Source organism: Haliotis asinina, chromosome 6 (genome assembly GCF_037392515.1).
Source record: "Haliotis asinina isolate JCU_RB_2024 chromosome 6, JCU_Hal_asi_v2, whole genome shotgun sequence".
Classification (NCBI taxonomy): Eukaryota; Metazoa; Mollusca; class Gastropoda; order Lepetellida; family Haliotidae; genus Haliotis; species Haliotis asinina.
Window position 1 is genome coordinate 19620960 of NC_090285.1, and position 122561 is coordinate 19743520.

The window sequence follows — 122561 nt, forward strand, 5'->3', positions numbered from 1 at the left end:
CATTAGTCAACAGAAATGGGCTTAACACATTGTACCCATGTGGGGAATCGAACCCAGGTCTTCAGTATAATGTGCAAACACTTTAGCTGCTTGGCTACCCTAGTGTACCCCCATAAATATATGTAATCAACCTTTTGATCAATGAAGCGTTGCAAGCATGACATCGTAATCCTGTGATAAACTATTGAGTTACCACAGCTCGCAACACTACAAACACTTTGTGGCATGGGACCCAGGTCTGTTTCATGTCAGAATCCACTCTTTAAAGAATTGGATTAGTTTGTCAATCATTTCAGGTTTATTTTTTTAAAAAAGCTACATTCTTTGGGAAAACAAGCCCCTCTAGGACTTCATGAATCCATGCTGAGTTTCATTAAATGAGGTTTTCAAAAATGTTCTGTCACCTGGCAGTGACAAGTGAGAGGAAAACCTGAGTTCCCTCCTTGATGATGAGAAAACGTAAGTATGGTTTTATGCCACTTTTACAAAATTTCAGCATTATCAAGGCTGTAGATGCCAGAAATGGGCCTCATAGATGTGGGGAATTGAAACACTTGGCCCTCCCCGATGAAGTCAGACAAAGCAACAGTATACCATAAATCACCCCTGGAAACAAGAGGGAGAGAGACCCCTCATATCAGTCATAATCAAAGGACATGTGATTGATTGACACATATCCATGAACAGATGTTACTTGATGCTCAGAATTAGAGAGTGTCAGAACTGGCCAGCAGAATTTGAGTTCAAAAACATTTGTCTTCAGACATAACGCTGACATAATGTTAGTGGTCCAATTCCAATCTTATCTAGAATGTAATTTTGACCAATTACAATTTTAGTCTGTCTGATGTGAATCTGTCTTCCCAAATTGATTTGAAATATCATGTTATATAAAAGCCTGGTCCAATATAAACATTCAAGGCTTATGAGTACCTGAGGCAAACACTGAATGCTTTCCAGTTTAAAGTCAACATCTCTTAGCAAGCATAATATAAAGAATACAAGAACAGATCATATTAAAATTGTGTGTCATACTGCTAAACAAAAAGTAGAAAGGTCAAGGGCAGTTTTATTATGCCTTAAGGCCAGACAAGCTTTATTTCTTGCTTTACAGATTTTTGTCCTCAGAAAACCTAAAGGCAGGAGGAAAAGAAAACCAATATAATCACCAATCAAAACTAAAACTCTTTCAAAATTCTATAAGTATTCTACTTTGGGCAATTTATGAAGTGTATATGGGGCAAAAACATCCTATCCTACATCTTGAAAAACTCTCGATGTATTGTAAGTTTACATTTTTGGCCAATAAAAACATAATGATTTTTTTGTTTGAGCGGGGAAATTAATTTTTTTTCTTCTTGTTCTTGAAAAAAATATGAGGGGTGGATCTGTAAAACAAGGAATAAAATTTGTCTGCACCCTAGGACTCATTTAAATACAGAAGTGCTTACACAACATCAACAAACCATTTCCACTACATCAGAGTCATTTCTTGGCAGTGACTTAAGGTCAAACCCATAAAAAATGCCACTGAATTTTGCTACCATAAAAATCAGGTCTTGCAAAATTAATTTGAGGGTTATTTCAAGTTCAAAAATATCCTTATAAAATATTTGAAACAAACCAAATATACTCTGTAATATCAAGGTACACAACATGACATAGTTTCTTACCATTTACAAAATAACCAACAATGAACATGAAAAACGGACAATATAAATTATGGATACAAATTCTAAACAGACACTAACACCACCAGAATGAAGACTGTTGCAGACTGTTTGGCAGTTGGTAAGTAACTTTGGGTAATAACTGCAGTGATGCATTGCAACCCTAACAATATTTATCCATGTTGAAATGGAAACCTTGGTAGAAAAATGAATCCTTGCCTTTCTCAGACTTTTATTGTACTAACATTGAGTTTCCAAAACATTCACATAATGGCTGATGTAAATACAGATGTATTAAAAACTCTTTAACATGCATATCTGCACTCACTGTTTTTCTTCAAGTTGTCCAATAAGGACAAACAGAAACAGGAGCCGAAATAATATTTCCCTACAACTTACTTTTACAGAAATAATGCACACTTCTTTGGCCATCACTGAGTCTATGGAAGTAGAGCTTACACTGTACATGGACCAGCTGAAGTGTCATCTCAATGTCACAGGTTCATATGCATAAATAACCTTACTTAGAATCTGGAAGCAAATTCACATGGTGTAGACATCTGACAAAAATAGATAGAAATAAACACCCTGGATTCTGAATCTTTCATTTTGACCTTTGATCACCGACTCCAGTAACTTGCATGCTCCCATCAGACCCAAGCAAACTAACAAGATTCTACCAATCGCTTAATTACACCACATAGGATGAAGGACCACCCTATTCTTTCATTTTCTGATAGATACTCTGTAATGATTGAATTCTTTCATTTACAACACTTTAAGTCTTGACATGACATATGAACAAAAGAAACGTAGCAGTGATGAAATTTCAGGGTTTGGAGGGAACAGAGCTATTACAGAAATATGAAAGAATTAAGCGGTTCTTGTTCGAGTAGTATATATCATAAAAATTGACAAAGTTTAGTCGTAATATCAGTGGGTATATTTTTGAAATTATTACATGGTTATACACACTGCAAAGAAACAGGCTTTCATACACCAAAAATGCACATTAATATTGGCCAAATTGTTATTATGAATCTTGCTTCATGAGTAAATGCAGTTTGAAAAGATCAGCATCAAAACTGTGCTACCTAATCCTCCATGGACACCTCTCAATACTGATATTGATTCTGATACAGCCAAGGAAGAACTTAAATCAACAAATATTATCATTAGATTTCTGCTGGATGAACCAGAGAGTATACTCCTCAAAAGAAGCTCAGGAAAACCCAATTTCTTCATGACTACATATCTGTCATGACATGCCATTTTACCATGACTTATACTGCGAGAATTGACGATATCCATGACTTATGTTAATCTGTCATGACAAGGGAGATTAACCCGAGTTATGACAAAAAAGTACCTTTAATGTCAGATGGCATGACGGATCAACTACACTTTTGACAAAAAATCAGGCGTTTTCGTCTTTTGAGTATACCTATAAAGTCAGATGGCGTCAGAGATCAACAAAACTTCTGACAAAAAATCAAGCATTCTAAACTTCTTTTGAGTAGTATCTGAACAAAAGTAACTATCAACGTCACAAATAATCTTGTGGATGCTTTAGTATGAGGCACGTTCTTCTGGGATATTCTTTTCTTCAGCTGTCATTAAATACTTAAATTCATCACATATGATTCGAGCTTATATTGGAAGGAAATCCTGCTGTGATGTTGAGTTTGATCTTCACAGGTAAAAACTGACCGAGCACTGATGTACTTCTGCAGTACTAGCAGCAGGAATTGCGCTTTTCTCACCACGAACTGTAAAAATTATAAGTCTCAGGAAGCGAATATTTTCTGTAGTTCACTTTAACTTTCCTCTCCATCTGATTGAATCTGACATGCGCTATCCAAATTCTTGAGAACCAAGGACACATTTTTAGATGAAGCCAGGACTACTTAATTCAGACTTCCCAGACAAATGGGATTCCACAAATAATGAGTTGAGAATCAGCGGAAGTCTACAATGCTTATATAAATAATTAAAAAGAACACACATTTTGGAAATAACTGTTCATCTTGGGGATATTTGTTTTCCTGTCCTTCAAGTAATTCTTGCATGTTCAAACTTCTACGCTAGTTTTTCCTACAAAACATAACAAAACACAGTTTCAATCAAGCAGCCGTTTATCTTCCTTTTTCAAATGTTAAGCTAGGAGTTTATTTTAAGCGTATCTTTAACAGAACTGTACTGGGTGTTTTGACTTTGGGTATGCTCTTTGTGGAAGAAACAAGATGGCGTTGGCTTATTAAGTTATCTTTGTTTACCAGTGGTGCAGCTGCGTACTTAGATTATGTGAACACTGTCAGCAGGTCAACTACTGGTTGCGAGAGATGGCAGTCACCAGACCTGCAACTCCAACGGAACTGAAAACCAATTGTAGCACCAATGGACGAGTCTATAAGATTGGACTAAAACAATATGTCCACCGTTGTACAGATATGAAGTGGGGCTGTCCACAAGGCAAAAACGTTCATGTAGGGTGGAGGTTGGTGGTTCAATGGTGGACAATGTCATGTTACTTGCAAGGATGGGCTGGGAGGGAGGAGGAGGAGGATGGGGATTGAGGGCTGCTGGCTGAGGTTTAAATAGAGTTCTTGGGGGTGTAGTCTGTGGCATTGGGGTTCAGGTCAGAGGACACCGTCACATCATCCTTGCAGTATTTGGAGGAGAAGAGCGGAGAGGATGTCCTCTCGGAGTTGAGAGCCTGATAAGAGCTTGTGCTTGGGATAAGAGCCATCACCTCAGCTATTTTTGATTTCAGCTCTGCAATCTCGCTGTCTTTCTCGTGTACTGTGTCTGTGAACAAAAGAACAGGTTTGGGGGAACTGAGGCGTATGATCACAACTTCAAGGATACAGAATTATGACTTAACTGAAAAAGAAAACATTATGACACAGAAACTGACAACTGTTCTTTTGATAGGGATGAGAAATAATTTGCCAGTTTATGATAATTAGATTAAAATTTCTGTCACCAATAGCTAGTGTTGGTAATCACCGACAATATGCAGACTGAAAAGTGGAGTTTAGTAATTGATCAATAATCGATTGTAATCAACTATACTTCAAGATAACAAAAGGTTCTCACATAGCAAATATCCCATTCTGGTTCACCTTTTAACTTAAATACAGGTCCCTCTCATTTTCCAATGTTCAACAACTATTTAAACACTCACTCTGTAATATTTTAATTTGGCGCCTCTCCTCAGCGAGAGCTGAAAACAGATCCTGCTTGAATCTTGTTTCTGCACTCAGGTTATTCTCCAGCTCTGTGTTCTTGTCTTGCATGGCCCCCAGGGCTGCCATCAGAACCTCTGTCTCCTTCTGGGCATCCTTATACTGTCGCAGAGCCTAGAAACAAACGGCTTAGTTGAAAAAAGGGTTATAAGTGAGTGTGTGAGTTTAGTTTTACGCCGCACTCAGCAATATTCTAGCTATATGGCGGTGGTCTGTAAATAATCGAGTCTGGACCAGACAACCTAGTGATCAACAACATGAAAATCAATCTGTGCAATTGGGAACAGATGACATGTGTCAACCAAGTCAGCGAGCCTAACCACCCGATCCCGTTAGTCGTCTCTTACGACAAGCATAGTCGCCTTTTGAGGCAAGCATGGGTTCCTGAAGGCCTATTCTACCCTGGGACCTTCACAGGTCGAAAAAAGGGTGATAATTATTGCGAATGGATGAATTTGACACTGCAATCATTGCTAAATCAGATCTATTGAGCAATATCGCATCAGGGGACACTGGAAATTGGTTTTAACAATTTCACTCATGTCAGAATCAAACTCATGTCTTCACCATGACGAGCAAACCTTAAGCCACTGCCCCTTTACCCAGAGTAACCACCTGATCCTTGTTTTGGTCACTGAAGCAAAATATGGGCGACTGAAAGACCCTGCTGAAATGTTGCTTTACATACTTACTTGTACTTCTCTTTCAATCTGTCGAACTTGCTCTTCCCTGATTTTCAGATCCCTTCGGAGCTGTTTTATATCATTTTCACTGTCTCTTCTTCTAGCCTTACAACTCTCTGTGCACTCAACTCTGAAAACACGACAAACACTTGTTAACTCTACCTATTTTCACACAAAACTGCAAATCAAAGTCCACAGGAAGCATTATTTTCAGTTGTTTACTGTCCCACACTTCAATGTTTCTGCTATAAGCATAAGTCTTTAAATAATCAAGTCTGGACCAGACAATCCAGTGATTAAATGTCGTGAACAATGATTTATTAGGTCATAGATGACATAATGTAATAAATTTGTATGGAAACCCTATTTAGGAAGTAACCAACTTCACTTGGCATAGGCTAATCCCAAACCCTATTAAGACCCAAGCACCTCTGTAATGCCAAAGAAATGTCCCACTGAATCCATTTCAAAAGATGCCGACAAAGTAAGTCAAACTAACCTTGCTGCTGTTGCCATGGCGACAGCTCTAGCTGCAGCAGCTGCCTCGTCTGCCTTTCTTGCTTTGCGCTCCGAGGCAAGCTGTGCCTCAAGTGATGCTCGAAGCTTGCGTTCCTCTTGCACCTTCTTTTCCAGCATAGCTATGTTCTGTTTATCTTGCTGCTTGCTGGTCACAAGGTTGTGCAATCTGGCGAGATAACAACGATTGTTACACATCGACAGGGTCAACTACATGGGTGAGTTTACTTTTACACTTCTTTCAGCAATATTTCATCAATTAAAGGCGAGGGAGACCAGAAATGATCATAAAACATTGTGCCTTTGTAGGGAAGTCAAACCCAGGTCTTTGGTGGGACGAGCAAATACCTTAACCACGAGGCTACCCTACTGCCCTCAAGTACTGGAGGCATATTCAACTTTCATATAATGTAAATATAATCGGGGCATTTAGCATATTTGAACCAACCTTCACTAGTATCTAGTTTTATGTATACGTTATTAAATTCAACTCAGCTAAGGACAAAGGAGATTGTGCCCCCTGTACCACCTTCTGCTTTAGAATAATGCTTGGACAGGAACACTCTACTTGGGGACATGGTGCACGAGCTGGCTAAGGCTAGTGATCCAGCGAGGTTGAGGTTTCGGGATCGAGCCCACCCGTGACCGGGTGTAAAAACCTTGGAGTCAACTTTGTTAGCAGACTCTTTCAGTGTTGTCACGACCCCTAGTGTGCAGTACACAACTCTGTGCACTTAAAAGAACCCAAGAATCCGTTGGTATATGACCAGATGGTGGCCACATGAACATGGGCATACACCTAGTTGCGGGTACAGCAACGTGCAGTAAACTTGGACAAAAAGCTGAGACTATGTGTCCCAGTCCACCCAGCTGTCAATTGGGTACCTCATTAGGTTGAGAGACCACAATAAACTTGGTGCGCCTAGTATCAGCCAGTTGTATACTCCTCAGGGAGTTGAGATTGAAATACGATGTACTGTTGAGATTGACATCCAGTGATCAAGGGAAAAATACCAGCGCCTCTCAACATTAGATTTCAGTTCCCTATCTTTTACTTAAAAAAAAATAAGTCAAAGTAACCTGACGAAGGGACAAAGAAAAGCCCAGAAATGTGTGTATGATAAAGAAGTTGACATCCATAATAGTTGGTATAGTTGGTAGTATACTAAGTCAAAGTAAGTCAAAGAAGATACATGTTTTCCTCTATCAGAATAAGAGGACAGAGTTATCAATATCCTCCATATTACCTCCAAATTCAGTCTAAGTCACAAACGCAAAAAATATTTCATACCCAAACTACCAAAAGGCACCAGTACACCATCAGATCTATCTATGCGCCAAGTTTGGTGAAGAAATATTGAATGGTTTTAAAGTTCTGCTCCGGAAAAGATAAATGTGTATGGACAGATGGATGGACGGACCAGGTGCATTTTAATAGCTCCTGCGAAACGTGTTGCGTGGGAATAAGTATAGTCTTCTAAAAAATACCAGCCATAATTAACCTTCTTTTTAACAGCATATGACACTGTATGGACCACCCATTCAATCTCACAGTCAAATTCTAGGAAATACCAGGGATACTTACTTATTCTGTAAATTTTCATTATCTTGCTGGAGTTGATACAGCTCAGACCTCAGGGACTTATCCCCTATACTGAAGTTATTTATCTGAGATCGTAACTCTTGCTCACAGTTTCGACTAGATTGAAGGTCTGCCTTTAACTTCTTTACATCTGTCTCTAACCTGAAACAGTCAACAGATAAACATTAAGCTGGTTATCCTGGTGCATCCTAAAAGCAATATTTCCCTGAAGTCTGCATAATATTTTTGCCAATATTTGATTACTGATCACATCTGAGATTAAGATCAGCAAATTGTCTTTGGAAATAAGTGAGAGCAACTTCGTCTGTGATCCTCTGTTGATTCAGTTATACTCCGTATCATGGTATCCATGGTATTGTGGCAAATCAGTATTTCCGGTTTTGCATGCTTGAGGTGATTTTGTATGTTAAATCAACAGCCTAACGTCAGTGGTTTGTTTCTTTTTTCAAAATAGACAAGATGCATCAAATCTTCGTATGTATTATCCAGCGGAATTATTGACAATAAAATTTGGATCTGTCTGATCCCAATCCACGAAATACCTGTAATAACATTTACGGTTCATTTATAACCCTTCCCACTTCATCTGAACTATGCTGTCTGCATATCCTTGTTGACAAAATATAGTGGAAGGGACGTAAGGAGCTATACTTATATCCTGTGGAATGAATTTGTTTACTGCGATGTGACGGAGTTTTCTCCATTGGTAAATAATGATTGGCTCCATTGGTCTCATGGATTTCGCTGAAATACTATCAAAGTTAAAATAATACCTTCTTCACAAATGTGTTGATCAAATGTCATGTTAATTGGATTTCACAATAAAATAGGCCTCATAAGTTCAGAATTTTATTTTCGATTATGGATATGTCAAGTACTGCCGAGGTTGCAGGTTAATAAGTATCCAATCAGTAAAACAAAGATAATTCAAATGCAATGACTGTTAGGAATAATACGCTATATTAGTGGCTATTCTAATCGCTGTGTCAGATGTGTGAATACATCAAACAACAATAATAATAAGCGAAGCTGGAGAATAACAATGATTATCAGTAGGTAACAGGTTGACAAGATCAACCAATCAGCAATCCCTACACAAAGGCATTCTGCTGCCTATTTAATTCTTGCCTTTTTGTGCACATAATAAAAATAAACATAAGGACAATAACAGTGATTATGTTAACCATATAGAACAATTTGGCAATCTCTACAAATCAGCGATCATTACATAAGGCATCCTGCTGCTTCATCATACTGATTGTTAAACAAACATAATAACACATAGGACAGACTGTGTAACTAACATCACATGTTAACAAACAAGCAGTGACCAATGAGTTCCACACAGTCAATAAAAGTCACCTGACCACCTGATCAATGTAACGGTACCTAGCATAGTTGGCATGGGGCACAGACCCTCATGTCTATGCGAGGATTAAAGATTTAAAAAACATTTTTAAAAAATTTGAGATGACCCTGACTTGAAATACCTCACAGTACAATACATCATGACTAGGCAAGGCAAGATGGTGTACCCATCCGCTTCCTTTGCCAACTGCTACGCTACAAGGTCCAAGCAAGTCTTCTGACTGGTCAATTCTTAAAATCAGAACCTTCATTAAAAAATCAGAGGAATTTTTACTTTCATTGACTGACTGAAATTTAAGATTTACTTTCTAGCAATGGCTTCTCAAAAGAAAGAATCAGTTGTAAATATCCTGTTAATATGCATCAAGCAAACCAAAGGGCTTGTTTATACCACATCCCCGTATTTTTTGTAGATTATCGTCATCCGTTTGTGTCAAGAGTGTCAAAGGTGGGATTCAATCAACTTGCAGCAAGAACATTATGTTAAGGACGCAAGTTTCTTGGAAACTTGGAAAGAGCTTGGAAAGAAATGTACATTTGATGACACAGACAACACCAACCTGGAAAAAAATGTGGTTAATGCAAACAAGTGTTCCATAACTTCCAAGTTGCTTGTAAGGTGTTCGATTGTGAGAAAACACAATCTACTGCTTGGTCATTGTGACCTATCTTCAATTATTTTAATTAGTTGGACCACCACTAATACAAAGTAGCAGAAACATTGAAATACAGAGGCTGTTATTGTGATAGGATCTAGGTCCACTGAAATATGACTACACACAAAGAAAGTCTGACTCACCTTGCTATAACTTCATCTTTATTGTTGCTGAAAGTAGCTGGAGGTGGTATATCTTTACTGTATGTCTTCCCTTTTTTCGTACTATTTTCCTTACTGCTATTTAACTTGCTGCCCTGGGATTTTCCACCCACTGAGCTGGATGCTGTTTTGAAAGATTTAGCTTGCTGATCATTGACAAAATTGTCCGCACTTTCATCAAACTGATTAACATTAGTTTTCTTTGGCAAGCTTTTCTCTATATACTCTATCTCATCATCTTCATTAATGTCTGAACTCTTGGTGGACTTCTTGCCATCTTTTTCTTCTTCTACTTTCACTATTTTCTTCCCTGCCACCCCATTTGAGATTACCTCCTCCTCCGGTTTGGATGGCAAAGCTGGAAAAAAAAGCCCACAAGTCAGTACATGTGTGTCAAACAGGGTTTTTAAGACGATTTGTCAGAATTGATGAACACCCATGTGACTGTACCCATAAAGACACATTTTCAGCTACCCTCTAGTAAATTACACTGGTTATTGCCTATGTATTGGAAAACCATAACTGTTCAATTCTGTAGAGAATCTTCTGAAACATGACACTGTTTCTGGGTAGATCTAACATTCTAACATTGTAACATGTTGTAACATTACTCTTCCTTCAGAATTATTCCAGCTAAGAGACAGCAGGGGACTGGTACCTCATTCAGCATGGGTTAATGTATCAGATGGTACTCAAACCTAAAGACCTAGAATCTGTACTTAAAAGAGAAAGGTAAATTTCAGACATAAGACACAGGCTTCTGTAAATGACCCAAGTCTGGACCAGACAATCCAGTGACTGGCATCATGAGTATCGACCCATACAACTTGGATACAATAACATGCATAAAAAATGTCAGTGAGGTGACCAACTGACTGTGCAATGGTCAGCATTCGAAATAATTGTTTTGGTATTTGAAACACTGTGAAACTGTGTACAGTGTAGTCTATTTTGTTTTTATAGGTTAATTTTGATAACATGGGCCTGCAGATTTCATATAGGATCTGTACTGTTTAAGGCCTTCAGACCCTGATGGCAAGTTGGCAAATTAAAGTATCGCAAACACCTGACCCTGATCTCAATGTGTAGTCATGTACATTATCAGGGTATGAACCACCCAAAAATATCAGACAGACCACAGGCTGGATAGATGTAAATCTTGTCAGCTCTGAACAAAACGTACCTACCCACAAAAAATACTAATTTACTTCGTATAATTAAATAAAAACTGATGAGTATCTTCATATACATGACTAATAATAAATCTTAACCCGATCGTTGGGCATTTATATTTGAGAATTTAGCACTTCATGTTGTAATAACTCATCCTGAATGGTTGGGCCAGCAGGTATTTCGAACAGTGCATGTCTGTTGTATGTCAAGTCTCATTAATCCAACACCATTTGCTGCACTGCAAACTGTCGTGCTAACGAGGATGTCGAATTAAATAAATGAGAATAAATTACGTCCATTCAATTTGTTAACTGACAAGCATCGCATAAAGCCGATTGTTGGATAAACATATGTTAGATTAATGAGACTTGACTGCGCATGTCATAAAGGTTAGTGCTAAAAGGATTTGATATTGGGAATAAAACATTTGTGGCATGTCACCTTTTTGCTTATCAGCATATTGGACCTCCGCAGGAAGTGCTTGATGTAATAGCTGCATGTAAAAATCATTTTCTTTTTGTACAACTTTCTGTCTTCTCTGTAAAAAGAGGAAAAATAGGTACAAATCTTTAGCACACACATGGCAGAATCAATTACAGGTATGTCCGCTCAAATTGCAAAACACTTACCATTCAAGACAGCTGTATTTGGGAGTTTTACATTATGTATGCCAAAGGAAAACCAATCCCCGTATTTTGTATTAGCAGGAAGCATATTATGTTTCACATTTTCTTTTAATGGCACTAGTATACTAGTAGTGGACAGGTATGATTTGAACATAGCACACTTCATTAAGTGAAGGACACAAAGCAACATGAGTGTGTTTCATATTTATCACTTCTTGTAATAAGTAACTCCCTAATTCAGTTCAAAATGGCCCAAACTAAAGGAAGTGCTAAGTGTTTGACTGTGATGGTGGTATCTCAACCCCTTGACTTTCTTGCTAAAATATGAACAATGAATGTTCAAGAGGCATAAAGACATAGTTGTAAATACAGACATTAAGCAATAAAGAAACTTACCAATCTCATTCTGTAAGATATGTAACTTTTAAAACCAAATCCTAGTGTCACCACAGGATAACCAATACTGAAAAACACAAACATAACAACAGTTGAAACCTGGACACTGAAATGCTACCAAATGCATGCATCAATGCAGACTGTAATAACCAATACCTGGACAAAAAAAACCAACAATGGTTGACATAATGAGGAAACATCCATGGATTTACAAATTCAGAGTATGTTGAGACCAACACTACCATTATTATTTTGAGAGTATCATTACTGCTACTGTCACCAGCCACATTACCAGCATAAAAATATATGCTTTTCAACAAAATGTCCCTCAAGAATTGGGCATAAAACAGTCTTAAATACAATGCATAGCAAAAATGCTGAAACTTGAACAAGGGTACGGTTACCCAAGGGAGGTAACTCACCAGTGCGCAGCGAATGGCCTGCAAAGGTCTAAATTAAAAGGAAGGCTCTTGAGTTCTCGAAGTCGCACTGAGGCTTCTATGTATACAAAAAGCAACCACAGTGATACTGTCGGCAGACATATCCCCCTCTCTGAAACAAACCAGTAGATTTAATCACAGATCAGGCAATAGGGAAATATTTCCCTTAATTGTAAAATTCTTCTCACTGAATGAAAAACAAAGTATATGATTTAAGTTCCACATTTTTCGTGTAATTATCTCACTTTTTTTGCAATCATAGAAAAAAAGATAAAAGTCAATTACAAAAATCAGCGAAATCTACATTAATTCTGATGTTATTTACCTGACAACTACTCTTAGTTACTATCTCAGTCATGTTAACCTCTTACATATAAACATGGGCAACTAGTTTTCCTACAAACATTATCACCGACAGTAGATGATGACAAATATATGAATGTATTACCTGTGTGCCAAACATATTGAACCCAAACATAGGTACTGGCCGCAAAAAATAGCCACTGTACTGGTATGAAAAGATAGCAGATGACGTCTGATGTGATAGCGATGCAAACGAAGAAGACTGAGAAAGCCTGAAACAAAACAACATTCATTTCACTTACAATAGTTTGTCCTACAGTCCCTGAACTACATCACCTTCCCTTCTGCCTAGCATTTTCTGCAAAGATGAAGCCCCAAGGAAGCAATTCTGGATCTCCCAACTCACTACTAGTCATTAGTGATCCTTTTCAGTTTAAAAAGAAGTGTTTGTGTCTAAATTCATATATTCAGAGGCTAAGCATTAGGCGACACTTATGACAGTTCCTAGGGGCTAGAAGTAAGGCGATGTGCTACATTAAAGGTCACATGTAACAAAAAAAAACCCACACATAATCAAAACACAACTATCACTTATTCATGACATACAATATACATTTATGATTGTGTAAAAACAAATAAACAAAATTATACATGTACAATCACATAATTGGGTTTACTTCACTTGAAACGATGTGTGTGTGTGCACTTAAGTGTGACAAAGCCTTTCACTGGCTGCTTCATTTGCCGATACACTGAGGGCTCATTGTGTGCATACAGAGATAATATGTTTGACTGGCATTTTAGACGTATGGTGAGCAATAAGAGAGCAAGATTCTTTATGGATGAGAGCTTTGAATATTGTATATGATGTGATGTCTCGGTATGGATTCATTCACCATTGTCAAACATGAGTGACAATGGTACAAGAATCCATACCCAAACATTGCATCATATTCAAAAGAAGAAGTTATTATCCATAAAGAATGCATATAGAGATGTTAGGTTTAGCAAATACATGCTCTCTGCACTGATCCAATCAACAAATATTGAGATGGAGAACTACTGTGTGGCTGGAAAGTGTCACTCATCCAAGTACAAAGCAGGACTTGACACTGACAATCTGAGTTTGCACCCAATTCCATCTGATCCAGGCATCCATTTTGTTTGCAACCCACAGACATAATATGTCATGTGTACAGGAATCACACCTGCTGAATTACGTAATGTGACAGAGACAGACCCCAGGTGCACAAGCCATAAATCAATGTACTTTGTTTACGGTGTATGGCCTGATAGGTGTTAAGTTCAGATTGCATGTGCTCACTGATTGAAGTTGTGTATTGCATATTGTCATTAGCAGACTGGCAGGCAGGCAGATATGTGCCAATAAAACTGACATTGAGTTTTGTCTGTGACAGAGACTGATTATCCAATTAACAGTTTTTCCTTCCAAAGTCATACATAACATCATTTCAGTTTTCAAGCTGAGCAATTTCTGGCAATGGAACTGGTATTTCTAAGGCTACACTTTCTTGAAAACTTGGTTTGCAAATCTGTAAACAAGTATGGAAACAGTGTATTTTCACTACTACAGACCCAAGATGCAGCACTGGGGTGAAATGATTGAACTCAGATTTCACAGATTTCTTTTCATCGTGTTATTTTTTATCTTTGCAACATGAATTTGCATTTTGATTTTTTCTTTGTCAGTCCACACAGAAAGGTATCAGACTCTGCAAAAGTTGTGTTCTGGGTTAGATGTCATCCGAGCCAATTCTTCATCATTCTGTTTAACAGCTGAAGTTTGTATTTTGTAAAATATTTGAAACTGGGAGCCAGTTGTATAAATATGTGGTTGCAGTTTGATTCTTAGATTACAATCGCTTAAATCAATCCCTGTACTTCATTATACAAACTTACTCCTGAAATTTATCTGTATCCTCAAACTGGTCTTACAGGAAACATCTACCCGAGGTCCGTTCATAGCAAAATATTTTTTATAAACATGTACATTTCCAACATGTATAGTTCCGATACCTGGTTACGAACCCGCATCACCTCGCTTACTAGCGTGGCTGTTTTATCCTGTAGGCTACAAAGGATTGCTGTGAAGCATGCATTGCACGTGTAAGGCGAGGTGTCGGCTGCCAGTCTCATCCCATATTGAAGTTATATTTCTTATTGAAGGATTGTTGCCATCACTGGAATATTGCTGAATGTAGTGTTAAATAAATGACAGCTATTACTAGCTTAGGCCCTCGGGAAAACACTTTTTCGCAATTCCTGTGGGTCATGCTTCATCCAATACATAAAGCTAACAATAGCTGTCTAGAAGGCTAAAAATTAAAAAAAAGAGAAGCAATAATAATAGCTGTCTCTCATCTAACACCACATTCAGAAATATTCCAGTGATGGCAACAATCGATCTTTAAATAAGAAAGTGTATCCAGTGATTTAATGTCTGAACAACAATCCCTTGGTCAGGTTTAGACAACACATAATGATTTAAATTGGCAAAGTGTAGACATACTTGGCTGCCTCTTGCAACTACCTTACCCTAGCTCAAAGGTTTAAAAAAATCTTAAAGCCACTTGCCACAACTCTTTCAACATCAGTCAACCAGAGGCATATAGTCCCTCGCGACTCTGAGCTCAAGGATAAAGCCTGTGTTTATCAGGGAAAATATCAGCTCATAAATCATTATTACTAGTACTACATACCATGCACCATTTGAAAGGTCTAATCCTTTCTTTATAAATATGAAAGTTATTTTTTTTCATATTATTCACGTAATATGACTTCAACTTAAATGTTATTTTTTAATGAAAATGTAATCTTCACATTTATACATCCAAATAAACCACAAAGGAAGCAAAATCTGTGGTGAATTATTCCATTTGTAATGGCAGGATATCCTGTTCCTTTTCTTTCATATTTTCATTTTTCCACAATCAGAAAATTATTATTGAAAGATTTCTCAAATAATACGTATGGTCGTGTAGTTTCCAATATCAGTGGCATTCCATTTGGTAACGTGAACACAACGGCGTGAAATACCATTGTTTTCGAAGCTTTGTATGAATAACATATGAGATGATTCAAAAGATGGCAGGCATCGTTCGAAAGCTCTGGATATCAACAATATCACTACACCTTTGCCAAGAATATTTTCATAGTTGTAAGAATCGATTTTATTGGACAAAGATTGGTTTCTGATGACACTTTTTCGCCTCAGTCTGCAGTAAGGATTGTGATTGGTCAAAATCAGACATGTAACATAAGTCAGCCAATCAGATAACAGCAATGGAAACTGTCCTTGCAAGCGAAAACCTGTCGATTCAGATGGAAGTTTGGGATAAAATCATGCTATTTTGAACATGTTACACAAAATATCACCACCTATACTTTATTATGGAACTTAGAGGATGTATGTTGTTAAGATATGACCCCTGACAAGAGAGTTTTCTGCATATATTTTAAACATTATGTCCAAGCGTGAAGTTTGATGAAAGCTGAGATGTCACTTGAATTACATTTCACAATAAAGATGGAAATGGTAAGTTAAAATGTTCGTCTGACAACTGTCATGAGTTCTGTTGTTAATTTTAATTTTCAGTTTATTTGATTTGTTTAATTATATCCTCTAAACATTGTTAATTTGCTCTCTGAGATCTCTGATGTAGACTCAATACCGAAGCATGTGTGTGAGAATAGTTAATTTCAATAACATTGCTAAAAATAGTTTAAAATTCTAATCGTGTCGACAATATATGGCCATTTCAAATGTATAAAAGTGTTGGCATGCATTATGAAGAGTGATAGATGTGATAAATGAATCATATGTTAGTTAGGTTACTAAAATTAAATATCATTTTGATGCTACTACCCCCTGGCCGATGTTTCGGGCTATTGCGTCTGGGGACTGGGGACATCTTGGCCATTGTTTCGGCCTACAGTGTTGAATGGGTTAAGAAAGTAACTTGTCCAGACTAATTTTCCACTTGCCCTGATTATTATTACACATAATGAAATCATAAAAGAACAAATCAACATGGCATTTGATGTTAATGTTTACTGACTATTTATTGAAAAGTGATAAACAGCCATGAAAGATAAATCTACATTATTATCACTGCAATATTTAATAGCTACATTCTGAGCCAATATGAAATGAAATCCAAGTTTATTTGTAGCTTAAGACTTTGAGCGGAAATCTAGTAGCCTGCTGACAAGTAAGATACCATTATTTGATTGCCTGAATGAAAACTGAGGTACCCTGGGTGTCAGGTTCAGGATTTTTAAACCACTGCAGCTTGACACCAACTCTTACCAAGAACCCAAACAGAAGGAAATAATACTGACACTGACAAAACCATTCAGTCTTCTACTATCCTAGTCTTTTTGTATTCTTTACTGGAGATCTGATAAATTATATTAGGCACAACCAACAACTTTGATCAAAAGAAATTTCACGGAAATGGAACTTCATATCACATGCTTAAAGAAGAACTTTAGGATTATCCAGGTCAAGGTGATGATTTTCGTCTTGATATAGATTTAATAAGTGAATGGTCACAATATGTCACACTGTCTATGTGCAAACTCGTAAACTCTTAAACTGATAAAACTCGAAAAGATCATGGTTAGAATTGATGTTCAGTAACATATGCATGCTATGAGAAGAAGAGTCACTGACTTGGTGGATACGCTATTCCATTCAAACTGCGTAAACTGATGCTGATGATCACTGGATTGTGTGGTCCAGACTTCACTATTCACAGACCGCCACTATTTAGCTGGAATATTGCTGAGTGCGGCATATTACTAAGCTCATACACTCACTTAAACTGATACATCACAGTCAAATATAGGTTACAGTCATCCCTTTAATGTTGCTACTATTAGATTAAAGAGTGTTACTCTTAAAATGGCTGGAATATTTTCTAAATGTTAACAAGATTATCACCACTACTTACCAGTCCTTGGTACTTGAATGAGTCGTAAACACTTCGGAGAAGTAGCCAGAAAGGCCAGAGGTATTCAAAACGGAACTCCAGAATGAAATCTGCCATCAAAACCAGCGCCCACACCAGCAGAAACTTCAAGTACAAGAACGTACTGAAACAAAGAACAATGACATGTAGAACCTAGTGCTGGAAATTGGTTCAAATCTCACAACTCATGACTGCTTTATTATCAAACAAACAATCATCGACACAAATTGGTTAGAGTCATTTTTCAGACTTTCCTATCCAGGTGGTAATTGCAGATAGGGCTCCAGTTAATTTTTCAACATATTGAGTAGCTACACCTTGTATTTTCCATACAGGTGTACTGGAAAAATAATTAAGAGTACATTTAAAGAACTGCAATCAAGTGTTTCATTTCATCCATGCCCAACAACATCACTGCGCTTGTGTAAACAGGTCAATAAACAATATAACAATACTTTTTCAGATAAAAATGTCTGTAACAGATTCTAAGACAGTACAACATTGCTGTGGTCTGTATCCCGTTTTAAAAAATCTTTCCTACCATATCGTGCATATTTTTTATCTGCATATATGCCGATACAGCCCTTATCTGGAAACCTGTGCATAATAAATATATCACGAACGTAAACTTCCTGGAGTCTTCAACTAATATTCAGTCATGACTTTTGAGATAGTGAAGTAAGTATTCTAACAATTAAACATATTTTCAGGCCCTGACATCTTTGAAGATATGTTCTATCATTAAGTGAGTCAGTGAGTGAGTTTAGTTTTATGCCACACACAGCAATATTCCAGCTATATGGTGGTGGTCTGTAAATAGTTGAGTCTGGATCAGACAATCAAGTGATCAAAAGCATGAGCTTCAATCAGTGCAACTGGGATTGAACCAACTACGTCAGTGAGTCTGACCACCCGATCCTTTTAGTTGCCTCTTATGACAAGCATAGTTGCCTTATGTGGCAAGCATGCATTGCTGATGACATATTCTACTCCGGATCTTTTACTGTCTTCATCTTCAAGTGTTTCAAGAACTCAGAGAGTAGTTCCAAAATCTCTGTATTTGACTGTGAGAAAATGTGATTGACTGTGTTCTATCTTCAATTATTTCAACTGATCAGAACACAACTAGTAATATCTGCTATGAATCCACACATTCTATTCCTTCAAATGAACATGAAACAGGTAATGTGACAGATCAAACTACCCAACATACAAGCAGCCAACACATGAACAAGGCAACAGTGTTTCAGGGGAAATTTTATGGCAAAGATTAAAATAAAGGCTAATGGTATGATTCTTCACTAATCATAATTAACATAAACATCAATTATAGCTAAACATAATCATCATTGCAACAAAATACTGAATTACAACACATCTAAACTACTTGTTTGCTTGTTCATGAACAATCACGTACAAAGTGTGAAGACCATTTCTGGTGTTTCTTACCATGGTATTGCTGGAATACTTTTAAAAATGGTATCATGTCATCAAATTAGCACCTATGTCAGGATATTGTGGCCACATGTATTGCTACCTAAAGTTCACAAGGTACTGGCAATTATTGTACAGAAATATATTGTGACAATGGCAGCACTGTATTGTCAAATGGTATGTAGTAAAAGTAGCTCTAATGCAACACAATTTGTGATACTAGTATCTTGGAAGGTAAAGTGTTTGACAGTGACTGGCTGATCCCGATATTTCACATGACAGTTACACATTGCTCGAAATGGTCAGTTTTGTAGACATTTTGTATCCATGGATACAGCGAAGATAACAATGTGTGAAAAATATCATTTCAATGTTTCAGCTATTTTGACAATGAATTTTGAAGCATAACATCATTTGTACAGAACTTTTAGTACAAAACCAAAGATAACCCCAAATACACAAGAAAACCGACCAAAATATTGCAATAAATATTTTGAAACATATATCTGAGCACACTCCTGTCTATGAGTTACCTTGTGCAGTCCTCAGTGGGGGGGTAAAAAATCCCATCATCCGATGCCTGTGACAAGTCAGTTTTCATTTTGGGCAATCAAATAATGGTATCTTACATGTCTGTGGGCTACAAGATAATTTCCACTTATGATTTCAAAGTGCAAATAAACTTGGATTTCATTTAATATCTGCTCAAAATGTAGCTATTAAGTTTCAATATGACAACAAAGTAGAGTTATCATTCTCAGTAGATGGTCCATTGAAAATTCACATCAAATACCATGTTGATTTATTCTTTCATAATTACATCATCATGATTATGTCATGGGCAATAAGGGCAAGTGGCAAATTAGTCAGAACAAGTTACTTTCTTAAGGTCACTTGCTCTGTGGCAAACAGGTTTTTAAAAAAAATTTGGAACCTCTGCCTCATAGTTAGAGTGGATCCCTGGGACTGTCTGGTCCAGGCTCGATTATTTATAGGCCGCCGCCATATGGCTGGAATATTACTAAACTCCTCCACTGTCAGACTGGGTGGGTAGCTAAAGTCCACGAAGATTGCTTCTTTAAAATTTAGTCTAAAATGAATCGAACCATACTAAGTGCAGTACTGACAATCACCTGTCGTAATATTTGTGATGAAATATTAGATGAGGTAATAAGAAAGTGAAAGCTGGTGTATTCAAACAGAAGGGCATTTTATTCAAAGATCATGGCTGAATTCTAAACAAGTAAATAGCTTTAACATATCATGGGCAACTTGAACACAAGCGAAGTTCTACAACAAAACTAGAACAGGCATGGTGCTTTATTTACTTTCAACTGACCTTAACAAGATTGGTTGTAAAGGCAGAGTTTTAAGAGCAAGTTTACTGGCTGTGCATGCATGCTACAGCTGTAGTTTCATTCATCAGGTCTGGCACATTCAAGAAGCTATTCTTGTCAAAAGTTTCCAACAGACGCAAGTTTATTCTTACAGGTCACAATTATGGCTTCTGGAAGCCCGCTATCAAATACTGCTGACATATATAGTTTTGAGTTGATTTTCAGTGTGTGGTTGGCTGTATGAAAAGCTGAACATCAGAAGTTCCAGTTCAAAAAAATTAATATCGCTTGACTAACTAGATTATAGTACCTCCTAAAAATATCTGAAGTATTTTATGATAAAAAGATGAAGACATAGTTGAAACGATAAGTCGGTAACATTACTGACAAAATGTACCAAGTTTGAATTCACCAATAAAGTCAAGGGAATGTCTCAATGATTACAAAAAAAAGTCTGGGCTTCTTAACGTGCAAAATATTTTTTTTGTTTCAGCTGTCAGTGATCTATTTTAAAACTGGGAAAAATGAAAGGTTGCCATTCCACATGACCGACAGGTAAAGCTGACCTGAAACAGTTAGATACACCATCAAAACTGGAAACTTGCTACCTGCATGAGGATAACATCAAAAGAAGCAGAGCTCAGATAAGTGGGTGTTCATGTTCATACAGATGTATTACTTGCAAACCCAATAGTATGACTCAGTTTAGTGCCTTTTCAAGCTGCATACATTTTCACTGATCTTATTTCCTGATCAAAAGTGATCATGAGATGCACATGAATTCCAGTGCAGTGAAACAAAAAGCTACATGTCACTTGCAGTATGATTGAGTAAGTTTAGTTTTACAGCACTTTTGACAATATTGCAGCAATATCATGGCAGGACAGTGCTCGAAATTAACTTTTTGTAGCTTGTAGCAAGTATTTGCTATCTGGTTTGAAAATAGATAGCAGAATCCAATACCTGGAGGCAACATTCTTTCATAAAAAATCCCTACCTCCCTGTACCATTGCTGTCTTCGTATTAGGTCTCCTGACACTCTCTCCACTCACCCACCGCTGTTCACTAGGGGTTAATAGGATTAGAACTTATTTGATCTACGTCTGATTTTCATCAAATCTTCAGGGTATCTATCTGCAGTCTATGTCTCTAGTCAAGAGATGGCACCATCATCCAAGACAGGGACGGGGAACTTGGTATGAATGGTTGACAGACTCTGTACCATCAAGTGAAACACCTCACGCAAGCAGACATCATTGTTTGCAGCACCTTCTAGTTGCCGCTGATGAACTCCAGGTAACCAAACCCACATAAACACACTCTTATCAGAACCAATGGTAACATGATGAACCTTAAGGGCAAGGAACAAAAATGTCACTGCTTGTATTAGCAGACGACATTTTGTTGACCTTACCCTTCAGGTGATGATATTTGTCCATTATCAAACATGTAAAGCAGTAATGTTATACTTCTGCACATGTGTGCTGAGCTGACTGGTTCTCTATCGTAATTATGTGAGTACTGTGATGTGCAAGTCACCAAGAAAAGCTACAATGAGCATTTTTTTACATTAAAATATCAGTATTGGTAAGTTTACAAGTGAAAGTGCACAGATGGAGATCTTTAGTTTGAAAATGACGGCTAATGGATGAACATATGCGCTTTTACTAAAAAATACCAAGTAGCAAGTTGTTGCTACTTTCTGGTAGCAAAAAAGGATTTTAAATAGCAAATTTGCTACCTCATAACATTAATTTTGAACCCTGCAGGGGACACTAGAAATGGGCTTCACACACTGGATCCATGTGGGGAATCGAACTTAACGAGCGAATGACTGAACTACTAGGCTACCCTGCTGCCATTCCATTGTCAAGTGTTTCAAACACAAAACAGTAGTTCCAAAATAGTTTGCATCCGATTATGAGGACATGTGATCGATTACTTGGTTAAAAGCTTTGTTTTCAGTACTGATGATGCTGCCCAAAACAACGACATCCAGATGACATCCATGAACAAACCAGGACCCACCTGTGACTTTTTGTGCAACAAATCTTGTTAACCTTGCAGGAGGCTAATTAAGCATATAACACATAAATCATTGTGTTACCACCCAAAAAGTAATGAAACCAAAATGATAAGGCTAAACAGATGACAAAGACCCTTACAAACACGCTTCAATATAAATATAATAATAATACGCTTTTATAAAACTCTGTTTATAAACAGTGTGTGATGACGAGATAGGAATTAAGATCTGTTTAATCCAGCAAGGCCACTAATGTTATTGAGTCTTGATGTCTTAGTCCTGTTACTACGGTTACGGACAAAGGATGCCTGTCATGTAGGAGGGGTTTATGTGATATGATCTCTATATGCCATAATGACAGAAAAACAACACAAATGCCAAGTAATACCCCATACACTATACAGATGTTAATGGAAGCTGATGCCAAGATAATACTTGTCTTACCCTAGAAGATTTACTTTAAGCTATTTCAAATATATCCAAGATCTGAATTTTTAAGAAAACAACATGAGCAGTACCCAGCAACTGGTTTTAACATACACTGTCCAAAACCTCAATCATTTAAAAACAAGTTTATTCCGAAACAGTATCCTTGGTGACAGATGAAACAAACCCAAACAATTATGCATGATGAAATGTAAGTGAGACGCCATTGTGCATCATGCTTATCTACAAAAATTGTATGAAGAGGAAGGTCTATTGTTTGTCACTGGGCATTCCTCCTGTCAATGCAATGCCATATTTCCAGCTAACAATGATGCATTTAATGCAAGGGTCATTATACCTGGGATGTGGCTATGGCCTGTTGCTATGGATATCAAAGAAATAACACAATTAGTCTTAATCAAGACATACTATATCCAATAATGAAGGCACAGTGAAAGGGAGGACTGTTTCTTTGATGATGCCTCTATGGTGTAATGGTTAGACTATCTACTCAGAGAGCTGAACATCATGGGTTTGATCCCTGGCCATGTCATACCAAAACATGCTAAAATATGGTACTTGTTGGTCTGTGTCTGGCAGTCTGCATTAATGGGTACAACAAGGACTGGTCGGCTCGGAGCATGTTCATGCTTAACTGTGGTATAGCATCTCAGACAGCTAGCACTATAAAACCAGCTTTAGCCTGGGCTAGTACAAGCAGCCACAAGTACCCATGCATACATGTCAGCATTTGAGCAAAATATTCTCAAGTACAAAGTTAAATCCCATTTAACCTCATCTCACCTGATGAGGTGGAAGATGTTCCAGAGTGAGTGAAGAAGCATGGTTTTACACTGCTTGTAATGATATTCCAGCAATATCACAGCTGGGGACACCAGAAATGGTCTTCACACACTGTACCCATGTGGGGAATTGAACCCGTCTTAGAGCTGATGAGCTTCTATTATCTAATTCGAATTTTGGACACTGTAATGCCATTTGAAGTCTGGGGTTGAATTTCAGTCTTTAAATTCTCGAAGAAAAAAAATGAGAACACTCAACATCTTATGGTAGAAAAGCGTTGTTTTTTTCAAATGTTTAGTCATTTATGATTATTAAAAAAAAAGGTCACAGAACATTTGTTCCACTTAGCGATACTACCATCATTATGATACCGGTAGAATATGATCAGGAGAGCCTGTCAACAACGGCCACCACTACCTAGAAGTTGTAGTTAGTACAGTAATCAGCACTGTTCTAATTTGGCGCGTGACGAGGAGTCTTTCAGATGTGTATTGTCATCAGTTCATTCTGCATTTGAAACAACATGGTTTGCAATGAAAATAATTTAATCTTAGTTCAGTACAGCCATACTTTGTACATGTAGCATGTGAGTTGACATGCTTTATTGTGATACCATAATGTACGTGTGTGTGACAAAACTGGTTCACTTCTAGTCATAGGTAACCATGTCAGCTCTACATTCTGGCATGCTCTCTTAACAGGATTACTTTTTCAGTCACAACAAGTGCCGATTTAGACAGCTTCCACTATACAACAAAGCCTGACAACCTGAAGGAACAATTCTAACCTTGAATCCCAAGGGGAACATCTGATAACTGAATGTTAACTAGGGATGTGATGATATAATGTTGTATTGATAATCGTGATACTTTATCAGATGATAAATATGTCGATACTTTTTTTCACACCAGGATTGTTGACCTTAAAATTGCAAATTTTCACTAGAAATTGATGATTATATGAAAAATTACACTGTTACTTGATATAAAAATGTATGTTTTTACAGAAAATAACTAAAAATAACGTATCATGAAGTGCATTTAATCGAATTGTATCGTTCCAAGAAATCATGATACCTATTGTATCTTAAATTTTCTATATCGTCACACCTCTAATCTTAACTACATTCTGTTGAGGATTATCAAACTGTTCTCAAAACTGTCTTGTTTCAAAATGCTAAATGCTAAGTATAGTTTTATACATAAGTTTTATTTGTGTATATTTTGCATATTTACATTTAAACTAAAATGACTGGATGTGATATATTGATTCCAAGTACCCCAATCAGAAAAATACTCATGAAGATCTGGGTGATAATTGGTCTTCAGCAACCCAAACCTTTTGTGAAAGGTGAGTAATGGCATTGGGGGGTCAGGCTCATGCTGTTGACCATTGGATTGTCTGTCCAGACTCCAGTAACTACAGACTGCTGCCATATAGCTGGAATATTGCGCTACAACAACAAATGAGCCAACCAATAAGGAAATAAGTTATGACCTAATTTCTCACACATTCCTGGATAAAGCACAGAATCTATACTTGCAGTTAATGTCATTTGCATTCATTTTCAATTTATATGTGCTCAGAATGCAACATCTTGTGGTCGGTACACCAGTGCACTTAGTTAATATATAAATGAGTCACACCATATCTACTACCACTGGTAATTCCTTCCTGTTCAGAAGCTTCCTTCATTGTGAAATGATTCATTTCAGGTTTCACACCACTCTTCCAAGGATGCTACATAATTAATAATACTTCAGAATTCCTAGTTTATAAGTGGTGACCAGGAAGTGGTCTATGGTTTCACATTTACAGGAACAATGTCAATATTTTGATCACTTCTGCTTTGGGGTGATAAACAGGTCACAAAAATGGTATCAGACACTTCAGTCTTTTGGATTTTTAAGAATAATTTGCCTGATGTAAATCCAGTAATAGTCCTACATTCAGTAGGTGTTTTCAGTCCATGAAAAGGAATTATGTTTGAACCTTCTGTCATCTGAAAAGTCAAGTGACATCACTTTCCTTGAGTACACACATACATAAAGGTGTATGTCACAACGAACTGCAATAATGAATGTGGCTTAACAGTTTCTCAAGTAAAGCTGATCTTACAATTGTGATATAAATTGCATTTTTGCACAAACCATCACCAAGTAATAATAGGACAAAATTATTAGCGTGGCATGAAAATTTTTATGACAAATTGTCATTATAACCCTTAAATGGTATTTACCTGTACACAAATATCCATATAAAGACTGCCTAAAGATTGTTGTGTGGATACAAACATTTTCAAGTTATTTCCTGTTTCACATATTTCCTATTCTCCGTCCAATGTTGCTATATAGCACAAGGTACCTTGGTGCTTTGATAGTGCCGATTTAATAGTAAATAGATTTATTGCCAACGTCAAAATATGGGCATTTGTCGAAGTATCAAACGTTACTTTTGACATTCAGCATAACTTAGGAAGGGAGATGGCATGCTTCTTTGATACAGTATTCAACGAGTGTGACCTGCTTGTAGTAGCATTGACCGTGTTTATGTCGACCATGAGGAAATGCACTAGGTACCTCGACCTTAAACCCATTTCTTTGAACGATTCCTGAAATTTGACATTTTACGTAAAATGGCAGACTCGAAACTGGCACTGCCATATTGAAACACAGTCGTGTTCTTACCTTCCATAGATACCATCCGATATTTTGTTCCTTTTCACAGGGCGTCTGGGTTTGCCGCAATCAACATTTCGCGGTCTTTTCATGTTCCTCAATCCCTGCACACATCAATTGTGGATTGATGATGTTCTTTTGTCTAATTTTATCTTTCCTAATTATTATGACAGTCCTGGAAGTACTTCCACAGCTCTATGTCCTTGCACATGCGCCCTGGGTCAGACTCGTCCGGCTAATTCCGCCACAAATGACCGTAATTTTCCGGAAATATTTAGCAAAGCAGATAACTGTTAACTATCAGTTTTTTTTAAGTAAACAAAAGATATGAGATATAGCTAAACTGACAACAGCACTCAAATTGAAAATTCAGGGTTAATAAGCAGGTGCGCTTAATGTATTGTACTATTTCCCTACAGCTAATAACCAAACTTGACATGGTTCGCACGCGTCTGCTGGCTTTGGATGTTCATCACGTGAACGACGAGTATACATTTGGATATGCGTGGTTCAGTAGCAGGTAAAGAACACCCATGACGAATCAAATAACTAAAGCAGGCGCTGTTATGCAGCCAACAAAGGGCCACTAACTAACCCCTAGTGAAACTATTCAATTAACATACACTCCCCATACGGCTATTAACGAAGTAATTAACACCATGAACAGGCAGCTGCCATATATTTGTTAATCTCCTTAATTATGTCTGGTTCTATTGTTGGCCTGGAAGGCCAACGTCGCCTTCATTTTGAACAACAGAAGTCAGTTAATGATCGAGCATCAAATTGGGCGAGGTGAGAAGATTATGATCTATAGCGTCTGCAGTTCGCGTGCTATAACATCACTCATTCTCTTTTCAAAATGCGAATGAGAATTTATGTTGTGAAGTATAGTATATTTGAGATGTTGTGAAATATTATACATTTTATGACATTGTATCAGTGGTGGCAGGAAACCGTTATTTTCAAACTTAAGTAGGGTATTTTAATAAGTTTCTGTTGTAGGAATGGATCTTTTCTACGGCGTTAAACTCATGGAAGATCATTACCCCTATCTTTGATATATTTAGGTTCGGTGTGTATTAGGGACCGTTCCTAAATTCATGGCTCGGAGGGTTAGGCGGAGAAGAAGGGGAGGAGCTTTTTGAGATGATGATGTTTCACCCATTTTTTTCTGAGGTGGTGGTCATTAATTTTGTGCACATGTTCTAGTGGGTGGGTCATCAATTCTTGTGCATGATAAGCAGGGGCTGGAAATTTTTTAGGGGGGAGTCATTCGTTTTCCACATGCAAGTCCATAGAAATCATTATCATTATAGTGATCTTGATTGTTGTTTTAAGAATGTAGGCGAATAGAGATGTAGGCGAATAGAGATGTAGGCGAACAGAGATGTAGGCGAACAGAGAACAATCCCTGGAAAACTGCTAAAAGCGGCAGAAAACAGTACTCAGTCACTCAGTCCCAATAATGAGGGATACTGATATATAAAACTTTCAAACATTTGTATATATATATATATATTTATATGTATGAGTTGAGAAGCACTGTCCATACAGTAAAACCTGTAGCGTCATTTTCCGCAGCTAAATTGTATTAAACATATATCTGAAATGCGAGTAGGTGCGACAACATATGTGTTTCATCTTCTGTTTTGTGCCTTGTTTCTGTTCTGTTTTGGCAAATTCTGTCTTTCAGGGGAGTATGAGGCTTGGAGTATCTTCTTGTCTCAGTTGCTAAGAGGAAGTTAAGTACGTCTGAAGTGAGATGAAATTCATCGTTGATCTCGATCTGTAGGTTCGAAGCTTGTCCCCGTTTGGTTTATTGTGGTCGTTTCATAGTTCCCGTGTCCAGTTTGTTACACAAGACTCGGGCTCTAAGGTAAATACTGTCCTGGGGTCTGAACAATACACAAAAGGATAGTGAAATGGTCCCGTTAGAGACAGAATAGTGCTATGATCCCGTTAGTGACAGGATACACTTTGATGCCAGAGTTACATGTCCCCGTGGTTGACGTCACATTGAATCAACATACCTTTATAAACATTTTTCCCCTCTTACTTGAAATATTGACGATAGCATTGGAGACAGTCCTTTATTCTGAATCGACTGGTTTATTACATATACACAGTAGATACATTGTATACAGTACATAAGTTGAGTGAGTGAGTAATGTTCTATATAAGAAGGAGGTCTGTGAATAATATATTTATAACAAAAAACAAACCGAAAAAAACCGTTCACGGAGAAATACGTGTTACCCCTCCACATGAGTGAGTGAGTGAGTGAGTGAGTGAGTGAGTGAGTGAGTTGTAACAGCACTTCAGTTTCATAACCATGTGCCTGTTTCAAGTGGGAGAAAAGCCCGACGTGATGCAGGTCCTAAACACTTTTGGATAAATCGGATACATTTTCAGAAATTCGAAGAATCGGTAACAAGATTGGGTCACACACCAATGACATGACGTAACTCATTTGGTTATTGTGCCATTCGTATCCGAAATCGAGAAGGGCATGCATCAAGCTAACCAAAGTGGACTAGACACCGCTACAGTAAATCCATGTTTGTAGTTTACTGTAGAATGCATTGAAACGTCTTTTGAACATCTCAGCATTTAAGAATTTAAATAATAAATGCGGTTTTACGCGAAATGAGTTAACACATTGGGCTCATCGTCCACTAAAGTTTATCCTTTCTACAAATAAATCATATACAGCAGTCTCTTTGCTTTAAGCTACAGAAGTGTTGTTTTTCTTGCATTAATGAATTATTTTCATTGATGCTATTTCAACGGACATCGTCATTATTAACTTTGTTCATTTGACGCCTAGCGGAACATTTTAAGCATTACAATTGTTTTATGGAAGACAGTGTCGATCTTTGAGGAAGGAGGCCGAGCATTCTGGGATAACTGAATCACTGCAACATGGCGATGCACGTTCCTAAGGCACCGGGCTTTGCCCAAATGTTGAAAGAAGGGGCAAGGGTAAGTAACTTGAGTTGAAATTATACATAATCAGACAATAAGTACTATCCATCTTGAAATCGCACTCACATCGGTATATACAGTTTCATTTTGTCAGAGTTTCCCCATGGTAAACAATCGGCCATGTGGTTGTCACGCCGTCTGAATGCTCTCGCATGTTCTGGAAGCTCTGACATGTTCAGCAAGCTCCAGTTGTGACCGTAGGAGAATTACCAGCATTAGAAAACTAATGATTGTTTGATGACATTCATGCCAGGAAGCTCATTACAATCCTCATGTATCCACTTCTTTGTAAGACATGAGGCATTCTGAAAATGTTGATAGCTGTGAAGTGAGATAAATAAGGTTTGCAGTCATTGCACATGGAAGCTTGAAGTTATTCATAACTTTATGTGCCCGTGAAGGACATATGGAATCGAAGAATGGTGCAGTCTTTGTCAATGTTTACACAATGAATGCCATTGAATGGTCAAATATTCAAATAAAACCTTTCGAGTCCTATTGACGAGGAGGTGGTGACGAATTCTGTGGATGTATTAGCTGTAGAATTACCACAGTTATCCAAGTAGGATTGTATCATCTAAGGTACCATAACTGATCAAATGAGTTATTCATTGTTAAATTAATCATTTGAAGTTCATGAATTATTTGACCGATTTTAGAAGTTGATGAGGCATTTTTTGAATGGCAACCTCTTTATTAAGATGTGACATATCTTTATAGATCCTTGTACTGTTTTTAAGCAAAAATTGTCTTTGATTTTTGACATTTCATGTTGATAAAGAAACATTTCAGGTGAGTTTGCATTGAACTGAAAATGTTCCCCATGCTCTGCAATATTGACATCATCTAATGGCAGAAGTATTTCATAAGCTTATTTATACATTACTTCCATTTTGTGTTATTTGCTGCAACTTGGGTTAGTAAACCTAAAGTATTGTTGTATCTTGTCCTTTACTTCTGAGAGTCTGAAGGGTGCCATAGAGGTTAAAGCTTCCGCTTGTCACACTGAAGATTGGATTCATTCCCCTCATTGGTAAAATGTGTAAAGACCACATACTTTTAGAATATAGCACCACAAACTTTAAGAACACCTCATAATGATCTTTTCCGTAATTGTAGACGATTAGGGTTAGCTTAGCGTAAGATTAGCGTGGGTTAGGTTAGGTCAACCTAAAGTTAATGCTAACATCCTCATGAGAAGTTGTGGTGCTGTATTCTAAATGTGTTCCCCAATTCTGTGATGTTGCTGGATTATTGCTTGTTAAAGGCCACATGCAACCAAAAAATCAAACGTAATTAAAACACAGTTATCACTTATTCATGACATATAATATACACTGCTGCTTGTGAAAAAAAACAAATAAACAAAATTATAGGTGTACAATCGCTATTCAGAAGTGCAATAGTTTGCCCTCGGGGTTACTACCTTGCTGAGTGTGGCGTAAAACTAAACTCACCCACTCACTCACTTAAGGGATGGTGGGGTAGCCTAGTAGTTAGTTTCCCCAAAGATTTCCCACACTGGTATAATGTGTAAAACCAATTTCTTTTGTAGTTTGTTTCTGTGTCCCCTGCTGTGATATTGCTGGATTATTGCTTAAAGACCACATGCAACCAAAGAATCAAACATAATTAAAACATGATTATCACTTATTCATGATATGTAAAATGCATAGCTGATTAGGAAAACAAATAAACAGGATTATAAGCGTATAATTGCAATTCAGAAGTGCAATATTTTGTACTTGGGTTTACCTCCCTTGAAACGAAGCAGTAGCGATATCGAACCCAATCAGACCCGGTGGGTGTGCACTCAAGTGTGACAAACCTTTTTTCATTGGCTATGTGTATGTACATAAGGGCAGACTTCACCGTGTTTTTAGTATTATGTGGTTTTACCTTTCAGCATTACAGTGGCCTTGAGGAAGCAGTGTACAAGAACATTGATGCCTGCAATGAACTGGCCAAAACAACTCGGTCTGCATATGGACCCCATGGTTAGTCAGATTTTCATGTACTTAATATAATTTATTTTAAATCTGTTCGATAATGAAGGGGTCGTTTTCATCACCCAAATTTAACTTGTGTGCCCGTAGAGTTATTGCTTCAGACAAATCTAAAAGGATTTGGTTCCTTTTGTCAAATTATGTGGGTGACAACAAATATTTTTTAATGGCTGTTTTCACTTAATGTGAGTCCAATAAAATTTGAAATCAATTCATCATGGTATTGTTACATACTCATTACAATTTACATTGTCTGACTGATTACTCTGTAACTTTAAATATGTAGCTGTGGGAACCTTTGTATTGTAGTTGTGAAGAAGACAGTAGCGATGATGATGATGATGATGATGATGATGGTCTTTTTTGACTGTTCCAGGTCAGAATAAGATGGTGATCAACCACTTGGACAAGCTGTTTGTGACCAATGACGCAGCAACGATTCTACGTGAGCTGGAGGTGCAGCATCCGGCTGCCAAGATGGTGGTCATGGGCTCTCAGCAGCAGGAACAGGAGTGTGGAGATGGCACCAACTTTGTCCTCATCTTTGCTGGGGCACTCTTGGAGAATGCTGAGGAACTGCTGAGAATGGTGAGAAACACAACTGCTTATGGCTTGATGTGAACGATGAAGTCTCTTTTGGATAAAGGAGAGACTGTGTCATCTCTGAGACCAAATTTTTTTTTAACCATATAAGTAAAGCACATTTGTTATTTGCTGTGGCTAATATTCTGTTTAAGGTTGCCTCTCCGGATGGACCAGTGAAGGTCCCGGGTAGAATAGGCCTTCAGCAACCCATGCTTGCCATGAAAGGCGACTATGCTTGTCGTATAAGATCACTCTTGTTACCAGTATTTATGATAAATATTTCTGCTGTCTGTCTTCCATGCTAGGGCCTCTCTGTGACAGAGGTGATTGAGGGCTATGAGATAGCATGCAAGAAGGCACTGGAGATCCTACCAGGTAAGTTTTGAAAATTTTCTTCATGATTTTTCAGTACTGTTTCCTTGGGGATATCTCATCTAGTATGTCAGATTTTATACAGGGACCTTCTGATATGTCATCTTCAGGTGACACAAGGCGGCAATTTCAGCACAATTACCTCCACAACAGGTCAGACATACATATGTATGTATTTTTTAGTAGATGAGAGGTAAAGTTCTGTGATCATGTTTGTTCATGGTGGAAGGTTAACGACATGCCATTTCTTTGCTAGACCTAACGGTTGGTGAGGTGAAAAACCTCCGAGACAAGGAGGAGGTGAAGAAAGTCGTCCGAACTTCAGTAATGAGCAAGCAGTATGGCAATGAGGACTTCCTTGCAGAACTTATCACAGACGCATGCAGTGAGTTGGGACATTTTCTGCCTCCATACGGCCAAGAAATTTCTAAATTGCTACTCTATAACTGACTATTGTAAGTGTCTGAATGAGGCATAAAAATTTAGGAGTCATGAGTCCTTGTTGTCATGAGTGGGAGTAATGGCCATGTTATTGGGAGTCAACTTTAGTATGGAACTTTCATCAAGACATCAACTGTAATTGTTTAGTAAGAACAAAAGCAAGGTATGGCAAGTCAGGTATTTGATCATCACTGAACAGTTAACTGGCAAACAGTAAACTAAGTATTTTTTAGCAAAAGCAAATTACAAGTTTGGATTACCTGAAGTAAGGGCCAAGTAGCATTGTGTCAGCAATGACACTACCTTATAAATTCACTGTGTATTTGAGATCAATTGTGCGTCAAATACACAGGTTTCTGCTTCAGTCCAAATACTGTACTATGGGATAAAATGTTGTGGATTAACTGTGTTTTTAGATTAATTTTAACTGTTGCTTCTGTCTTTTTTCAGTCTCAATTCTACCTGAGAAAAGCGGATTTAATGTTGATAATGTCCGTGTTAGCAAAATTCTGGTAAGTATTGCTGTTTTCAAGAAGTCATCACAATATTATGTATTTAGAACAGTTAGAAAGATGCCTTTTTCATCTTGAACAAGTGTCAGCTGGTAACAGGGATGGTTGTAGTGTCCTCTGATGGAGAGTCATGATTTTCTTAGTTTGGTTATTAAGTCACTATTGACATTGGGTAACGTGTTTGCAAATACTTCAATTTGCTAGTTGGCCATCGGTGCATGTCGTCGCCTGCATGCTTTTAAATTTAATGAAGGCCACAAGGGCCTGCAATTATTTGAAACTGTTGACCTGATACAGGTTCAACCGGTGCTGGGTCTTCGGGTTGGCGATTATTTTAAACACTGGCTCCATGTGCATAGTAATTGCCAGTGCTCCCAAAGACTTTTGTTGGAGTTGAGAGCCTGTAATATAATTGTTTAATGATATTTGCAACACGTTTGGCTCAGTTTGCATCATTTACTGGCTGCCATGGATACAACTATAAGAAAATTTACTACTGTGTTATGCTGCAAACATGGTTGGTCAGCTCCAAGCTGATAGGATTCGAGTAACAGTGCAGAAATTAAGGGAAAGTTCCTGCTTTAGCTGAGTCAGTGATGTATCTCACTCTCTCACCTTTGTTATGGTAGGGTTGTGGCGTGACACAGAGCTCCACAGTTCAAGGTATGGTGTTCAAGCGACTGGTCGAAGGTGATGTAAACAAGATGGAGAAAGCCAAAATAGCAGTGTACTCTTGCCCCTTGGATATCATGCAGACAGAAACCAAGGTGAGTCAGGTGTCCTGCCTTTTCCGTATCAGGGTTTGAAGGGTACTGAGGTATCCTTGTAGGAAAGAGTCTAGTTGTAATGCGTACATCCAGGGTTCAGTTCTCAACATGCTAAATATATGTAAAGCCTGTTGCCGGATGTATTCATGGGTTTGAATCTCAGATTGGCTTTGTTTTGTCATGTTAACACTTTAGGTTTTCCTTTCATGTTAGCGTCGGGGCGGTGGGGTAGCCTAGTGGTTAAAGCGTTCGCTCGTCACGCCGAAGACCCGGGTTCGATTCCCCACATTGGTACAATGTGTGAAGCCCATTTTCTGGTGTCCCCTGCCATGATATTGCTGGAATATTGCTAAATGTGGTGTCAAACCAAACTCACTCACTCACTTACTCACTCATGTTAGCGTCCATGGGGAAGGCTAGTGATTAAAGCATGCAGTGTCATGCTGAAGATTTAGGTTTGATTCCCCAGACAGGTACAGTGTGTGAAGTCCATTTCTGGTGCCCGCCCCCACACCCACCCACCTGGGATATTGCTGGAATGTTGCTAATAGTAGCATAACACCTCACACACTCACTCACTCCTCTCATGTTAACTCGACTGTCAATAGTGTAACTAAAATACTGTTGTCGTAAAACCAGTCTGTCAGTGAACTGATGGTTCACCAGGTTTTAGACCTTTGTATTTATTAATAGAGACCAGATCAAAATACTCTACGAATTTTTGGTAAGGAGCATTGAAAAACCCAAACCGCTTAAAATGTCAAGAATGTTTGTAAATGGGCAGAATGTTTGAAGTTTGTTCTAGTGTCCACACCTCGTTGATGCTGGAATATTGTCCATGGGACATCACTCTGAATTTTATGGACCATTTCTTTCAGGGAACTGTTCTTATCAAGACAGCAGAAGAGCTTGTCAATCTCAGTAAAGGGGAGGAAAACATAATGGAGGCAGTAAGTTGCTATTTAATGTGTTTACCAGTTTGTCATGCCACTCTGTTGTGGACAGGAGTTCACTGACCTTTCTGTTTGTGCTTTGTAAAGAAGTACAGCTGATGCAACTGAGGCTAAAGGTTATAAATAGTTATCCATCACTTATTACATGTTTAAGTATTTGTGAAGATACGGGTTAGAACTGGTTATCAGCAACCCATGCTTGTTGTAGGATGCGACTAATAGGATCGGGTGGTCAGGCTTGCTGACTTGGCTGACACGTCACCATATCCTGTTTGAGTAGATCGTTGCTCATGCTGATGATCACTGGATTGTCTGGTCCATGACTAAAACATGTCTTATTTCTTTTTCCAGCAAATCAAGTCAATAGCTGATGCTGGTTGCAATGTTATTGTTACGGGAGGGAAAGTAGGTGACCTTGCCCTTCACTACTGCAACAAATACAAGATCATGACTGTGAGGTTAATGTCCAAGTTTGACCTGAGGAGACTCTGCAAGACGGTCAATGCAACAGCTCTGCCCAAAATAGTGAGTGGTGCTACATTTGACCCATTCCTGCACAAAATGTCAAGCACTTGCAAATACCTGTGGCGATATTCAACTTAAATCATCACGTGAAAAAAAAACTAAAGGGATGTACAGTTAAAAAAAACCCCCAAATACACAAAATCACCCAGTCGCAGTTGCCGGATGTTTCAATCTGCACTGAATGCTCGTAAAACTAAAGATTCTGATTTGATGTAGTGTAACCTTGAAATACTGTGACTTGGTATCTTGGACAAGGACTGTAAAACCAACACAACTCTTACGAACAGCCATACTAACCCATGCATACACTTGGCTATGCAAGTGCAGTGATATTGAAGGTTACATCTGTCCCCATTACACTTTATCGAAACTTGATAGATAACCTTTATGTGTGATTCTTTGACAACTATACAGAAATAGAACTTCTTGCTTCTTTTTTCATGCCCCATATCTGTCCATCCGTATGAAACGGAATGTGCTCTATCCACTTCTCCACACAAAAAAAATGCTCTGTGGAATTCAATGAACTTATACTTGGGCTTTCTCGGGACTCGAATGGTGTGCATCTCATATTTTGTTTTTGTATTTTATTGGTTTTTTTTATGTTGAGAGACTTTTAAACTTAAAATTTTTTTGTTGAATTTCTCCCTGATGTTAGTGAAGTAGGGGAATTAGTCTATCCACCTCTCCACAAAAACTGCTGTACAGAACTGATTAAGCTTATATATATGTTTCATTGGGACTTGAAGGGGTGAGCATCTCATAGTTGCATAGATGTTCATTGAACCTGTTGTGAATTTTGTTCAATTATTGATCTTTATATGATAATAGGTTGTGGTATCTAACCCCTCAAACATTGTTTTAGTGTTTTCAAGTACTTCAGGTGGACCTTGAATGTGTTAACCTTCAACCTGCCATACTGAATATGTTCCAGAATATACCACTTAGCTTTCATTTGCCTCCACAGTGATATTGCTATAGCTAGGTTATTTACCCTTGTACCTTGAACCTTCCTGATACAGGGGCGGTGGGGTAGCCTAGTGGTTAAAGTGTTCGCTCGTCACGCCAAAGACCCGGGTTCGATTCCCCACATGGGTACAATGTGTGAAGCCCATTTTCTGGTGTCCCCAGCCGTGATATTGCTGGAATATTGCTAAAAGCGGCATAAAACTAAACTCACACACTTCCTGTTACAGGTTTAATTGTACTGTGTTCGTTGTGACATACATTTACATACATTTACAAATAAGTATTTACCTTGGACACTGTGGATATATTTATTTTATAATCATCCATGATATTATTTTAGTAGGAGTTAATCACCAGAGCACACCCAGTGTACGAACCTCTTCCTACAGCAGCTGGGGCATCTGTGTCCCTAGACACAATTTTTTTCTTGGTCATCTTTGGAGTACAGTAATGTTTTTAAACCATGATCTGCTTCAGACCCCGCCTACAGCAAAGGAGACAGGTTTCTGTGACCTAGTATATGCAGACGAAATCGGTGGCACACCTGTCATTGTGTTCAAGCAGGGTGAGTGCATTATTTATCGCTCACTTCTCTAGAATTGTGTCACAGTGTGGGAATATTGAATTATGAGACTGGTTGGTGCTGATCATAAGCTTAAGCAGAGACCTAGGGGCGATGGGGTAGGTGAGTGGTTCAAGTGTCCACTAAGACCCGGGTTTGATTCCCCAGTTCACGTTCAGTGTGTGAAGACCATTTCTGGAGTCCCAACCTGATATTGCTGGAATATTGCAAAACTGAACTTCTGAAACATTTGTTTTAAGCATCTGTGTATAATTTCACACTGTGCTGCTTCAAGTAATCTCAAGAGAGGTGTGAGATTTTATATACATTTGATGGATGTCTGTTCTGAAAAACAGTGCTTGTAAGTTCTTAAGGCTAAATGAAAAAGAGTGAAATGTTTCTTGGGTATCGACATGACACTTTTATTTGTGGGCATAACAATTTTTTATTGCCATTTTAAAACAATAGAATTGACTTGGCTGTGTCCTGATCATCCGTCTGTCCACTGTAAGAATGAGTGTGACTGAATCTGCAACTTATTAACACGTGCCTAACTTCCCAGGCTGTATTTCTCTGAGAGAAAAAAAATATAAATGTGTCCTACAGCAAAGTCCTACTGCCCATGTCACTTTTGAAAAAAATGTGCCTGAGAAACATTTATTTATTTTTTATTTGGCAGCCTAAAGGATGTCACTTCAGTTTCAAATGATTTTTTTAAGATAATTATCATTGACAGATGTATCTTGAACTGCTCGTTGTTGATTGTAGAAAAGGAAGACAGCTCTATTTGCACCATTGTCATCAGAGGGTCCACAGAGAACATTATGGATGACATAGAAAGAGCTGTAGACGATGGAGTCAACACCTTCAAAGCACTGACGAAGGTAAGCAGTGTTAAATCTTCGATGGTGGTGTTTGACTTGAATATCTTGAAAACTGATTCGTTAGCGATAAGACAAGTACTTATCACAGGCAGTGTTGACTCAGTTGATGCGTTTTAAACTATGATGTGTTTCATGATTATTTTGATAATAAAAATTGTGACTTTAAGGACAATAGCTTAAGTTCTTGTGTCTTAAGCTGTCTTCCAGAATGCTGATAACATTTTAAGAAGATACAACATCCAAACATATCCTCATGATTTTGCATCTGTCTTTAGCAGTACTATGATGAGGGAAAAAAAATTAGGTTTTCTATAAATTCTTTTATGTTGCATATATGAAGTGTTACAGGTTCATTTCATTGGCTTCATCAAAATGTGTCCTAAAGTTTTAGCTTTTTAGGAAAGCATCCTGTCCTCAAAGTATTCATCAGAGATGTCTCTGTGTTAACTTAAAATGCAATGTTCTACTTAAAACAGCATAATGAAAAACCAGTATGTACTTTCCACCCAAGATTGTCTTGTGCTGTTGTCATCTGCCTCTAATAACCAACTTACTCATGCTCTCATTGTAGGAATTACCATGAATAGAGGTGTTCCTAGAAATGTTGTATATTATCCTAAGGATGCAGTGTTTGCAGTAGGTTTTGTATGACTCTGTACGACTCTGTACTGAAAATGTGCTTGGATTTCATTCATTTCATATGCAATAATAGTAATTTAGAGCTATCGTTCTTTGAAATATATCACTCTTCTATAAATAGTCAAGTAAAAATTAACATCAAACATTGTCATAAAATGAGGGCAAGTGGAAAATTAGTCAAGACAAGTTACTTTTTGAAGTTACTTGCCCTTGTGGCAAGTTTCTTTTGAAAAAAAAATTGAACCCCAGTTTAAGGTACTCTTTGAATTAGTAGATCAGAATCTATGCGTGCTAAACACACGCAGCATACTGTTTGCATGTTTTTTGTGTGAAAAACACAGGTTTCAGCATTAACATGGACACTGGGATGCTTTGTCAAGTATTGCCTGATATATCCCTTCTGTTCCAGGAGGCCAAGTTAGTCCCTGGAGCAGGGGCTACTGAAATAGAACTGGCCAAGCAGATCACTACATATGGAGAGGTAGGCATATGTCATCGTTAACTGGGTCAGTTCTCATGCCTCAGTGGTTTTCTGGTCCCAGTTGGGATAGCTCGCATGTCGGCCTCTTTTGGTCCTCAGTTTCTGAATTGAATGGTTCCTTGATGAGTCAGTTCCATGACTGATCACTTGATTGCCTGGCCCAGACTTACTTATTTATAGGTACAGTTGTGCCCAGTTTATCCGAACTGTATTGAAATTGTCCGGTTGAGCGAATTTTCGCATATCTGAACCACGGGCCATATGTACAAAGAAATGTACAAAGAAACAAACATAGTGGGCATCAGACATAATCTTTATTGATTACACATAAACAAATATCAGTGCATACATAAAATGTCTCATACCTGTTCCCGCAGTTACGCTCACTTGAAGAAATCAGTCATAGCTTTTTGCACTGTCTGTGTCGAAAAGCGAGAGGACTTTCGCAGGTCAGTTTGTCACTGTCGACATTCACAAGATCATCAGCAGTAACAGTCACAGTTGCAACTTCTGCACACGATCGTAGTACATCGCGAAGTTCCAACAAGGCCATGTCTTCTTGTGGGTACTCAATTGACTGGATAATATCCACATGACGAGAGCAGTTAGCAATTGCCTTTTCGCTCAAAGGTGTCCAGGCTTGCTTGATCATCCGGATTAATTAATTATAGTGATCCACAAATTGACACGCCTCAAATTTAACTCAGTGTCACCTTGCTATTCAGAGGTAGTTAATCTTCTCCTGGTTCAAACACTGCTGACTTCTTTCACGTTACGGCAAGCAAGACCCTCGGTAATTGCGAGTGTAAACATACAGATGCTCAGCCATCCGGATATACAAGACAAAAAATGCACATAATTTAGTGTTTTGTTTGTGAAAATGACCGTATGGTTACGAAACCAGATTTCCGGATAGGTAAGTAATTTTACAATTTTGTGAATTCGTTATAAGTAATTTTCGTTCGGAAGGCGAGTTTTCCAGATATCTGAGGTTCAGATAAACGGGGCATGACTGTATCCACCATTTAGCTGGTATATTGATAAGTGGCATTAATCAGCATCCTGACCATTTTATGTGATCACATGATCTTATACAATCCTATGACTAGTTGACTAGTTGATAATACAACTGGTATCACCCAATGCAGAATTGTTTTACTTCAGAGTTTGCCTGGCTTGGAGCAATACGCAGTGAAGAAGTTTGCTGAGTCACTGGAGGCCCTCCCAAGAGCCCTAGCAGAGAACACTGGAGTTAAGGTGAATAGCAACATCTATGATTTTTTTTTGTGGGTGGGTGGGTATGCGTACGTGCATTATTTAAGGTTACCATGTAGGTTTACGTACAGTCAGATACAAGGAATCTGTCATTAGTGAAAGATCATCCTCTCATACATCCTCAATACTCTCTAAGGAGACATTTATACTTCAACAACCCACGCTTGTCTTGGGAGGTAACTTATACTTCAACAACCCATGCTTGTCTTGGGAGGTGACTTATACTTCAACAACCCAAGCTTGTCTTAGGAGGTGACTTATACTTTAACAACCCAAGCTTGTCTTAGGAGGTGACTTATACTTTAACAACCCATGCTTGTCTTAGGAGGTGACTTATACTTTAACAACCCATGCTTGTCTTAGGAGGTGACGAATGGAATTGGGTGGTAAGGCTTGCTGACTTGGTTGACACACGTCATTGTATCACAGTTGTGTAGATCAGTGCTGTTGACTACTGGATTGTCTGGTCCAGGTTCACTTCTACACCTCTGCCAATATAGCTGAAATATTGCTGAGTGCATTGTTAAACTAAACTCACTCCATTCTTCAGATTATACCTTATCACCTTTGATGTAGAGCAAAGCTAATTTGTTCATTCCAGGCAACGGAAGTTCTGTCTAAGCTCTACGCAGCTCACCAGAAAGGCAGCAAAACCTTTGGTGTGGATATAGAAGTAAGTGTAAAAGGAGAAAACCTGCTATATTTAGTGCACTTGTCACTATGGATTGTATTCCTCTTTTTGCCATATGTGGAGGCTAATAATTGTTTTCTTTGTCTGATACTGCTGAATCGTTTGATTTCACAAGCTTTGTTCTGTCTTAAGTATTGTGTAAGGTAAATAAGGGTAAATATCCAAGCTGAAATATAAACAAACCTTAGGAAAACATGAACTCCTAAGAAATTATTCTGTTTTCAGAGTGGAGGCCCAGCCGTGTGTGATGCGAAGGAAGCAGGGATTTTAGATCTTTACCTTACGAAATACTGGGGAATGAAGTTTGCCTCGGCAGCCGCATGCACTGTACTCAAAGTAGACCAGGTATTGTTTCAAGGCTAAACATTGTTACAGGCACTTTGTTTACAGGATGTGATTAAAATATTTATACCCCACTTCCAGATCTTAACCGTGGGATATCTTTGTTCTAACTGTACATAACAGTAAAACATTTGCTAAGTCTAGCAATCAATACACTACAGATTTTGAAGTGAAACTCCAGGGTCTCTACCTCAGAGTTCTGCTACTAAACTGTAGAGATTGTGACTGATCCACCGTGGGAAGTTGGTAATCAGTAGGACATCAGTGTCAATAATCAATATCAGAGAATACAGAGTGTGACAGTTGCTGTAAATGGTGAAGTAGTGAAATATGCCTGCTCTGCATGAACATAGTGAGCACCCAACAGTATGTTCAGGGAGAGTAGAAGACTGCAGTTGCTCCAACATTATTTCCATTAGTAAGTTTTAATGAATGCTGAAGGTTGGAGCCGTCAATGGTTTTCTCTCACTCAATTTGTCTTCCTTTGTGCAGAAATAGCCAGATCTCAAAGTGGTTGTTCATGGTTATATGTGATAAAGATGTGATCCTGTTCTGTCAGTGTTACTGTGTTGTGATTTTTCAGATTATCATGTCCAAGCCTGCTGGAGGTCCGAAGCCACCAAAACAGAACCAGGACTGGGATGAAGATTAATAACGTCACCCTTTAGAGTCATGCTGCCAGTTTTCAACATTACCATGTCTGCCATGTCTCAGAGGATGTGACTGTGATAACCAATCAATCTTCAAAAGGACTCCATCATGGTGTGTTGGGGGTCTGTCTGGATATATTCTGGCCCCAGAAACTAATGGACTTCTTTCATCATGAGTGCTATTTCATTGTTAAGGAAAACCAGATTTATTTGGTGACTGGTGATATTGTCACTGGACATATCACTTTAGTCACCTATGCTCTATGAAGACATTATTTAAGTTATGTAACATCCATGTTTTGTCTGCTTTTTATACTGTATGCTATAAGTAAATACCTCTCGATCAGTCCCTGTTTGTGTTAATTCCCTTACAGAATGAGCGAGAGAGTGAGTTTGGTTTTATGCTGCTTTAAGCAGTATTCCAGCATCACGGAAGGGACACCAGAAATGGGCTTCACACATTGTACCCATGTGGATGGAATCAAACTCAGACGATTTTATTGACAGTTCCTGAGATATGGTTTACTCTTAACATGTGCAAAAGTGTTTTTGTACAAGTGTCCCTATGGTGCTTTCAAGATTACTTTAGGTTGTGAAACATGGTCATATCTTTGGTTTACAGTTGTGGCAATGTGTGGTTCAGTATGTAGAGCTCGGGTCACGATCAGTTGAAGTTAAGTTTTGTTGGGCAGAGAGAATGCTTGGAAGGGTGACCATGTTTTGGAATTTGACTCCAGAGAATTTCTAGGACTTAAGGCAGCGGTATTTAAAGCATTTGCACGTGATGTTGAAGACTCAGGTTAGATTCTCAAAACATGGGTGCAATGTGTGAAGCCCATTTCTGGTGTCCCCTGCAGTGATATTGCTGTAATAATGCTAAAAGTGCCAGAAAATTAAATTTCTCGTTCATTCTAGGACTTAAGTCCTGCACCACAATAAAACATGTGACACATGTGGTCTGAGCTAAGTCCAGTGACCTTGTTCAAAATTGCCCATCCACCCTGCAGCAATTAGGTACCTGGTATGATACGATGGTAGTCTCATTTTGAATCTTGAACACCTAACACTAGTAAGGATGTCTGGAAGCAGTGTTTGTGGACTGGGAGTAAACTGAGGTGCAAGAATATTTTTAGTTCGCAAATGTCCTGGAAAACAATGCTCGTGATCATAACCTTTTCATCAAATTTGCCTTTAAAACAAATCTTGTTGGGTACCAATGAGAACTGCTGGTACTTGACTTGTAGGTAATGCAGTTCATAGAGATCTTCTGGTTTTGTCTCCATTTGTCAGCCTGACTTGGAATAGGTTGTAAGCAACACATGCTTGCGACAGAGGGTGACTAAGCTTGGCGTAAGAGGTATAACAGGATTGGGTCGTTAGGCTTGCTGACCTGGTTGACACACATTTCATTGATCCCAATTGGGCAGATCGATGGTCATCTGTTGATCACTGTATTGTCTGGTCCAGACTTGATTATTTACAGGCTGCTGCCATATAGCAGGACTATTGCCGAGTGTGGTGTAACACGAAACTTGTTTACTCACTCACTTGAAATAAAGATGGTAAGCATCCAAAGTGAAAATGATATAGAACAACATGACACAAAGTTGGAGGTTTTATTTAATGTAGAAACGGACAATTTCATAGAGAATGTTATGGTTAGGTGTGTGTGAGTTATGAAAAAGTGTATGTGGAAGTAGAAAGTATTCTTATTAAAACTATATGGGTCTGTTTAATGAAGGGCAACCTTGTGGAATAGGCGTGCATGTGGACTTCATCAAATTAGCTTTGTAAAGGTCTGTGGGATTCTGAACTGTCCTTAACCAACCCAACCAGGTAATGCGAGGGATCTTACGACTTAGTTGATTGCATGTCATCTTGCATGATGGTATGACCTGTTGCTCATACCATCAGTCGGTGGATTTTGTTATTCATCAAGCAAATAACATGAAACTGATACACAAAAACAGATTTAACCTTAACGTTATGAAACTGAAGAGTCAACATTTGTGTTCACCATAACAAATATTGAATTCCTCACTTCTGGTAACATTATCAGTTGAGGTCTCTTTACGACCGGGCTGAAATAATGATGTTGTGGTGTAAAATCTGGAGTCACCGGTCAAGGTTTTGTCTCCTAGTTGTTTTGGAAATTATCTTTGAGATGTCCAACAGGATTCTGGTATTTCTAACATTTCTTTCTGATAAGGATTGAATCTTGAGATGATTTTCCAAGTGAAGGATACAATTTGACTCTGACGAACGAGTCAAAATTTGATTTCACCTTGACAAAGAATGAATTCCTTCATCACTTCTGGTAACATGAGAAGATCAACCTTTGTTTTAATTTGTCTGCCAATTCTTTTGCGAATTGTCCTTCTTGTGATGTTCTTTAGGGTATCTGGCATTTGTAACATTTCAGATAATAAGGAATGAATTTCAGCATTATTTTCAGAATAGGAAATAATATTATAGTATCTTTGCTTGGCCACTCCAACGGCCAGTAAAAGTTTCACAACACGTGCATTAAAGTAAAACACGGCTAGACTTAAAGGTGTAACAGGGAGAGGCACATCCTTCCTTATGAATTGCAACACACTTGGGTTTGCGATACTATCAAGGTCACAGTTTTCAGACACCAACCATTTTACAGCAGCGAAGTTACCTCCCTTTATTGCATAATGTAATGGTGTCATCCCATCATGGTCAGTTGTGTTGATGTCGACCCCTGCATTGATGAGATGTTTCAGGCACTGAAAGCCATCATGATGACCGACATGTCCTTGATAAGGCAGCTGGGTTAAATGAATGGCCGCTTTCCCTTTATTGTTAGTCATATCAAGTCGACAACCATATTTTATAAGAACTGCCATTTCTTTATGGTGTCCTCGGTGAGCTGCCACCATGATTGGAGTCATGCCAAGCTCATCATGAACATCTTTCATGATGTCGGGGCAGGTTAGCAGGAACTCTAAACACGGTATCTTCGAGTTGATCACAGCAACATGCAAGGCAGTGCTACCATTTTTGGTTTGGATGTTGACATTTGCTCCTTTTGAGACCAGAAACTTCACAATGTCCGTGCAACCATAGCGACAAGCAGCAACAACAGCCGTCTCTGAGAACATCAGATCCTGAGAGTTGATGTCAATGCCTGTGTCCAGGATTTCGGCAAGGCGATCCAGATTGCCTTGATGTGCAGCAACCAGCATTTGAAGGTTAAGGTCATCATTTGTTTCCATGGCCTGTAGATGAAAGAAAAATACATGGACTCAAACTTGCTTGGTGATGAAAGGCAGTTTAATGATTTGACAGCAGCTCACATGAATATATAAAATCAACACATATACATGCACAAAGAAGGCACATAAAGAACAGTAATTTGATGAAGCTGAGCACTGTAAATATGGCATTAAAAATATTCATGAATGTGACATCACACCCATGCCCAATTCAGTGGCTGAACATACTGGCTGCTCTAATGCCTTCTTTTAGCGGCAAATGGTCTACCTTCTCTTGGATGAGTAGCGAAATACTAAATGTAGGTTTGTGCAGATGGTTAGCTAGTGCTAATCAAACATTACTTTACAAACACTGGTTGAAATAAACGTCAGCTCGCCTGATCCAGGCTGGCAAATTTTGTGTTTGGCTGCCTGAAAGATCTCTCCACCAGTTCGACTGTCTGGCTGATATTTTAAAATACCTCCCTTTTGGAAGCCTTGTATGAATGACATGATCCGAGGTATCGCTCTGCATTTTCGCAGTTACAATTTTTCAGAAAATATTTCATTTCTTTCGATGATGTAAACCAATGATTGGAATTCCGCAAGCTCATTTCAAATGTCACAGGCTGGTGATGTGATTAAGTGTTTAGGTTCATACTTGTTAATGCTGAATAAGTTCACATTTGAAACAATGATAAGTGCTTGTTTTTGTTTAAAAAAATGCAAGTTATGAGTCAGAAGTGTGAAAGTTAACTTCCAAGATGGACAGGCAACATTTTTTTTTACCTGCCCAACTGTCTGGTTGAGTCTGAAAATTATTTCAATCACTTAATACAAATACTCCCTGGTTGTATGAAGGTGATGACATTCCTAACCCAGGGTTCTTTGTGAACAGCCATTCACATTTATATTCTTAAAAAATTCATTTATTTCATCTTCATCTGTTTCAGTTTGGACGTGTGCACATTCAATGATGTCATGAAATGTGTAACTTTCATCAGAAAATACATTAATGGGAAAAACTATTTATATTTCAAATTTACCCCACCCTGTATCCCCCATCCACTGTGACTGAAGGCTGATAGGGTGGTAGCTATGCTGTCACTTTGTAAAGCTATATTGTAATAGCCCTCACAGTTACAGTACAGATTATGCAAACCAACACTGTAATGCACTGAAGGATTGCATTACATCCATCATTCAGAATGACTGTGTATTTTTTTCAAACAAGAGAAAAGCCTGCATGTGATTGACCAAGCAATTTGTGGTGCCTGGTGTAGAGTCTTGTCTCATGACCAGAGACAACTGAGGTGTTAATTCGATGTTATTGTTGCTTTGGGATGGTTCATGTACTGTCCCAGCAACAATACTGTCCCAGCAACAACAACTGGCTTTGAAATTTCCTGTATTGTATTAGCATCATTTCTGTAGCATTAGGCACACTTAAAAACAACATTCTCAGCTATATGTAGTGACAGTGTGTATTACATGAAACTGTTGATAATGTTATTACATTAATGGATCTTATGAAGAACACATGGAAAATAATAAACATATGAATATATCTCTAATGAACAGAAGGAATCACTGAGAGTCACTTTTGACAATATTCCATCTAAATCAATTAAACAGTTAACAATTAAAGGTCGAAGATTGTTTTATACTGTAAAATGTTCACTAATTAAAGCAGGAACATTGTGTTACTTTGTCAGATATTCAATATGCAACAATTATAGATAGAACATTGTTTAATACTGTGCATTATTTGATCTTCAACAATTCGTGATAGAACATTGTTTAATACAGTCCATTATTCCACCTTCAAAAACTATAGAATTATTGATGAAGCATTGTTCTACACTGTGCATTATTAATTCCTCTCTTCAACAGCTAAAGATTGAACATTGTTTAATACTGTGCACAATCCAATCTTCAAAATTAGTTATAAAACATTGTGTAATACAGTTCATTATTTAACCTTCCACAACAAATGATTTAACATTGTTTAACACTCTGCATTATTCACCTGTAACAACTGGAGGTGGGGATACATATTCCAACCCTCCTCCCCTCCACCCACCACACACACACACACATACACACCCCAAAAAAAACAAACAAAAAACAAAAAAAAACAACAAAAAAAAAACAACAAAAACACCACCACCACCACCACCAACAACAACAACAACAAAACAAACAAACTAGTCTCAGTATTATCCGTTACACTACTGTACTCTCGGAAGGAAAACTGATGTGAATGAAAATACCGACTCTCGAGTCTACATGTTCAGTTATCAGCTTAATACAGTGTTAATTCAGTCCCCTGACAAAATATATTGTGCCAACAATTTGAATGGAATGCTTCTAATATATGTTGCTACGCCGAGCTATTTCATGTGTTTTTAAGCACTGGGCCCACCAGATAGATCTACCAGGCCCACTGTTGAATATCGTGTTCCGTAATTTGAGTCCAGTAAGCGCAATGCCCTTGGTGATCAAATACATTGTCTATATTCTGGGTTGCAAATTCTGGGTTACACTGTATATGTCTACACACCGAATGTGGATGTATGTGGACCGGTTTCCGTTGTTTTCAGTCTGAATGAGGATTGGTTATCTGCATCTTCTTGGCAAGGGTTTGAAAACAACTTCGAACAATGCTGTCGTGATTCCTGTTTCCCCATAAACAAAGGAAGGGACGTAACTCTTGCATCCATGACTTCTCGAGAACTGCACGAGACAAATGTTAGGCAAGCACATGTCGTCAGTTTCAAACACACGTATTGCTGTATTGCTTCTAAATACCGTATTCATTTCTGTATTATATTCAGCTTTTGTATTGAAGGAGCATAAAATCTGAGTGTTTGTTTTTCTTTTAGTTTCAAAACAAACATTGCGCTTGCTTTATGTTATGAATTAACCCTTTTCACAATTTGCGAACCCTGCCATTTCATGAAAATATCTGAGTACATCGAATAATTCATATACAAGGTAAATATGGTCTATTGTTGACGTCTGTACAGGGACAATCTCGTTTGAGTCTCTCTGGTTTATATTTACGATAGTTTAATATCGATTATTTTATTGGACACAAACAGACCCAACTTCGGGCCCAAGTCGCCACACCACCTCATTGGAACCCGATGTCACACTGTAGGTTAAACACAGACCATAGATCTTGAGTATCAATATATAGACTCAACGACGTGCGAGTAGATCTATGGTCTATGTTTAACCTACAGTGCGATGTCGGGTTCCTGTGCACCACCTCCTCATCTCCAGATGCATTTCGTTCAGGTTTTCTAGATGAAGGTCGACCTGCATCCTGGTTCCCGGGCCTCTATAAAAAAGAGTGGCCCGTGAACCAGGACTGGTCGAACCACAGATGCGGCTTGCATTGCCTTGAGTAGCAGGGCGTGGGCATGATAACCATGTCACGCTGCTGACGTTTTTGGTCCGTGGTTCGATTCCTAGCATGGGATTTAGAGGTTTTATGGCTGTTGATGGGTTTGATTTTACTAAGACATGATGACACACTGCCAGTGATATACGTTATAGCGCTATCCCTGACGACTGCGCATGATTCAGTTCTGGGACTAGATTTTCGAAACTCAATTAGCACTAAGTCAGTGTTAATGTATGGGACTTCTTAGCGCTAAGAGAGCTTCGAAAATCTAGCCCCAGAATGGCAATATCAGGAATTGTGAGTGTTTGACATACGACTTACGCCGCTTTCAGCAACATTCCAGCAATACGATGGTGGGGGACACTAGAAACAGACTTCACACACTGTACCCATTTGATCGAACCTGGCCCTCGGGGCGAAGGCTTTAACCTCTTGGCTACCGCCCCTTTTAGCAATATTCCAGCGGCTGGATACATAAGAAGTGGGCTTCAAGTATTATACCCATGTAGGGATCCCGTGCCCTCGGTACGATGCAACACTATTTGTCCTGTACGCTTGTCAGCGATATTTCATCTTAGTGAAAACATGACCAACCAAGCAGATTATGGCCATGATATCTGCGTAGATCATTAGTCGTCCACCTGCCTTTGACAGCATTCACGATGTATAGGCAAGCAGATAGGGATTAAGCCACATGCAATGACTAGAGGTCACAGAAACATTTGCACCTCGTGCAGACACGTGTTTGGAACGAGACTGTGAATTGTAAGGGGCCCTTCATAATTTATGGCGCAGAAGATAGGGGTGTGGAGATGAGGGGGGGTCACCGGTTTTGTACGTACGTTGTAAAAGAGGGGGGCGTGGGATGACTGAAGTTCTGTTAAACATAACTGTGTGCGTTGATGCATGACGAGGCACACGTTGATTAGTACAAATGGTAAAGAAAGAAAGCGAGTGACCTATCCCTGTTGTAGATTTTCCCTGATATTACGTATTTACATATATTCAAAACACTATATTTGTAAGGAAAGACAAAATGTTCCGTCGTGAGTCTCTCTCTGTGTAAGTAGTATCATATTATGCAACATTAAAGAATACTCACAAGAATGTCCTCTGACTTAGCAAATCAGTGATAAAATCAACTCGGATACGAAAGGAGACCTGACAAAGTCTAGCGACGTCAGTAAAATCAAGGGCAAGTAACTCTAACCAACAAAATTTGTTTACAGCTGCCACCGTCGTTACATGATCATGTCGGCGAAGTAAACGTAGAAGCTTACAAAATACCTCGTGGGACAGCTGCTTACAAATCTAGTAAGTTTTTTGGTAGTGACGACTGAACTGACTAAACAAATTGTGATCTTGAATCAGTGTTTTAGACATGTCAGAAATGGAGTATTATTCTGAGTAATTCGCTTGACTGCACGGGTGATTCATAGCAAGAAATGGAACTTGACGTCACCGACACATTCAACATGCGTTTATAGAATTTGTCATCTGTTAACGTTTTCTGCAGAAACTTATGACTCGGTGAAAAGATAAACAACAGGAAGTTCATTAAGTATATTCGGCTCTTGTGGTAAAGGAAGGATGTTCAGGCAAACGAGTGTACGAAATCTTTCCTTATTACAATAAGTTCTCTGGATTTGAGTCCTGTTTTGGGAAGCTGTTTTCTTGTATTGTTCATTGACGTGGTTGTCGTGTCATATTTTAGTCACTGTATTTCTTTCTTGGGGATCAGGACAAGCTGTGAGTAGTGAGCTGACTCTTTTAAAGTTGAATATCAATGTACAAACAATACCGTGAATACGTTATGTATTTTTTGTCTCAGCTGTTTTGAAAATAAGTAGTAGTGTGTGTCTCTGTTTGTGCACATTTACACAGTCACCAACCACTGAACCATTCACATTTGTGATATTTACGAACTAATTTCACTATATTTCAGTGTAAACATTAAAACCCTAGATCTAGATCTCATTTGCCATGGGCACCATATGATTAAGTAGTCTACTATTTTCTGAACGTTTTTTGTATGTATCAGATGAATGACTGCTGGCTACAACAATTTGTGTTCACGTTTTGAACAGGCATGTAATTTGCTTTGGGACAAACTTGCATGGAGGCTGCACAGACTATGGAACAGAGATTGTATGGAGATCTAATGGAGGCTGCACAATGATCACGTGGTAGCCATGCAATAGCAATGTGGATATCAGTCGATTCTGCGATCCTTTATTTTTGAAAAGAAGCCTGTGTTTACCTCATGATCGCCACATGGCCTCCATGCGGTGCCTGTGCAATGCCACCTACGGGTTACTGACTTGTGAACTTCACTGTTTGACGGAATCATAGAGACTATGATGCTTGTAGAATCCTGTATGTAAATGTACAGGCACCACCTGCTGTTGCATGGCAACCGCATGGAAATGGAGCAAGGGGCAGTTTACGGGTGCTGTAGACCCATCGGAGGCCAAATGTGAACCAGGCATAACCATCACTTTTGTGTTTATACCTCCATAAGTTAAAAATACTGAAGGCAATTGTTAAATTCCCCAGATTCTGAACAATCCCTATGAAACAATCTTGGTTTATTTTTTAGTTAACTGGCTTAACAGCTTTCCACTGACCACAAACGAAAAGGTAAGAGATGGAGGAACTAGAGGAGAACTTGAGAAAACTTCTGCAAGGAGAGTCAGTCCCTGTATCGCTCATTGATGTCAGAGTAACAGATGCAGGTAAGTTGCACAGGCTCCTCAGTTTTGTGTATCTTTGGAAACCAGTGATATTTGAATCAAGTTCACCCTGATTAGTTTTCATTGTTTGTCATCTTATTTACATGTGCTTTCACCAAAGTGGTAAACATGTTAGACTTGCATCATGTCAGTTTTTCCTTGAACATTCAGCTGTCACGCTGCGATATGACTGGATTCCTGGTCATATGACTTTAAACCACTGTCACTCATTGACTCACTCAGTGAGACTAAGCTTGTCTTCTGTTCTGATTACTTTGTGGTGAAACATAGAATTGAAGAACTGAAGTCTATTGTACTCACGGGTGTTCAAGACCAAATATGATTTTTCTCATTCAATTTTGTAGCAGAGAAGCATGTACATTGACAATGACATTGTCATTACTGTTCAGCTGACTTGTATTCTGTTTGTTGCATTCAGTACCAGATATTCAGCCAGGAAAATCCCATACACCTAACTAGTGGCCCCCTCCAGACATGTGGTGAACAGGCAAAAGCCCCACAGGATCGAAACCCCATAGACAAAGGCGCCTTGGACAAAAGCGTTTTTGGACAAAAGCCCTATAGCAAAAATAACAAATGAGACAAAAAGCCACAAATTATGTTTTCTCAAGTTGGTGTGAGTGAGAAGGTGTTCTTAGTAAGTAGTTGGTCTTGAGAAGGGTATTCAAGACTGTAAAGCATTAACTGAGACACCTGAGTGTTATTTTTTTCAAAGTGGTCTTAAGGAGGAAAATACGTATTCAAATACTGTGTTGATCTTTGATGTTTCATATATACTAACATATACTGTTTTTGTCTTAGATGTCTTGGGCTTTTGTCTGAGATGTCTGGGACTTCTTTCTGAGATGTCTGGGGTGTTGTGGAAAAGGCTGTTTCTTTGCGGTGCTGCAGTCCTGTTTGGCAATCAGACATGTAAACATTGTTTTTTTTTCAGAATCATTTGTGCCGCTGACAAAGCTGACAGTTGGCTACATTGTGTGTGGTGTTCTCATCAATGACAACGCTGAGGTGCTGATGATGCAGGAAGCTAAGCGGTCGTGTTATGGAGACTGGTACCTTCCAGCCGGGAGACTGGAGCCAGGAGAGAACCTAGTGGTACGAGAGCTTACATCTGTCATCAGTTTGGTTTCTTTATTCTGTTGTTTAATCCTGCACTTTTTAATATTCTAGTTAAATGCAGAATGTAAATATTCCAGTCTGGACCAGACAATTCAGTGACAGCACAGGCATCAAGCTATGCAATTGGGATGTGATGACATGTTTCAACCAAGTCAGGAGCCTGACCTCCCGATCCTGTTAGTCATAATTTACGACAAGCATGGGTTACTGAAGATCATTTGAAACCCGGATCCTCATTGTCTGGATCTAGGCTTTTGATTTAGTTTCATCCGGGCTCAATTATTTACAAACCACGATATACATGTAGCCAACCAACAAACAAAAAGCAAAACCCTTTTCTAAAACTGAATAAGTGAAAACAAAACATCTGAAATTTGTGACAGTTCATTCTCCATGTTTAATGATGAGGTACATTTACCTCAAGAAACCATCCAAACATTCAGTATTCATAAACAATGACACTGTCCTTTCAAAGTATGAACATTTGTCCACTGAATGCAAACACTGGGAAAAAATCAGAAATAAAGTAGGCATTGCAAAACACTGAAAAAACGTTATCATAGTACTGTTAGCTTCGCGTTGCCTTGTGCTGGGTCATGGTTCCACTAGTCTGGGAATAATGCAATAACTCATTCTTCATTACCTAGGTGCTTGTATTCAAGGAATTTTAGTATGATGTTATATGTTGTCTTTTGTCTGTCACACTGACCATGACAACAAATTTCTATATGAAACAAACTGTCCACAATGTGACCATAATTTTGGTCATTCATGGAATGATTTCTCTGGGTTCTCTTTAATATTTCATGAAGATAATTTAAAACTGATTTTTTTAGCTTTAAAACTTCTTTATTTCAGAGGCTATATGTTAGTCTATGTAAAATTTATTAATTTAAGAGACTATATGTTAGTCTGTAAACCTTATTAATTTCAGAGGCTATTATGTTAGTCAGTGTAAAACTCATCAATTTCAGAGGCTATATGTTAGTCTGTGTAAACCTTATTAATTTCAGGGGTTACATGTTAGCCTGTGTAAACCTTATAAATTTCAGAGGCTATATGTGAGTCTGTGTAAACTTTATTAATTTCAGAGACTGTGTGTTAGTCTGTGTAAAATTTATTAATTTCAGAGACTGTATGTTTGTGTGTAACTGATGTTGTGGCCTGCTGGTTCTATGCATTGTCTCTGTATTACACAGGATGGCGTGAAGCGTGAGGTCAAAGAGGAGACTGGCCTAGAGTGTGAGCCGACAACACTGGTCAGTGTCGAGTGTGGCTCCGGGGTCTGGCATAGGTTCACCTTCACAGGCAGAGTCACAGGTCAATACACAGTTTGTAGGGCAATGTCAGGGCAGTTTTTAGCTCACCTGGACAAACTACCATGTGAGCTTATGTTGTGGCAAGTCTTCTATCATCGTTGTTTTAAACATTTCACAATTTTTATATCTTCTTCAAGAACTTGAAAGACTGAATTGAACTTTTGCCCTGTTTTCATAAGGGCTGCCGACAAATTTCTTTTTTAATTTCTTTATTTCTGAATTAAATTATTTTGGTACCTGGTAATCTTTAAAGATCTTTAACAATGTCTCTAATGTAGTACTTTGTCTGAATAACACTATTGTGAAGTATCTGTGATAGTTGTAGATGTATGATTCGAAAGTATGTTTTAACTTTGTCTGTATTACTGAAATAAAAAGTGAAAACATACATGCTTATTAAATCGAAAAGAGGACAGAATCACAAAAGGTCTTAAATTTAAGGGTCCATTCAAATAAAAAATTTCTGAATGATGAGGGCTTCTTTCACGAAACAACCTTTACTCCCATTCCTTAACACTACTCTAAGGTTTCTTGAGTGACTGACAGTCACCTTAGTGCTTTGAGAAAGGAGGTCCAGATGACTGAAATCTTTACCAAGAACCACAGTTGTTGTCTGAGCTACTCACTGGTCTGGTGAGGGTGTCATCATGGTGGACAGACATCAAACCCCCCAGGACTGAAGCCCCATAGAAAATAGCCCCACAGGACCAAAGTCCCAAAGACGAAAGCCCCATAGCAAGACTAACAATTATGACGAAAGTGCCTGATAATGTTGTCTTAAGTTGTTCTTGAGGGGGAGGTTGGTCTTGAGAAGGGGGTTCAAGAAAATGGGTTTGAAAAGGTCTAATTAAGACACTTAAGTGTTCTTTTGTTCAAATGCTGTGTTGATCTTTGATATTTTGTCTGAAATGTTTGGGGTTTTTGTGCAAAAGTGCTTTTCTCCAAGGGGCTTTTGCCTGTTGGGCTTCAGTCCTGTGGAGCTTTTGTCTGGCAGTTGATCATCATACATTTTGTCTGTCCTTGAACTGCATCATTGTCCGTTTGACCCAGCCTTTTCTGCAGTATTAAGGCCCTAAGTAAAGTCTAGATTTCCTCTGGTGCTGTGAAACTGAATTCTAGGGGCTAATATTTATGACTAAGGTTTGAAACATTAGCAGTGATGAAAGGACATTTGTAGTGCAAATCAGCAGTGTTCTGCTATATGCATCGTGTTCTGTTGTGAATTAAATGTTGTGTCCTGAATGTCCTCTTGTTTTCAGTACTAACTGTGAATGTGATAGTGGTTCAACTGACGATGAAGTGTTGAGCATGTCTGTGTCTCCTGTTTGAACATGTCAACATGGGTTGAGTTGTATTGTTGTTGCTGTTGAGAGAAGAAGTTGCTTTGCTTGCTGTTCATTGCCTGCTGCTATGTATGGACTTTTTCCCTGCTAATGAGTGAGAGAGTGAGTGAGGTTAGTTTACGATGCTTTTAGCAATGTTCCAGCAATATCATGGCAGCAAACTAGTTTTGTGAATTGGTGAAAATATCATAATTGATGACTGGTTGATTACAGCTGATCAATCTTCAAAAACTGATTTGCTTCATTTTTCAGATTTATGTATTCAGGTTGTTATTGCAGATGCATATGATATGATGCACCTTGATGTGATGACTAATATATTATGACTTTTCAGTTAAAGAGGAGTGAGTATTCTAACAATTAAACACCTTTTCAGGTCTTGACACCTTTGCAGATAGGTTCCACCATCAGGTGTTTCAAAGACTAAACGAGTTGTGCCAGTATCGTATGTGTTCGATTATGAGAAGATGTGATCAACTGCTTGGTCATTAGGTCACTGCGACCAATCTACAGTTGTTTCAGTTAATTGGAACACCACTTCAGGGAACACCAGAAATGGGTTTCAGTACTTTCATCCATATTTCCCATATGGGGATTTAAATGTTCTGTGGTGTGACTAGCGAACATTTTATCCACTGGGCTACCTGAATGGTTGTTATGAAGACTGGATGAGAGTGAATTGTGGTTGTAATTATTCTGTTATAAATGTTGTGATTTTGTTGTTCTGTTGTTCATAACCTGCTGTGAAGGAGATAGTTCATCTACATGGCTAATGAGCTGCTGTTCAGTTGCACACTTGAACACTTCTGTTTTGCTGTAAAGTAGCTGACTTGTTCATTAGGTCCTTAGCTCCAAAATCTATTTAGTTTATGAGCTGCTATTCTGTTGATCGTCTTTTATGTTAATAACTATTTTGCTCTGTTGATGAGCTAGTGTTTTGTTACTTACCTGCTGTTCTGCCAAAAATGTGCTGCTGTGTTGATGACTGCTGTTTTGTTGGTGACTGCTGTTCTGCTAATGACTGCTGTTCTGCTAGTGACTGCTGTTCTTTTGATGACTTTTTTTGTATATGACTGTTTTTCTGTTGATGAGATGTTGTACCATTGATGACTGCTGTTCCAGAGATGACTACTGTTCTGTCGATTACCTGTTTTTGTTGAGAAATGCTGTCCTGTTAAAAAGTTGCTTTTCTGTTCATGCTACTGTGAATATGCTGAGCAGCTGTTCTGTTAACTAGGTGATGTGCTTTTGCACTGTTAACCAGGTGATGTGCTCTTGCACTGTTAACCAGGTGATGTGCTCTTGCACTGTTAACCAGGTGATGTGCTCTTGCACTGTTAACCAGGTGATGTGCTCTTGCATTGTTAATCTGTAAATGACCTGCTGTTCTGCTGTTGACGTTACACTGTTTGCTCGTACAGGTGGCAAGCTGAAGTCAACCAAGGAGAAGGACTCAGAATCCTTACAAGGTCGATGGATGAGCATGGACACCATCAAGAGCTCAGAGACACCATTGAGGTAAGATAAGAAGTGGCAGTAACAGCATGAGTTATTGAGGTAAGACAAGAATGGAGGTAAGACATGAGATAATAGTAACACTATGAGTTATTGAGGTAAGACAAGAGATGACGGTAACACTAAAAGCTATTGAGGTATGACATGAGATGATGATAACACTAAAAGTTATTGAAGTAAGAAGAGATGATGGTAAGACTATCGGTTATTGAGGTAAGACTAGAGATGATGGTAAAACTATCGGTTATTGAGATAAGACTAGAGATGATGGTAAAACTATCGGTTATTGAGGTAAGACTAGAGATGATGGTAAGACTATCGGTTATTGAGATAAGACCAGAGATGATGGTAAGACTATCGGTTATTGAGATAAGACCAGAGATGATGGTAAAACTATCGGTTATTGAGATAAGACTAGAGATGATGGTAAAACTATCGGTTATTGAGATAAGACTAGAGATGATGGTAAGACTATCGGTTATTGAGGTAAGACTAGAGATGATGGTAAGACTATCGGTTATTGAGGTAAGACTAGAGATGATGGTATTTATCTTTCTGCCATGTTAGATGTATAAGAAATCATTTTATTTTTTTTTGAAGATCGGTACAGACTTCATGAAATGTGAACAAAATGGCGTCTGTTTCTCGACTGGATTTTCAAACATTGAAACATATTCCGATAAGCTTTAAACTGTATAAAAATGGTTAATTATGCTTAAGTTGAATGTGCAAACGATTCAGTGTGTAAAATAGGTAAGATAAAGCAGTGACGGCTGATAAGATAAAAGTGTACATAGTGAACTCAGAAACAGCTGATTGAACGGTTTTCATCATATTATGATGTCATATGCTTTTAATAATACAGCTTTTCGATGGAGAGTTTGGTGGTTACCATGGCAGCATAATATTTTTCAAGTTGTCACCCTTATGGGATTTTTTCAAGAGCGTATGAAAGATATTTAACACTTTATATAAACCTTGAATGCATTTCTCTAATTGTTTAGTTAATTACTTAAATGATCTAATGATAACATACCTGTATGTGTGTTTAGAGAGGAAAAGTAACTGTTTAATGAATGAATCTAAGGAATTTTCATGGAATTTCAGGTCCTTTGACATCCTCAAGCTGATCAAATGTACCCAAAACTACCACGCAGCAAGTGAAGGAGCTCGTCATCCAGCCACACTTCCTGCCATACAGGACCACTCCATCTTGATCCTCAGGCTTGTCGTTATCTTCAAACTGAATGGCAGGTACTGTCACCTTGTATAATTTGTAGAAATATATCTAACATATATCTGACATTCTGGTCAAAGAACTGCACATTAGGGATGTGAGTACCTGTATTACGACCTGCATATTAGGGGTGCAAGCACCTGTATTAGGATCCGCATATTAGGGTGCAAACACTTCTATTAGGAGATGCATATCAGAGTTATGAGCATTCATGTGCTGTAGGGATTCCATATTAGGGGTGCAAGCACCTGTATTAGGATCCGCATATTAGGGTGCAAACACTTCTATTAGGAGATGCATATCAGAGTTATGAGCATTCATGTGCTGTAGGGATTCCATATTAGAGGTGCAAGCACCTGTATTAGGACCTGCATATTAGGGGTGTAAACGTCTGTATTAGGACCTGCAAATTAGGGATGCAAGTGCTTGTATTAGGACCTGCATATTAGGGATGCAAGTGTCTGTATTAGGACCTGCATATAAGGGGTGTAAACGTCTGTATTAGGACCTGCATATTAGGGGTGCAAGCACCTGTATTATGATCTGTATATTAGAGGTGCAACCATCTGTATTAGGAGACGCATATCTGGAGATGAGCATTCATGTGCATTAAGACCTACGTATTAGAGCTGCAAGCACCTGTATTAGGACCTGCTTGTTAGGGGTACAAACGTCTGTATTAGGGCATGCATATTAGGGGTGTTAGCACTTGCATATTAGTAATATGAGCACCTCTATTAGGACCTTTGTATGAGGGGTGTGAGCACCTGTTTTAGGATCTTCATATTAGGGCTGTGAGCACCTGTATTAGGATCTTCGTATTAGGGCTGTGAGCACCTGTTTTAGGATCTTCATATTAGGGCTGTTAGCATCTGTATTAGCACCTGTACACAGGGAAGGGTACCTATATGTATGCCCAGTGTGAGAAATAGTTTTCAAATTTTATTATCCAGTTGTGCTAGGTCTGAAAGTTTACCCTCTGACATTATAGTTAGAGTGTCAAGATCAGAATGTACTTAAATTCAAACTATGAATTCCACTTTCCTGTGCAACACCGAGCCTAACAGTGACTGCTTTCACAGGTGTGTGTCACTGTCTGACAGTATACATTGCCTGTTTCCCTGTAAGTTACAGAGCAACTCATCGGTCCTTGGCAACTATAAACAACCAATTATACAGTATTATCCATGCACTGTTAACTTAAATATTTGTCTTCAAGAATAAGATATTGTCGACATAACACAGATTTCATCATTAAGCAGTAGTGCTGGGACACTTTGTAACGATACAATACTGTTTTGAAAAAAAGTCAGTACGTAATTATCTAGCCTCATGTAAGAATGTAGAGTTTTGATTTTTCCATGTGACTCTGATAAAATACCATGTACATCCATCATGATCTGTGAGTGGGAGTATAAAAGTCTTGTACTCCTGCTATGAAAGTCATATCACCCTGCTGCGCCTCGGTGACGACGAGAAGTGAGAAAAGCGTGCATCGACAAGCCTTTAGTAACGTGCGGTGCATTGAGGTCAAATGATCAGCTAGTGTCAACATGGCAGCAAGTCAATTTGATGCGTGTTGTTTTATTTTGATTTAGTAAAAACATTCAGCTAGATAAATGCGTCATCACATCGTGTCGAGGGAAATACAGGGTTTTATCAGTCCCTCGTAAGGACCTTACAGCCTTACTCGGGACTGATAAAACCCTGTATTTCCCTTGACACGATGTGATAGCTTATAATGTATCACACTTTGTAAGTACATTAGTGAATCATCCCAGCCCAATTAAGCAGCCAGTATGATGAACATTTTTATCAGGCCATAATCTTGCATGATTTAAAAGTGTATTATATCTAAGTGGGAGAGAGTGATATGTTTACAAAAGGACTCCATGAAAATTCATTAGTCAGTGAGTGTGGAGATTTATTGGCTCAAATGGAGTTTTACTGGCCAAGGGATAGTGGGCTGGTAGCTATGTCACACTGCATATTCTCAGTAATGGTTTTCATCCCACCCTTCTGGATGAAATGGACTCTGTCTGTGCGTCCATCAATGTGTGTGTCCGTGCACATTTGTCTTTTCCAGAGCAGATCTTTAAAACTGTTCTCTATTTCTTCACCACACTTGGCACATTTATAGGTCTGGTGGTGTACTAGTGCCTTTTGGTAGTGTTGGAATTCTGGATTAAATATTTTTGGCATTTCCATGGCAACAAGTTTGACTTTGACTCAAATTGGTGGTATTGCTCCTTTCTGGAGCAGAACTTCCACTTTGCATTATACACACCAAAACATTTGACATAATCATAACTTCTAGACATATTCATGAAGATTATTTTGCCATTGTGGGGGATATTGATGACTTTGTCTTCTTGTTGGTTATATTTTCAGAAAGGAACAACTTCTCATCAACACAAAGAATGGTGCCCACCTCCCTTGTGGGATGATTGCCCCCCGTGACCGAGCAGTGTCTGCATGTTGTAAGAGAGTTGTGAAGGTAAGAAGTCAGCTGAAAGGCTTTGCATTGTCTTGCACCTCGGCTTAGTTCACCTCCTTGTGAAAACATCATGAGTATTCTATAATGTACCTCTCCTCTCGTGGAAGGACATAGACCCTATTTCGCAACGCCATGTCTGATTTAAAGCAACAAACTCCCACAGTTTTGCATAGCATTATGGCAACTGTGTAAAGCATACCCAGGTAAGATTTCTACATGGCAAAATTATCCTTTGTTTTCTAAATTTCTGAATTATTTTGATGAGGCAAATATATTGTTCATGTATCAATGTTAGGATGAACAGTCTGCATGTTTGAATCCTTGATAAAGTATTAGATCAGACTCCAGGAAGATGATCAGTGCCTCTATCCTCACATGGGTACAATGTTTGAAGCCCATTTCTGGTGTTCTTTGTCGTGATTTTGCTGGAATGTTGCCAGCGTTAAAATAGACTCACTCAATCACTCACTCTGTTGTCATATTACTGAAATGATGCTTAAAGCAGCATAGAACCATTCTCACTCACACACAGACTTACTTCATGAAGCAAGAATGCTCATGACTTCATATTGATGTTATGATCTGTCTCCTATTTCAGAGCGCCTTTGGCAAGGCACAAGAAGTTCCAAAGGCATGTGGTTTGTTGTCTGTAGAGCATTGTGGGATTCCTAAAGGTGAACATGATGGTGTGTGTTACACAATCGTGTATACATATGATGGTATGGGGAGTGAGCAGACGCCCCAGATTAAGAACCCCAGTTACGAGTGGAGGAGTCTCCATGATGACAGTCTACACACACAGCTCATCACCCGGATACAACAGGACCAACTCGTTCCTTTCATTGACTTGCACTGAATAATATGTTTGTTGTTGTTTTAAAGTGCTGTCTGTGGGGACTGGATGAGTAAAGTTTGCTTTGTGTGTGAATCAGAGGACTGAACAAGAAGGTGGGGTGTAATGAAAGCAATTTATAAAATTGTAGTTGGTCAACCTTCTGTTCAGATATCTATTGTTCAGATTATCCAAATATTTTATCTCTATTCTGTTAGGATTAATTCCCATTTGCAACCGTATCTTTGTTTCGGATATGACATCAAGGTCAAGGTCTTTTATTCCTCCATTGGTGTGCACTCATGACCTTGGAGTCAACCACCAATCAGAATAATCCGTCGGAATTAAGGTTGTCATAACTGCCTCATGACAGCAAGAACCAGTAACAAGAAGGGAAGATTCTTAAGTTTGATGTGGGATGTCTATGATAGTTCCCATTTGCATTTTATATCTGGAAACACTGAGTGAAGGATTAGCTTATGCTGCCCTTGTTTTATTCTGAAAGAACAGTGTAATTTGTTTGGACATCTTGTTTTACCATGTCAATTCTGAATCTATAGTGGCAGCTTGGTCCTAAGTATTTCTCATAATACAGTGGAAAGATAGCAAAAGACACTTAGTCCTAAGTTTGGCATTTCTATTCATATAAGCATGGAGATAGCTGGATTATCAATAATCCTAATACTATGGATAATCCAGGATGGACCCACTGCACCACATGAAATGGTTACAAAAGAAGGATGTCCAAGTAACAGAGATGGTGTTCGTCATCACTCCCTCACCGTGTTTATAGTGATACAGTTTTTGACAGACATGGTGCTGCTTCCCTTGTAACTGCTTCCATTATCTGTGTGGGATAATAATAAGTGAAACTACTGACAACGTCTCCTAAGGAATCTGCTGACTTGGAATGATCAGGATGCTGATTGATTCCATGTTTGTGTTAACAAGAACACAAGAAAATACAGACAATGCCAATTTTATGGCTTACTTATGAAAAGAAGCTATGAAGATGACTGATACTCACAAATGGATACAGAAGATGGTTAAGGGTACTCTTTGGTATGGACATTAATTAGGGGAATACAGGAATATGTTTGACTTAGAGAAATGTGACTGTTGATCGTAAGCTGTGTGAATTTTCATAAGTGGAAATGTGATTTTGTTGTCAGTCTTTAATTCATCTTTGTACTGTTGAGATGATGAAAGTTTTTTGAACACTCAAGTTCATCATGCACTTCATATATGAAGGGAAAACACAACATGGCTGAACACACACGAAGAGTTCAAAATGTTGCATCATTATTTGATTTCATGAGGTTTGCAAATAAGAAGAAATGGTTTTCATGGTAGAATGATGTATTCTCTTGAAAATGTTTAACGAGGATGTTTTGAAAGCATAAAAATACTTTTCATTGATGTACATCTTTTAAGTCCTCAAAATGTATTTGATATTTAACATAAATGCTGTATTCATTGAATTTTGACTGTTATCAACTATATTTTGTGGATTTTACTGTGCATTTTGTTCACTTGACAGTGAAACAGAGGACATCACTGTAATCTCGAGCATGTACTTGCTTATAGTCACTGTATAATGGACGTCTCACTAGGGCTGAGTACTCTCAAAATCTGTTCAAAGGAAAATACACAACCATACTGACGTTGTCAGTAAATTAAATGTTTTCTCATGTGAAGAAGGGGTGGTGGGGTAGTGTTCAGTCCGCAAACCAGGTTTTGATTCCTCACGTGGGCACAATTTATGACGCATATTTCTGGTGTACCCCGCCATGGTATTACTAGAACATTGCTAAGAGTGGCTTAAAACACAACTTGCTCACATGTAGAGATAAATTATTGCATTTGAAATTCTGAGTGCTGAAAGTCCCTGACATGGAACCTTTAATAACACCAGCAGCACCAGAATGCTTCATGCTTGTGAATGACAGAAACATTATATCATGGTGTTTTGCTTTGATTCATTGTTTCTGAAGCAGACAAATTCAGAACAGACCTTCGTACATGTACATCTTTGCAAGGAATGTAATGATATACTTAGCAGTGAACAATAGCAATTGTTTGCCCTGTGCTAGTCCCGTATGGGAAGCTGAAAATACTAGTTGTATTGTTCATAGAATTCATAAGTATCAATTATTGTAATAGTTGCTTCTGTGAGTAATAATTTATCCAAATTTCAGCCTTCATAGATTCATGCACACAAAGTGATCTCAGTGCAAAGATCAGCATAAGTCCCAAACTTGAACTTGTCTTAGTGCTAAGATAACTTTATGCAACAGAGCCCTGTGAGGTTGATTTGCAGGGACGATGTCAACTTCACATTTGAGTTACCTCCCTTCGATACAGATAATTGCAGTTTGCCAAATGACTGTTTCAGGGACTGTTCATAATTTATGGCTGATGGGGTGATGATGAATCTTATAGAGAAGCAAGTACAGTGTGAATGCCTCTCTTGCTTCACACAGTCATGCAATACTTCATACTGAAAGAATGACACAAGCTGATGACCAGTTTCATTACATAGAGATATTAGGGATCACTATTGCTTCCTTTTTGTCAGTAGTAGTGAGCACAAAGATCTCATTGTTATTAGATTGGCTTAAAACATAAGCATTTTTGAGCTGACGTATTTTTTTAAGATTTAAGAAAAATTGTGATGTTCATGCAAATTCTGAAAAATGCTACACAGAAAACTACAGTGTAAAGCTAAAGGCTGTAGTCATAGATATAGATAAAGACGTGTCTCAATTTCTATTCTATATTGCATCATTTTGTCTTGATACTTTTTTCTCATCAACAAATCATGCTACCTTTGAATCCGAGCAATGGTGAATAATGGACTTTCAGCTGAAGAAGTACATGTGCAATCGTATGAGCAAAATGAAGGCAATGCTTAAAAATATATAATGCCATTGGTCCATAAGAAACAAAAAAATATTACCCATTCATTTTTACCTTGATGTGTTCTGTAAAATTAAAAAGAGCAAGTGAGACAAATTATGAATTCATTATAATTCATATGTGAAGGTACATGTACGGTACAGTAGTGGTGTTCCGATGAGCGAAAATATTATTAAAAATCTATCATGAGAAGGATTGTAACGCACTTGAATGAAGTAAACTAACCATTAAATGAATATTCATGAACAAACAAGTGCTCAACAGTGTAAAGATATGTGTATTGTATTCTTAGTTTTATATTCATTACTATGGTAAATATTACTATATTACTGTAACCTGTGTATGAATAAATATTACATCTATATTGAATGTAATGAGATATACTGATAAATGTTTTTTCTTGCATGCATGCCATAAAACAAACATAAAAAATCCTGGGGGAAACCCCGAAAATTTGGTGATAACATTAACAATGTATATATTTTGATTATAACTGATAATCATAACTGATAATCATTTAGCACAAATGCTCCTATTATCTGTAGTGGATTTGGTTTCCTATTCTCAACAGTATGGTACAGCTTTGTCAGCTGATACTACTCAAAACATTTTAAGCAACACCAACAACCTGACGGTCTGTTGCACTGCTAATCAGCCTTTAGTGTAAACAATCATGTTATTAAGTTGTATGTATTTTTTTGCATGGTAAAATTGTTTCTAAGGGTTTTCTTTTCATCTGTACCCAGACCACTGTTTTTACTATACTTTGTAAAAATAAATAAGGGAAAACATAAAAGTACATTATTTCCCGAATTTCACTCACAGTGCGATACATACCTTGTGTCGAAACCTGTAAAGAATAAAGACACAGTCATGCTTTTCTGTGTTCCCTTATTCGTTTCCTTGAGTATATGTACAGTACACGGGGTCCATTTAAGGAAATCTACTTGCACCCTATGCAGCCTAAAGCAATCACCTTGTTGCACCAAATAAAGCCAAGCTGCACCTGCTGCTTAATATAAAATTTTATATACTACCAACCAAAAACAAGGAAACTGATGAAATGACAGTTAATGTGAAATTGCTCTGAATGTTCACAAAGTCAAATTTAAGCGTGATGTTCAATATCTGATGTGTCCACCATGTTGGGCAACACATTCATGACACCTTGATGGCATACAGTTGATTACTTTCCAGATGGTTGCCTGATGTATTGCCCGCCATTCAAAGAGCTGCACCAAGCGGGTCAGGTTGACGGGTGCTGGGTCCCTGGTGTACACCCTATGACCGAGAATGTGCCATAGATGTTCAACTTGGGACAGGTCTGGGGACTTGTAAGGCCAGTCCAATGTCTGCATGCGCTCTCGTCGGAGATTAGCTGTGACAATTTGGGTCCGCATAATCTTCTTGGAATTCAAAGTTCCTGCTGATGATTCTAGCCAGAGGATCCATGACAGGACACACAATATCGTCAACTTACCGCTGACTAGTCAAAGGTCCATTAACGATGACCAGAGCTGATCGCCTGCCATGTGTAACCCAATCCCACACCATGGCACTATCACCCCCATATCGATCATAGTCAATAATTGCCTCTCTGGCATACCGCTTACCGCTACAGCGCCAACAACGTTTTCTGCCATCTGTGAATCAGAGGCAAAACCTTGACTCTTCTGAGAACATGATGTAATAACGCCAATGGCGCAAAGCCCGTCCCTGACGCTCTCTAGCCCATGCCAATCTTTGGCGCTCATGTTGATCTGTAAGGGTAACACCCTTGAAAGGCCGCCTTGCTCTAGATGGGCTTGATAGAGCCGGTTTGTAACGACTGAATGTGAAATTCGTCTTCCAGTGAATGTTCGGAATTTATTATTAATGGTAGGTGCTGATTTGAACCTATTGCGTATGGCAGGTGCTGCTTTGAACCTATTGCGGATGGCAGGTGCTGGTTTGAACCTATTGGTCTCATTGCCACCCCGCCTCTCTGACGGTACTTGTCCCACAGGCGCGAAATTACACCTTTTGATTTACCCAACATCAGGCAACTTGACACGATGTCTCACCCCCTCCCCCCTCACAATTCTCCATTTTGTTTGTTCATTGAGATACTGTCTTAGAGGCATTTTTCAGCATGTGTTCAACTCTATTGCAATAGTGATTGTGAGTTTTACAATACGTTTACAGAGGTTAACTTCTGTATGCACGTGCATCATGTGGAATTTCACTGTCATTGGATGTTGCGTTCGGGTGCAACGCTACAGTAACGCACTCTTTCACATGGTACGCCACAGTAACGCACTCTTTCGCACTAGTTCCCTTATTTTTTGTCGATAGTATATAATGTTTGAGTTTAAAGACGGTTCATGAACAGTATCATAGCAGAAGAAACCTGTAGTTATCTTACTACCTAAACTTTCATGAACAGTAAGCCCTTCAGTCACTGCCCTACGACAATCAGAGTCGTTATTCCAAGTGACTTCAGCTTGAAAACAAAACGATGAGGAACTATCTTCCTTGAACCAACTGAAGATGACGGCCAGTGCTGACCTCTAAATTACAGTGGCTTTGTCATTACCTGTCTGACATTTCAAGAATTTTTATTATCGACGCCTCGTCTGTCCGTCTGTCCCTTATCCATCCGTCCGTCCGTAGTCATTTTGTTTCCGGAGCAGAACTCAAAAACCGTTCATAGTTTTTCTGCAAAACTTGGTAGATATATCAATAGGAACCTTAAGGGATGCCTTTTGCTATTTACAGGTTTTTGTGATTTCTTAGTTTCTCGGTTTCCATGGAATCGTTTCGGACTTACTCTCAAAAGTGAGAGGTGTGTTCTGTTTCCGGAGCAGAACTAAAAAACATCTTAATATCTGTCAGTAAAACTTGGTAGATATGTGTGGCAGACCCCAAAGTGGTGCCTTTTGCTATTTACAGGTTTTTATGTTGTATTATTTTCTCGGTTCCATGAACACATTGCGGACTTCGTTTCCGGAGCACAACTCGAAAACCATTTCATATCTTTCAAAATATCTTGGCAGATATATGAGACAGATCTTGAAATTGTGACTTTTTCTGATTACAGATGTATGACATTTATATTTTTCATGAAATTCATGGAACCAATTCAGACTTGGTCTAAAAACACAATACGTAACTGTTGGATGATTTGTCCTTTCAAATATGTGGGGGGCGGGGGATATGTCATCTTCTGATGACTCTTGTTTTTATTTCTTGATGATCAAGTTATTCATTCTATAAAGGTTGGCTAAAATGTCAGCTTCACAATGAATAAACTTAAAATTACTGGTTTGAATCCCAGAATAACTGCGACAATATTTCATGGTTTGTCAGTTCCATACCTCACGCACACCGTACTTTATGATTTTCTCCAAAATGGTGAACGTACATAATGTTTATATAACTGAGGTACTGTTCAAGGGGCGTTAAATAAAACTCACTCTCTGAGGCCTTGAAGAATTCAGTATCTAGGAAGGTCCGGGTTAGCATTGATCTTCAGTATCTCATGCTTGTAGTAACTAAACGCATTGGGTGGTCGGGCTCGCTTGTTTGGTTGACACATGTCATCAGTTCTCAATTGTGCAGATCGATGCTCATGCTGTCGATTATTGGATGGTCTGGTCCAGACTCGATTATTTACAGACTGATGCTATGTTACTGTTAAAGATTTGCCGTGACAAAAGGTATAAGAAATGCCCCCAGAACCAGCAAAATATAACACAGACAAGTCTAAAATATTCAGTAATATGTATTGAGCAAACAAAAGCAAGATACAAAGATTCACAATAGAATTTCCATGTCAGATCTAAAGCATTGAGTCACAAATATACTATCAACTCCCCAAAGTCTTGGTTTGAGAGTGGGAAACAGTGAATGTTACGCGGCGAGCGGTCGGGCAGCGGCCATGTAGGTCGAGTGTTGACAAAGGCAGGGAGCTAATGGTTAAAGCAGTTGCTCACATACAATGGTCGGTTAGATTGCCCACGTGGGTACATTTACTATCATATTGATGAATAGAGCATTAAAGAACAAACAGACAAGCTTAGGCAACAAACTGTGTGTAAAACGAACATATTAATATCCCCGTGCTACAGTTCTTGTGATGTACAGTATTCATTGTAACCATTGCTAGATTTTGCTTAAGAAAAACAGATTTAGATTTCTCCATTCCCCCGAATTGCATTCGCAAAACATCGGTAATTTACGTGCATCATGCGTAAGTTCATGTTATTCGAGATAGAGGATTACTACCACGAAGTACCGAATGAGTTGCCACTGGTAACGGGGTACATTGAAAATAACAGATGAGGCTCTAATGAGTATTGTGTAAACTGTCGGGTTATTGTCCCGAGAAGATATTAGGTTAGAGTTGGTCTTCTGCTAACTGCACGTGCCGTTAGAGGCGACTAACGGGGATTTGGTCGTCAGGCTCACTGACTTGGTTGAAACATGTCATCGGATACCAGTTACGTAAGTCGATGCTCTTGCAGTTGATCACGTGATTGTCTGGTTCAGACTCGATTATTTACAGACCGCCGCCATATAGCTGCAATATTGCTAAGTGCGGCGTTGAACAAGGAAGACACCAACTGTATAACAGTGAACACGGATACAACCCATACTGAAGTACTGAAATAGCATCTCCTCTCATTGTCACTTCCATGAATTGTTTCATCAGGGAAAATGAAAACAAATTCTTCTGAATATAAGAGGAAAACCACAGTGAAAGGCCATAAACCGTCAGTATCTGAAGGTTTGCTGATTTCATGGACCCATTCCTCTCTCTGACTTGTCGACTTTCCAGGGTTAGACTCGTCTCCGAGGTACGTGATTGATTTGAGTCTGCGCAGCGTGTGTGAAACCCATTTGTGGTGTCACCCATACCAGTGCAGGTCCGGGGTTAGATGTGATCTTCAGTAATCCATGCTTATCGCAAGAGGCGACATGGTTGACGTAATGTCATCGTAATGCTAACTACGGAGATCTATGCTCATGCTGTTGATCACTGGATTTTCTGGTAATATTCAGACCGCTGACATAGAGCTGATGTATTGCGGATTGCGGCGTAAAACTAAACACTCTTTTACTCCGTTCTTCAGAATATACCTTATCACTTTTGACGTAGAGGCTGAACAAAGTTGTTCATTCCATGCAAGTTCAGTCTAAGCTGTATGTAGCTCACCAAAAAGGCAGCAAAACCACTGGTATGGATATAGAAGAAAGTGTAAATAGACGATGAGAGCGATGCTCATGCCATTGACCTCTGGGTTGTCTTGTCGAGGCACAATTATTTCCAGACCTCCGCCATATAGCCGGAATAATGCTGGATGCGGCGTAAAACTAAACTCACTCTGGTGTCACCCACCGTTTAATTGCAGGAGTAGTTGTTGACTCGTGAAGGTCCGGGTTAGAATTATCTTCAGCAACCCGTGTTTTTCGTAAAGTGGCGCCTTACATGATCGAGCGTTCAGACTCGTTCGATGTTTATGATGCTGACCACTGGATTGTCTCACCCAAACATACATGCATACATTACTTGCAGACCACCGCCATTCAGCTGGTGAACTGCTGAATGAGGCGCTAAACAACTAACAAACGAAACAAAATCATCTCGGCTCGGTTTATATAGGATCATAAAATAATGGGGAGAATTTCATGCATTCAAATTAAACAGCATTTTATCAACGACCGCAGTCATCCATTAAAAGCGGCACAAAATCATTCTCACTCACCCATCGTAAGGGTAACCACGGAACGTGTAGACAGAATTTACTCTGAACGTAAAACACCACAATGTTCGCTCAGATCTGAGAAATATCCGATCACTAGTTCGAGTGAGTATGGTTTTAGGCCGCTTTAAGCAATATCCCAGGGATATACCAGAAATGGTCTCCACACATTGTTGCCATGTGGGGAACTGAACCAGAGTCTTGGCTCGACGAGCGAACGCTGTATCCATTAGGCTAGCCCACGCCGTCCTTCACAAGATGATATGTACATACTGACACCAAGATGACCCGTCATATTGACGCGCGTCATACAAATATGATCTTTGTGTTAAAGGTGTGTTCGGATTTCATTCGCTGAAAAAAAAATCTTTACAGTAACAAAGGCTGTCTGTGGCTAGTTCCAGATAAGAAAGGAATTTTAAAAGGTGGGAAACAAGATGACACATTAACCCCTTACGTGAGATCCTAAAAGACAGGCACAATCCATTTGCCTGTGGCTGTATACGTTATCACTGAAAACCCGATGTGTGTGTAGTGGGCTTCCTGGATGGTTGACGGTATTACATTTCTCTCGACAGTTAGCTATCTCCAGCCACGGCGTAGTTGTGGGAAAACCCTAGTTCGTAGTTCGCTGTGTCGTCATTATTTGTTATCGAGAAGAGTCGTTTGATGTCTGGGCTACTAGATTTCCCGTCGTATCCAAGCTTCGCATTACTGCTTGTAGTAATACCACGTCATACTGACGTCATTACCGTTATAATTTTAGTGTTAACATCACTTCTTGACGCAGTTTGTGGGTAATGCTCCTAACAGACACGCGTGATATGTACGCCCCTCATGAACACAACGTATTTCGACGATTACGAGAATGGAAGGTCAAGGACAAGAGTACAACTACTTTTCACAAAACACAAATAACATTAGCGCGAGGATGCGTGAAGTAATGTCTAAATACAAACTATTTATTTGAAACGGTACATGTATACTTCCGTAAGACACAATCGACACACTTTTCGCTACGTTACTTTGAAAATGTTGCAAATCCTATATCATGATTGTATACAATCGAGTCTCAATGAAATCAGACCCGTGAAGGTCCCGGGGTAGAATAGGCCTTCAGCAACCCATGCTTGCCATAAAAGGCGACTCAGCTTGTCGTAAGAGGCGACTAACGGGATCGGGTGGTCAGACTAGCTGACCTGGTTGACACATGTCATCGGTTCCCAATGCGCAGATCGATGCTCATGTTGTTGATCACTGGATTGTCTGGTCCAGACTCGATTATTTACAGACCGCCGCCATATAGCTGTAATATTGCTGAGTGCGGCGTAAAACTAAACTCACTCACTCACTCAATGAAATCAGGGAGCCTATATAGAGAGTTTTATAGAGTATCCCTGATGAAATAAACCTGTGGTTGAGGTCGTGAGCAACAAACCTCTCATTCGGAACAAGAAGACCTGCAATGAATCACGTCAAGGAGCCTGACCTCCATTTACTTTCAGAAAACATGAATGAGGCTTGTGTGAGTCCCCTAATAAGAGTTAAGGAGTTAAACTGACAGCAGGGCATAGTAAAGCAGGCGTTGAGCCTGTTTGTTATCCAAACCCAATGAAAGTGAATGAATACGATTTTACGACGTTTTTATTCCATTAATATCATGTTGGTGTACCCAAGATATGTGTATCACACATTGTATGTTGTGGCTTAATTCTATTTGGTGAAAAATATGGACTGATCAAATAATTTTGAAGAACTATTTCGTTTTATAATTCTGTCTATCTCACGTGGAATGAATGTACCGTAGAGTATCGTACCGTAAATACTTGAAGAAACACCATATGCCTTTTTGAGTTGGAAAGTTTGCTTCTCAAGGCAGGCGTTATTTTTAATACATGATTACACATCAGTGTTTTGTGATTTGTTTTGGTACTTCAAATGAATACCGCCCACAGGATGGACCTTAACATACATACGTAAATTAACAAGAAACAATGGACACAACGTTCTATACACGAAGATATGAACCAGTTTTTGTACATTCCCGTCGAAAACTCAATGCAGAGGATCGTAGTCTCCGGTGTTTATTCAGGGATTTACGATGTGCTTGAGATTTCGACTTCACATTCACGAATAGGGGAATTTGTGTTTAACCAAATGTACAAAACACACAATGCATGTTGGATAAGCTATATTTCATTCAGTGTTATCACTGGAAGTAAATGGCGTAATGCAACAGGCTGTTGTGACCACAGGCATTTCCGTTGCTGTTGCCGCTGACGATGACGTTGACGCGACACAGGAGGAAGTAAATTACACAAATATTACACTCTGATATATACACTAAACATGCTTGGCTAAGTGTCCATGGCCCAGTGGCTATATGACTGACTAGTAACATTTCGGGTTTGATCGGGGTCACATTCCGCGTTATCCCTTGACCCTTGTTGTTTACAATATTAACCCTTTCAGCGCCAGGTACAGCTGTATATCTTTTAAGACTAGTACAGATGAGTGGTGTAAAATTATTTCACTAGTCCCCAGAATTAGTAGCTAGCCCTAAATGTTTACATTTTTAGACAAAATTATTCAGATCCAGATTGCTGCCATGTTGGAACTGTGAGTGAGTGAGTTTAGTTTTACGCTGCCCTCCGCAATATTCGTATATGGCTGCGATTTGTAAATAATCGAGTCTGGACCAGACAATCCACTTATCAACAGCACGAACATCGATCTGTGCAAGTGGAAAACGATGACATGTGTCAACCAAGTCAAAGGGCCTGACCACCCGATCCCGTTAATCGCCTTTTACGACAGGCATGGGTCCTGATGGCAAATGTTCAAACCCGGACCTTCACGAGGAGTTGACGCCGTATTTCAGATGTACCATGTGGTGTCAGGTAATGTGACAAAGACCCGAAGCGTTCCATTGATGTTTACCACTGGAACATTCCTGGGGTGCATACCACGAGCACAGGCAGACAGACAAACCATGGTATAGGCTGGAAACTTGGATTCGAACCCCTGATAGTCTTACCCCGGCAAATAAATGTATACTACAAACAAAAAGTATGGGAATACCCCGGAATTTGTCATATATCATCTTAAACTTGGTGAGGTCTTTTGTATTCTAACAATATCGCTCGCATATATGAAGACTGGTCATTTCCTCTACGCTGCGCAACCACATTTGCGCTACAGTTTGCCTGTGGGTAAAGGCAATTTTTTGTGTCTGTAACGGTGAATATGCAGTGAAGCATACGATACCATATTCGGTTAGTTTCAGCGAAGTGAAACATAGTCTGTATAGTTTATATATGACCAACAAATGTTAGGGTGGACCCATACATTTTGTTTGTGGTATAATACTGATACTATAGCAACTAATCATGGATATATGTATCGTTTGTTTTTATTTATTTGTGGTTTGATGCCGTAGTCCGCCAAATACTATACAACGATGATCCGTAAATAATCGAGTCTGGCTTGACATGTAGTCTCTGAACTGATCATATTTGACACAAAACAGTTCCTAAATAATATTTGTTAACTTGAAATAGGAGCCCTTAGAGTTTCTTCAGTTTCAAAAACTGTTGTAATCTAGACTTACCACATAATCTAGGCTTAAACGGTCTGTATTGAGAATGTATGTTTCATGGTGTTTGTGACAGTATGGCCTGACAGTCGCTCAGCATGCGCTGTATGTAGTGTATATGGGACATAAAGGGTTAATGTGCGCGCGGAAGACACGGGCTGAACATAAATATACCCGGTGACTCATGAATGGTTGTGTAAATATCGATGTCTGAAGAATAAACGAAGAGTCACGTGACTTCAGTCATGCGTAGCGCACAGACACCTTCGGCATTTAGCGGAACTTGGACATGCGAGGAAAGTCATGGTGTGACGGCTCGTGTTGCCTAAACAGCTTCGATGGCATAGAGTGACAGGGAAATATCAGTGTACGAGAGCTGATTGTGCTATTTCGTTCGACGTGGCCTGTTCAACCCGCCGCTGTGTAGGATCTATGCATGTTGATCAGTGCACTAAAGCGCCTTATGGACTCGCTTTTACTGCAAGTACAGGTAAGGGCAATTTGCATTGCATTGCATGAGAGAGAGAGAGAGAGAGAGAGAGAGAGAGGGTGTGTGTGTGTGTGTGGGTGTGTGTGTGTGTACAGGGACAGTTCGAGAGAATGGTGACTTCCAACGTATTCTGCAGTTAATTAGCAAAACAAATAGACGTCGCTTATAACATCCTGGCAAGCAACAGAAGACGACTCTGTTTTTTGTGTCAGGTTTTCAAACAGAAGACATAAACGTGAACGCTTAACTTTTATGTGATTTTATTTCTTCGAAACTTGCGTTTCCTTTTTCTTTGCGTATTGCAATATTTAACCGGCGTATTGCTACGCGTGTCATTCTTGAAGGTGTGTAATGGTAGATGAGGTTCTGTATACATGCATATCAGTGTGTCTCGCCACGGTAAAAGTTCTCGCTTCACGGTGACATTATTTACCACACTGTGCTAATAATGAGACAATATCAGTCCGTGGTCTCAACACCGACCTACTTTCTCGTCGTATTATTCAAGACACATCTCTACAGAAAGGATAACGGGACAGAGCTACTTGAAATAGGTCGCATTAAAATACACTGTCGAATAAATAGTGATTTTCCTTGAGTAATATCTCAAGTAGCCATTGTTACCAGCTACAGGATTTCACGTTATCAACAATTGGATAACTCGTTATTTAACATGTAAGTAACGTGTATAAAAGCATGACACATAACTAGTTGGATTTTTCCCTGCTCAGTGTCCAGTAAGATCAGGGATACGCGAGGATATCAAATAGTAGTGAGCCTCACCACGACAATGATATAAATTCAACAGTTACTCTTTTCATGTGTTTTACTATATAATATCTATCAACCTCAGGCAAATTGCGCACCAGCCTCACGATCCCTATTTTGTTTGACTTTATATCTTGGTGCCTCCCCGAAACACAAAATCTGCAATAAATGCATCAGAAACTACAGGAAACCAAATATGCAAGAAGCATTTTGTAGATTCTAATGTCTTCAATATTCATACACGGTGTTTAATCCTGAATGGTCACACAAGTGTCAGGTCCCGCTATATTGCAGCTTGAATATCTGGACAAAATGTTTGTGAAAGATCAAAGTGGGGGTGTCCTTAAAAAGCAACAACAACAACACCCCCCACCCCTTACACACACACACACACACACACACACACACACACACACACACACACACACACACACACACACACACACACACACACACACACACACACACACACACACACACACACACACACACACACACACACACACACACACACACACACACACGCACACACGCACTCTCTCTCTCTCTCTCTCTCTCTCACACACACACACACCAAAAAAGAGGAAATAGCATTATCCAAGAGGTACCAAATGACATATCGTATTAATTTTCTGCAATTATGTTACACATTTAATCCGCCAATGAGCTGTAAAGCTTTGGGTGTGGCTTTGCTAATAATCATTTCACGATATAATGGAAACGTTACAAACACTGGACATCGGGAATATAGTTAGGCTCACTGCTTTTTGACACCACCTCGTAGAACTGACCATGAGTAACCCATGCTTGTTGTGAATGGCGACTTTAACAGGATCGGGTGGTCATGCTCGCTGACTTGGTTGACACATGTCATTGATGCCCTATTGCGCAGATCGTTGCTCGTGATGTTAACCCCTGGATTGCCTCGTCGAGACGCGATTGTTTACCATATAGCTGGATTATTGAATATTGCTGGGGTGTGGCGTTAAACAATACCCAAACAAAACCTTTGTTTAGTTTACTGTCAAGTACATATTGTTTGGGTTTGTGCCAAAATTTGATCCGACATATCGCCGCACTTGTCCATCGGTCCACTTGTATGCAATCACTAATGAGGTAAGCTATATCAGCTGACCCCTCATTAATTATTATGTCTAGTTAATGCCCAAACATCTGTTGTTATCTTCTACCGTTAAAAGCGCAATGGTAATACATCCTTTTACATCATACATATAGTGTTATTGTATAAAAGGTCCGTTTGTATGGCGTTTTAAAATTTTGTGCACCGACGTCGATAACGTCCCTAATCACAGTGCTGCACCACTGGACAGGTATCCACGTAATGTGCACTGGTTGTGCTACTGTAGTGTATTCGTTCTTACTCGACGAGATGTCCATTTTTGAACTTCACGCCGAAAGTCTCTAGCTATGAGTGAGAGCGTGAGTATGGTTTACACCGCGATTTGCAATATTCCAGCAATACCATGGTGGGTGACACCAGAAAGGGGCTTCACACATGCTGTACCCATGTGTTGAAGAATCGAACCCGGTTCTTCGGCCCGACGAGCCCATGCTTGAACCACGGGGCTACCCCACAGTCCCCGCTCACTCCGTGACGTAGATGACATACTGTCTTCAAATGGATCCACCCTTACTCATTTATTCTTGTACAATGATTTGTAGAGAACTTCGTTGGTATCTTTCAGCTAGTGAACATATTGGGCAGGCCTTGATTGACCTGCAACGCTCGCCACCAACTACGTCATGTGGTGAATTTTGTCGACGGCGACGATGGAATTGCCCTCGGCAGACTGGGAGCTGAATATCCTCATGCTGAGGATAGGCCGTGAACTGGACGATGATGAGTTCCAGTCCATGAAATTCCTTTGCTCAGGTAAATAACAGTTGCGATACATCTGGCGATACGCCAGGGGTCAACAGACAAGACCGATCCTACATCAAGGCTCTTGACTTTTGAAACCCTTACATGGTAAATTACTAAAGAACAGAGCGCGAAGACCTGTTGTATATGTATTTGAAAGAATTGACGAGGCGGCGGGGTAGCCTAATGGTTAAAGCGTCCGTTCTTCATGTCGACGACACCGGTTCGATTCCCCACATGAGTACAGTGTGTGAGGCTCATTTACTCACTTCGAATAGACAAAAAAGAAGGCCTATTCCGGTGTAGAATCGGGGTAGATTCGCTGACTTGGTTGACACATGCCATTGTTTCCCAGTGCGCAGATCAATGCTCATGCTGTTGATCACCGGATTGTTTAGCCAAGACTCTATTACTTACAGACCGTCGCCATATAGCTGGAACACTGCTGAGAGCGGCGTAAAACTAAAGTCACTCACTCTAACACAAAACAGAACCTCTGCCGTGATATTGCTATTTAAATGCGGCGTAAAACCTAACTCACTCCATTGTAAATGCAGCGTCGCATCTTGGATGGCCGCCACAAGTCCGGGAAAGTACAAACACACATACACGCGCATTCACGTGGAGAGTCTTCACGTTAAAACCCACTTCCCTCCATCTTTTAATGTCGCATGCATTCCGTTTGATGCAAGTCGAGTTGCTTTTATCAATGACAGGTCACAGAGGTGTCCCGCAGGGTGTGCTGGAAAGACTGTCAACCCCACAGAAGTTCTTTACATATCTGAGAGAACGCCGGATGCTGTCACGTGACAACCTGCTATTGTTGCAAGCGTTCTTATGGCACGTGGGGCGCCTTGACCTTCACCAGCTGGCCAGTGACTATGCACGAAAGGTGGGGAATGTCCTTCACTTCTTCTCACCTGATGGACAGCCAGGTAAGAGTGAGTGAGTGAGTGAGTGAGTGAGTATAGGTTTACGTCACATTCAGCAATATTCCAGCTATATGACGACGGTATGTAAAGTATCGAATCTGGACCAGACAATCCAGTGAATAACCACATGAGCATCGATCTGCGCAAATGAGAACCGATGACATGTGTCAACCAACTAAGTGAGCCTGACCACCCGATCCCGTTAGTCACCTCTTACGACAAGCATAGTTACCTTTTATGGCAGGCATGGGTTGCTGAAGGACTATACTTCCCGGACCTTCACGGGTCCTAAGAGTGAATGGGTGTGTGAGTGAGTGAATGTGCTGCAGGTGCAGGACGTGTGTCTGCAGATAATAACATACCAGGCAACCCAGTGATTGACATCATAACCATCGATCCTAGTAGCCTGATATAATTTGAAAAAAACCCCTCATGATGCTTTTGTAAACTTTTAGTAATAAAAAGGATGATGAGTATCATGATGATGTACAATCCACGTACCTGGGGTGCATCAACCAAGTCAGGAGCCTGACCACCTTATTCCGTTAGTTCGGGTATAGGGGGTGGTGCTGTAGTCTAGTTGTTACATCGTTCACTCGTCACACCGAAGACCCGGGTTCGATTCCCCAAATGGGTACATTGTGTAGAGCCATTTCTAGTGTCCCTCGCCGTGATATTGCTAGAATATTGTTAAAAGCGGCGCAAAACCTTACTCACTGATTAGAGTATGTGAGGAAGTGAGTTTGTTTTAATTCATGATCTTTGGAACTTATCTCAAAATAGACACCAGATTGTTGTCCCTTTTGGTTTATGTAGTCCGATACGGTAGCTGTTACCATTGTGTCTCCCAATCAGTTTGAATAATGTAGTCCGATACGGTAGCTGTTACCATTGTGTCTCCCTATCAGTTTGAATAATGTAGTCCGATACGGTAGCTGTTATCATTGTGTCTCCCAATCAGTTTGAATAATGTAGACCGATACGGTAGCTGTAACCATTGTGTCTCCCAATCAGTTGGAATAATGTAGTCCGATATGGTAGCTGTTACCATTGTGTCTCCCTATCAGTTTCAATAATGTAGTCCAATACGGTAGCTGTTACCATTGTGTCTCCCTATCAGTTTCAATAATGTAGACCGATATGGTAGCTGTTATCATTGTGTCTCCCTATCAGTTGGAATAATGTAGTCCGATACGGTAGCTGTTACCATTGTGTCTCCCTATCAGTTTGAATAATGTAGTCCGATATGGTAGCTGTTACCATTGTGTCTCCCTATCAGTTTCAATAATGTAGTCCGATACGGTGGCTGTTACCATTGTGTCTCCCAATCAGTTTGAATAATGTAGACCGATATGGTAGCTGTTACCATTGTGTCTCCCAATCAGTTGGAATAATGTAGTCCGATATGGTAGCTGTTACCGTTGTGTCTCCCTATCAGTTTCAATAATGTAGTCCAATACGGTAGCTGTTATCATTGTGTCTCCCTATCAGTTTCAATAATGTAGACCGATATGGTAGCTGTTATCATTGTGTCTCCCTATCAGTTGGAATAATGTAGTCCGATATGGTAGCTGTTACCATTGTGTCTCCCTATCAGTTTGAATAATGTAGTCCGATATGGTAGCTGTTACCATTGTGTCTCCCTATCAGTTTCAATAATGTAGTCCGATACGGTGGCTGTTACCATTGTGTCTCCCAATCAGTTTGAATAATGTAGACCGATATGGTAGCTGTTATCATTGTGTCTCCCAATCAGTTTGAATAATGTAGACCGATATGGTAGCTGTTACCATTGTGTCTCCCTATCAGTTTGAATAATGTAGTCCGATACGGTAGCTGTTATCATTGTGTCTCCCTATCAGTTTGAATAATGTAGACCGATACGGTAGCTGTTATAATTGTGTCTCCCTATCAGTTTGAATAATGTAGACCGATATGGTAGCTGTTACCATTGTGTCTCCCTATCAGTTTCAATAATGTAGTCCGATACGGTAGCTGTTATCATTGTGTCTCCCTATCAGTTTGAATAATGTAGACCGATATGGTAGCTGTAACCATTGTGTCTCCCTATCAGTTTGAATAATGTAGTCCGATACGGTAGCTGTAACCAATGTGTTTCCCTATCAGTTTGAATAATGTAGACCGATATGGTAGCTGTTACCATTGTGTCTCCTATCAGTTTTAATAATGTAGTCCGATATGGTAGCTGTTACCATTGTGTCTCCCGATCAGTTTGAAAAAGATGCTAAATACTCAATGACTCCAAATGACACTGCAGAATCAGGATACGAAAACGTCAAGTTCCACGTTGATGGTAACCTTGACAACTTCCAAAGACGTGAGCTGGAGGACCTCCGAGCCAATGTCGCTAGACTGTTGTTCATTCCACCAGAGTTCGTGTTTGTTAGCGGCCTCGAACCTTCAAACAGCCTGCTTATCACACTCATGATCCACTCGTTTTGTGCTCAAACGCTCAAGAACATGGCGACCTCAGATGAAGGGAGACAACTCCTCAAGCTTGGCGTCGATACCCTCTATTTTGGCGAAGAGGAAGTTAGGGTTACAGGTCAGTATTAACAACGTACTTAACTGAGAACTATGTGGTATAATTGCAGAAAAAATCTTACGTGAATTTGATAAAGCTGAAAACAAACTTAAGAAATTATGGTTTCAGTATCCAAACATAAACTCCTTTATGGAAACAAGCAAACGTTTGATCTCAACGAATGGAAGACATTTACTTGTTTATACACTGCACTAGCTCGACTGATCATATGCATGTCCTGTTTCACCAGATGCGCCCCCTTTAACCCGGAAGTGCTCAGTACAGGAAGAAGAAATGTTAGACATGTACAAACGGTCACAAGATCTTGAGGCCAGGGTCACACAGATGGAAATATCAAGTGCTATAGTCAGTGAAGAACAGGAAGTCAGGGAAAATGAGCTTATGAACATGCGTGCGAAAGAAATGTATTTTCGGGGACTGCTTTGTGCCGCCCTTGAGAAGAAGACCAGAGGACAGTCTTCTACACCAGCCTCCGTAGACCCTCACTTACCTCTTTGTCTGGAGAACGGTCGGTTTGTCATTTAACGTTCTTCCATGCAATCCCTGTAGGTTTGACTCGAACATTTGAACGGCAGATGTGCTAAAGTTTGTGCATACGACGTAAAAGACCATTCAGTCAATAACATGGCCTGGTTATGAAGCGGAGAGTTTATACGGTCATACGTAGCGCAAGTGTTGGGCATACTTATGGGCGTACCTTTGGGCGTACCTTTTATCGTGTGAAATACACCCGACGAGTAAAGACGTCCATGCAACGACCACGACCGTCCAAAACATTTTTTGATGTAAAGAAAACAGAAGAGAGTATGTTATGTGCTGCGCCCTCTGAAGCAATATGATACACAGGACATAAAGATTACGATGCTCGTTTGATGTCATAGATGGTGTTTGGAGAATAGACTTCATATGTAAGATTTATTCTGGACTGCATTTAAGAAAGCACATGTTCTAAGACTATCAAGAGACAAGATGACACTTCCCCACTTTTGTCAATACATGCAGTGACCGGATACAGATTTCAGCGCATGCGTTGATGAAAGTTTATCAAAATGCGAATTCAAATGCGGAATGCGGATCGTTTTGCGAGGCAATAATGGTACAACGTAACTGAGACAATAAATTGTTATTGTCATACATAGATGTCCGATATACACCACAGCAGTGACTTCAAGGACACTGGTGTTACAATGTCGTAACGAAAAGGCGAGGGCGGTTTGTAATGGAGGCGATACGGCACATACGGTATGCAAAGGGTGTTCCTGTCCAGGAGACAGAGCTGTTAGTTGTTGCAAATCTAAGTGAGTATATGTGTTTCTGTTTGAAACGTAAATTCACAGCAGAATGTAACGATAATCAGAAGGATTTGTCTAGTTGAGACCTGAACGACTTAGTTACGCACAAAAGTATCGCTGCCATAATCTACAGCGCGTTACCAACGATGTTTGGCAAACCCTTATTTAGTTGTGATGCTATACATAGTTACTCTAGATTCTAGATATCATTCTTCAGATTTAGACAGGCCATTAAACATAGACTTGCCAAAGTATTAACTATGTCCGGACACATAAATATCAGTGCCCACCCTGAAGGCTAAACAACTGGTTATCGTGAGGTGCATTTGTTGCGCTATTTCTCGTCTCTTGCGGTTGCTCAAAGCACAGGTCTCAACGGTAGTATTTGGAGAAAAGGGTTTATATAAATGCCGAAACAGTTGAATTCAGAAAAAGATGGGGAGGTTTCGATACTCAAAGGAAAAGAGTTCCAAAGACGAGACACAGAGATTTGTGACTGATATTGGGGACTACGATTTTACTTGAAGTATATTTCTGAAAAGGTTCATTCACATATGCTGGTGCAACACCATGGTAACAGCTGTATGCCAGTGATTAAACTTTAAACTCGATTCTAATTTGTACTTAGAGCCAATGGAGATTCTTCAGTATTGGTGCTGTAGGTGTGTTACTACAGCTGCTTCGTTATGAACAATTACAGCTGCAACTGAGTGAGTGAGTGAGGTTAGTCATACGCCGCACTCAGCAATATTCCAGCTATATGGTTGCGGTCTGTAAATAATCTCGACCAGACAATCCAGTGATCAAAAGCATGAGCATCGATCTGCGCATTGGGGAACCGATGACATGTGCCAACCAAGTCAGCAAGCCTGACCACTCGATCCCATTAGTCGCCTCTTACGACAGAGTCGCCTTTTATGGCAAGCATGGGTTGTTGAAGGCCTATTCTACCCAACCACAGACAGAACCTGTTCTTGATAAAAAAACCCACTGTTACTCCAAAGACCGAATGTGGAACAATATTTGTCCAAACAATAGAACGGAGGTACCATTCACCACGGATTTCTTTCTTCTGTCTGTGTGTGCCTTGTATACACTACTCAAAAGAAGTCAAGGAACATGCGATTCATTCGGGTATTGCCATGCCAGACTGAGTATCGTAATCCTCTGGGAATCAGGTTTTCTTTACCCTTTCTTTTCTGTATTTATTGATGTTTTTCTGATTTCACCACAGCTGTATTTCCTATTTTGTCTTGCGACACATGTCATCGGTTTGAGGCAGGATGCGCTCACCTTTCCGCAAACACAAAAACATTCAAAGTCCTCAATTCAAACTTTCATATGAACGATGCACTATGGATTGCCAAGATTTTACGTTAGTGTTAGCTATGCAAAGACTCTTCTCTTCAATGAATTTCTGGTGTTTCCACTCGTGATGTTGCTGGAATATTCTTAAAAGCGCTGTGAAATCCAGAGCTCCAGATAAGGAGCGTATTTTACTCACTAACAATCACATTTACTCAATTAATTACAAAACTGGGAGTACAAAAGACGCATAGGTATCACTTAAAACCCAGTAGGTCTATAACACCTTGCGTACTTTACTCATTTACTCCTTAACAGCGGAGTAAATCAGCTATCATAGCCGCAGCCACTGTTTACTCTAATAGTCACATGACTTCCATGCTGAGTATTTAGAAATGGCTGCCAAATGTTTGGCAATATGACTCTTACTAAAGATATTTAGTCTATTGAGATGCATGTATATTTATATACTTAAAAGAGTTAAGGACCCAATAAGGATAGGAAACTGTGTAAAAGTACTCAATACTTTTAACTAGTGGGAGTAAGCAAAATAATAGTTACTCCTCCAAAAAGGCTCATACATACATGGGAGTAAATGCCCAATTGCTTGAAACATTATCTGGAGCTCTGGAATTCCAACTGACTTACTCACACTCTTCTGTTCAATCGAGAACAACATCTCACTGGTGTCGCAATTAGAAACGTCTAATCTCACTCACCCGACACTCACTCAATTAGACACGGAAGTCCATGAGTGGGTCCACAGCACTTTATTCGGTGGCAAAACATACAAGTACAGCAACGGCGAAACGCCATATCCCGTGAGGTCGCCAGCCAGAACATTTTGAATGAGATGGTGACTGAATGAAAATATATATCATATAAATTATACACGATCAACATAAAATGTTGTGATCTAGTTTCTGATTGCTAAATTCATATTTCAGAGTAAGCTGATGCAATAGATTCTTTTTGTTTTGGTGACAAATATGTTCTGTAATAAATATGATACTTTGTTTAAAAAGTTGATAAATTACAAAATTGAATAACTGATATATACTGATAGAAATATCGACAAAGGAATTGCAACATGTCGACAATGCTAATTGTTTGGGACATGCCAATATGCTAAGAACCCATTTTTTCTAAATTCCACACCGACACGACGATTAACATAATCAAGATAAGACAGATAAAATATCATCTTCAGTTCTTCAGATTAAAATCATCATCATAATCAAGATAAGACAGATAAAATATCATCTTCAGTTCTTCAGATTAATATCATCATCATAATCAAGATAAGACAGATAAAATATCATCTTCAGTTCTTCAGATTAATATCATCATCATAATCAAGATAAGACAGATAAAATATCATCTTCAGTTCTTCAGATTAATATCATCATCATAATCAAGATAAGACAGATAAAATATCATCTTCAGTTCTTCAGATTAATATCATCATCATAATCAAGATAAGACAGATAAAATATCATCTTCAGTTCTTCAGATTAATATCATCATCATAATCAAGATAAGACAGATAAAATAACATCTTCAGTTCTTCAGATTAATATCATCATCATAATCAAGATAAGACAGATAAAATATCATCCTCAGTCCTTCAGATTAATATCATCTTCTGAAAAAGTAATACATGAGAGGTAAATGTGTCAGAAACAGAAATTACACTGAAGAAACAATGTTACATGAACTCAACATGAAATAGGTCAGTGATAAGCTTTTAATCGCCTGGGGGCAAGAAAGAGAGTCTGAATAGATTATATACTGTTTCTGTTTAGGATTTCTTTCAATATATTTAAGAGCCGTTGATATGGCGTTTGTTTCAGCAGTGAAATAGAGCTGTTATTCGGTAATCTAGAAGATATTGTTCCGGATCCACTGACAAACTCAACATGAAATAGGTCAGTTTCTATCATCGAACAAAACATACACACACACCCCCTTCCTCTGTGAATCACCTTTCTCCCTTTCGCATGCGAAATACCAGTCAAGTCATGATTACACAATACCATTTAGAAAGTGGTCAAATGTAACTTATGCTGTATTTGGGATTACACTTTCTTAATAAAGTATTAGGCTTTGTGCTTTATTAAGAAAGTGCAATAAAGTTATTAGAAATATAGCAGCACACATATCATTACCACCATATGGAACTACAAGAGTATAGTAATGAACGACTGACATGGGCGTCACTATTTAGACTGGAACATACACATACATGTGTATGTTACAACTGAGAGAATATGAAAGAAAGCCAGAAGGAAATGTACAAAAAACAACCAAAACAAACAAATCATTGTGTCTCCCTATCAGTTTGAATAATGTAGACCGATACGGTAGCTGTTATAATTGTGTCTCCCTATCAGTTTGAATAATGTAGACCGATATGGTAGCTGTTACCATTGTGTCTCCCTATCAGTTTCAATAATGTAGTCCGATACGGTAGCTGTTATCATTGTGTCTCCCTATCAGTTTGAATAATGTAGACCGATATGGTAGCTGTAACCATTGTGTCTCCCTATCAGTTTGAATAATGTAGTCCGATACGGTAGCTGTAACCAATGTGTTTCCCTATCAGTTTGAATAATGTAGACCGATATGGTAGCTGTTACCATTGTGTCTCCTATCAGTTTTAATAATGTAGTCCGATATGGTAGCTGTTACCATTGTGTCTCCCGATCAGTTTGAAAAAGATGCTAAATACTCAATGACTCCAAATGACACTGCAGAATCAGGATACGAAAACGTCAAGTTCCACGTTGATGGTAACCTTGACAACTTCCAAAGACGTGAGCTGGAGGACCTCCGAGCCAATGTCGCCAGACTGTTGTTCATTCCACCAGAGTTCGTGTTTGTTAGCGGCCTCGAACCTTCAAACAGCCTGCTTATCACACTCATGATCCACTCGTTTTGTGCTCAAACGCTCAAGAACATGGCGACCTCAGATGAAGGGAGACAACTCCTCAAGCTTGGCGTCGATACCCTCTATTTTGGCGAAGAGGAAGTTAGGGTTACAGGTCAGTATTAACAACGTACTTAACTGAGAACTATGTGGTATAATTGCAGAAAAAATCTTACGTGAATTTGATAAAGCTGAAAACAAACTTAAGAAATTATGGTTTCAGTATCCAAACATAAACTCCTTTATGGAAACAAGCAAACGTTTGATCTCAACGAATGGAAGACATTTACTTGTTTATACACTGCACTAGCTCGACTGATCATATGCATGTCCTGTTTCACCAGATGCGCCCCCTTTAACCCGGAAGTGCTCAGTACAGGAAGAAGAAATGTTAGACATGTACAAACGGTCACAAGATCTTGAGGCCAGGGTCACACAGATGGAAATATCAAGTGCTATAGTCAGTGAAGAACAGGAAGTCAGGGAAAATGAGCTTATGAACATGCGTGCGAAAGAAATGTATTTTCGGGGACTGCTTTGTGCCGCCCTTGAGAAGAAGACCAGAGGACAGTCTTCTACACCAGCCTCCGTAGACCCTCACCTACCTCTTTGTCTGGAGAACGGTCGGTTTGTCATTTAACGTTCTTCCATGCAATCCCTGTAGGTTTGACTCGAACATTTGAACGGCAGATGTGCTAAAGTTTGTGCATGCGACGTAAAAGACCATTCAGTCAATAACATGGCCTGGTTATGAAGCGGAGAGTTTATACGGTCATACGTAGCGCAAGTGTTGGGCATACTTATGGGCGTACCTTTGGGCGTACCTTTTATCGTGTGAAATACACCCGACGAGTAAAGACGTCCATGCAACGACCACGACCGTCCAAAACATTTTTTGATGTAAAGAAAACAGAAGAGAGTATGTTATGTGCTGCGCCCTCTGAAGCAATATGATACACAGGACATAAAGATTACGATGCTCGTTTGATGTCATAGATGGTGTTTGGAGAATAGACTTCATATGTAAGATTTATTCTGGACTGCATTTAAGAAAGCACATGTTCTAAGACTATCAAGAGACAAGATGACACTTCCCCACTTTTGTCAATACATGCAGTGACCGGATACAGATTTCAGCGCATGCGTTGATGAAAGTTTATCAAAATGCGAATTCAAATGCGGAATGCGGATCGTTTTGCGAGGCAATAATGGTACAACGTAACTGAGACAATAAATTGTTATTGTCATACATAGATGTCCGATATACACCACAGCAGTGACTTCAAGGACACTGGTGTTACAATGTCGTAACAAAAAGGCGAGGGCGGTTTGTAATGGAGGCGATACGGCACATACGGTATGCAAAGGGTGTTCCTTTCCAGGAGACAGAGCTGTTAGTTGTTGCAAATCTAAGTGAGTATATGTGTTTCTGTTTGAAACGTAAATTCACAGCAGAATGTAACGATAATCAGAAGGATTTGTCTAGTTGAGACCTGAACGACTTAGTTACGCACAAAAGTATCGCTGCCATAATCTACAGCGCGTTACCAACGATGTTTGGCAAACCCTTATTTAGTTGTGATGCTATACATAGTTACTCTAGATTCTAGATATCATTCTTCAGATTTAGACAGGCCATTAAATATAGACTTGCCAAAGTATTAACTATGTCCGGACACATAAATATCAGTGCCCACCCTGAAGGCTAAACAACCGGTTATCGTGAGGTGCATTTGTTGCGCTATTTCTCGTCTCTTGCGGTTGCTCAAAGCACAGGTCTCAACGGTAGTATTTGGAGAAAAGGGTTTATATAAATGCCGAAACAGTTGAATTCAGAAAAAGATGGGGAGGTTTCGATACTCAAAGGAAAAGAGTTCCAAAGACGAGACACAGAGATTTGTGACTGATATTGGGGACTACGATTTTACTTGAAGTATATTTCTGAAAAGGTTCATTCACATATGCTGGTGCAACACCATGGTAACAGCTGTATGCCAGTGATTAAACTTTAAACTCGATTCTAATTTGTACTTAGAGCCAATGGAGATTCTTCAGTATTGGTGCTGTAGGTGTGTTACTACAGCTGCTTCGTTATGAACAATTACAGCTGCAACTGAGTGAGTGAGTGAGGTTAGTCATACGCCGCACTCAGCAATATTCCAGCTATATGGTTGCGGTCTGTAAATAATCTCGACCAGACAATCCAGTGATCAAAAGCATGAGCATCGATCTGCGCATTGGGGAACCGATGACATGTGCCAACCAAGTCAGCAAGCCTGACCACTCGATCCCATTAGTCGCCTCTTACGACAGAGTCGCCTTTTATGGCAAGCATGGGTTGTTGAAGGCCTATTCTACCCAACCACAGACAGAACCTGTTCTTGATAAAAAAAACCCACTGTTTCTCCAAAGACCGAATGTGGAACAATATTTGTCCAAACAATAGAACGGAGGTACCATTCACCACGGATTTCTTTCTTCTGTCTGTGTGTGCCTTGTATACACTACTCAAAAGAAGTCAAGGAACATGCGATTCATTCGGGTATTGCCATGCCAGACTGAGTATCGTAATCCTCTGGGAATCAGGTTTTCTTTACCCTTTCTTTTCTGTATTTATTGACGTTTTTCTGATTTCACCACAGCTGTATTTCCTATTTTGTCTTGCGACACATGTCATCGGTTTGAGGCAGGATGCGCTCACCTTTCCGCAAACACAAAAACATTCAAAGTCCTCAATTCAAACTTTCATATGAACGATGCACTATGGATTGCCAAGATTTTACGTTAGTGTTAGCTATGCAAAGACTCTTCTCTTCAATGAATTTCTGGTGTTTCCACTCGTGATGTTGCTGGAATATTCTTAAAAGCGCTGTGAAATCCAGAGCTCCAGATAAGGAGCGTATTTTACTCACTAACAATCACATTTACTCAATTAATTACAAAACTGGGAGTACAAAAGACGCATAGGTATCACTTAAAACCCAGTAGGTCTATAACACCTTGCGTACTTTACTCATTTACTCCTTAACAGCGGAGTAAATCAGCTATCATAGCCGCAGCCACTGTTTACTCTAATAGTCACATGACTTCCATGCTGAGTATTTAGAAATGGCTGCCAAATGTTTGGCAATATGACTCTTACTAAAGATATTTAGTCTATTGAGATGCATGTATATTTATATACTTAAAAGAGTTAAGGACCCAATAAGGATAGGAAACTGTGTAAAAGTACTCAATACTTTTAACTAGTGGGAGTAAGCAAAATAATAGTTACTCCTCCAAAAAGGCTCATACATACATGGGAGTAAATGCCCAATTGCTTGAAACATTATCTGGAGCTCTGGAATTCCAACTGACTTACTCACACTCTTCTGTTCAATCGAGAACAACATCTCACTGGTGTCGCAATTAGAAACGTCTAATCTCACTCACCCGACACTCACTCAGTTAGACACGGAAGTCCATGAGTGGGTCCACAGCACTTTATTCGGTGGCAAAACATACAAGTACAGCAACGGCGAAACGCCATATCCCGTGAGGTCGCCAGCCAGAACATTTTGAATGAGATGGTGACTGAATGAAAATATATATCATATAAATTATACACGATCAACATAAAATGTTGTGATCTAGTTTCTGATTGCTAAATTCATATTTCAGAGTAAGCTGATGCAATAGATTCTTTTTGTTTTGGTGACAAATATGTTCTGTAATAAATATGATACTTTGTTTAAAAAGTTGATAAATTACAAAATTGAATAACTGATATATACTGATAGAAATATCGACAAAGGAATTGTAACATGTCGACAATGCTAATTGTTTGGGACATGCCAATATGCTAAGAACCCATTTTTTCTAAATTCCACACCGACACGACGATTAACATAATCAAGATAAGACAGATAAAATATCATCTTCAGTTCTTCAGATTAAAATCATCATCATAATCAAGATAAGACAGATAAAATATCATCTTCAGTTCTTCAGATTAATATCATCATCATAATCAAGATAAGACAGATAAAATATCATCTTCAGTTCTTCAGATTAATATCATCATCATAATCAAGATAAGACAGATAAAATATCATCTTCAGTTCTTCAGATTAATATCATCATCATAATCAAGATAAGACAGATAAAATATCATCTTCAGTTCTTCAGATTAATATCATCATCATAATCAAGATAAGACAGATAAAATATCATCTTCAGTTCTTCAGATTAATATCATCATCATAATCAAGATAAGACAGATAAAATATCATCTTCAGTTCTTCAGATTAATATCATCATCATAATCAAGATAAGACAGATAAAATAACATCTTCAGTTCTTCAGATTAATATCATCATCATAATCAAGATAAGACAGATAAAATAACATCTTCAGTTCTTCAGATTAATATCATCATCATAATCAAGATAAGACAGATAAAATATCATCCTCAGTCCTTCAGATTAATATCATCTTCTGAAAAAGTAATACATGAGAGGTAAATGTGTCAGAAACAGAAATTACACTGAAGAAACAATGTTACATGAACTCAACATGAAATAGGTCAGTGATAAGCTTTTAATCGCCTGGGGGCAAGAAAGAGAGTCTGAACAGATTATATACTGTTTCTGTTTAGGATTTCTTTCAATATATTTAAGAGCCGTTGATATGGCGTTTGTTTCAGCAGTGAAATAGAGCTGTTATTCGGTAATCTAGAAGATATTGTTCCGGATCCACTGACAAACTCAACATGAAATAGGTCAGTTTCTATCATCGAACAAAACATACACACACACCCCCTTCCTCTGTGAATCACCTTTCTCCCTTTCGCATGCGAAATACCAGTCAAGTCATGATTACACAATACCATTTAGAAAGTGGTCAAATGTAACTTATGCTGTATTTGGGATTACACTTTCTTAATAAAGTATTAGGCTTTGTGCTTTATTAAGAAAGTGCAATAAAGTTATTAGAAATATAGCAGCACACATATCATTACCACCATATGGAACTACAAGAGTATAGTAATGAACGACTGACATGGGCGTCACTATTTAGACTGGAACATACACATACATGTGTATGTTACAACTGAGAGAATATGAAAGAAAGCCAGAAGGAAATGTACAAAAAACAACCAAAACAAACAAACAACCCACCCACCCCCAAGAAAAAAAAACCCCAAAACCTCAACAACAATAACAACAATAAGAACAAAAAAAACCCCAAAACAACAACCAAACACAAAAAAATCACAAAAAAGGAGAAAAGAAAAGCAAAACCCAAACAAAATAGCACCACCACCACCAACAACAAAAAAACCCCAAAAAACCCATAAAAACAACAACAAACAAACCAAATAACAAAACAGAACAAAACAAAAAAGAAAAGAAAAACCAAAAACAAAAAACCCAACATGGTAACAAGATCAATTTGTATCGTTCAAGAAAACATACGTGTTCTCCCTTCCCGTGTGTGACCTTTTCTGCGTTTCATACATACTCATACTCATCAAGCCATTACAAATATAATTACACAAATATCATTAATATCATATTAAATTTCAGCACACACTGTGCATAAAATGAGAACATATTAACAACGGACATAGGCAACTCTATTTTGACCGGTCATACACATTTTTCCGTTCGTTTTGGGTTTGGATGGGTTCGGTGGCTAACTGCTGTCCATCACAAGTGGGACATATATCCTATTTTAACTTAACCTCACGGAATACAAAACATATAACAGTTGCTCGAGAGATCAGTTCGCAGTCGGAGGTGTGATTGAGTGAGTGAGTTTAGTTTTACGCCGCACTCAGCAATATTACAGCTATGTTGCGGAGGTCTGCAAATATCGGATATGGATCAGACTATCCTGGTATTAACGGCATGGACATCGATCTAGTCAACTTGGGGGACGGTGACATTTCTCAACCCAGTCAGCGAGCCTGGCCACCCGATCTCGTTAATCGCCTCGTACGATAAACATATGCTATCGAAGATGAATTCTAACCCGGATCTTCACGGGTTTCACAATCGGAGGATTGGTAAGCAATACCTCAACCAAATTCAAAATCACCGAGTCACAGTCACCGAGGAGGAAGGTTTGGGAAGATATTGCAGTTGGCGGAGGTTACATCTGCTATATGTAATATGTTACATTGCCTCTGGATTACATGGTCCACTGGCATATCTTGGGGGTTGTATGCCAGAGTCTTGACAATGACCGCATACATTAACGTCATGCAACCATTTGCTGTTTGTACTACAAAATGAATCAACTTGCCACAATTGCATCTCTGGAAACAGTTTTTTTGGTTCTCTTATGTTTGATCCCCAAGAGGGGTGGTTTATCTAGATAGTAAGATAAATCGAGGTTTGGATAAGTTCATCTGCCACGATTACAGGGTCCCGTTTCACTAAACTCTCGTTAGCCTAAGATCTCGTAACTTTTCTCGTAGCATTCATATTTCCTATGTTGCAGTACAGGAAGTACGAATGCTACGAGAAAGGTTACGAGATCTTAGGCTAACGAGACTTTTGTTTTGCTACTATAAACATACGGGTGGTTCTGATAATTACTTTCTGAATTACTTTATGGTTTCGTGTTCAGTTTCCAGTCAATGTAAAGATACATGCTTACACAACAGATTGTTTTCCAAATGCCCCATATTCATGATTCGAAATACAGAGGTGAGTGAAAAGTATCTCCAAAAAACAGCCAGGTGATAATGAGCTTAGCCCTGGATAACTTGACTATTGACTTGGTTTGATCATCTTACGCCAAACGTGGGGACATCGGGTAGCTTGGGAGTAGCTTAATGGTTAAAGCATATTTCGTCAGTCTGGACGCCCGGGTTCCTGTTCCCACATAGGTACAAAGGGTGACGGCTATTTCTGGTGTACCCCTCCGTGATATTGCTCGAAGTGCTGACTCACCTATCCCAAAACATAAATAACTGATTTATTCTTCGTCCACAATTTTGTCCGTATTCTATATTTTTCTTATTGTCTTGATTAATGAGTCAGGTCACACACTAATACTTGTCTTGAAATGTTCACTGAATTTCATTCCTGTTTGGAACACGGGCATGTCTTTGAATCTCAGCCCGTCTTTGTCGCCGTAAATAGGCTCTGCAGAACAAACGTAAGAGAGCTTCTCTGAAGGGCCTGTAGGTACCAGTGTATATGAAGACGTTCCACAGACTGTTGGACAAAACAGACACAGTTGATACCATGGCAAGAGACTTTGGGACCTGTGGTCTGGACCCCAACAGGTTCCACATCACTCCGATGATGAAGGGGACGTATGAGAGACAGAAGACGCCAGCAGCCAATGTTACCATCAAGGGAAATTTTAAGACGTTCTCATGATCGTCGGTGCCTGCAGACTGAATATGTTGCATTCCTCGCTTCAGTTCTACAGCGATCATACATGACGTTATGACGATGATGGCGAGTGTTAGAAGCGGGATGCCCACAGCTGCCACCATAGTCGGCGTAGTGTCAAAATCGACCAAACACAGACATATATAGGGGCTGTAATAAAAGTCCATATCAGGAAACACTATCAAGCAAAACCTTCCCACACTGAGCAACACAGCGGTACCAATGGCAAAAAAGAAAACCTTTGTAGTGACGAGTCGGGTATAGGTTAGTGGTCTTGATATTGCTATATAACGATCTATGACTGCCAGAGCTATGTTGAATATTATCTGGCCTGTCAACCAAGAAGAAATGGCTGTTGCAACACCCATCATTCCGTCAGAGTAGGCGAAGCGGTTAAGGAAGGCCGATGGTACTGCAAATGTTAAAAAGTAGACTCCAAAACTAAGATCACATACAGCTCTGAACGTTATGAGCCATAGTGTTGGCATGTGTAGCTGTTTGGACAAGACGATCACCAGAACAGTGACACCATTGCTTATTACCACGCACACCGATACCAGGAGATAGGTGACTCCAAGGACAAAGGCATCTCTTTTCGTGTCATAATTGATATTTTCAGTCTGATTCATCCCCAACTGTTCATTCATCTCTGTTAGCATCTACGGATGTAGTCATCCAATGGCTTTGCTTGTAATCTGATAGTTGTACATAATCCTGTTAGTCAGTCATACAATGCTGTGTTCAAGTCTATATACATCAACAGAGAATAATCTGTTTCGACTGTCCATCAACGGATTCAAGTTGACATAAGAGACAAACTGAAATCGTCACAAATCATAAAGATGCACTGAAGCCGATGCGGTGCTGGTTGTTATGCCTCCAAGAGCTTGTTCCCTTGTAATCCTGTTGGAGCAAATGGACTGTATCTTGTTTACGCTCTAATTTTCAGTATCCAACTGTTTCATGAGCAGCCTGTGATTCATCTGTGTATTAAAAAACAGGATCAGATCAAACACATATCACGGCCACGCCATTTTGCTTGGTTTGTATTGACGTTGTAGTTGGCTAGTATGTATCATTCCGATCTCCCGAACACGACTTCATATACAGTGTATAATTATATACACACATGTGTCTGAGCAACAAATAATGAGGTACATCATTATCACATCACAATAATTCATTTCAGATTCAACAGCGTGTGGGGAAGTATTTCAATTAACACCCAGAAACTCATTAAGCACTGACTTGTCAATGTCACCTCAGTTACATATTCACAGTAAATACTGAGAGTCGTCGGACTGAACGGACGCATTATCATGCGCCACCACGTCGACGAGACGACACGACATAATGACTATGTATTATTGGTGGTATGACTGCACTTGAACATAACAACCTGTTATCACTCCAGACCGTTTCGTATATAACATAAGGCAAGGGCTAAAAGATATGTATTTTCTCTTCAAGATGTTTCAAAATATATTCATTACTCCTGTTTTGAATCATTCATTCTTACTGACACGTATTTTAGACATTAACGTCTCTATACCTGACCTACTTGAAGAAGGTGGTCATTTGGGGATATGAGAGGAAACCGGTCGTGTAAATATTAAATGTACTTGTCAGGAGGTGAAATAGGAACACAGTTACTTGCTTATTTGTCAACTGTGTGCAAATACTTGAAAAGAATACATGTTATCGTGCTAAAAGTAAGCATATATAAAAATGTAAATGATTAACTTGGCTTCAATGTAAATACTTAGTTTGTGATCGAAGAGATACAATTTTAAATTCTTTTCTTTTCTAGGCGATAGCTATTAATATTTTTATTTTCCAGTTTTCTGTCTTCCATATTATTTGCTAGAATTTTCATGCGTGTTTCAATTTAATACCCCAGTCCCTCACATATATGTTTATATGCTGTTCGATATAGTCTTTTATACTACGAGGCATTTACTGAATGCTGTATCTGAAGTGTTTAATCTCTTGTCGACGATTACAAATCACGTCCAAGTATGGGAATGTCTTTGTGTCATTTCCATATTATGAATAAGCGTTGTATTTTGATGCATACCTCCCGTAAGACCGTGTTATCCAAATTAGGTCTGTGTAATCCAGATTACCATATCTCTCCATACGTTTTCTACTGTTGGATACTTATCTAATATACTGGTTGTAGCTTAACACTTTTTTTCAAGTGCTATAGCCCGCCCACGTTTTGACTGGACAGAAATCAAGCACTTCCTCCACTGTCGTCGGATCCCCGCCACCACCTGACTCCACTCTTCAGTTGGTGACACCCGCTAACCAATGCACACGTCATACACCATAAGACAGTATGGTTCCATTCATCGCACACATCATAAATAAGCTGTTCCGCCACCTTTCTGTGACACCATAGTCCGACATGGTCTGCTGACCTGTAGGTGAACGACATGTTTGCCAATGCTAGTCTTTTTGTGTGCGGACATTTTTTCAACTTGCTACGAGACTCACCACCACAAGATCTTCCAGTTGGAAATTGCCACTCTGTGTGTAACATCTGACATTTCGTTGTGAGATTGGGCACCAATACCGGACAGCCTGGTTCCCTGGGTCTGTTGCGCTTGCGCTAACGCCCCGAATGAGTGTCAGAGAAAAAATATTAGTAAAGAAGGAATTAATAATGATTCACCGATGAAAGTTGATAGTAATTACCGATCACGACGTACGACATGAGACCATTGAATTTTGTAACTTTAAACGAATCGAAGGGATTGTATCTGGTGATGTGATAGGGGTGGAGCAGACTCGAACACCTTAAAGAGATAGGTTAGCACTGGGGCGGGTTACAAAGGTAGATTTTGACAGGATTTGTCCTAAAAGTAAACAACAACAACAACATTGCTTTACACATCATATCATTAAAAAAACCCATCACAATCGGATCCAGATGGGGTGGTGGAATGTATAAAGTGGGTTGGTTTCTCGGGGGGCGCGCACCATCACTTTAGTCCTGAAATTGTAATTTTATTATTTATACGACCACTGAAACCCGGGTGATAATGAAAGTATGCAGCCTCGTTTTCTCAACAGTGTGCACCCTCCAATTGTTTAAATATACTGACGATTCATAGAATTGAAAGGATAAAATTAACTGAGGTTTTCTGATGCAAACATATAAGTGAAAGAATGACAATATTTCATCAAAGATATTTTCTGGGGGTCATTTTGAGATATGTGTCACTGAACCTTTTTTTATTACTAGCATGACAACACGACGATTGACGTAATCAAGGTGAATCAGGTTCCAATAACATCTTCAGATGTTCAGATGAATACGGAAGTGGTGTTTAAGGCCAATAGAGGTGTCAGTCTGGTTCTATCAGCGAATTGTCTGTGAATACGGTGGTGTTGTTTAAGCCCATTTTAGGCGTCAGTCTGGTTTTATCTGCGAATTGGTTGTGAATACGGTGGTGGTGTTTAAGGCCAGAAGAGGTGGCAGGCTGGGGTTATCAGCGGGTGGGTTGTGAATACGGAGATGGTGTTGAAGGCAAGTAGAGGTGGCAGGCAGGCGGATGGTACGTGGGAAAGAGAGCGAGGTTCGGCGGATTCGTCAGGGAAAACATGACATTCTGGAGGGGTTGGTTAGCGTAACTCCGCTTTTAGCAATATCACAGCAGGGCTTCACACACGAGGGGGATCGAACGCTCGTCTTCAGCGTGACGAACGAGCACTATAACCTAGTAGCAGTATAGATGAGGAAAGCATTATAATGAAGGAACAGCAATCACCCAGTACCGTGCAACAACTTAAAACACAAAGCCACAGTCACTGACACGTTGTATAAAGGAGGTATCTACATTTCTTTACCTGCAGTTTTCGTAGGTTCTAACATTTATACCGGTTCTCCATGTAAACCCATCACCGCAACTGGGGATACTAGAAACCATTCACTTGGCAGCAAAGCGTTCAGTTGACAAAGCAGTGTAGACACAACCGACGTAGCCAACGATGTTGCTAGTTGTTCGACTTGTGTAACCCAGGGATGGAAAACAGTTCTGCCTATTTGCGATTAGGCTTGCCATTTAATTACAACGTGAGTATCATTTATCATGGTAGCCATTTATATTGAGGGCTGGGTGAGTTCCTCTGCTATGGTTAAAGGTAACATTGTTTGAAAAATATTGGATGTTCAGATACGTACTGTTTGGGTTTAGAGTTTTGTTTGCAAGTTCCAGTTCCTGCAAACACACACGCTGCGTTCATCACAACAGGCTTGTTTGCTTCGTTTGTTTTGATCCCATGTTTTCATAGTACACAGTTGAGTGGACAGTATGATTAAGTAGCCTCCATGAGCTAAGCCTAGACTGACTAGACTATGCCATCATACTCCAAACGTAAATCACTATTTTAGTCTTTCGTCTATTAGATTTTCAGTATTCAAAATACACGTATGTCTTTTCGTATTGGTTTAGCTGTACTGAGCCACTTCACACACTTATGCTTGTCTTTTCTTGAAATGTTTTGTAAATTTAATGCATGTTCCGAATGCGCGCATCTTTTTGAATCTCAGCCCGTCTCTGTCGCCGTAGATATGATCTGCAGAACAAGCATAAAAGAGCTTCTCTGAAGGGCCTGTAGGTGCCAGTGTATATGAAGACGTTCCACAGACTGTTGGACAAAATAGACACAGTTGATACCTGTACAAGAGACTTTGGGACCTGTGGTCTGGACCCCAACAGGTTCCACATCACGCCGATGATGAAGGGGACGTATGAGAGACAGAAGACGCCAGCAGCCAATGTTATCATCAAGGGAAATTTGACGACGTTCTCTTGGTCGTCGGTCCCTACAGGCTGAATGCGTCTCTTACATCGCTTCAGTTCTACAGCGATCATACATGACGTTATGACGATGATGGCGAGTGTTAGAATCGGGATGCCCACTGATGCCACCACAGTCGGCGTAGTGTCAAAATCGACCAAACACACACATATATCAGGGTTGTAATAAACGTCCATATCAGGAAACATAACCATGCAAAACCTTCCCACACTGAGCAACACAGTTGTACCAATGGCAAGAAGAAAAACGTTTGTAGTGACGAGTCGGGTATAGGTTAATGGTCTTGATATTGCTATATAGCGATCAATGACTGTCAGAGCTATGTTGAAAATCGTCTGGCCTGTCAACAAAGACAAAATGGCTGTTGCAACACCCATCATTCCGTCAGAGTAGGCGAAGCGGTTAAGGAAGGCCGATGGTACCGCAAATGTTAAAAAGTAGACTCCAAAACTAAGATCACATACAGCTCTGAACGTTATGAGCCATAGTGTTGGCATGTGTAGCTGTTTGGACAAGACGATCACCAGAACAGTGACACCATTGCTTATTACCACGCACACCGATACCAGGAGATAGGTGACTCCAAGGACAAAGGCATCTCTTTTCGTGTCATAATTGATATTTTCAGTCTGATTCATCACCAACTGTTCAGTCATCTCTGTTGGTATCTCCGGATGCAGACATTAAGCCAAAATGCAGTCAAATACTTGTCTGTGCACCATCCTGTCGTATAATGACGTGTTTACCTGTCAACACCAGAAAATAACCAGTCCCGGTTATCCACGAACGGATTCCAGTTGGTGTTAAATTCGAATGACACGAAAATAGTCACACATCACAATTAGAGATGCCATGGAACTGACTCCCTTGTAGTCCAGTTGGAGGACTGTCTCTTGTTTACCTTATCTCGAGAAGTCAGTATCCAACTGTTTAAGGATCAGATCACACGCATATCATGAAGTCGCTATTTCCTTTGTTCTGTGTTGGCGTCTCTGTGGTCCGCTAATACATATAAGCCCAATGCCCCCGAATCAATTTTCGCACCACATGGAGTCACAATAAAGCATTGGTGATAATTTCTAAAGAGCGAATTATCCGGTATATAAGAACAGGTAGGGATGATACTAGCTTTGAAACTGCTTTTCTATGAAACTCCACTCTAGAGAGCAGATACTCTCAATGTAATAAATTTGTTTGGATAAATAAATTTTGAAATAGATCCTAAAGTATTCTGTATAAAATCATATCAATAACTTTCTTGTGTGTGTGTGTGTGTGTGTGTGTGTGTGTGAGAGAGAGAGAGAGAGAGAGAGAGAGAGAGAGAGAGAGAGAGTGTGTGTGACCGTTGTGGAATAAAGAGGATAGCAACACCGAAATCTTATAATCCAACGTACAGTCCAAGTGAAAACAAGTCACCATATTTTCTTCATTATTTCCTTATTTCAAGTGTCGTGACAGAATAATTTGATCGATAATGTTGAAAGAGCTCATATATACCCTGCACCCATGCAGGGGAACAACACACACACGCACGCACATACACACCAAGGAAATGTAGAAACTGGAAGGTGGATTTTTAAATGGTAGGTCAAACAACTGTTTGCTAATATAGGAGACGTTAATAAATATGGATGTTATACTGCATGTTGTAAAAACTGCAAGTTGAACTTTTGAATATTGGGTCAAACAACTTTTTTTCACCAATACAGGAGATGTTAATGAACATGTATGCTGTACTGACAAATCAATAAGCATAACCTTGGATTGATTCGGCCCATTATAGAATCCTGGCACGTCAGATTACGTTAGATCTTGATCATTTAGTATCTGACAACAGACATATGGAACGTTTTTCTGAATGATGCATCTTGAAGTATGGCATGATTTCTTTGTGGCGAACATGAATGCACGTGTAACAGCGAATAGTGCCTTCTCTGAAATGTATATTTTTTCAGAAAGAAACACATCTGGTGTGTCATGTTTGGCATGTTGTACATGCAGAGTATTCTTAAAGAGGCATCAAGATAGAGATCATATGGCGAAAAACGGACCTCATGCGGGACCTCCATGAGAGCATGCGGGACCTCCACGCGTGAACTGTTTAGTTGCATGCGAGGGTTTTGAGAACTGATTATTCAGTCGTTTGTTGAAACCTTGACATATTTGTAAACTCAATCTTTGAGTTGTAAATTGTTTATGATTTGTGAGTGGGATATCAGTGAAAAAGACCATATTCTTATTGAATTCACGATAATGTGGTTAGTGCCAAACTATGCTGGTGTCAATTCTCTTTGTTCTACACTACTGAAAAAACAATACCTTAAGCAGATTCTGATCCAAATTTTGAACTTAAAGTGGGTCAGGAGTGTAATCTAATGTACACATGTAAATCATGCTATTACACTATCTGTTTGCATTGACTTATGTGTGTAATCCAGGTAAACACAGTTTCATTGATCCTTGTTTTCTGCGATGAAAACAGCTGGGCGTTTTGAGGTATCAGTTACCTCCTAAGGTCGATAATGATCGCTAATGATAATCTGCTGAGTATCCCAACAGTGAACAAAGATCTGCTCCATGAATAGCGTTCCTTCAACGAACACATGCTGTGCCTATCACAACTCGTGACTTTGTAATCTCCGTTGGAGCTGTGAATGAATTGGTTATTGCAATGAAGATCAGAATAGGGACATTGTAGAGATGTACAAAAAGGGAAAGATGGACTGATTTGTTTATGGGAGCATACGTAGATCGATTTTCACATAGTTGCTTAAAGTGCTTTAAACGTTCAAGACATGATGGATGTAAATCTATCTAGTGATGGGCAATCACAAGAATAATTTGGTAGAAATGAATTTCTTACATTCCTTACATGGACAATACTTCGAGTTAGATGGTAATTCACCTGTCCGCTGTAGTCTTGATGTGCGGAATTGAGATGTAGCTACTGCCACTCAGGTGGAACCAGAGAGTGTTACTTCTTCACACATGATTTTGTATGACAATAATTGTTTTTAAGAAAAATGAACAGTTATCATCATAAAATCACCATGGAATTCAATCATTTTGTCATTTTGTTGTGTTTGAGTCAAAGGCTCATAGAGGTCAGCCGAAAGACATCGTTGTCGCTATTCCATCCTGGACAACTTCCAGTTTTATGTACGTGTTGAATACCCGTTATTGCAAAATTACACGGATTATGGTCGTCTTTAATTAGGTCATTGTTGGGAATATATTCTATAATAAATATGATACATTGTTTACAAAAACTGACGATTCATAAAATTGAAAGGATGAAATTAACTGAGGTTTTCTGATGCAAAAATATAAGTGCAATTACACGCTGTCCGTGGCGTGAACTCACGCGTGCCCTGTTGACACAATTTGCAAGAGGAAATAGAATTTGTCAAGTTGTTGTCGATAACCTGTTTCACTCATTTTTCAAATGGAATATTCTGGAGGGCCTTCCCATATATGCAAATTGAGGCCATTTGTCAGGTCGTGGTTCAGCTAATACTGATTCATCAGTAATTACATATATATCAGTAACTTAATGTTCAGATTTAAGACTATATCCTTCGTACACTGCTCACGAAAGACATAATAAGCTGATCTCAGACACACTTTGATTTTGAATTTGAATTGTTGGATTCAGTCCCTCGAGTGACTGAGCAAGGTTTAAAGTCACTTTTAGTATTTTCCAGCAATATCACTGCGGTGGACACCAGAAATGGGCATCACACATTGTACCCATGTGGTGAATCGAACCCTGGTGTTCGTGACTAGCGAACGCTTTAACCACTTGGTCACCCGACCGCCGGGGACAGGGGGGAACATGGCGCATTGCCAGTGTGATAACATCCTTTATCACAGTGGGCGTTGTAAATACGGCACTGGTGTTCAAGGCGAGCAGAGGTGGCAGGTTGGGGTTATCAGCGGGTGGGTTTTAAATACGGCACTAATGTTGAAGGCGAGTAGAGGTGGCAGGCTGGGGTTATCAGCTGGTGGACTGCAAATACGGAAGTGGTGTCTATGGCCAGTAAAGGTGTCAGTCGGGGCTTACAAGCTGGTGGGTTGTGAATACGGAAGTGATGTTTAAAGCCAGTAGAGGTGGCAGCCTAGGGTTTTCAGCGGGTGGGTTGTGAATACGGAAGTAGTGTTCAAGGCCAGTAGAGGTGGCAGGCAGGAGAGTGGCACGTGGGAAATTGAGCAAGGTTCGGTGGATCCCTCAGGGAAAACATGATATTCTGGAGGTGTAAGTTACTTTAAGGCCTCTTTTGGCAATATTCCAGGAATGTCACACCAGGGAACACCAGTCATGGGTTTCACACACGAGGGGAATCGAACTCGCGTCTTTAGCGCGACGAGCAACGACTTTAACGACTAGGCTACCCATATAATAGAGGACCCGACATCAAACCTAGTAGCAGTACAGAGGAACAAAGCAACGTGTTATGAAGGAAACTCAATCACCCAGTATCGTACAACAACTGAAAACAAAACGTCACAGTTATTGACACGTTGTATAAAGCTGATATCTAGATTTCTTTACCTGCAGTTTTCGTAGGTTCTAACATTTATACCGGTTCTCCATGTAAACCCGTCACAGCGATTGGGGATACTAGAAACCATTCACTTGGCAGCAAAGCGTTCAGTTGACAAAGCAGATCAGACAACAAGATGAGACGTAGTCAACGATGTTGGCAGTTGCTTGACTTTAGTTGTAAAAACAGTTCTTCTTTCTATCTGCGTTTAGGTTTGCTATTTAATTACACCCTGAGTATCATCTATCCGAAATGCTATCATAATGGTTAAAGATAAGATTGTTCAGACACTTACTGTTCGGTTTCGTTCGGAAGTTCCAGTTTCTGCACACATACATGCTGCGTCCTACACAACTGGTTTATTTGCTCCGTTTGTTTTGATTCCATGTTTTCGTATTTCATAGTACACAGCAGAGTGAATAGTATGATTAAGAAGCATCCAGGTGACAATGAGCTACGTCTAGACTGACGTGGCTATTCCATCATACCCCATACGTAAATCACTATTGTAGACTTTCGTCCATTAGATTATCAGCGTCCAAAATACATGTATGTCTTGTTGTCTTGGTTTATCTGTAATGAGCTACATCACACACTCATGCTTGTCATGTCGTGAAATGTTTTGTAAATTTAGTGCGTGTTCCAAATACTTCTTTGAATCTCAAACTGTCTCTTTCGCCGTAGATGTGCTCTGCAGAACAATCGCAGGAGAGCTTCTCTGAAGGGCCTGTAGGTAGCAGTGTATATGAAGACGTTCCACAGACTGTTGGATAAAACAGACACAGTTGATACCTGTACAAGGGACTTTGGGACCTGTGGTCTGGACTCCAACAGGTTCCACATCACGCCGATGATGAAGGGGACGTATGAGAGACAGAAGACACCAGCAGCCAATGTTACCATCAAGGGAAATTTTAAGACTTTCTCTTGGACGTCGGTCCCTATAGGCTGAATGCGTCGCTTACGTCGTTTCAGTTCTACAGCGATCATACATGACGTTATGACGATGATGGCGAGTGTTAGAATCGGGATGCCCACGGATGCCACCACAGTCGACGTAGTGTCAAAATCGACCAAACACAGACATATATATTGGCCGTAATAAAAGTCCATATCAGGAAACATAATCATGCAAAACCTTCCCACACTGAGTAACACAGTGGTGCCAATGGCAAGAAAGAAAACCTTTGTAGTAACGAGTCGGTTATAGGTTAATGGTCTTGATATTGCTATATAGCGATCTATGACTGCCAGAGCAATGTTGAATATTGTCTGGCCTGCCAACAAAGACAAAATGGCTGTTGCAACACCCATCATTCCGTCAGAGTAGGCGAAGCGGTTAAGGAAGGCCGATGGTACCGCAAATGTTAAAAAGTAGACTCCAAAACTAAGATCACATACAGCTCTGAACGTTATGAGCCATAGTGTTGGCATGTGTAGCTGTTTGGACAAGACGATTACCAGAACAGTGACACCATTGCTTATTACCACGCACACCGATACCAGAAGATAGGTGACTCCAAGAATGAAGACATCTCTTTTTGTGTCATCAGTTACGTTTTCAGTCTGATTCATTCCTAACTGTTCAGTCATCTTTGTTGTCATTTCCAGATGCAGTCAATAAGTAGTTTCGCTCCAAGTACTCGACTGCGCATCGTCCTGTCGTATAATGACGTGTTTACCTGTCAACACCAGAGAATAACAAGTCAATCCGTGAACGGATTCAAGTGTTAAATTCAAAATGACAAGAAAATAGTCACACATCACAATTAGAGATACTGTGAAACTGAGACAGTTCTTGCAACATATGTCATATTTGGGATTTCACTTTCTTAGTAAAGTACACATTCTAGTACTTTTTTTCGGTTTAGTCCCATCCGGGATTCGAACCCGCACCCTCAGAGTCAGGCACCTAATCGCCAGCACACAAAGTCAGCCGCCTAGCCCGCTCAGCCACCGCGACTTCCACGGTGCTGGCGATTAGGTGCCTGACTCTGAGGGTGCGGGTTCGAATCCCGGATGGGACTAAACCGAAAAAAAGTACTAGAATGTGTACTTTACTAAGAAAGTGAAATCCCAAATATGACATATGTTGCATTTGACCACTTTCTAAATGGCATCGTGTAATCTGAGACAGTTCTTGTTGAAATACCTCCAAGGGCTTGTTCCCTTGTAGTCCAGTTGGAGCAAATGGACTGTCTCTTGTTTACGTTATCTCAGTATCCAACTGTTTAATAATCAGGATCAGATGACACCCATATCATGAAGATGGAATTGTCTTTGTTCTGTGTTGTCGTCCCTGTAGTCATCTAGTACATATAAGTCCGTCACCTCCTGAGCAAGTTCAATTTTCGCACCACATGGAGTCACATCATTGCATGTGTGATAATGTGTGAAGAGCGAATCACCCAATATACAAGAACAGGTAGGGATGATACAGGCTTTGACTCTGCTTTTCTATCAAACTCCACTCTTGAGTTCAGTTACTCTCAATGTAATAAATGTGTTTAGATGCATGAATTTTGAAATAGATCCTAACGTATTCTGTATAAAATCATATCAATAACCTCCGAGAGAGAGTGTGTGTGTGAGAGAGAGAGAGAGAGAGAGTGTGTGTGTGTGAGAGAGTGAGTGAGTGAGTGAATGTGTGTGTGTGTGTGTGTGTGTGTGTGTGTGTGTGTGTGTGTGTGTTGAAGTGCGTGAAGGAAAGCAGCACCGAGAGATCTTCCAGACCATACTGTGACAACCACAGGCAAAGCCATGTTACCAAGTAAAAAACCCCGGGAACATACAGTACAAGTGAAAATATACTTAGTAGATTTTCTAAATTATTTTATTATTTCTAGTGTTGTGGCAGAATATTTTATCGATATTGTTGAAAAAGCTCTTATCATATTTACCCTGCACCTTTGCAAAAAGACAGGCTCACTTACACAGGAACACACACACACACACACACACACGAACGCACGCACATTACACACCAAGAAAATGAGGTTCTTGAGAGGCATTTAGAAGTCGGTATTCTAATATACGACACAATCTTATGGATGTCAACTTCTTCCTTATTGTTTTCACGACGTTTCTGGGCTAGTCCTTGCCCCTACGTCAGGTGGATCCACCTGGCGTGATGGATGTAAATTTATCTCGTGACGGGCAATCTTTCTAATATTACTCCATCTATCAGTTTCTACCTGGAAGTTTATGGTAAACAAGTTCTGATATAGGTAAGCCATATACGTACATTTACAGTGTAATAGTGATCCTTAGTAGATTTTGATTTACGTTCGTTCCAGTGTTGATAAAACTGGTTACAATGTATAGATTTAAGGTTATTTTCAAGCAAAAATCTTATTTGCACAGGTTTGAGATATCTATATACATTTTAATCAAGAACATTCCAAAATTGTTTTAACAACATTGATAAGAGGTAGATTTATGTTTGGGTCATTCGTTTTCACTGAAAACAGCGAACACACGCTGTGCTTATCACAACTGGTGACTGTAATATCCGTTGGAACTATGCAGTCGTTTAGCCAATTAACGAACGAACGCTTATTTGAAGGTAGATTTGTGTCTCCTGTCCAGCCCGGCGTCCTCTGTCACTGTTCGATTGGTTTGAATCCCGTGTATGCTCCTGAACAGAGTATTGGGATCGACATTTGTAAACAGGTGTAGATCTTCTTTTAATTTACTAAGGTCCATTTTCTGTAATACTCATACACCATATAGGAATGAGGTATGTGTGGTTCACGAAGATACATTCCGTACGAAAGGTCTGTTTATGTGAGCATTCATTTGAATGACTTTGTTGGACATGAATATATATGCATCTGGCTTTCCCCTCCTTGTTCTGAATCATCATTTTATACATGAACGATGCCTTAAGAAGGGGGATTGCACACCCTCAAGTATTTGCTAATAGACGCGGTGGGCCTATCTTTTCACAGCAGTGAACTTCAGCAGAGTGAGTGAGTGAGTGAGTTTAGTTTTACGCCGCACTCAGCAATATTCCAGCTATATGGCGGCGGTCTGTAAATAATCGAGTCTGGACCAGACAATCCAGTGATCAACAACATGAGCATCGATCTGCGCAATTGGGAACCGATGACATGCGTCAACCAAGTCAGCGAGCCTGACCACCCGATCCCGTTAGTCGCCTCTTACGACAAGCTGAGTCGCCTTTTATGGCAAGCATGGGTTGCTGAAGGCCTATTCTACCCCGGGACCTTCACGGGTCACTTCAGCAGAAGTGAGTCAGGCAGAAGAAATCATTGGGGGTAATGGTGAGACAGATGCTTACTGCCAGACACATATTAGATGATCCTGCGCACTAAACGCATTTGTGACAAGAGAGGCGGTGCAACGAATTGGGCGAGTACACTTGGCTGCTACAGGTAGCTTGACGATTATGCACGTGAATACATGCTAACCGTGACATGAAATCAACACCGCATATTCCTTCGAATGATAAGACTGCAATTTCAGGCACAAGATATTGATATTCCACGCTAACCTTTAGTTAAGACGAAGACAAATAGATGATTGGGGCATTGACAAGCATTTTAGATATTCAACAATTTTGTTAAAAACACCCCAGGAAAATGTCATTTGCTTCGTGAAATGGATCGGTGGTCCTAAACATATTTGCTCAGTATATCGTTCTGAGGGGCGTTCCCAAATATGCAAATTGGGGTCATTTGTCAGGTCGTGGATCATCTTATATGTGTTTACCAGTAAGTGATGTAGTTGCAGAGAGTACTTTGTGAAGCCTTTGAGAACCAGACCAGGGGACAATTGTCTACATCAGCTTCCGTAGAGTCTAGGTTACCTTCTTATCTGGAGAACGTCGGTTGTTTTTGAGGAAATGTTATTTCCAGCAGTCGGATTCGACTGTTTGACAGGGAACTGTCATAATGTTTTTACATGTTGCGTAAAAGTAAATTATTTCTAGAACACTGTTTGTTTAGGAGTCAGCGCTCCAGATAAGGCGCGTATTTGCGTATTTTACTGAATAACAATCACATTTGCTCAATTAATTACAAAAAGGGAATAAAAAACACGCATAAGAATCACTTAAAATCCAATAGGTCTGTGGCAGCTTGCGTACTCTATAACAGCATGGAAATATTTAATTTGTCATATTGGAAATATGATAATTACCAAAGACATCTAGTCTATTGAGGTACATGTATATTTATATACTTGGAAGAGTTAAGGACCCAATAAGAGTTGGGAACTCTGTGTAAAATTACTCAATTCTTTTAACTAGTGGCAGTATACAAAACACTACTTCCTCTTCCAGAAAATTACTCATACATAAACAGACATGGGAGTAAATAACTAATTGTTTGAAAAGTTATCTGGAGCTCTGGAGGAGGCCGGTTTATCGTGTGAAAGCGTACACAGAACTACAACAATCGATATAAACATGTCACGCTGCCTTTCAAAAACAAGCAATATCCTCTCCACTGGTGCACTCGTAAAATCTCATCATCTACACACGAGTGCTATGTGTACAGACAATTACTGGTGTCTGGCACTTTGACATTACTCGAATAGTTCTAAAAAATCATACAACATCCTCAACAAAGGCATTGACCGTTAAACTATTCAGTGTTCAAGGCTTCCATAACAAAAAACCACCGCCACCAAAACAAGAAACAAAACAAAACAAAAAAACCCAAAACAAACAAACAAACAACCCCCCTCCCCCGAAAAAACAACAGCAACACCAGCAAGAACATCAACGACGATGACGGTAACTACATTGCCTGCAATGCCGATGCCAAATATCCAAAACTTCCACCTCAAAACAAGATCAATCTTGATCCATTAGCAATTCATTGCGAATTTGATTGCAGCAGTGAATGTGCTCAAATAATACCTTTGATATATACAAAATTAAAATTTTGTAAAGTTTATAGAGGTTTACAAAAGATTACACATTTTGAAAAGTGTCGATTTACAAAGCTTATCATTTTTCTTAAAGACTTAGATATTAGAATAGTTTTACATGTACTTCTTTCAGTTTCTCCTTTCCCCATGGATTTCTTTCCAGTTTGAATATCTCCCCGATGTGAATGTCATCATACCATCACACAAAATTGATACACATCGAAGCCTTGCTCAATGCACCAAGAACAAGTTGCTATTCCTAAAATTGTTTGCTTCGTTATGTGATCCCAGACAGTTTGTTGTATTACAAATGGGATCGGTAAGAGTTCCTCCCGTGAACCCATCCCAAATATTATTTATAAATTGATATATACTTGAATTTTTAACAAAACCTAACATAACAATTACTAGAGGTTCACAAAAACATCTAAAAGCCCCCAAATTAAGTACAATATACGGGGTTTGAACCTTTTAGTGTTACCTCTGTGTTACCTTCTACGGAAGAAAGAATATGGAGGAACGGAAGGAATTCTTTCCATGGAATCTTCATGAGAATGACCAATATTTTGAAATTGTATCATCGTGTAGATCTTTCATTTATCTCAACGATTATTTACAGACCGCTACCAAATAGCTGGGAATATTGCTTGATGTCAAATGCACCAGGTTTCCCAAGTTGACACGAAATAAGTTCCGTTATTTCTACCATTTCAGGAAACTGCTATCTCCAAACACAGATTAGAAAAGCTTATAAAAAATTATTGTACATATCTTTGAGCAATACTGAATCTTAACACTGAAACTGATATCTCAATGTATTCTCTATGACACTGGATGTATACTTCTGAACCATCACCACCCTTTTCACTAATTTGTGTTTACGTGTGTGCAGAAAATGAATTTCAAAGAGGCTGATATTTTTTCTAAAGCATCCATGAACAGAAAAAAAACCAGTTTATGTATAAATACTATGTGACAACCATGTTTCTATGTAGAGAATATCTTCCGTCTAAAAACCATCATGAAATTGATGTGACACACTCATGCACAATCCACAAATTTGATATTTACAAGACATCATCAAACTTGGAAATCAGGTTATTTTTTGCAGCGCTACCTTCGGCCTAATGTGTCTTTGCGTATTTGAGCGAATATGTCCGTTGTTCGTCTGCTAACTCAGACAATATGATATATGTCATAGTCCAAAATATACAGAGTCAGTTTAAGAGATGTTTTTTCAATAAAATGTCAGTCTCACTCAGGAATGGTCTCCATCTGACAAGAAGAAGAACAAGAATATCTTTTAAAATAAATCATTATTCTCATCTATCGATGTTTTCCACATCAGAGGGAACTATAACATTCACCTAAAATATAACTACCGCTCATTTGAAGTTCCCTTTGGGATTGTTCCTACATTTCACACAACTGAATCCAATCGGAACTGTTTTGCAGTACATACAAGGGATGATACCCACGTGTTTGACCACACCGGGAAAACAATTATCAACCACGACGCGTTACATACAGAACATGAACAGAGTCTTTTTAATGGTGTTATATAGTTTGAGTTCTTTCCATCCCATTCACTATAAATCATATTTGAAGTATTCTTCAGTGCAGAGACTGTTTGTGCAAAACGGAAACAGTAGGGAATCGACTCACGTGTTCAGTATGACGAGCGAACACTTTAACCACGATGCTACCCCATATACTGGAGGACCCCTCATGAGACCTAGTAGTAGTAGTAGTAGTAGCAGTAGCAGTAGTAGTAGTAGTAGTAGTAGTAGTAGTAGTAGTAGTAGTAGTAGTAGAGATGAGGACAGCATTGTAACATGTTATGAAGAAAGAGCAATCACCAAGTATCGTACAACAACTGAAAACAAAAAGCCAAAGTCATTGACACGTTGTATAATGGAGGTATCTAGATTTCATTACCTGCAGTTTTCGTAGTTTGTAACATTTTACCGGTTCTCCATGAAAAGCCCGTCACTGCAATTGTGGGTGCATGGCAGCAAAACGTTCAGTTGACAAAGCAGTGTAGCCAATGATGTTGGTAGTTGTTTGACTTTAGTTGTAATGTGGACCCGGGATGGAAAACAGTTCTTCTTGCGTTAGGTTTGCCATTTCATTACGCCTTGAGTATCATTTCTCCTAAATATTATTTAAACTGAGGTCTAGATGAGTTCCTCTGCTATGGGTAAAGTCAAGACTGTTCAGATACTTACTGCTTGGTTTAGGGTTTTGTTTGCAAGTTCCACTTCCTGCACACACACAAACACATGCTGCGTCTACCACAACAGGTTTGCTTGCTTCGTTTTGATCCAATGTTTTCGTATTTGATAGTACACAGATGAATGAAGGGTATGATTAAGTAGCGTCCAGTTGACGATGAGCTAAGTCCAGACTAACTTGCCTATTCCATCATACCTAAGCTTAAATCACTATTGTAGACTTTCGTCCATTAGATTTTCAGTATTCACAATATATGTATGTCTTGTTGTCTTGGTTTAACTGTAATGAGCCACATCACACATTTCTGCTTGTCATGTCGTGAAATGTTTTGTAAATTTAATGCGTGTTCCGAATGCGCGCATCTTTTTGAATCTCAAACTGTCTCTGTCGCCGTAAATATGATCTGCAGAACAACCATAAAGGAGCTTCTCTGAAGGGGCTGTAGGTGCCAGTGTATATGAAGACGTTCCACAGACTGTTGGACAAAACAGACACAGTTGATACCTGTGCAAGAGTCTTTGGGACCTGTGGTCTGGACCCCAACAGGTTCCACATCACGCCGATGATGAAGGGGACGTATGAGAGACAGAAGACGCCAGCAGCCAATGTTACCATCAAGGGAAATTTTAAGACGTTCTCTTGGTCGTTGGTCCCTACAGGTTGAATGCGTCGCTTACGTCGTTTCAGTTCTACAGCGATCATACATGACGTTATGACGATGATGGCGAGTGTTAGAATCGGGATGCCCACGGATGCCACCACAGTTGACGTAGTGTCAAAATCGACCAAACACAGACATATATATTGGCTGTAATAAACGTCCATATCAGGAAACATAATCATGCAAAACCTTCCCGCACTGAGCAGCACGGTGGTACCAATGGCAAAAAAGAAAACGTTTGTAGTGACGAGTCGGGTATAGGTTAATGGTCTTGATATTGCTATATAGCGATCTATGACTGCCAGAGCTATGTTGAAAATCGTCTGGCCTGTCAACCAAGACGAAATGGCTGTTGCAACACCCATCATTCCGTCAGAGTAGGCGAAGCGGTTAAGGAAGGCCGATGGTACCGCAAATGCTAAAAAGTAGACTCCAAAACTAAGATCACATACAGCTCTGAACGTTATGAGCCACAGTGTGGGCATGTGTAGCTGTTTGGACAAGACGATTACCAGAACAGTGACACCATTGCTTATTACCACGCACACCGATACCAGGAGATAGGTGACTGCAAGGAGAAAGGCATCTCTTTTTGTGCCATCAGTTACGTTTTCAGTCTGATTCATCCCTAACTGTTCATTTATCTCTGTCGTCATTTCCAGATGCTGTCATTAAGTGGTTTTGATCCAAGTACTTGACTGTGCACCATCCTGTCGTATAATGACGTGTTTACCTGTCAACACCAGAGAATAACTAGTCCCGGTAATCCGTGAACGGATTCAAGTGTTAAATTCAAAATGACAAGAAATAGTCACACATCACAATTAGAGATACTCTGAAACTGAGACAGTGCTGGTTGAAACACCTCCAAGGGCTTGTTCCCTTGTAGTCCAGTTGGAGCAAATGGACTGTCTCTTGTTTATATTATCTCGAGACGTCAGTATCCAACTGTTTAATAATCATGAACATATCACACCCATATCATGAAGATGGAACTTCCTTTGTTCTGTGTTGTCGTCCCTGTAGTCATCTAGTACATATAAGTCCGTCACCTCCTGAGCGAGTTCAATTTTCGCACCACATGGAATCACATCATAACATGTGTGATAATTTCTGAAGAGTGAATCACCTTATATACAAGAACAGGTAGGGATGATACTGGCTTTGACTCTGCTTTTCTCTTATGTTCTGTTTCATAATGAATTCAACAGGTCAAACTCCACTCTTGAGTTTAGATACTACCAATCTAAGAAATGTGTTTAGATGCATGAATTTTGAAATAGATCCTAACGTATTCTGTATAAAATCATATCGATAACTTTCGTGTGTGAGTGTGTGTGTGTGTGTGTGTGTGTGTGAGTGAGTGAGTGAGAGTGTGTGTGTGTGAGTGAGTGAGTGAGAGAGAGAGTGTGTGTGTATGTGTGAGTGAGTGAGTGAGTGAGTGAGAGAGAGAGTGTGTGTGAGTGAGTGAGTGAGAGAGAGAGAGTGTGTGTTTGAGTGAGTGAGTGAGAGAGAGAGTGTGTGTGTATGTGTGTGTGTGAGTGAGAGAGAGAGAGAGAGAGAGAGTGTGTGTGTATGTGTGTGTGAGTGAGTGAGTGAGTGAGAGAGAGAGTGTGTGTGTATGTGTGTGTGTGTGAGTGAGTGAGTGAGAGAGAGAGTGTGTGTGTGTGAGTGAGAGAGAGAGAGTGTGTGGCGTGAAGGAAAGCAGCACCGAAATCTTCCAGACCATAATGTGACAACCACAGGCAAAGCCATGTTACCAAGAAAAGAACCCATGAACATGCAGTACAAGTGAAAATATACTTAGTAGATTTTCTTCAGTATATCATTATTTCTAGTGTTGTGGTAGAATAATTGATCGATATTGTTGAAAAAGCTCTTATCTTATATACCCTGCACCCATGCAATGCAACAAGACACACACACACACACACACACACACACGCGCGCGCACACACACACACACACACACACACACACACGAACGCATTCACGCACGCACATTACACACCAAGAAAATGTAGAAACTGCAAGTTGAACTTCTGAATATTGGGTCTAACAGCTGTTGACTAATATAGGAGACGTTGCTGAATATGTATGCTGTACTGACAAATCAATAAGCATAACCTTGGACTGATTCGACCCATTATAGAATCCTGGCACGTCAGATTACTCTAGATCTGGAACATTGCATGATTTCTTTGTGGCGAACATGAATGCATGTATAACAGCGAACAGTGCCTTCTCTGGAGACATATATCTTAACAGAAAGAAACACCACTCTTGAAACTAGAAATAAGTCCCACTGATGCTCGGAGATTCAGAACCAGGGAAAAAGAGACCTCATTAAGAACACTTGGATTTTGCAGAAAATTATTATTTTCAGGCGCAATAAGACGGAGTTCAGTGCGATTTATACTGGGCGAATGTGACTCTACATGGCGGGAAACGCACTTTGAAATCCTAGTAATTTCCAGTAATAATGAATTATAAAAGAACATTACACCCTTTGGCAGGTGAATGTTACCTTTATAGCAGAAACGTACAAGTCCAATTTCAGACACGTCTTTGGAAAAATGTACGTGCATTGTACCATTCTATGATATTTACACAATGGAAACTGATATTCATTTTGACAACATTTTTGAGTTCGTAAATTCCTTCAGCTTTGCTGATTAAGGATGAAGATGTAAACATTTTCATACCCTTCGTGTAATAAATTTAATATCTAAGTAAGTAAATTTTCAGTGTGTGATATGGACACACATAATGAAAAACCAAATGTATTTTAAACAGGCTTTGCATGGATGAGGTCATATAGATCTCGCACATATCTGGTGTGCGGTGTATACATGCAGTGTATTCTTAAAGAGGCATCAAGATAGAGATCATTTAGCGAAAAACGGAAAAACGGACCTCATGGGTCTCGTGAGAGAATGCGAGACTTTCACCCGAGATTGCGAGATTTGTTTAGTGACATGCGCGGTTTTTGAGAACTGATTATTCAGTCGTTTGTTGAAACCTTGACATATTTGTAAACTCAATCTTTGTGGTTGTAAATTGTTCATGATTTGTTAGAGTTGGATATCAGTGAAAAAGACGATATTCTAATTAACTTCACCATAATGTGCTTAGTGCTAAACTATGATGGTGTCAATTCCCTTTGTTCTGCACTACTGAAAAAACAATACCTTAAGCAGATTCTGATCCAAATTTTGAACTTAAAGTGGGTCAGAACTGTAATTTAATGTACACATGTAAATCATGCTATTACACTATCTGTTTGTATTGACTTATGTTTGTAATCCAGGTAAACACAGTTTCATTGATCCTTGTTTTCGGCGATGAAAATGCTGGGCGTTTTGAGGTATCAGTTACCTCCTACAGTCGATAATGATCGCTAATGATAATCTGCTGAGTATCCCAACAGTGAACAAAGATCTGGTCCATGAAAAGCTTTCCTTCAACGAACACATGCTGTGCCTATCACAACTCGTGACTTTGTAATCTCCGTTGGAGCTGTGAATGAATGGGTTATTGCAATAAAGATCAGAATAGTGACATTGTAGAGATGTACAAAAAGGGAAAGATGGACTGATTTGTTTATGGGAGCATACGTCGATCGATTTTCACATAGTTGCTTCTTTTTAACAGAAGTGCTTTAAACGTTCAAGACATGACGGATGTAAATCTAGTGATTGGCAATTACAAGAATAATTTGGTAGAAATGAATTTCTTACATTTCTTAAATATGGACAATACTTCGAGTTAGATAGCAATTCACATGTCCGCTTTTGAGTTAAACTGACTGTAGTCTTGATGCGCGGAATGAAGATGAAGTTACTGCCACCAAGGTGGAGCCAGACAGTACTACTTCTTACACATGGTTTTGTATGACAATAATTGTTTTTAAGAAAAATGAACAGTTATTATCATAAAATCACCATGGAATTCAATCATTTTGTCATTTTGTTGTGTTTGAGTCAAAGGCTCATAGAGGTCAGCCGAAAGACATCGTTGTCGTTATTCCATCCTGGACAACTTCTAGAAGTTTTATGTACGTGTTGAATACCCGTTATTGCAAAATTACACGGATTATGGTCGTCTTTAATTAATTCCTTGTTAGGAATATATTCTATAATAAATATGAAACATTGTTTACAAAAACTGACGATTCATAAAATTGAAAGGATGAAATTAACTGAGGTTTTCTGATGCAAAAATATAAGTGCAATTACACGCTGTCCGTGGCGTGAACTCATGCGTGCCCTGTTGACACGATTTGCAAGAGGAAATAGAATTTGTCAAGTTGTTGTCGATAACCTGTTTCACTCATTTTTCAAATGGAATATTCTGGAGGGCCTTCCCATATATGCAAATTGGGGCCATTTGTCAGGTCGTGGTTCAGCTAATACTGATTCATCAGTAATTACATATATATCAGTAACTTAATGTTCAGATTTAAGACTATATACTTCGTGCACTGCTCATGAAAGACATAATAAGCTCATCTCAGACACACTTTGATTTTGAATTTGAATTGTTGGATTCAGTCCCTCGAGTGACTGAGTATGGTTTAAAGCCGCTTTTAGTATTTTCCAGCAATATCACGGCGGTGGACACCAGAAATGGGCATCACACATTGTACCCATGTGGGGAATCGAACCCTGGTGTTCGTGACGAGCGAACGCTTTAACCACTTGGTCACCCGACCGCCGGGGACAGGGGGGAACATGGCGCATTGCCAGTGTGATAACATCCGTTATCATAGTTGGCGTTGTAAATACGGCACTGGTGTTCAAGGCGAGCAGAGGTGGCAGACTGGGGTTATCAGCGGGTGGGTTTTAAATACGGTACTAATGTTTATGGCCAGTAGAGGTGGCAGGCTGGGCTTACCAGCTGGTGGGTTGTGAATACGGAAGTGATGTTTAAAGTCAGTAGAGGTGGCAGCCTAGGGTTTTCAGCGGGTGGATTGTGAATACGGAAGTAGTGTTCAAGGCCAGTAGAGGTGGCAGACAGGCGAGTGGTACGTGGGAAAGTGAGCGAGGTTCGGCGGATCCGTCAGGGAAAACATGATATTCTGGAGGGGTTAGTTAGTTTAAGGCCTCTTTTTGCAATATTCCAGCAACGTCACACCAGGGAACACCAGTCATGGGTTCTACACACGAGGGGAATCGAACTCGCGTCTTTAGCGCGACGAGCAAAGACTTTAACGACTAGGCTACCCATATAATAGAGGACCCGTCATCAAACCTAGTAGCAGTATAGAGGAACAAAGCATTGTAACGTGTTATGAAGGAACAGCAATCACCCGGTATCGTACAACAACTTAAAACAAAAAGTCACAGTCATTGACACGTTGTATAATGCTGGTATCTAGATTTCTTTACCTGCAGTTTTCGTAGGTTCTAACATTTATACCGGTTCTACATGTAAACCCGTCACCGCAATTGGGGATACTAGAAACCATTCACTTGGCAGCAAAGCGTTCAGTTGACAAAGCAGTGTAGACAACACAACCGACGTAGTCAACGATGTTGGCAGTTGTTTGACTTTAGTTGTAACAGTTCTTCTTTCTATCTGCGTTTAGGTTTGCTATTTAATTACACCCTGAGTATCATCTATCCGAATAGTCATTTAAACTGGGGTCTGGATGAGTTCCTCTGCAATGGCTAAAGGTAAGATTGTTCAGATACTTACTGTTCGGTTTAGAGTTTCGTTGGCAAGTTCCACTTCCTCCAGTTTCAGCACACATACATGCTGCGTTCATCACAACAGTTTTGTTTGCTTCGTTTGTTTTGATTCCATGTTTTCGTATTTCATAGTACACAGCAGAGTGAATAGTATGATTAAGAAGCATCCAGGTGACAATGAGCTAAGCCTAGACTGACGTGGCTATTCCATCATACCCCATACGTAAATAACTATTGTAGTCTTTCGTCCACTAGATAAACAGCGTCTAAAATACATGTATGTCTTGTTGTCTTGGTTTATCTGTAATGAGCTACATCACACACTCATGCTTGTCATGTCGTGAATTGTTTTGTAAATTTAATGCGTGTTCCAAATACTTCTTTGAATCTCAAACTGTCTCTTTCGCCGTAGATATGCTCTGCAGAACAATCGCAAGAGAGCTTCTCTGAAGGGCCTGTAGGTAGCAGTGTATATGAAGACGTTCCACAGACTGTTGGACAAAATAGACACAGTTGATACCTGTACAAGGGACTTTGGGACCTGCGGTCTGGACCCCAACAGGTTCCACATCACGCCGATGATGAAAGGGACATATGAGAGACAGAAGACACCAGCAGCCAATGTTATCATCAAGGGAAATTTTAAGACGTTCTCTTGGTCGTTGGTCCCTACAGGCTGAATGCGTCGCTTACGTCGCTTCAGTTCTACAGCGATCATACATGACGTTATGACGATGATGGCGAGTGTTAGAATCGGGATGCCCACGGATGCCACCACAGTCGACGTAGTGTCAAAATCGACCAAACACAGACATATATATTGGCCGTAATAAAAGTCCATATCAGGAAACATAATCATGCAAAACCTTCCCACACTGAGTAACACAGTGGTGCCAATGGCAAAAAAGAAAACCTTTGTAGTAACGAGTCGGTTATAGGTTAATGGTCTTGATATTGCTATATAGCGATCTATGACTGCCAGAGCAATGTTGAATATTGTCTGGCCTGCCAACAAAGACAAAATGGCTGTTGCAACACCCATCATTCCGTCAGAGTAGGCGAAGCGGTTAAGGAAGGCCGATGGTACTGCAAATGTTAAAAAGTAGGCTCCAAAACTAAGATCACATACAGCTCTGAACGTTATGAGCCATAGTGTGGGCATGTGTAGCTGTTTGGACAAGACGATTACCAGAACAGTGACACCATTGCTTATTACCACGCACACCGATACCAGAAGATAGGTGACTCCAAGAATGAAGAGATCTCTTTTTGTGCCATCAGTTACGTTTTCAGTCTGATTCATCTCTAACTGTTCATTTATCTCTGTCGTCATTTCCAGATGCAGTCATTAAGTGGTTTTGATCCAAGTACTTGACTGTGCACCATCCTGTCGTATAATGGCGTGTTTACCTGTCAACACCAGAGAAGAGCTAGTCAATCCGTGAACGGATTCATGTGTTAAATTCAAAATGACAAGAAAATAGTCACACATCACAATTAGAGATACTCTGAAACTGAGACAGTTCTGGCTGAAATACCTCCAAGGGCTTGTTCCCTTGTAGTCCAGTTGGAACAAATAGACTGCCTCTTGTTTATATTATCTCGAGACGTCAGTATCCAACTGTTTAATTATCAGGATCAGATCACACCCATATCATGAAGATGGAATTTCCTTTGTTCTGTGTTGTCGTCCCTGTAGTCAGCTAGTACATATAAGTCCGTCACCTCCTGAGCAAGTTCAATTTTCGCACCACATGGAGTCACATCATTGCATGTGTGATAATTTCTGAAGAGTGAATCACCTTATATACAAGAAGAGGTAGGGATGATAATGGCTTTGAATCTGCTTTTCTATCAAACTCCACTCTTGAGTTCAGATACCATCAATGTAATAAATGTGTTGAGATGCATGAAGTTTGAAATAGATCCTAACGTATTCTATATATAGTCATATCAATAACTTTCGAGTGTGTGTGTGTGTGTGTGTGTGAGTGAGAGAGAGAGAATGTGTGTGTGTGCGTGCGTGCGTCTGTGTGTGTGCGTGCGTGCGTCTGTGTGTGTGTGTGTGTGTGTGTGTGTGTGTGTGTGTGTGTGTGTGTGTGTGTGTGTGTGGTGAAGTGCGTGAAGGAAAGCAACACCGAGATTTTCCACACCATAATGTGACAACCACAGGCAAAGCCATGTTACCAAGAAAAAACCCCGGGAACATACAGTACAAGTGAAAATATAGTTAGTAGATTTTCTACATCATTTCATTATTTCTAGTGTTGTGGCAGAATATTTGATCGATATTGTTGAAAAAGCTCTTATCATATTTACCCTGCACCTTTGCAAAAAGACACGCTCACTTACACAGGAACACACACACATTAAACCCCAAGAAAATGAGGTTCTTGAGAGGCATTTAGAAGTCGGTATTCTAATATACGACACAATCTTATGGATGTCAACTTCTTCCTTATTGTTTTCACGACGTTTCTGGGCTAGTCCTTGCCCCTACGTCAGGTGGATCCACCTGGCGTGATGGATGTAAATTTATCTCGTGATGGGCAATCTTTCTAATATTACTCCATCTATCAGTTTCTACCTGGGAGTTTATGGTAAACAAGTTCTGATATAGGTAAGCCATTACGTACATTTAATGGAAGGGGAGTAACGTAAACACAGTGTAGATTTTGATAAACTCCAGTGTTGATAAAACTGGTTACAATGTATAGATGTAAAGTTATTTTCAAGTAAAAATCTTATTTGCACAGGTTTGAGATATCTATATACATTTTAATCAAGAACATTCCAAAATTGTTTTAACAACATTGATAAGAGGTAGATTTATGTTTGGGTCATTCGTTTTCACTGAAAACAGCGAACACACGCTGTGCTTATCACAACTGGTGACTGTAATCTCCGTTGGAACTATGCAGTCGTTTAGCCAATTAACGAACGAACGCTTATTTGAAGGTAGCTTTTTGTCTCTTGCCCGGCCCGGCGTTCTCTGTCACTTTTCGATTGGTTTGAATCCCGTGTATGCTCCTGAACAGACTATTGGGATCGACATTTGTAAACAGGTCTAGATCGTCTTTTAATTTACTAAGGTCCATTTTCTGTAATACTCATACACCATATAGGAATGAGGTATGTGTGGTTCACGAAGATACATTCTGTACGAAAGGTCTGTTTATGTGAGCATTCATTTGAATGACTTTGTTGGACATGAATATATATGCATCTGGGTTTCCCCCTCCTTGTTCTGAATCATCATTTTATACATGAACGATGCCTTACGAAAGGGGATTGCACACCCTCAAGTATTTACTAATAGACGCGGTGGGCCTTTCTTTTCACATCAGTGAACTTCAGCAGAAGTGAGTCAGGCAGAAGAAATCATTGGGGGTACTGGTGAAACAGATTGAAATCTCAAGTGTTAGAATCAGTGAAGAACAGGATGACAGGGAAAAAGAACTTTCGTTAAACGTGCTGAAGTGATGTATTTGCAGAGACTACTTTCTGCCCCCTTTGAGAACCAGACCTGGGGATAATATTCTGCATCAGCAGAGTAGAGTACAGTAGAGTAGAGTAGAGTAGAGTAGAGTAGAGTAGAGTAGAGTAGAGTAGAGTAGAGTAGAGTAGAGTAGAGTAGAGTAGAGTAGAGTAGAGTAGAGTAGAGTAGAGTAGAGTAGAGTAGAGTCTAGGTTAACTTCTTGTCTGGAGAATGTCGTTTTGTGAGTTAATATTATTTCCAGCAGTCGGATTCGACTATTTAAAAGGGAGCTGTCATAATGTTTTTACATGCGCCGTAAAAGTAAAATTGTTTAGGAGGAGTCAGAGCTCCAGTTAAGGCGTGTATTTGCGTATTGTACCCAATAAGAATCACATTTACTCACTTAATTACACAACTGGGAGTGCAAAAAGCGCATAAGAATCACTTAAAACCCAATAGGTCTATAACACCTTGCGTACTTTACTCATTTATTCCATAACAGGACTAGCTAATGGTTGGTGACGGCTATATGTACATACACTATTATACCCGTAGCCACTGTTTACTCAAATAGTCACATGACTTCCATGTTGAGTATTTTGAAATGGCTGCCAAATGTTTAGAAATACGAGAATTCCTAAAGTCATTTAGTCTATTGAGATGCATATGTGTTCATATACTTAGAAGAGTTAAGTACCTAATAAGGATAAGAAACTCTGTGTAAAAGTACTCAATTCTTTTAACTTGTGACACTATACAAGATACCAGTTACTTCTCCAAAAATGCAATTACTCATACATAAACAGACATGGGAGTAAATAACCAATTGTTTGAAAAATTATCTGGAGCTCTGGAGGATGCCGGATTATCGTGTGAAAGCGTACACAGAACTACAACAATCGATCTAAACATGTCATGCTGCCTTTCGAAAACATGCAATATCCTCTCCACTGGTGCACTCGTTAAATCTCATCACACGAGTGCTATGTGTACAGACAATTACTGGTGTCTGCCACCATGACATCACTCGAATAGTATTAAAAACAGCAAATCATACAACATCCTCAACAATGGCATTGACCTTTAAACTGTTCAATGTTCAAAACTCCCATAACAACACCCCCCCCCCCCTAAAAAAAAACAAACAAAAAAAAACAAAAAAAAAAACAACAAAAACAAAAAAAACAAAAAAAACACAACAACAAAAAACACCACCACCACCAAAACAAAAACAAACATTATATAAGAGAAGAAAAGAACTGCGGACAGAAGCCATATATAATTCCACTATATCTATTTATGCATTGTGTTTTTGCAACTGCAACTGGCGCATGAACAAATAACACAAATGTTATGAACAAACTGTTAACATGTTGGGAGCAACTATCCAGTCATCAACTAATCAGCTTTTTTATCCTTAACGATGCAGATCGAAGCGTTGCTCAATGTAATAAAGTTGTTGTCCGTAAAATCGTTTGCTTCGTTATGTGATCCCAAACAATTTGTTGTATTACAAATGGGATCGGTAAGTGTTCCTCCCGATCCCCCATCCCAAATATTATATATAAATTGATATATACTTTTTAAACAAGTACATAATTTTTAACAAAACCTAACATAAAAGTTATTGGGGGTTCACAAAAACAACTAGCAGCCCAAACATTAAGCACAATAAATAGGACTGAACCACTTAGTGTTACCTCTGTTATCCTACGGAAGAAAGTATAAGGAGGGAACTCGTTTCATGGGATCTTCATGAGAATGACCAATATTTTGAAATTGTATCATCCTTCATTTATCTGAACGATTGCTGCCAAATAGCTGCGAATAATTGCCGAGTGCGGCGTAAAACACAACTCACTCACTTATTTATCTATACATTGATGTCAAATACCCCAGGTTTCCCAATTTGAGAACAAGTAAGATTCGCTATTTCTAATATTTCAGCAAAGTGATATCTCAAAACACAGATTAGCAAAG

The 122561-nt window shown here is 39.3% G+C and overlaps 7 protein-coding genes across 7 annotated transcripts; 4 read left to right on the top strand and 3 right to left on the bottom strand.

Moving 5' to 3' along the window:
- Positions 1 to 3787: 3787 nt before the first annotated feature.
- On the bottom strand, positions 3788 to 26959 carry LOC137288174 (macoilin-like). Its single transcript, XM_067820609.1, has 12 exons — positions 26552 to 26959; positions 17820 to 17961; positions 12989 to 13115; positions 12523 to 12652; positions 12101 to 12167; positions 11520 to 11616; positions 9888 to 10263; positions 7703 to 7861; positions 6101 to 6286; positions 5611 to 5731; positions 4858 to 5032; positions 3788 to 4478 (listed from the first exon to the last, which is right to left on the bottom strand). The coding sequence occupies exons 1-12, from the start codon at positions 26632 to 26634 to the stop codon at positions 4264 to 4266; spliced, it is 1878 nt and encodes a 625-aa protein (XP_067676710.1). The 5' UTR covers positions 26635 to 26959; the 3' UTR covers positions 3788 to 4263.
- A 2428-nt stretch (positions 26960 to 29387) lies between these two features.
- On the top strand, positions 29388 to 42527 carry LOC137286159 (T-complex protein 1 subunit theta-like). Its single transcript, XM_067817835.1, has 16 exons — positions 29388 to 29524; positions 31434 to 31524; positions 31910 to 32121; positions 32424 to 32493; positions 32747 to 32875; positions 33382 to 33443; positions 34073 to 34210; positions 35089 to 35160; positions 35515 to 35688; positions 37135 to 37222; positions 37988 to 38103; positions 39152 to 39223; positions 40388 to 40480; positions 41100 to 41171; positions 41415 to 41534; positions 42115 to 42527. The coding sequence occupies exons 1-16, from the start codon at positions 29465 to 29467 to the stop codon at positions 42181 to 42183; spliced, it is 1638 nt and encodes a 545-aa protein (XP_067673936.1). The 5' UTR covers positions 29388 to 29464; the 3' UTR covers positions 42184 to 42527.
- Positions 42528 to 43783: 1256 nt separating this feature from the next.
- LOC137286782 (serine/threonine-protein phosphatase 6 regulatory ankyrin repeat subunit B-like) lies at positions 43784 to 48113 on the bottom strand. The gene is made up of 2 exons (XM_067818775.1): positions 47966 to 48113; positions 43784 to 45426 (listed from the first exon to the last, which is right to left on the bottom strand). Exon 2 carries the CDS (start codon positions 45421 to 45423, stop codon positions 44449 to 44451), a length of 975 nt encoding a protein of 324 aa, XP_067674876.1. The 5' UTR covers positions 45424 to 45426; positions 47966 to 48113; the 3' UTR covers positions 43784 to 44448.
- A 1908-nt stretch (positions 48114 to 50021) lies between these two features.
- LOC137287463 (8-oxo-dGDP phosphatase NUDT18-like) lies at positions 50022 to 65238 on the top strand. Its single transcript, XM_067819773.1, has 8 exons — positions 50022 to 50128; positions 51414 to 51549; positions 52502 to 52662; positions 53886 to 54006; positions 56770 to 56866; positions 57971 to 58117; positions 60492 to 60597; positions 61196 to 65238. Exons 2-8 carry the CDS (start codon positions 51462 to 51464, stop codon positions 61451 to 61453), a joined length of 978 nt encoding a protein of 325 aa, XP_067675874.1. The 5' UTR covers positions 50022 to 50128; positions 51414 to 51461; the 3' UTR covers positions 61454 to 65238.
- Positions 65239 to 73867: 8629 nt separating this feature from the next.
- LOC137286122 (uncharacterized) lies at positions 73868 to 82228 on the top strand. The gene is made up of 5 exons (XM_067817785.1): positions 73868 to 74177; positions 76652 to 76839; positions 77544 to 77762; positions 80038 to 80325; positions 80555 to 82228. The coding sequence occupies exons 2-5, from the start codon at positions 76737 to 76739 to the stop codon at positions 80848 to 80850; spliced, it is 906 nt and encodes a 301-aa protein (XP_067673886.1). The 5' UTR covers positions 73868 to 74177; positions 76652 to 76736; the 3' UTR covers positions 80851 to 82228.
- Positions 82229 to 85599: 3371 nt separating this feature from the next.
- Positions 85600 to 87869, top strand: LOC137287731 (uncharacterized). The gene is made up of 2 exons (XM_067820117.1): positions 85600 to 85966; positions 86196 to 87869. Exons 1-2 carry the CDS (start codon positions 85600 to 85602, stop codon positions 86489 to 86491), a joined length of 663 nt encoding a protein of 220 aa, XP_067676218.1. The 3' UTR covers positions 86492 to 87869.
- Positions 87870 to 92911: 5042 nt separating this feature from the next.
- On the bottom strand, positions 92912 to 93901 carry LOC137287732 (histamine H2 receptor-like). The gene has a single exon (XM_067820118.1). The coding sequence runs from the start codon at positions 93899 to 93901 to the stop codon at positions 92912 to 92914; it is 990 nt and encodes a 329-aa protein (XP_067676219.1).
- Positions 93902 to 122561: the final 28660 nt, after the last annotated feature.

Bases quoted from the DNA above. Each gene is read 5' to 3' on its own strand.
- LOC137288174 (XM_067820609.1), bottom strand. From the start codon at position 26,634: ATGAAAAGACCGCGAAATGTTGATTGCGGCAAACCCAGACGCCCTGTG. The intron at 11,617-12,100 runs GTAAGTTTCTTT...CTCTTTTTACAG, and splicing joins TATCTTACAGAATGAGATTG to AGAAGACAGAAAGTTGTACA. The intron at 10,264-11,519 runs GTGACATGCCAC...TTTTTTTTCCAG, and splicing joins ATATGCTGATAAGCAAAAAG to CTTTGCCATCCAAACCGGAG.
- LOC137286159 (XM_067817835.1), top strand. From the start codon at position 29,465: ATGGCGATGCACGTTCCTAAGGCACCGGGCTTTGCCCAAATGTTGAAA. The intron at 35,689-37,134 runs GTGAGTGGTGCT...GATCTGCTTCAG, and splicing joins CAACAGCTCTGCCCAAAATA to ACCCCGCCTACAGCAAAGGA. The intron at 40,481-41,099 runs GTGAATAGCAAC...TGTTCATTCCAG, and splicing joins CAGAGAACACTGGAGTTAAG to GCAACGGAAGTTCTGTCTAA.
- LOC137286782 (XM_067818775.1), bottom strand. From the start codon at position 45,423: ATGGAAACAAATGATGACCTTAACCTTCAAATGCTGGTTGCTGCACAT.
- LOC137287463 (XM_067819773.1), top strand. From the start codon at position 51,462: ATGGAGGAACTAGAGGAGAACTTGAGAAAACTTCTGCAAGGAGAGTCA. The intron at 58,118-60,491 runs GTACTGTCACCT...TTATATTTTCAG, and splicing joins ATCTTCAAACTGAATGGCAG to AAAGGAACAACTTCTCATCA. The intron at 60,598-61,195 runs GTAAGAAGTCAG...CTCCTATTTCAG, and splicing joins GTTGTAAGAGAGTTGTGAAG to AGCGCCTTTGGCAAGGCACA.
- LOC137286122 (XM_067817785.1), top strand. From the start codon at position 76,737: ATGGAATTGCCCTCGGCAGACTGGGAGCTGAATATCCTCATGCTGAGG. The intron at 76,840-77,543 runs GTAAATAACAGT...TATCAATGACAG, and splicing joins CATGAAATTCCTTTGCTCAG to GTCACAGAGGTGTCCCGCAG. The intron at 77,763-80,037 runs GTAAGAGTGAGT...ATGACACTGCAG, and splicing joins CTCACCTGATGGACAGCCAG to AATCAGGATACGAAAACGTC.
- LOC137287731 (XM_067820117.1), top strand. From the start codon at position 85,600: ATGGTAGCTGTTACCATTGTGTCTCCCGATCAGTTTGAAAAAGATGCT. The intron at 85,967-86,195 runs GTCAGTATTAAC...CTGTTTCACCAG, and splicing joins AGAGGAAGTTAGGGTTACAG to ATGCGCCCCCTTTAACCCGG.
- LOC137287732 (XM_067820118.1), bottom strand. From the start codon at position 93,901: ATGCTAACAGAGATGAATGAACAGTTGGGGATGAATCAGACTGAAAAT.